Below are 144,179 nucleotides of genomic sequence, written 5' to 3'. Positions count from 1 at the left end.
GTTAGCTTCACATAGGTCCAAACCTCACTCAATTTAGAGCTCTGAATCTTGAGATATCGCAATTTTACTAAACTAGGTCGCTGTTGTCTCGCGAAGTATTCGATTACTGCCTTTTTGCAGGAAATATTCGAATACTGCCCGAAAAGTATTCGAATATTTCTTCGACATAATGCAGAAAACTGAGTTTTAAAGGTAAAATCGACCTCCAATGATCCAAACTCGATCTAGAGTCCAAGAACTCCTTAAACAGATGTTTATTAACATGTTATGAACCCAGAAACACCTTCCTTTTAACAAATGGTTCAAGTTACGATTTTTAATTGCTTAAACAAGCTTAAAACATCAAAATACACAAGGGTGATCATGGTATACCTTCTAATGCTCAAAACTTCGAAAATGGCACTGACTTGGAGCCTCCAACACAGCTCTAAGGTACTGACTTCCCCAAGATACGAATTTAACACATCAAGGTTGGTTCTTTAAGCCAAAAGGTTACAACTTGGCAACACAAAAGTCATGAACAAAGCCTCACCAAGGTGGTTCACAAACTCAGCCCACAAACCACCACTCACAGCCACTAAACTGACTTCCCACAGCCACCACACTCAGAAAAAGTACTCCTTTCACACTCACAAGTCCAAAGCACACTCACACTAATAGATTTAGTGAAGAAACTATGGAGAAAGGTGATCAAAATGGTGATTTCTCAAGCAAGGAAGAGGGTGGCAGCAAGGGAGGCTCAAGGTTGAAGAGAAATCAGAAAACTCACGTAGGCACATCACATATGGCCTAGGATTTGGTGCAAGATGCATATATATAGGCACTTAAGTTTTAAACACACAGTATTAGCAATTATAGTTACGCTTAGTATTTTAATCTCAAACTTTAGATTATGAACCTACTCATTTTTCTAAGATTTGCCATATTTTTATATTATTTTTCGGAGCACCTTTCTGGTACGCGTTTTCCATAGCCAGTATCAGTTATGGCACCAGTTCTCATTATTTTAACTTGAAACTCATTTTACAAGTCCTACATATTATTCTAGTAATATCCATTCACTTGTTATAATTTTCCGGGATACTTCATCGGTACGCATTTATACCGGGTAGCAGAACCGGTATTTGCACTTTTCATCATAAAAGCGACTTTCAGCATTATAACTCACTTACTATAATTATCAGAGCCTCAAATAATTATTAGGGTCAATTAAGGAATTATCTCATTAAAATCATAATTAACTGATTAATTTCCTTAATTAGCGGCGCAGGTTCTCTTACAAAGAGCATCCTCCGTGGCCTTCTGGTTCGCCTCTCGAGCGGCGTCCATCATTGCCACGTTGGCCAATCTAGTGGCCTCCTGCATCTCAGCCAATGCAGTCAGGATCGGGTCGGGTTGACCCTCAGCAGTCTCGCGAGTTCTCCTAGGTATTACCATGACTCTGCACAAGTTATACAAATTATGAGTTGATCAGGCCCACGCAATGTGATCACATATGCATCATCATAATATCACTCAACGGAGCAAACACACAAGACAAGACACCACAAAGCATCCTAAGCTATTGCAATACATACAGGCTTTTCCCTAGAACCTTTGCTCTGATACCATAAAATGTAACATCCCGTGTATACTCGAATTGTTAACATGTCATCGTATTAAGCCACGCTTAATTAAAAATGCAGGAAATCTTTTTCTTTTCAATTATGACGTCATTAAACTTAGCCAAGTTGATTACTTAATCAATTTCATAAAAACATCGCCTGTATGTAAATTGCAAAAGACAGCTAACTGAAATACCTCATAAATAGATAAATGAGTATCTAAGTCACGGATCCACAATACGTAGTCCGGAAAATATCCTGATACATTATTACAACTCATAACTAAAAACATAAGGTCAAGTCAATGTGGCATGGACAAACCCCATGCTCACCAAATAGACGACATAAACAACAGAGTCTCAACAAAACATCAAATGAAGCTATAAGCATGATATCAACAGATATAAACCAGCATCCAAGCATAGTTAGCATAAGCAAATAAACATCAATAAACTAAGCTCTGGCCTCCTGTCGCTAGAGGTCTCAACCCCTGGGTTACCTGAACCTGAAATAAGCGCCCCAAACGTGGGGTGAGATCTCTGAACAGAAATCTCAGTAAGACAAGGGGGTCCTCAAGGATCTTCCACCCCAAGCTCACTTACATGTGCCATATAAGTTCCAAAATAGTTCAACAGTATAAGTTCCAAAATAGTGCAATGCAGCAGATAATCATGTCATTTGTTTTATAACTAATCTACTGGCCAGAGAATGCAGAAATACGTCTATTACCCACACTAATGCAAGACGCCATTTGCACCCACCCACAGTGTCACCGTCTTGTATAACGCCACATACTCAGTCTAGCCGTCTAACTGGAAACAACACATACATATTAAAAGCCCTTGCACATCAAGCTCAACAGCATTTTCAATTATCAAAGCATGTAAGCACAACATGCATATAAACCATTCCCCCTTGGGGTATGGTGGAACCACACAATGGCTAAACTGAGGACACGAAAGCTTACCTTGCAAGCTAACAATCCAAGCCAAGAGTCCAACCAATCTCAAAGCCCAAACACAGCAGAATCACAATCTGTTTTGAACCAACAATCATATCAATAATCATACTCAACAAGTATAAGGCACAAAGACAACGTCTTTCCTTTACATTTCATGTCTTAAGGCTTCTCACAAAGCCACAAGCCCTTAATCACTTGATTCTGACTTAGTTCCATTATTACAGAAGTCCCACTTCATCAAACTAGGGTCCACAAACCCATAACACAGTTCTGTATGAACAGTGCAGCTACTGTTCTTCGGAAACCCAGAATATATGAATATTTGTCAGGAACATATCCAAATATCAATATTCGGATATCATATCCGGATATGCATATCCGGATATGTTCCCGATAAATATCCAGATATTGCATATCCGGATATCATATCCGGATATGCATATCCGAATATTCATATTCGGATATCTCAAAGACCATATCCGGATATCAATATCCGGATATTCATATCCGGATATTTCGCGATAGAATGCAGTTTCTGCATTTCGCGAGATATCACTCTAAAGGTTAGGTTTTTAACCCAATCCAACGTTAAAGCATGCATTTTTACTCTCTTTTGTTCATAAACAGGTTGGTTACTTAAACAACTCATTAAACATGCCAAGACTCCATTTTTAACCATCAAAACTCATGATTAAAGGTTGAGTATGTTTACCAAGCTCTCAAAATAGAAAAGACAGTGATTTGGAGCTCCCAATGCCACTCCACAGAGCAGCAACCAAAGGGCCATGAAAATGCACTTCAAGGTGGGTCCTTTCTTCACAAAGATCACCACTTGAAGATCCCACAACCAAGACAAGGCTCCAACAACACAACCCCAAGAACTCATCCCTACACCCTCACACAAGACAACACCCTCAACTCATAAGATGACACCTTTCACCCTCACCAATGCTCACACCCAAGTGTTTACTTGTTTAGAGGTGAAGAAATCAAAGAAAAGGGGTGGCTTGGAGGTTTTCCATGCAAGGAGACCATTGAAGAGAGGGTGGCAGCAGCTCTTCAGAAAAACTCTACGTAGGAGGCACAAGAATGTGACCTAGAATTGTGTGCCATGCCCTTAAATAGTCCACTTAAGCCTTAAATACATTGTATTAACATTAATAGTTACGTTTAGCATTTTAATCCCAAACTTTGGAATCTGAACCTACTCATTTTTCTAAGATTTATAATATTTTTATTTTATTTTTCGCAACACCTTTCTGGTACGCGCTTTTCCATAGCCAGTATCAGTTCTGGCACCAGTTCTCATTATTTTAACTTGAAACTTGTTTTACAAGTCCTTTATATTATTCTAGTGACATATACACACTTTTCATAATTTTTCAGGATACTTCACCGCACATTTATACCGGGTAGCAGAACCGGTATCTGCACTATTCGTCAGAAAAGTGATTTTCAGCATTATTAAATACTTACCATAATTAATTAAGCCTTTTAATAATTATTAGATCACTTTTGGAATTATATTTTAATTTCACATAATTAATTAATTAACTTCCTTAATTAACAGTGCGAGTTCTTTAAGTATCGATATTGACACGGGACACGCGACACAATACGACATAACACTTCGACATGTTAATTTTAAAAAATGTTAGATTTCGACATGTTAGGACACGTTTTTATATTAAATAATATTTTTGATTTATATAGTGTATATTATATCTAATATTCAATAATTTAACAAAAAAATAAAACTAAACTTATAATATTAATCAATTTTGCAAAGAAACATAAGATATCTCAAATATTTATATTAAACTCAATAAAATGATCCAACGAATCTAATAGTTGAAACCAAAATTTTAACGCAACGCAATCTTTGAATCTTTTTTTGAATTTCTATAACTCGATCTTAGAGTGTCGGAGTGTCGAAGAGTGTTGGACACGATATGTTAAGATTTTTGAAATGTCGGTGCTTCATAGTTTATCAAGACTCTAAATTAGGCAACCATCACTTTATCTTTTTAACAAAAAATTTAAAGCATTACTTTTTTAAGATGGATTAAAGCTAATTTGTATTGAAATGTAATACATGAAAAATACTTTTAAGTAAAACTGTGATTTAGATGTTAAAATTAAAAATCACTTTTTATATGTAAAAAGTGATATCATTTATTCAATTTTAATCCTACATGTTGTATAATTAACGTTACTTCTGTTTGCGTGTGATCAGTAGAACGAGTGAACATGCTCTCTATAGTGTGAATAGAACAAAATTAACTTTAGTGAAAATTGTGTTAAACCAACCAGACAACAATAAAAACAAGTAATTGTTGTCGTTTTATGCCATTATCTTTGGTGTATTACTCTTCAGTCTAACATTAATCTATATCTTTAATGTTTAGGATCATTTTACATCAGTGTAAGTTACACTCTTAATCTTATTCGTTGATTCCACTTATATCTAATGGTTCAAATTTTTTAATAATGTGAGTCATTACATACAAGTGGATCAATCGTCAAGATTAAGTGTAAGACTTCTAACTTTTACACTAATGTAAGAATATCTGCCCCATCCTTAATTATATATAATACATATCGAGGTGACAGTCCAGGATATCAGCCACGTTCCAAATGAGTTGTTCTCATTGTCAACACCCTCTCTCCTTTATGATCTTGGCAATTGTTTCACACGTGTGTGTTTTCACTTTTTCTTTTGTTTACTTTTCATCCCTTTTCCCCCCTCTACGACACGACGTCTACTTTTAAGTTTTTAATATATGTGTGAAAGTGCTTTATTCTAAGGTATCACATGAAGTTTACCTACTTTTTGTCTCCCTGTAATTTAATGACACTTATATAAGGTGTCAAGTTTTACTTAACCCACTTATTAATATTATTAGAAAGTTACGTTGTTACCTCCTTGTTACTCCATCCTATTTTTATTGCTTCTTTATTTATTTATTTTTTATACCTACCCTAATACTGCTTCTTTATTTTAGAGAATGGTTGTTTGAGATTTTATAAATTTATACGCATTCAGATAAGGAATAGTTTATATTTATCATAATTTTTTCTTATTATTTTTTTACCACTAATTTTATTATCTTTGCATCAAAATTAAATCAATGGCTCTTATTTGATATTACTTTGTAACTATTCATTTAATTTTAATCTAACAATAACAATATTAATAATAATATATGAAAAAAGGTGGTAAATTTAACTTCCTCTTCAATTAAAGGACTAATATCTTAATTTTATTTAATTACTAATTTTCTGTTATCTTATGGTTTAAACTTGAGTATTAAATATTTAAGACATTATACTCTTTCTATGAAATTCTTAAAACTTAATTAATTTAATCAGAAGTGTTTTTATTTTTTTGTGATGTTAACAATCACGTATTATTCATGATAATTGTAAGGGGACGGTTATACTTACTACCAAGTAAGTTTATTATCCTTACAATCAATCTCATCACTATTAGATTAGAATTAAATCTAACGGTTCATAATTATCCCTTATAATTCTAATTTTTACTCTCTCATCCCCTCTTCGTCTCTCTATGTTTGCGATCTGCACATCTCTCTCTAGGTTTGAGAATCATCTCTCTCATCCTCTCTTCATCGTTATAGCAATTTGATCTTCAGTTTCAATAAAAATATCTAACCAAGACGAATAATTGGACCACGAATTAATTTTTTTTTCATCTTCTTTTTCCATCTTTGCAGATAGCAACTCTTTTTAAAACTTTCATCCACATGTACATTATTTGATAAACAATTCTTCCATCGTCACTGATTCATAATTCTTCCATTACTTTTTTTTTCTAAACAATTCTTCCGTTACTTTAACAATTCATTCTTTATTAAAAATTCATTACTTTATAGCAAATGGTTAGTTAGGTCCTGGGAGAATAAAAAAGGTTGGGTGTTGTACGTGGGGCATGAGATCGATGAAGAGAGGATGAAGCAATCTCTATAACAATGGTAAAAAGAGACTGGGTGTTGTACGATGGTAAAAAGGATAAAAAAGATTAATTTATCCATGTACAATCTCTGTAATGATGAAAAGAGGATGAGTGAGGTGATTCCCAAATCTAGAGAGAGATGTGCAGATCGCAAATCTAGAGAAAGACGAAGAGTGGATGAGAGAGTAAAAATTGAGATTATAAGAGATAATTATGAACCGTTAGATTTAATTCTAATCTAACAGTGATAAAATTGGTTGTAAGGGTGGTAAACTTACTTGGTGGTAAGTATAATTGTCCCCTAATTGTAATACTATTTGGTATTTACAAGAAACCTTAATCCTAGTTATATTCTGCATGCACCTTCATGCTTTAATATGTGTACAAAAATGATAGACGTGCACAATTTTTTTTTCTTTTTTAAATTTCTCCATTTGTTTATTGATTATTTCAAATTCCATCAAGTTGTTCAGAATCAGTCTAAAGATAGCAAAGTAGGTGACTCGCCATGTCCCATCCCACCCTAACCTGCTTTACCTAATCTAATCCGCCCTGCCTTATTTTTGAAAATAACATGCTTTGAGCCTGCCCCCAACCTATCAACATATTAAAAAAGTAAAAAAAAAAATTCAAAAATTATACTCTTGTAAATGTAAAAGGTGTCAAATGAAGACAAAAGAGATATAAAAGAGGTAATTAATAAATAACTTTTAAAAAAAAACAGAGAAAAAAAACAACATATCAGGTCAACCCACCCCCGATGAGTTGAACATGTTTTGGCTCTCCCACAAACGTGGCAGGTTCAAATGGTTTAGAGGATTGGAAATCCCGATCCAACATGGCAGTTGCGACAGAATCCATTTTGCCATCTCACAAGAGTGACAAAACTCTTTTTACCAACGCACAACTATGTATCCAAGACTTAAATTCAATATCACTCATTAAGTTGGAACAATTTCGTATTTGTTGTTTCTTATGCTTGGTAGTATACCATTTTATATGTATTGTTTATTTTGATACTTAGTATATAAAATTGGTGATCAAATATGTATAATGTCATCATTACTATATCTAATTGGTAATCGAAAAATATCCTGTTTATCACAATACATGTTAAGTATTTGTACCTCAACCACTTATGTAAAGATGATGTGAAAAATTAATGTGTAAAAAGCCCATTTGATTTATTTATTATTCAAAAATTAAAAGGACAGTTATTTCTTATTTCATGTGTAAAAAACTCATACACATATATATTGGAATGAAGACCCTCTGCTGTTTGTTTCTAAACTATAGGGATATCAACTCTTCAAATTGATATTAAGTACGGTAAAATATTGATAAAAAATATAGTTAAGTAATTTTCAGTGGTAAGATGTGATGCTACACTCCTAGCGGTTATTTTCACACGTGTAGGAGATCCACATCCTATAACTCGAGCACTATCAAGAAAATAAACGATCAGAATTAAGTTAATAGCAGAAGAAGACTTCACAACAAAATTATATTAAAGAACTTGTTTGTTTAAGAAATTATTTTTTGTTTTTTATTTTTGAAAAAATTCTTAATTTTCAGTTTTTTTTTAATTTTTTTTTATTCTTGTTTTAAAAATGGTTTTATTAATCTCCTTTTACATAAGATAGGTATCTTATGTTGTAGAGAGAAACTAGATGAGTCCCATCATTACAAGAAAAAAGAAAAAGAAAAAAAAAAGTGAGGTGCGAAAATCGAAGTGAGAGAAAATGAGATAAGCTACCTCATGTAAAAGGAGACTAATATTTCCCTTTTAAAAATATGCTTAATTTGTTAACCTCAAAACCACATGTAGAATATATATATATATATATATATATATATATATAGGGGTAGGGTATTCTTACGCCGGTATAAGAGTTAGAAGTCTTACACTCAATCTTAACTATTGATTCACTTGTATCCAATGGCTCACATCACTAAAAAGTTTGAGCCCTTAGATAAAAATGAAATCAACGGACAAAATTAAAAGTGTAAATTATACTGGTGTAAAATGATCCTCATATATATATATATACAGAGAGAGAGGGGGGTAGGTAGGCAGATAACTATGATTTAGTAGCCATCTTTTTGACGGTGGAATCCAAGAGTCCATCTTTTTTGCCACATTCCATTAGTTCATTGGGGGAGGAGAGGCTTGCAATGAACTCATAGTTGGCATGTTCACATGACATTTATTTTGGGCCAATTGATTGTGGAAATGTGTATTGTGCAAATTAATTGTTTTATATTATACAATTATATAATTCAAGCACATTTTACCGGTGGCTATGAAAAATATATTTAATTATGTAGTAACAGTATGAATCATCAATAATATAAAATTCATGCACATGTTACTGGTGGATGTGAAAAATAAATTAAATTACGCAGTAACTGTAGCAATCATTTCAAGTTCTTCTTCATTCATTATCACCTTTCTATAAATATGGCAAAACTTTGTGGTGTCACTAAGCCATGCATTAGTAGTGGAGTACTAGCATACATTGATCGCATAGCATATCCATTCAGCAAAGCAAAACCCCACATGGCCTCTCACACAATCTTCAGTTCAGAATCTGATGAAGACACTTGGGTCATCCATATCAATGACTTGGTAAGTAAAACCGACCTCAAAAAATTAAACGAAATGCCCGTTTGCATTTACCAAGATCCAAAATCTTTGAGTTGTGCCAAACCAGAAGCCTTTACCCCACAAATTATAGCCATTGGTCCTTATAACCATTTTCGTCCCGAGTTATATCCCATGGAAAGGTTCAAAATTCTTTCAGCCAAAAGGGTCTTAGACTACTTCAACAAACATGACCATGACCTTAAACGGCTAGTTGAGAAACTCAAGAGTACAGGGCCTTTTATTCGTGCTTGTTACCACAAATACTTGGACCTTAAAGAAGAAACCTTGTTATACACCATGGCCATTGACGGTATGTTCTTACTCGATTTCTTTCACAACTATCTCCACGAGAAAGCAGCTGGTCCTTTCTTGAAAGATATAGAACAACAAGAAGTTCAGAGAAGTGGTGAGAAGCTAACCAAGGATGCCATCATAAGAGACGTGATCATGGTCGAGAACCAAATTCCAGCCTTCATATTGGGGAGAATCTTGCTGATTGAAAGCTCCGAAACTGAAGATTCAGTTAAGCAATACTTGGGATCGTTGCTCTTGTCATTCTGTGAGAAACACTCTCCACTCAAGTTAACTCAAACCCCGACATGTTCTGAGGCTGTCACCAAGCACTACCATCTCTTGGATCTCTTCTACCATTCAATTGTCTCTGAGCATGAAAAGTCAGAAATACAAACATTTGAAACAGAAGGTATGTGTAAGCCCCCTAGTAATAATGCCTCTTCCCCTAGTGCTCCTGAATCAAATAGAAGCTCAAATTCTGAAGGCATAGTCACATTGTTAAAGAAAGTTAAAGTTCCATTTAAAGGGATAACAGATGCTCTCAAAAAGCTTAAGGACACGAATATTCCTCTTTTGGAACCAATTAAAAAACCCATAGATGCAATACTCCATTTGTCAAAGTTTGAGTCTTTATCATCAGAAATGTCCAATTCTGAAACAGAAGCTCCTGTGGTTGTCACCATTCCTTCTGTTTGTGAGCTTCATTCTGTTAGGATCCGTTTTGAACCCTCCAAAGGTGGCATCAAGGACATTCATTTCGATGAGAGGAATGGCATATTTTACCTCCCTGTGATCAAATTGGATGTGAACTCAGAAGTGATAATGAGAAACATAGTGGCTTATGAGGCCTTGACTCAACCAGATTCACTCATATTTACAAGGTACACAGAGTTGATGCGTGCAATCATAGACACAGTGGAGGATGTTAAGCTTCTGAAGAATGCACATATCATAGAAAAAACTAGCTCTCTCAGTGTGGAAGAAACTACGGATCTTTTTAATGGGATGAGCAAATCCATCGGACCTACTAAAACTAAAAAGTTGGATGAAACCATTCAGAAAGTTAACAAGTACTTCCATGATAAGAGGAAGGCCAATCTCTATAGGATCTTCACCAATTATGTGTACTCTTCCTGGAAGCTCTTCACACTTCTTGCCACCTTTGTGCTCTTGGCCATGACGGCTCTTGAAGCACTTTGCTCGGTTTATGATTGTCGTAGTCGTTTCAGACTGAAATGATTTTCTCATATCATTTTTCTTTTTGGAGTTATTGATTTTTCTTTTTAGAGGTAGTGTGTGATGATGTCTGTTAGTTGTATGACATGATGTGATGTTATTAGTAGTGTAATTGGTGTTTATGATGTTCATGGGTGTTTATTGATAGTGTAATGGGCTTTTATCTATCTGAAATCAAGTACCATGAAGATGAAAACAGAGAGTGCGGAGAGTTTCATTACGAAATCATAATCCTTCAAATATTCCATGTATCTCCTTTATCTCATATTCCTTCTGATCAAACAAATATTTTAAACTTGTATGATACTGTAGACCACAAAACTTACACCATTTTAAAAATGCCGCCGTATCTTCAAAGCGAACACTATGGCTGCCAATTCCAAATCATACGTAACACCCCCAAATTTCTAACAATTTATAAAACATTCTTATAATAAAGAAAGGGAAATATAAGAATTATGTTGCAGGAATGACACTGTTCATTCCTGCAACAAGGATCCGACAACGTATCTTAAGGATACAGCGCCGTATCCTGATTTTGGTTTGACTTTTTTTTTTAAGCGTGGGACCCACACTTGATTTGTGTGTGTAGAAAAATAGTCTTGTCATATGACATGACAAAAAGCGAACCCATAAAGAAATTGTCAAAATTCACGTTTTATTTATCTATGATCATAGAAATATTGCGGAAGCTAATCTAAAACTAATTTCGAGAAATATTACTTTCGCACCTGTACAGGGAGAAGTGCAAGGCTAATTCTATTACACTCAAATAAAATCAAAGACTATGTTTTTATACAAAATATTTAGGACTAGCTAGAAATTCTAAGTCGTTATCCTCATTGCCCACTGCTAGCGCCATCCTTTGAAACCTATTTCACTGAAAGTCTGCTCTCCCGAAGGATCATTGCAGCCAAACAAACACAAATACAAACAATCAGCAAAGCTGGTATTCCTAATCAAAACACAATTTATATAACTCAAATATAGTAATCAAATTAAATATATAATTACATAATAATTGAATCAAATATCATCTTCGTCATATATAATATATTCCTATCATAATCACATCAAATATCAACTTCAATATTCATAATATATATTTCCATCATAATCACATCAAATTATCAACTTCAATATATATTCACATCGAATCAAATATCTTTCATAATCTTTATTAAGTTCATTTAGTGGGAAGAGAACCATGGTAGACCCGGAGATCCTGTCAGTCTACCCTGTGACCTGGATATCCTGCCAGTCACACATCAACAATTCAGCCATTATCAAAAACATCTCTTACCAAAGTTGCTACTAGTATCCTGGATATCCTGTTAGATACCACTTTGAGAAGAACAGATAATATCTGTTCACTTCGTATAAATATATCGGAGGTATAAAACCCAAAGGTTGTATTCATCACTTTAGGAGGTACCATCCCAAAGCTATTCTCCCACCATTAATTTATTACAATTACACATAATAAGGAAAAATTCAATCTTGTCTCAATTACCATATTTGGAATATTTATTCTTTAAGTATTATCATTGTTGCTCAAGAGCGTCATAATTTTTCAAATATCTATAAAAAATTTCCAACATCTATCAAAATTACAGTCCAAATCATATCAATTATACATCATCATAATTTTCCAACATCTGTTATATTAGTTTTCCTTCATCATAGTTTTTTTCAATTTATTCAAGAATATCATAACTTAAATATCCAACATCTATCACAGAAAGTCCAAATCCACTCATCATATCAATTAGCATAATTTTCCAAGGTATCAAAATCATAATTTCCACAATTATTCAATATGATCCATATCACACATATATGGCACATAATTAATCTTCAAAAGATACCATAATCATAATTTTCAAAAATTTGAATTATTCCCCAAAAATAATTATATAACTAATCCCATTATTTTCTATTGTTTAGAACCCAATAAAGTTCCAAATAATATAATTAACCTAAGAATTAAACCCAATAAAGTTCCCTAATAATACTCGTATAATTAATCCTATTAATTTCAATGGTTAAAACCTAATAAGTTCCCAAATAATATAAATAAATTTATAAATAACCCTATTATTTTCTAGAGGTCAAAATAACATTAAACAAAATATTATATAAAATTAATCTATTAAACCTAAAGGATTATGACACACCCAATAAATTTTATATAAAACAAATCTATGGTGCCCTAATCATGAGGATTACATCAAACAATATTCATATCAATCTACCATATGACTCTCTAGGAATTAGGATTACCTGGTGATTTGAGTAGAGAAGCATTTGATAACCAAAGGAAAATAATGATTTGAGCAGAGAAGCAATTGATAACCAAAGGAGAATAATAAAATAAAAATAAATAAAATAAAATAAAATTTTGAAGAAAGAAGAGAGAGTAGCAGAGGAGAAGAGGAGAAATACTGAGGATTGATTAAGGTTAGGCTAGGCCTCTATTTATAGCTGAAGTTTAGGTCTCAGACATGGGTTGGGCTTCATACAATTATTTTCTTTTTCTTCTTAATATTCTTATTGTAATAACCCAAAAATCATGTAATCAAAATTAGTTTAATGAAATGGAATCAAAGAGGGTCAAACCCATATTCAGTGAACGATTAGCTTTGAAAAGCAAAAATTAGTTCTAAGTTAGAACCCACTCTAATTAAGATAAGTAGTAACTTAACCCAATGTGGTTTAAAGCCCAAACAATGTCATAGCCTGACCCACTTAAGAATATAAATAAGTTAAGATCAAGTGAGAAAGGATATAAGCCCAAAGCAATGCAAACCCATTTTATGAATAAGACATGGCCCAAATAGTATACACATAAAGACCCAAGCCCACATCACTTATACCAAGCCTTGGCCCAATCACTAATGATCCAACATCTACTACCTCAATGGGCCGAAAACAACCACCAAGCCCAACCCAATTCAAAGGAACAATCCTAGATGAGGTGTCATCACATGATTGGAGGAATTTGAATGAGCTCCACCTCCCCTCAAATATCAAACTCGGCCATGATAAGAAGAAAAGGGAGTGGTGTTGCTTTCCACACTCCCTAGGCGCCACTTAAGGAAAGAATGGACAAGTAAGAGATTGTGTAAGATACACTCCAAGCCTTAACCATGCATGTGATCTTCTTTCTCCAAAAAGCAACTCTCATTTCCCATCCTACATTGGACGACGCAAACAAGAAGGAAGAAGGAGGATTGCTTCTTCCACACTCCAAACCTAACCAATGCATGTGACTTACCTTAACCAAACGCAACACTACTTTCCCTTAAGCTACCTTGGAGGACACACACATGACAAGAAAAGGAAGCTTTCTTCTTACACACTCAAGCCATGCATAACACACCACAAGAACCAAGGCTTTCCCTTCTCCCTAAGCACCCTACACGGTCACCAAGAGGATCACATGACCAAAACTCCTTCTCCTCTCAACCTCGGCCAAACCGCCCACAAGGAACCAAGAAACCTTATCACACTCAAACCCTCCTTGAATCAAGCGCCTATGACATGAAAAGAGTTGAATAAAAAATTAAGAAAAGGTTTCCCTTTCCCCCATATGTCACGGCCATGCTCACCAAGACAAGAAAGTGTTCTTCTTTCACTCAAACACTCCACACTCAGCACCATCCTTCCCCAATGCATGTTAGAAGCTTCCTTCACACTCCCAAGTAACACTCAAGTACACCTCACCAAAACCCTAAAGAAAATGATGACAAAGCCTAAATAAAAGAAAGGGCAAAAAGCTTTTCCCCCTCCCCCACAAGGTCGTGCAATACCAAGACATAAGGCAAATGACTTCTCTTCTCCTCACACCTTGGCTTCGGCCATCTCTCCCTCTCAACAAGCCAAGCAAGCAAAAACACTTGAACATATCATCTTCCCTTGCTCCTAAGCCTCGGCCATATCAAGTTAAAGGACCTAAGATCACCTCAATACTCTTCTAAGCTCTCCAAACTCCCTTGTCTTCACCCACAGAGAGAAAGTCCAAGAGGTTGTTGGAAGCAACTCTCAATCCTAGAAGACTACTTGAAGATCAAGTGTGAAACATTGGTTAAGAACTCACGATCATCATTAAGGTAAGATCTTATGAGCCCTTCATCTCTTCAAGCTAGTAGAATGAACCCTAACGAATTTACATGACTAGATCTCGGACTAATAAAGCCATGCATGCATCTATCACCCTTGAAATCACCTCCTAAGTATATCATCTCTAAATGGCCGAACCTAAATGGTATGCATGCACCCTCTAAATCTTCACAATATTTACTAAGCAACCTAACCTTAAATGGCCGAATCTATATGTACCCTACTAGATATTGAATATGTTCTTTAAGGTAACATGAAAAATGTTGAAGTAAATGTTTTAAACAAACATGTAGGAAAGCATTATTGAAGAATCACCACCTAAATGGCATTAACCCTAAATGGCCGAACTTGATGAGTATTAAACCCATGAACATATTATCAAAATTATCCCTAGGTATGCACCCTCTAAATGGCCGAACCCTAATAAGCCTCAAAGGGAAATGTGTGAATGTTTTCTTAGTACCATGATGTATGGCCGAAATGTATGCCATAGAATATGAACTAGGCATGAAAACAACTAGTAAAAATTATCTCCTAGGCATTTTCATCCTTAAAGGGCCGAACCTATGACATGAAGGATATTAAGTTTAGATCTTTTAATTTTAGAACCATGTACTAAGGTTGACTATGTGACTAGGACAAACCAAACTTGAAAAGAGATCCAAGATACTAGGACCTTCATTTGGCTGAATCCATCACCTACGGGAAGAATTTACAAAGCGAAAAAGTTGTAAGTGATTTACGGTTGTTGTAGTGGTTTCCCTATGGTTGCCACCCCTTTATGTTAATGTGTGGTCTGACTGCAATTTGTTGTATGATGTTGTACATGATATGTTTGGTTGTTTGGAACTAATGTTTTGTTCATGCAAGTTGTAATGTGATGGCCTGTTCACTAATACCACAGAGGCAACCTGATGAGGACCCTGGGTATTCGTCCGTAAGACCATGGAGAGTATTTGCCCTGGCAGAATTGGTATGATGAAATGAAAGCATGATTATTTTCCAAACTATGTTTCCAAACTATGTTTCAAATGTTTTCCATTCTATTATTGTATATGTTATTATATGACAGTTGCAGGAGTAAGCATCATGGTTTGGAGGTTGCTCCAATTGTGAGTCCTTACTGAGACCCCCAATCTCACCCCTCTTTGGGGATCCCCCTTTCAGGTAAAAATGACCAAATGGGTAAGGGAAGGCAAGAGGCTGGTACGTCTTGAAGAGGACGAAAGGCAGCAACTTACGAAAAACTTAATGAACTTTATAAGGAAGGAAAGATTTTGCAAGCCATGTATACCGTATGGTTTGAGTTATTTGGACATTATGACTACACTGAATCCTTGTGGATTGAGGATGCACCTTGCTAATGGTGTACTTAACTTATATTTTGGATGATTGTAATATGTTATTCCTATTATCTTAGACATTTAAACTGCGGATAAGGTGCTTTATTTTGGGATATTTATGCTTGAAATTTATGTTTTATGGACTATGAAGTTAAGTAAGTAAATAAGTAACGCGAGTTACCATCCGCATAAGATACTTAAGTAACCATCTACTTGGTAGTAGTCGAAACGAAATTTATTCCGCTGTGATTAAGCTCCCGAAGTAACATGTAAGTACAAGCAATGTAACACAACGTCTATGAAAGTTAGGGTGTTACACTTATGGCTCAGAATATCGCTGACTCATCATATCTAATGAAATAAAGATTGTTAACTCATCTTAATCCAATCACATTACCAATCAAACAGTAACAATTAAATATTAATGCATAAATGATCAATCAATTAATAATTCAATTAATCATAATTTATCATTAGTCCTAATAACACACACACACAGACACACACACATATATACACATTATTATTATTACTACTCATTTATCATTTATTATTATTATCAATTTATTATTATTATAAATTACTATTATTTTCTTGAGATATTACATCATGAGTAGAATAATTTTCTTCATGTGGCTTCAATTGTCTTGAAGTATATGCAACAACTTGCCTATTTTGCATCAGAACACATCCTAGACCCATTTTTGAAGCATCGCAATATATCTCAAATTCACCCTCATGATTAGGTAAAATCAAGATTGGAGCCGTGGTTAGCTTTGTCTTCAAATTCTCAAAACATTGCTCATACTCATGGGTCCAAAAAAATGAAACACCTTTCTGGGTAAGACGTGTTAAAGGTAACACGATGTGTGAGAAATCCTTAATAAATCTTTTGTAATAACCAGCTAATCCGAGAAAATTTCGGATCTCAGTGATATTCTTTGGTCGTTCCCAATCCAAAACAACTTCTATCTTACTGGATCAACTGCCACTCTTTCAGCAGAGATGACATGACCGAGAAATTGAACTTCCAAAAGCCAAAACTCACACTTTGACAGCTTAGCATATAATTGTTTTTCTCTTAAAACCTGCAACACCATTTTCCAATGTTTCGCGTATTCATCTTCACTCTTAGAATATATCAGGATATCGTCAATAAAAACTATAACTAGCTGATCCAGATAAGGTTTGAAAATTCAGTTCATATAATCTATGAAAATGGCCGGAGTATTAGTGAGTCCAAAAGGAATCACCAAGTATTCATAATGACCATAACGAGATCTAAACGCAGTTTTAGGCACATCCTCCAATTTGATTCGGATCTAATGATACCCCGATCAGAGATCGATCTTTGAAAACACTAAAGCACCTCTCAATTGATCAAACAAATCATCAATATGGCCAGAGGGTACCGATTCTTGGCAATCACTTTGTTCAACTGCCTATAATTCGTGCAAAGCCTATGATAAACCCTTAGTTTATAAGGTTTTAAAGCATGAATTAGTTTAATTTATGTGATTAAATGGATAGAAAATGGTTAATGTCCTAGAAAGTCCTAAATACAAGTTCTTGAAGCTTTGTTGAAAATTTGCATTGTTCTTGTAGGGAAATGATTCTCAATGAAGCAAAAGAGAGAAGGAGGAAAATTCTGAAGAATGGGAAAATTCTAAGTGTTGGGCGCTAAAACGTCCAAATCGAGCGTTTTAGCGCCCTGCTGCAAAATGAAGCCAAAAAGATGCTGGTGCTGAGCGCTAAAACGGCCAAATCCAAGAGTTTTAGCGGCGACGAGTGCTAAAACGGTCAAAGTCAAGCGTTTTAGCGCCCAAGACAGTTGAAGGCAGTTGGGCATCCGTCAAGGTTGAGCACTAAAACGTCCAAAAATGAGTGTTTTAGCGCCCAAGTCAGTTTTTGGTTAATTTTCAGTTGTAATTTGAAAACTATAAAAGGCATGAGGCCTTCACATTTGAACATCTCAGATCATATCTCCTATCATTCTATTCTGACTTTTCCCATCACACTAGGAGAAGGGAGATCAGGTCAGATCTTTCATAGATCTGATCTGACTCCTCATTTTCTCTGACTTTCCAAATTCTTTAGGATTAGTTTTTGTAATAGTTAGTATACTTTCATGTAATTGTACTTGAAGATTGAAGACTCAACTATCATGACAATGGAGTTTGATCTTTCTTCTTCCTTTGTTTGTATTTCAATTATGTCTGAATAGAGTCCCTTATAGTCTGATTCAAAGGAACTCAAGTGTGAATTTATGAATGGTTAATTGAATACTTTGTTTATCTTTTATGTGATGATATGGAGTTGTCTTTATTAATGCTTTCCATCAAGGGAGTAGTGTAGAACATGGATGTTTACATTATTCCTATAACTGACAATTTCATCATCAATGTTCTAGTACTCAAGGGATTGATGCTAGGATTCTAATGTAATCTTAAAGATCTTAGTATTTAATGCATATATTAAGAAGGGAATCACCAAGGGATTGGGGTTTCTGATTAATGTATCAATCAGGATAGTAAGGGATTACATCATGATGATAAGAAAAATGTTGATTAACATCATATAGGAGATAATTCATGGTAGAAATTGATTCATACATAAGTTCATGCTTGGGGGATATTGATGTCTAACTACTTGTTTAAATTATAATTTACATTTTATTTGTTTTATCAAATCTTAATTTAATTCAATTCAATTTCTGGTGACAAAATTCAATGCAATCCATAATCTTTTGTTTGATTCAACTCAAGTATATATGGTTAGTTGGTGCTTGAACACAAATCCTCGTGGGAACGATCTTTACTCATCATTTTATTACTTGATCGTTCCCACGAGTTTGGAGTTTATCTTGGGTATGGATTGGCCTTATAAAATTCTTATTCGAAAGATCTTCAATTTGCTTTTTCAATTTCGCTAACTCCAAAGGTGACATTATGTACGGAGTCATAGAGATAGGACCTACACCAGGTAGTAAATCAATAGTAAACTAAATCTCCCTCTCTGGCAAAAATTGAGGAATTTCATCCGGAAATACATCTTCAAATTCACGAACAACAAGAATGTTCGTAATGGATTTCTTACTATCTCCAACCAAACCTCCTAAAAACAAATAACCCAAATCTCCTTGCTTTAAAGCTTTCTTAACTTGAAGTACCGACAGATACGGAGAGTTTTTCACATCCTTCTCTGAAGATACTATAACCTTTTTACTACAACAATCAATCATCACATTATTCTTCATCAACCAATCCATACCCAAGATAAACTCCAAACTCGTATTCTCCAAAATAATTAAATCAACAACATAGGTTTGACCTAGAAACTCTACTTCTTTGCACGTCATCGTGCTATAACACTTCTCACCAATGGCAGTCTTAACCACCATCAGAGGAGACACTTCAAACAAAGGTTAAATGAGTCCAATAATGACAAGACTAGAGATAAATGATTGCATAGCTCCAGAGTCAAACAAAAAATCAACATCATAATTATCAATATAAATTGTACCTTTCACAAGATTAGGAGACGTTCTAGATTGCTGAGGATCAAGGGTAAAAACCCATCCTGTTGTTGGAGTATCCTGCACTAAAGAGGTATTCGAAATTACTTGCAAACGGGCGGCTTGATATAGAATAGCCTGAAGAGGAGCAGACTGCATAAGCGTAACTTGAATAGCTTTCTGAGGACAATCTTTAATAAAATGACCCGACTGGCCACACTTAAAACATAAATTCTGAGCCCTCCAGCAAACACCGAAATGATTCTTACCACATTTGGCACATTTAGGAATAGGTTTAGGATTACCATTCTATGGTTTCCAAGGCCTCTTAAATTTATCACCAGGTGATCTCGCTTTAAAATTCTTGCCTTTATTTCTTTTCCATAAAGGAACTTTGCTCGATCCAGCTTTAGCATTTGCTTCCTTCACCTCAATTGGTTTCTTATATGCACTATAAACTTCTTCCACAACCTTGCATTGCTTAATTAGAGTAGGAAAGTCTCTAGATGCATAACCTGAAATCTTCTTTGCTAGCTTTTCACACAAACCTCATTGAAATCTCACTGCTTGTTCAGTAAGAGTAGGTACAACCTTCCTGTAATGAGCAAACTTTACAAGTTCATTGAATTTAGCCAGATATTGATCAACATTCATTGTTCCCTGCTTCAGCTCTAGATATTCTTTCTCCTTACTTTACCTAGCTTCTCCAGGAAAGTACATGTCCAAGAAAAGATTCTTAAACGAATCCTAAGTAATTTGCTGACCTTGTTGCTTCAAAGGTCGTGAAATATTCGTCCACCAATCATGAGCATCACCCTATAACATGTAAGTAGCAAACACCAGTTTCTCTGGATCTCTGCACCTCATAACTTTAAAAATCTTATCTATGGCTTGCAACCATCTAGCAACTTCTGTCGAATCATATCCACCCTTAAATGGCAGAGGCTGATGTTTCCTAAAAGCATTAAACCTTCTTTCCATAGCTTCATCATCCTCAATCATCTGCTGTTGTCCGGCACCAGTATGTTGTTTAGATTCTTCATGTCTAGTATTTCCTTTATGACTTTCTTCACCATCATCACCTACCACAAGAAAAGTATGATGAGATGGGGGAGGTGGTGGCGGTGGAGACGGTTGAGGTTGTGGTAGTGGTCGTGGTTTAGCATTTCCACCCGTCTTGAACTCTTCCAGAATAGCCGAAACATATTCTGGTTATTCACTCTGTTCTTGTTCAGCATAGCTTGACATACCTGCCTGTTGACTTCAGCTTCAGCCTGCCTATTCGCTTCCATTACTTGTTGAATACCAGCCAAAGCTACAGCTATAGGATCCAGCGATGGATCAGATGTTCCCCGAGTCCTTCGAAGAGGTACCATGATTCTGCACATGTCACACAAATGAATGAGTTAATCAGGTCTACACTTAGTGATCACATATGCATACCCATAGCAACGACTAAAAGTAACTCATAACATCAAATTGGCTATACAAAGGGAATTTCCTAGACCAAATTACTCTGATACCATAAATGTAACACCCCGTCTGCAGCCGGTGAGTTAACCTACATATAGTACACAAGTGCCTTACAATTTATGAATTAAGCGGAAGGCTTAACATGCGTATTTAATTAAGTTATGACAAAATAAAAATAAACTTTTTCCTACAGACTTATCCTATTAATCTTGTGATTTACTTTACATTAATAATTAAAGCATATCCTATTATTCCCCACATTGCCACAGACAAGCTTAAATCCAAATGTTATAATCTGCACAGTCCCATACCTGTACAAATTTCTTGAACGATCTACCTACGTCTATTATACTCATATCTGTACTGAACATATATATTCCATTCAAATATGATCACAGAGACCATTCCGAACAGAAAATCTACGGACAACATAACGACTGTAATTCGGATAAATCCAAATTTCAAATTCCAGTAATACAAAAAGTCTACACAAAATATAAATAAACATTTCCAAACTTAGAATTCATTCATGAATTCACACAGAATCTGACTCAATATCAGTCCTTAACACAATTAAACCTGCAAATCTTAAATTGCAATAGATAGAAAAACATACTGAAATACCTCCTACTGAATTATGGCTTAAAGCCAATACACAACATACATACTGAAATTCATAACTCCATTACAGATAATCAAAGTAAAGACTAGACATGTCTTTCAAAAGATAACAGCTGACAACATGCATGGATACTACACATGCCTGAAAAAGTATATACATATACACACAAATCAAAATACAAAATTCAGCTCCAACACTAGCCATTCTGCATAGGCCTTCTGCCCTGAGATGACTGATCAACAACTACTGGAATACTTGAAATATATCCCCACAACATGGGACGAGAAATAAATCTTGTAAACTCAGGGTTTATGGAGAAGTCTCCACCCATGAGTTCACTTTCCTGCATGAAAGGTCAGATACATAGCATAACATACATCATATAATCACAAAATCATATTTGACCATAGCATAACTACTCGTCTACATAGATAGCTCTAGGAATTAAATCTCAAGAGCAACCAGAGCCAACCAGTCTAGGTGTACTCATGGTCTATTTGAATCTGTTCATTGTACAATAACCCACATACCACATCTCATATCACATCAAATCATGTTATAATCTATATGAATGCAACTACACTATATATCCGACTATCGCAAAACACAAACATACAGATATACCTCCAAGATAATGAAATCCTGGTAGAACAAACAAAGAGAAAGAATCCTCTTAAACCAAGAGCTTACCTTTGTAGCTTCTAGCGACCTTACTTGTATAATAAGTAATCAAGTCAAATCCTCCGAACAGTGATCAAGAATCACTGTATCTCCTGATTCACACCTGTACCCAGATATATATCATATTTGACATACCCACAATCATATACACATTGAATTCATGTTATAAACATCCAATTAATCATTTTGCACATCAATCTTAATTTACCTACACTTGGCCGAATGTATGCATAGGTAAGTACTTAGGATTTTCTTTGTATTTTATCATACAATTTCATTAACAAATCATCACACAACCTTATGTCCATCATCAATCATATATCAACACATCATAATCATACACTTAGTATGCATAGTCAAATTTACAACTTGAACAGCAACACTTTGCATGCATTTTTTTTAACATACAAATCATTAATTAAGCTTTAAATCATCAATTAAACATCACACCATATCAATTAACATACAAGCATCATCAAATCATATCAAACCCTAATTTACTATTCATGACCGAAATTTCAAAGTTAGGGTTAGGATTCATTAATGCATTTTTTCAAGAATTCATGATATAGTCTTTTTTTTTGTTTTGTAAATTCATGATATAGTCTTTGATTTATAAGATTAAACAACCAATTTCCAACACAAAACCATTTCAAAATTCATCATAAACAAACATAGAAATTCATGTTGAACACAAGAACACAAAGGTTCATAAATCATCATTGAATCAACAAAGTTGTTAGCAATTACTTTGAATAGCTTCCTTTAGGTAACCTTAAGCTTTTTCCAACATAAAAACCCAAACAAAACTCATCCAAAACACCAAAGTAAAGATGCCATATTCAACCTTTAAGAGGGATTATATGACTCGATATAAGGGTAGGAAGTGTATGGTTTGAGGGCTTTTGGTCACAAGCTCACAAGGAATTTTTTTCATGTTGAAACTTTCTTGAAATAATGGCTAGAAATCAAAGTTCTCACAAGCTCTCACTCTCAAAGTATGCCACGGTCATGGAGGATAAGAAGATGAAGTATTTTGTGTGTCTTTAAGAAAGAATAAGAAGATGACAAGTGGTTTGAAATTAAAATGATTAAAGATTTACTGTTTATGACTTTTTAAGCTTTTTAACTTAGTTTTTTCTATCAAATTTTAACCAAACTTTCAAGACAAGTCTCCCACCTTAAACATCATATTTTTCATCGTGGGAAACACCAAAGAAAGAGTGAAAACCGACTTGCACAAGTGGAAGGAGAAATAGCACACCATTTTTTTTACCTTTTCAAAGATAAAAAACTTATTTTTCATTGGTTTTCACTTTACACATCATCCACTTGAATTTTTGACCAACCAATCATACAATAATATAATTACACATCACATATAGCATAGAAAGCAAGACAATCATCTTTGACCAAAGATTAAGCCTAGGTGTAAAGTTTAAGCTTACTTTTTCAACTAGTTGACTTTTTAATTAATCAAACTTTGACCTATTTATTTAAATTATTCTACACATCATTTAATTAATTTAAACACATATACAAACCTTAGAATTTATCAGAGAATTTAACTACACTGTCAGAACTCAGTTCAGACCTAGTTTGCAAAATTATCAAAATACCCTCGTTACACAATTTTCTGTATTTTATCTCTAAACACAACTTATGTTCTTTTTAGGTTCTACTTGACTTGTTAGGTATGAATTGTATCATTACATCCCTTATCATGATAGTTTCATGATTCAACTGACAGAATTCCCTTAACAGACACAGAATTTACACATTGTCTCACGTAAATGTCAAATTTTAAATAGTCTGAGAATTAATGTTGTTATAGAGAGAGTACAATAATCAAGCAAGAAGAAACGTGTACAACAGAGATGAAAGAATTCTCATTTGTCTAATAAAAGAAAAAGAATGTGGGTTTCAGAATAAAAAGGCAAAATTCAACCCTAAGTTGTATATTCAAGCAACTTGCTTTATCTGTCAAAGCACCAGTGCACCACCTCTCCATACAACCATGAAACAGCTGAAGAAGAATCACAAGATTTCCATCCTCTTCCTCAGCCTATAAATAGGAGAGTCCTAGACGAAGAAAATGATCAAATTCCTTAGAAGATATCATATAGTTCATAGCTTAAGTTTCTGTCTTATAACTTGTATAGTTTTAACAATAGCTAAGTGACAACAACCCTTTCCCCATTCTCTAGCACCATTTGAGACTCTTCATGAGCAATCTTCATATTTCTCCATTTTATTTCTCAGTATTCTAAAACTTGTTGTTTATTAATATACGTCTGTTATTTCTCTTCTCTTTTACTCGTTATCTTCAACTTAATCTCGGGTCTATGGGATTTCAGACTAGAATAACTATGTTTGAGTTTTCAGCCATGAGCTAAGTTATTTTAGAATGGAAAAACTGTGAAGTTCTCAAAGAACTATGTTCAAAACACTTGTACTGAACCTTTTGTATTTCTATAATTCAAGTAATCTTAACTCTTTGAGTATCAATAGAAATTGAACGTAAACTGAGAGAAGAACTTTCTTAAGGGAGGGATTTCAGATAACTTAATCATATGAGGAAGGTAAGATTGTGGAAACAATCTTACTGGTTGCCTAGGAATAAGGAACCACCTCGTTCCCTGAAGGTTCTGAACGTAGTAACTATTGGAGTCAAGAGAGCTATAGGAATATGAAAACTTGTGAGCCATTTAGTCCATGAGCTGAGGAATCATAGTTGGCAGTGAAAAGACCTGAACAAATTCAGAAAGGTTAAATCTTGAGTTGAGAGCATAGCTATTTAAGAATGAAACACTGGATCCATTCCTCGTGTTAAAAATTGTTTTTGTTAATCATTTCATCTTGTTCTCTCTTAATTATTATTATCTTTAAATTTTGCATTTAATATCCTGTAACCACAAAACCAAAACTCCCATGATTTTGTCATTCATCCTAAAATTAGGAAGGATTTAATATATAATGACGCGAGCAGTTGTTTAGAGTCAAGGGAACGTCCTTAAGATACTACGGAATGAAAGGCCAAACAGTTCAATATTGTTCTTTCATTTATTTCAAATTCTTTTGAGATTAGTTCAAAATATTATTTAGATTTACGATCCTCGTGGGAACGATAATTTGGGCACTAATAATCTCACTTATTACTTAATGCGTGCACTTGCGCAACTGGGTCAATATCTTAAAAACGAATGCATTTTCTCTTCATAGACTAAGTTAGGGAACGTCCTTAAAAGCATCAGCACCCAACAATATACTTGTTGTAATCGCAACAACTGGTCAATAGAGTTTGCAAAAGCAGATGGAATCTCTCACAAAGATAATTGTTAAGAATCAAATCTCTGCCATCAATGCTGAGGAACAGTAGTGTATGTCATATGTGCGGAAAGATATTTGACTGCGAGCTGCTCACTAGCTCAACCTTCAGAAGTCAACTATATGCGGAACTAGCAAAGGAACAACTTCCAAGGTAGCAACAACACGGGTTGGAGGAATAACTCAGTTTTATCCTACAAACCTCAATAGCAACAATAGTCACAGATGACTTACAACCTTATCCATCTTCAGCTTTGGAGAAACTGGTGGAGACCATGGCTTCAACCACCAATGCGTTCATTAAAGAGACAAGATCAAACTTCAAGACTCAAGAAGAATCGATCAAGAATCAGGAGGCTTCAATTCGAAATCTTGAAACTCAGATTAGACAGTTGGCCAAACAATTTAATGAAAGAGCTCCGGGGACTATGCCTAGTGACACTGTGATTAATCCAAGAGAGTACTGCAATGCAATCACCACTGGAGTGGGAAGGTGATTGAACCTCGAGATAAGCCAGCCAAGGTATACAAGGAAGCACCAAAGGAGGAAGAGAGAAGAGAGAAGATTATGAAAAATTAGAAAAATCATAAGATATCATTTTATTAAAAAATAACAAGATATTATTTTATTAAAAAAAATATTATTTATTAAAAAAATACGAACTGGGCCTAGAGACTTAAGGGCCATTCCCGCTAAAATAGACTTGATGTAGGTAATTAAGGGGATATAATTTTCTTTTCGGGGTTTTTTTTTTTAATTTGAAGGGTTTAATTTTCAGGACAAACAATTCATTAATATTACCAAAATGATATTTTATACATATAATATTTAAAAAAAAAAGGGGCGAGGCCAACCCTAGCCCCCCGAAATCTGCCATGTTCCAAATGAGTTGTTCTCATTAGCAACTCAATTTTTTTTTATATCGACCTTAATTATCACTTTTGAGGCAAGTTGGCTTCCCAGGTTTTTTCACAAGCTTCAATTCTTTGAGTCGATTATGAGACTAATCCCGAATCGGAGCAGGCAAAATTAAAACTTTTAGCCTCTCCCTAAAAATATATTTAATAATAATCGAATCTAGATTCTCTCTTTACCTATTCAACCTGGGTAACCTACTGAGGTGGGGCCATTTTTTTCCCTCGATGATCTTGGTTCACACACACACACATACACACACATATTATATATATATATATATATATATATATATATATATATATATATATAGAGAGAGAGAGAGAGAGAGAGACAGGATCCTTTGACACCGGTGTCAAAGAAAAAGTTTGACACCTCATCTGAGAGCCGTTAGATTAAAAAAAATCAACGATTCTGATTTGTAAGCATGTGACACCATTGATTTTTTTTAATCTAACGGCTCTCAGATGAGGTGTCAAACTTTTTCTTTGACACCGGTGTCAAAGGATCCTGCCTGCCTATATATATAATATATATATATATATATATATATATATATATATATATATATATATATATATATATATATATATATATACATACTTGTTGTCACTTCCTCTTTTGTTTTGTTTTAATCCTTTTTCCCTCTACATGACTATATATACGACCCCACGTCTACTTTTAAGTTTATTACTATTGAGTCTAACATTTATCAATAACCTTAATTGTATATAATAGATATCAATATAGGTGAGTGGGGACAATCCAGGAAATCAACTACGTTCCAAATGAGTTGTTCTCAACTTCTAACTGTCAACCCCCTTTTTTCCCACTTGATGATCTTGGTTCACACGTATATGGATGGTTGTCACTTTCTCTTTTGTTTTCTTTACATTCTTTTTCCCTCTGTACGACCCCACATCTACTTTTACGTTTTTAACGTGTGTGAAAGTGCTTTATTTTTAACGTGTCGTGTCGTGTCACGTGTCGTATCGGTGCTACATAAATTTTAAGTATTAAATTCTTATTCTTATCATAAATAATTATTTAAGAGATTTTACTCTTTCTATGAAATTCTTAAAATTTAATTAAGTTAATCTAAAGTGTTTTATTTTTCTGGGATGTTACAAATCCCATACTAACCATAATAATTGCAGTACTATTTACAAGAAAACCTTAATCCCAGTTGTATTCTGCATGCACCTAATTCATGCTTTAATGTGTGTACAGAAATGATAGATGTACACCATTTTTCTTTTCTTTTTTTGAAAATTTCTCCATTTGTTTATTAATTATTCAACTAAATTGGTTGAGTTCCACAGAATTACAAGGACGGCAAAACCCTTGTAATCAAAACATAACTATGTACCCAAAAATTAAATTTGATATTATTGATTAAGTTGAAATAACCCTATACTAATTATCGTTATGCTTGGTGGTATACTATTTTTTATATATTATTTATGCTGATAATTGGTATAGATCAATATGTATCATGTGATGATTACTATATCTAATTGGTAATAGATTAATATCCTGTTCATCATATTACATGTTAATTATTTGTACCTCAACCACTTATGTAAAAATGTTGTGAAAAAATGATCTGTAAAATGCTCAATTGATTTATTTACGGCGATTGTTTTTCTCATTTAACATAAGAGAAAACAATCTCTTACACACACAAATGGAAGAAAGAGGTTCTACCCAAAAAAAAAAAAATGAAAGAGAGAGGAAAGATAATAAGGAAGAGAAAAAAAATTAAAATGAATCCTATTACGATCTAATAGATCGATATGTCCAATCAGGGATTGGTATGTTAATATATGATCTGTTTGTCCTCTCTCAGGGTACCTATAGAGAGTACCTTAGAGATCAGCGGATCATTGTGCACAATATTACAAACGACATAGTTAAGGCGTGAGGTGTGTGCACAGTGACAAGCTAGAAGAGATGGTTTAGAGTGTGTGTACCTCATTGGCTTAACCCCTTATTTATAGATGGATTACCTGGCAAGAGTGTACTTCTGGGCCTCTTAGGAATATTGAGGGACCAAGTCCAACTACTTAACTGTCTGGATAGAATCGCCATTAACAAGAAGATTCCCTTCCTGTTTGTGCTGTCCTTTATTGAACCTTCTAGAAGTCTTTGTCAGGTCCATAACAAATTCTACATTCAATTTGTATCTAGTGCATGAGATAATAATCTCATACAACATGAGATTATTATTTTCCTTTATTTATTATACAAAAATTAAATTGACATTTGTTTCTTGTCTCTCCATTCATGTGAGGAAAATCATACACGTATACATTTGAATTATTCAACTTTTCAAATTCATATTAAGTATGATAAGATATGAAGCTACACTTCTTGCATTTTTTTTAATACCAACCCGAATAGGTTTAGCTTTTTTAGCTGGCTATGAGATTATTTCTGAGTGCGGGACATGTTAAAGATTAAAGTTTTATACCCTTCCTCTGGAGTGGATTAAACCAAGAATTTTTTCCATCCACTCAACTTCCTTATATCAGTTGAGCTGCTATCATTGGCTACACTCCTTATAGTTATTATTATAGGTGTAGGAAATCCAAATCCTATAACTGGAGTAGTGTGAGGAAAAGAACCGTTTAGAAGTTAATAGCCGAAGACTTCTACTCCAAAATTATATTAAAGAACTTGTTTGGTTTCAGAAATTAATTTTTATAATTTTTTTTGTATTTTCCAAAAAAAAAAAAAAAAAATATTTTTTATTTTTGAAAATATTCATAATTTTCAGTTTTTAAAAATATATCTCTCGCTCCCTGCAGCTCCTCTATTTCTCTTATCACATCAAATAAAATTATTTATATACACAGATAACTTTGATTTCATAGTGTTTAATTCTCTTTTTGACTGTGGAATTGAGGAGTCCATAATTTTTGCCACATTCCATTAATTCAATATTGGCGGAGGAGACTGCAATAAACTCATAGTTGACATGATCAGATAGACATTTATTTTGGGTCAATTGATTGGGGTAATGTGTATTTTGTAAATTATGTGTTTTATTTTATACAATTATATAATTGTTTACTGCTATTTTTTTTATGAATAATGTTTTATTTTATTTATAAACTTAAATTTTATTTTTATCTTTTTTTCTTAATTTTTTTGTATTTTTCATTTAGATTTATCTATTATCGATTCCAACTAATTTAGATAAGGGGAATATTAATCTTATGTTACATGAGAGTATTATCTCATGCTATAGAGAGAGTTTAAGTGGGGTCCACCATTAAAAAGTAAAAAAGAAAAAGAAAAAAAGAAGGGGTGTGATTTTTGATGTGAGAGAAAATGAGATAACTACCTCATCTAAAATGAGAGTAGTATTTCCCTTTAGATAAATGTCTTATTGACGTTGATGTTGATATTAATAATATATATTTATATAATTTAAGCACATTTTACGAGTGGCTATGAAAAGTAAACAATTATAAATACTTATTCTTTATTTAGTTGTATTTATCATCAACTCCAATAAATTTGGAATAAAGATATTGTTGAGGTTGACATTGATGTTGACGTTGATATTATATAAATCATGCAAATTTTACTGGTGGATGTGAAAAATAAGTTAAATTACGCAGTAACTGTAGCAATCATTTCAAGTTCTTCATCCATTATCATCTTTCTATAAAAAAGCCAAAGCTTTATGGTGTCACTAAGCCAAGCATTAGTAGTGGAATACTAGCATATATTGATCACATAGCACATCCATTCAGCAAAGCAAAACCCCACATGCCCTCTCACACAATCTTCAGTTCAGAATCTGATGAAGACACTTGGGTTATCCAAATTAATCACTTGGTTAGCGAAACCAACCTCACAATCTTGAGCAAAATGCCCGTTTGCATTTACCAAGTTCCAAAATCTTTGAGTTGTGCCAAACCAGAAGCCTTTACCCCACAAATTAAGAGACGTGATCATGGTTGAGAACCAAATTCCAACCTTCATATTGAAGAGGATCTTGTTGATTGAAAGATCCGAAACTGAAGATTCAGTTGAAGAATACCTGGGTTCAATGCTCTTGTCATTCTGTGAGAAACACTGTTCAGTACTCAAGTTAACTCAAACCCCAAAATGTTCTGAAGCTTTCAAGCATTGCCATCTCTTGGATCTGTTGTACCATTTAATTGTCTCTGAGCATGAAAAGCCAGAAAAACAAACATTTGAATCCGAAGGTATGTAAACCCCCTAGTAATAATGCATGTACCACTAGTTCTCCTAAAGGCATAGTCACATTCTTAAAGAAAGTTAAAGTTCCATTTACATGGATAAAAGATGCTCTCAAAAAGCTTAAGGACACGAATATTCCTCTTTTGGAACCAATTAAAAAACCCATAGATGCAATACTCCATTTGTCAAAGTTTGAGCCTTTATCATCAGATTTGTCCAATTCTGAAACAGAAGCTCCTGTGGTTGTCACCATTCCTTCTCTGTGTGAGCTTTTTTCTGTTGGGATCCGTTTTAAACCCTCTGAAGGTGGCATCAAGGACATTCATTTCGACAAGATGAAGGGCATGTTTTACCTCCATGTGATCAAATTGGATGTGAACTCAGAAGTGATAATGAGAAACATAGTGGCTTATGAGGCCTTGACTCAACCAGATTCACTCGTATTCACAAGGTACACAGAGTTGATGCGTGCAATCATAGACACTGTGGAGGATGTTAAGCTTCTGAAGAAGGCACAAATCATAGAAAAAACTAGTTCTCTCAGTGTGGAAGAAACTACGGATCTTTTTAATGGGATGAGCAAATCCATCGGACCTACTAAGACTAAAAAGTTGGATGAAACCATTCAGAAAGTTAACAAGTACTTCCATGATAAGCGTAAGGGTAACCTCTATTGGATCTTCACCAATTATGTGTACTCTTCCTGGAAGTTCTTCACACTTCTTTCCACCTTTGTGCTCTTGGCCATGACGGCTCTTGAAGCACTTTGCTCGGTTTATGATTGTCGTAGTCATTTCAGGCTGAAATGATTCTCTCATATCATTTTTCTTATTAGAGGTTGTGTGTGGTGATGTTTTTTAGTGGTATAATGATGTAGTGTTATTAGTATGGTAATTAGTGTTTATGGATGTTCACATGTGTTTATTGTTGTAATCAGATATATACGCTTACCATGGTTGCAGGTTTCTATAATTATTCGATCATATATAGGACATATGAGCTTGTATCAATAGCTTTCATAAGTAATGCAAAGCAGCTAACCTGTTTGTGGTACCAGAATTGTTTTTCTTGATTATATATGTGTGGCAGAAATTAAGGCAGAAATCCATTATAGCTTTTCAATTTGTAGATATGTTTCTTTTTATTTTTTTTATACCATCCGTAATTATTTCTTTGAGACAAATAAGCTTTTATATAAGTATCTCCATGAATTTCGAGTCTTTGAATTGGTTATAAAATTAAAATATTGAATACAAGGCGAGTCAAGAATTAAAATTTTATGTCTCTCTTAAGATGATATTAGTGAAAATCAAACCGAAATTCTTCCCTATCCACTCAGCTCGATCCTTTACCCTAACTGAGCTGACATCATTGGTTTGTACACATGTTATATGTCTTCTCTCAACTTTGTCCTACTAAAAGACTTCGTAGCATGGATACTCTAGCAAAATTATTGTTTATTATCAGTATGTTATATTTTATGAAAAAGGGCCCTTCATTTTTTTATTTTTTTATTTTACCATTTTGTACTTTAGAAATTGTAATTTATGAGGAAAATATTTACAGATTTGAGGTTAAATGTGTTGGAGGTTATGAATTTGAGAGAGAAGGGTTTAGAGGTGCTTGAAGTATTACACCAAGAGATATCAAGTTTGAAATGCTCAACAGTGTTACCTCCAGCCTAGGAAACCCTAGACATTATGCAAGCTATTGGGCTCCAGCCCATATGAACCCAAATAACCATGATTTCACCTATTGGGCTTATATGTAAACATATTATTGGATTATATTATTAATATATCCAACAATCTCCTCTTATGTTCACCATATAGCACAATCCAATAGAGTGATCAATATAATGTTCAAACAAATATGAATCATTCATATCCAGTCCAAGACAGTTAACTAGGATCAATCAAAGAGTTTTAAGAGTAAAATATTAAACTCAATCGTCATTTTCAATCTAAATAAATAAATCATCATTATCATGAATCTGTTATGAGACCAACATACTAAAATAAATATTTTGAGTTTTAGATTCAATCTAAACTCATCCAAATCCCAACATCCAAAATAAGTCTCAAAATCAGTTCACAATCAACAATGTTCATAAAATAAAGATAGTAAAATATAAGTCTCAAATAAATGGACTCCATCAAAATGGACAATAACGGGTGAACTGTCAAGTCCCCATTTACATCAAGGAGGTGATCTTAGTCAAGATCCCTCTCATTAAGCTCTCCTCCATCTCTGCCATCCTCTGTAGAATATCAAATATGAATTACATATTATTATGAATTCAATCAGTTGAATAATCTACCAAAGATGTCTAGTTTTACTAAAAGAACTTAGCATCATATCATCAGGCAAAGAAGAACATATATTAATGTCAGAAAGCATTGTAATATTATGTTCATAAGCATCAAGCCAGTTTCATAAATTATGAACAAGGCCTAAACAGATTGTTTTGCAAAGAGCAAATCAATTTATGTTTATTTGTAAGAGAATAACCATTGTCTAGTTTCAATGAACAGGACCAATAGTCAAGTCACTTACAATAACCTGGTCATGTGATGCCAAGTTTCAATTAAGAAAGAGACCCGCAGGCTTCTTATGCAAACTACTATTTCAATAATTCAATTTGGAATGTCACAATTACTGATTCTAGCACGGCCTCGATCTTGTTGGGATCCACTGTAACTCCATCAGCTGAAATCACATGCCCCAGAAACTTGACTGATTTGAGCCAAAACTCACACTTAGAAGGTTTTGCATAAATCTTTTTCTCCTTCAGCACTTGCAGAACTACCCTCAGATGCTCCGCATGCTCCTCCTCAGTCTTGGAGTAGATCAGAATATCATCAATGAAGACAATCACAAACTGATCCAGATACGGATGGAAAATCCTGTTCATGTAATCCATGAACACTGCTGGTGCATTGGTGAGTCCAAACGGGATCACCAAATATTCAAAGTGACCGTATCTCGAACGAAACGCGGTCTTCGGGACATCCTCCGGCTTCACCTGAATCTGATGGTATCCGGACCGGAGATCAATCTTGGAATACACGCAAGCACCCCTGAGCTGATCCAACAGATCATCAATCCGAGGAAGGGGATACTTGTTCTTGATCGTCACCTTGTTCAACTACCGGTAGTCGGTGCACAATCTCATTGTCCCGTCCTTCTTCTTCACAAAGATGACCGGTGCTCCCCAAGGAGACACACTCGGTCGGATGAAATCTTTCGCCGAAAGATCCTCAATATGCTTCTTAAGCTCAGCCAACTCCGGTGGTGACATTCGATATGGAGCTAAAGAAATCGGCCCCACACTAGGCAACAAGTCAATGGAGAACTCTATCTCCCGCTGTGGTGGAAACTCAGGGATCTCCTCAGGAAACACCTCCAGGAACTCCCCCACCACAGGAATGCCAGTGATATCCTCCTGTGTCCCACTCACCAAACCACCCAACAAGACATATCCCAATGCCCCTGCTCGCAAAGCTCTCTTGGCCTGCAGCAATGAAATGTATGGCGAGGAACTAGCTGTGAAATCACACGGAGACATCACCACGCGCTTTGCACGACAATTAATCATTGCACAGTTTCTAGACAACCAATCCATGCCCAGAATAATCTCAAGGTTGGCCATCGGCAATCCTATCAGATCCGTCGAGAACTCACGGCCGTCCCACTGAAACGCTACATCGCGATGTACAGTGGTAGAATCACATATTTCTCTGGTGGCGGTAGTCACCCGCAACGGTGGAGAAAGCACAGACATGGGCAGCTCAAGCCCCAAAGCAATCGGGGTAGCAACAAACGAATACATAGCCCCGGAATCAAACAATGCATCAACATCAATACCACCAATAGACACAGTACCTCTAACAAGGTTCGGAGCGCGGTCCGACTGCTGCCTATCCAAGGTGTATACACGCCCAACAGAAGGTGGCACCGCAGGTGCCGAAGCAGAAGCCATCGGAACCATCTGCAAAGGAACTGCCTGAACAGCTGTAGCTCTCGCCGTCGACGACAGACAGTCTCTAGAGAAGTGGCCCTCCTTGCCACACTGGAAGCAAACCAACTGCCCCGAAGCACAACGTCCCACATGCTCCTTTCCACATCCCAAACATCTCGGAGTGGAAGGAGGCCTAGCAGAACTCCCCTGCTGTGAAGCAGCCCTCTTGAACTGACCAGGCGCCTGTCTAGTAGCCAACTGTTTACCCTTGCCCCTCCCGGCAAACCTCTTGTCCTTCCAGAACGTAGGAACAGGAATGGAACCAACAGTCCCCTTGGTCTCGTCGACCTTGGCCCTCTTGGCCTTGCTCGCTATGCAGACATCTTCAATGTCCTTACACTGCTGAACCAGTGTACCAAAGTCCCTCGAAGCAGCTCCAGCAATATGCTCAGCAATCACCTCACTAAGTCCTCTGCGGAACTTAGCGGCCAGAAACAACGGAGTAGAAGGAACCATCCGGAAGTGCGCAAACTTTACTAGCTCATTAAACTTGGTCAGGTACTCGTCAACAGACATCGAGCCCTGAACCAATCTATCAAACTCCCCCTGCTTCCTCTCCTGCGCATCGTAGGGAAAGTATCTGTCAAAGAAGCATTCCTCAAAGAATGGCCACGTCAAAACACGACCCTGCATCTCATAAGCACGAGAGGTGTTCGTCCACCACTCATGGGCATCGCCCTCCAGCATGTAAGTCGAGAACATCTGCTTCTGTGGGTCTGTACATTGCATGACTCGAAAATATCTTGTCCAGCGACTCCAGCCATCTTGCAGCAGCAATAGGATCCAAAGACCCCTCAAACATAGGTGGCTTATGCTTCCTGAAAGCATTCAGCCGGCGATCTATCACATCACGATCCTCAGCAGGCTCTACAAGAGTCTCCCTCGTCTCAGCGACATGAGCAGCACTGCCAATGTGACTAAGGCTCTTATCCTGAACACTAGGTGGAGGCGGCGGCGGCGGTGGCGTTGGTGCCTGGCCTACAGCAGAACCAGCCCTCATCTCCTCCAACATGATTCTCATCATCGTCATGTTCGCCTCGAGGACATCCTTAGTGGTCCTCCGGTTCGCTTCACGAACCTCTTCTGCGGCTATCCGGTTCGCCTCGCGAACAACATCCATCATTGCCGCGTTGGCCAATCTAGTGACCTCTTGATCGGCTAACCTAGCCGCCTGCATCTCAGCCAATGCAGTCAGGATAGGATCGGGTTGATCTTCAGAAGTCTCTCGTGTTCTCCCGGACCTTACCATGACTCTACACAAGTTACACAAATTATGAGTTGATCAGGCCCACACAATGTGATTACATATGCATTATCATAATAAAATTCGACGGAGTAAACACACCGGACAGACACAACCAAACATCCTAACTATTGCAATACATACAGGATTTTCCCTCGAACTATTGCTCTGATACTATAAATGTAACACCCCGTATATATCCGGTAATGTTATCATACTATCGTATTAAGCAGCGCTTAATTAAAAATGCGGAATATCTTTTTCTCTTCAATTATGATGTCATTATCATTACCAATTTGCTTATTAATCAATTAATAAAACATCGCCTGTATGTAGTTGCAATAAAACCACTAACTGAAATACCTCATAACATAGATAAGAATAGTGTGTCTCTAGAAATCACGGGACTACCACAAGTAGGCCGGACCAACTAGCAGGTTATACAACTCCAATCCAAAAGTACTAACATAAAGTGTCACGGACAATCCCAATGCTCACTCAAATAAGGCAACAAAGCCCAACATCAGTCTCAACATAAACAACATAATCTCAAAGCGGGAAACATAAACAACATCTAATATAGTCATGCTAGCATAAAAGCAGTGACAACATAATCAGCTAAGCTCCGGCCTCCTGCCGCCCGAGGCATCAGCCCCCATACTACCTGATCCTGAAATAAGCATTCCCCAAACGTGGAGTAAGATCTCTAAACTAGAAATCTCAGTAAGACAGTGAGTCCTCAAGGATCTTCCACCCCAAGCTCACTTACATGTCCAATATAAGTTCAAAAGCAGTTTATCATCATCAGTTCTAAAATAGTGCAATGCAGCAGATAATCATGTCATGTGTGTCAATTCTATTCTACTGGCCAGAGAAATGCAGGACTTATATACACCAAATACCCACACTAGTGCAAGACGCCACTTGCATCCACCCCGGATCACCATCTTGTATGACGCCACATACTCAGGCTTACCGTCAAGATGGAACAACACATGCATATTAAAAGCCATTACACATAAAGCTCAACAGCATTTCAAATATCCAAAGCATGTAACACAGCATGCATATAACCATACCCCCATGGGACATGGTGGAACCACAACATGGCTAAATCGAGGACATGAAAGCTTACCTTGTAAGCTACTATCCAATGCCAAGAGTCCACACAAGCTCAAGGCCCACAAACAACACAATCACAATCTGCCCATGCCATAATTAATCATCAATAATCATAGCTCAGATTACACTAAGTGATTAAGTCTTTCTTACTCATTTTAACTCATTACATGCTGTTTCTGCAGGAAGTATTCGAATACTCCACGAGCAGTATTCGAATACTCCAGCTCTCCAGAAAGTATTCGATTACTTTCACTTAAGTATTCGAATACTCACCAGTATCCGAATACTTAACCCCCCCAGTATCCGAATACCTCAGTATCCGAATACTAAACTTTACTGTATTCGAATACTTTCCAGTATTCGAATACTTCTTCAAAGGTAACCGAATACTTTTCTTCCCAGAAAAGTATCCCAATACTCCAGCAAGAGTATTCGACTTCCTGATGAACAAGTATTCGAATACTACACGAAAAGTATTCGAATACTTCTTCAACAGAATGCAGAAATTCGAGCCAACTTCTGCATAATCCCAAATTTAAGGGTCCAAACGTGATTGGGAGTCCAATGACTCCCCAAACAGATATAACCCAACATGTTATGAACCCAGAAACACATTCTTTTACTCAAATGGTTAAAGTTCCTCTTTTTTATAGATTAAACAAGTTTTAGGCCTCAAAATGACACTTAGGTGATCATGGCTTACCTCAAGAGCTCAAAACTTCGAAAATGGAGCAGAAAGAAAGCCTCCAATGCAACTCCAAGGTTCTGACTTCACAAGGCTACGAAAATACACTTCAAGCTAGTCCCTTTGTGCCAAAAGGTGGCTTCTTGAAGCTCAAGAAGCCAAGAGCAAGCCCCACTCACACAAGCTCAGACTGTACATCCCCAACACTCTCAACCAACAGCAAGCATATCCTCAGAAATGCTTCACAACTCACCACCAAGGTTACCCCACACACACCCAAGTGTTTAAGTGGCAAAAACAAGGAGAAATGTGACACCTTTGGCTCACAAGAGGAAGGGAGATAAATTGTGAGCCAAAGGTGGCAATGGGAGGCACAAGGCTGAAGAGAAATCAGAAAACTCACGTAGGCAGCCTCCAATATGGCCTAGGGTTTAGTGCCATTAAGCATATATAAGTGGTTAAGTCACTAACACACAATATTAGCTTTAATTGCTACGCTTAGCATTTTAATCCCAAACTTTGGATTCTTAACCTACTCAATTTTACAAGAATTGTCATATTTTTATTATATTTTTCTGAGCACCTTTTCGATACGCGCTTTTCATAGCCAATACCAGTTTCCGGCACCAGTTCTCATCATTTGGACTCGAAACTCGTTTTACAAGTCCTACATATTATTCTAATAATTATCATGCACTTACTTTAATTTTCCGGGATACTTTTTCGGTACGCATTTATATCGACTAGCGGACCGGTATTTGCACTTTTCTTCCGAAAAGCGACTTTCAGCATTCTTACTCACTAATTATAATTATTAAAGCCTCATAATAATTATTAGGGTCAATTATGGAATCATTTCCTAATTTTTGCATAATTAATTAATTAAATTCCTAAATTAGCGGTGCGGGTTCTTACACCATGATCTTTGATAAACTTATTCTCAAAGAATTATGCATCTCTGGATTCTATCACCAAGTTGTAGATAGATCCAAAAATCTATTTGCAGGACTGTCTTCTGCACTTCCTAGATATACGCAAGTAATGGTTCTATGTCCCACCTTAGGTCTCTTAGGATTTTGTATTCTTACATAAGCAATACATCCCCAAGTCTTTTAAGAGTATCATATCTACAAGAGCTCTTATGTCGTATCTCATAAGGAGTCATAGACAACTTAGAGTGCGACAACCTGTTCAGGATGTGATTGGCAGTTAGAACTGCTCCTCCCTAATAGGAGGAAGGCATGCCAGCTGTAAGTAACAGAATTTAACATTTCAGTTAATGTCATATTCTTGCGCTCAGCAACACCATTTGATTGGGGTGAGTAAGGAGCAGTGGTTTCAAGTATTATGCCCTCCGAAGCATAAAATTCCTTGAACCCTATTATTGTGTACTCTCCTCTTCTATCACTCCTAAACCTCTTAATTTTCAAGTTGAGTTGATTTTCTACTCTTGACTTAAAAATCTAGAACCTTTCAAAAACTTCATCTTTCAATTTCAACAAATAGACATGACAATATCTAGAAAAATCATCTATGAATGTATTAGATCAAGAAGTTGTGTGTTTTAGAAACCGACTTAAAAGGTTTTCTAGTGATCTTATTTGTGCACATACTTCACATTTGTCAAATCGAATAGAAGCATTTAATGGAGTATCAAGATTTTTAGCTAGATGTTGCATTTTCCCGTAGTTCACATGTCCAAGTCCATTATGTAACAACTTTGGATCTATCAAAGTTGAACTCACATGGTTTATGCTCATAGTATCTAAACTCAATCTATACATATCATTAATCATGAATGCACAATCAAAATAACAAGAGTTAACAAATAAAGTTACTTTATCATTCATAGTTGAGAAAGGCATACAAGCTTTATCAAGCAAAGATACCAATTTTCTTTTAAGTAAAAGTGCTACTCTAACTTGTTTTTGAGTTAGTAGTTTACTAGAAGAAAACACCAAGTTTATAGTTGAGAAATACATATCATCTTTATCAAGCAAGGATATCAATTTCTTTTTAAGTAAAGGTATTACTCTAACTTATTTTAGAGTTAGTAATTTACTTGAAGAAAACACCAAATTTGCAGTTCCAACATGAGTCACATCTGTCTCATTACCATTGCAATTTTCCACTGTTTCTTTCACTTCTATGGGCTTAGTGAGTAAATTCCTATCATTTGTAGTATGACAGGTAGCACGGCTCTCCAACCACCACTCAAAAGAGACACTGGCCTTTCCATTCTTCATCATTCCAATGAAAGCTTAAGGCTCAGGTTCAATAGTTAACATATTAGCCTCGTTTTGTGGTGTGTTATTCTTTAACTTATTTGGTAGCTTACACTCTACTGCCTAGTGCTCCCACTTTCCACAGTTATGGCACTTGTATTTCTTCTTTTAAAGATAGTGTTTTTGGCCACTAACTATGAAGAAGATTCACCTTTTGGTGGCTTAGACTTCTTTTGAGGTTTATTGGAATACAAAACTAAGTAGGCAACTAACTTTTGTTGTCCTATTTGTTCCAAACTCTTCTTAGAATAGTTTTGATCCTCGATATAAATAAACCTCTTTAATTTATCCAGTTCATTCTATTCTTTTAGTCTGTGCATTTCAGTCTTAAAAGAACTCTATTTAGCAAGTAGCTTACTCAACACAAGATCGACAAAGAGATTATCAGACATATTAGATTTATCATCTTTAAGCTTGTTCCTCATGTTCACTAATTCAATTAATTAAAAGGTGATTCTTGAATCCATATTAAATTCGAATTCAAAAAAAAAAGAAAAACTTCTATGCTAAGAGAGTTTTGGAGAACCCCTCTAGTTTTTGGAACTAAGCATTCAAATGATCTCATATCTTTTCCGTCGTCTTATACTCACTACAAGTCATAGCTAGACTAAGATTTAGAGAATTTAGCAAGTAATCCATACAAAATCTCCATCTTTGTTCCATTGATATTCATACACATTTTCAATGGTAGATGCAAAATCATTTAATATATTATGAAATATTTCATGTTCTTCCATGCCAAATTGAACATGTAATTTCCAACCATAAAATTTAATAACATCAAATGATTGCATTTTATAATATAAAAGGAACTACATTTAGCCATTTTAATCAGAGCTAAGAGTTAGAAAGAGTGCACTTTGTAGTTCTCAAACTTCACAAATTGAAACAAAGGCTCCAACTTTCATCAAATTGCTCTGTAGACTTGGAATTTGCTAAAACAGACCCCAAAAATAGATTCGGAGCGCCAAAAAACCTTAAGATAGACTACTCCGGTTGCCAGGAACTTACCGAAACATTCCCTTGTTATTGAAATATCCCCTAACAGAATATTTCCCAACTAACAAAATATTCCCTCAGAATATTCTTTTTCGTAGGAATATTCTTTTTGCATAAAAGTGTACTTAAGACTTCAAACGGCCATATCTCCTTCGTCCGATCTCCCTTTAAGGCAAGTGACCACTCAAAACGATCGTCTCAACGAGTAGAACAAAGCCCATTAGGTTTCACTTTCTGAAAATGGCCGAAATTTTCAGGATCTGAACCAAAAAGTTGCAGCTCCGGTTTCTTCAAACTCAGATCCTGGTAAATCCTTCTGTCGAATCGCAAAAGTGATTTAAAATATGAGTTCCACTCGATGTGATCTTCGAATAGACACCTTACTCGCTCAAATCCGACACACAAAGCTAATACTTCAAGATTGTTAGAGATTATAAGTTTGAGAGAGAAAGGTTTAGAGGTGCTTGAAGTATTACACCAAGAGACATCAAGTTTGGAATGCTCAACAGTGTTACCTCAAGTTTAGGAAACCCTAGATATAGTGGGCTCCAGTCCATATGAACCCAAATAACCATGCTTTCAACTATTGAACTTATATGCGAATATATTATTGGATTATATTATTAATATATCCAACAAAATGTTTTAGATTTTCTCATCTACATATGATCAAAGTAACAATGCTGACTCTACTAAAAAAAAAAGTAACAATGCTAAGTTGAAAAGGAGAAAAAAAAGTATAAGTCGGTCTCAAAAATTAAAATTAGTGAGACTCGATGGTTATTTTGTTTCTTTCTCTGTCATTGGATCAATTCCCTTTACGTTGGAATCAAAGATTAAACGATTCATTTAACGTGTCCAAATATCGGCGTAGCCCTTATTTAGTAATTAATTGCCAAATTTCTCTTGATTAGAAACTATTTCGAAAAATTAACCTTTCTAAAAAATATAACACCAATCTGCCTTTGTTTGATCGTTGACCATGAAGTCTACCCGGATATTTTTTTAAAATTTTACCCTACCCGGGTAGGGAGGGGAATACTCGGATATATTTCATAAATCTGAAAAAATGCTTGAATTATTTACCCAAGGAGGGGGTACCCGGGTAAATGTCGGCCAGAAACCCCAATATCAATGGGTTTCGGCCATTGTTGTGAGTCAAAGTTTTTTTTCCCCAAAATCTCTCTCCCTTGATATCTCTATTCCGAATCATGACACATATTTCATCTCATCATCTCAAAAAGCTTAAATTACGACACTGGGCTTTAGCATTGTGGTATCAACTTGCTCTTCTTTTTACAATTCAAAGTTGTCAAAATGCTAGTTGCCAGTATTTACCGGGTCCCTTTTGGCTGGTCCTCCTATATGGTGTTGATTTCCTTGAACTTTGGTAGTAATCCAATTCCTTGGAACACGTTTTCATTTAGAGTTTTGACTAATTGAAACCCATATCATAAAATGCTTTTGTAAAGAGAAACGAAATAGTAATCACATACTAATCGTGATAATTTTAGTTATATTTACAAGAAAACCTTGATCCCAGTTGTTTTCTGCATGCACCGTCATCCTTCTATAACAAAAGATTATATTAAAATTAGTTCAAAAAAATGATTCTATACCCAGAATACTATCTAAAAAAAAAATGATTTCAGTTTTTTTAAATATTTTTTTAAAAAAAATTTGTACTAAAAAAATGTTTAGTTTGTTAACCTCAAATCCATTTGCAGAAAACAAAAAAAAATGAAACCAAGTAGGAGCTTAAAAGATATAGCAGCCCACCTTGACAAATTAATCAATGAAGGGTGGAGTTGAAGAGTCCATAGTTTTTGCCACCTTTCATTGGTTCAAATGTTCCAGGATGGCCGCAATGAACATATAGTTGACGCATTCCTCAGTATTGAATGAGTGGCAAATCCATTTCATTATATGCCATTATGTTTTATATATTATACAATAATGTAAATTCTTGCACATTCTACAGGTGGCTGTGAAAAATATATTAAATTAAACTGTAACTGTAGCAATCATTTCATTTTCTTCATCTATTATCACCTTTCTATAAATAAACCAAAGCTTTGTGGTATCAATCAATAAGCCGAGCATCAGTTTTGTTATACCTGCATATATTCCATAGCATATCCATTAGGCAAAAGATGGCCTCTAACACAATCTTCAGTTCAGAATCAGATGAAGACACTTGGGTTATCCAAATCAATCAGTTGGTAAGTGAAACAAACCTAAAAATCCTGAACAAAATGCCCGTTTGCATTTACCAAGTTCCAAAATCTTTGAGTTGTGCCAAGCCAGAAGCTTTTACCCCACAAATTATAGCCATTGGTCCATATAACCATTTTCTTCCAGAGCTCTATCCCATGGAAAGGTTCAAAATTCTTGCAGCCAAAAGGGTCTTAGACCACTTCAACAAGCATGACCTCAAACAACTAGTTCAGCAACTCTACAACACAGGACCTTTTATCCGTGCTTGTTATCACAAATACTTGGACCTTAAAGACAATACCTTGTTATACACCATGGCCATTGACGTTTTGTTCTTACTCGATTTCTTTCAAAACTATCTCGACGAAAAAGTGTCTGGTTCTATCTTCACAGGAATAGAACAACAAGAAGTTCAGAGAAGTGGTGTGAAGCTTACCAAAGATGCCATCATAAGAGACCTTATCATGGTTGAGAACCAAATTCCAACCTACATGTTGATGAGGATTTTGTTGATTGAAAGCTCCAAACCTATTGATTCAGTTGAAGAACACTTGGGTTCAATGCTCTTGTCATTCTGTGAGAAACACTCTCCACTCAAGTTAACTCAAACCCCAACATGTTCTGAAGTTGTCACCAAGCATTACCATCTCTTGGATCTCATGTACCATTTGATGGTCTCTAAGGATGAAAAGTCAATAACACCACCAACATCTGAAAGCCAAGGTATGTGTATGCCCCATGGTAATGACTCTACCACTGGTGATCCTATATCAATGGGAAGTACAGAATCTGAAGGCATAGTCACATTCAAAAAGAAAGTTGATGTCCAACTAACATGGACACAAGGGGCTCTCAAAAGGCTTAAGGACATGAATCTTCCTTCCTTGCGCCCCATTAAAAAATACCTTGATGAAATACTCCGTATGTTAAACCTGCTTCAAAGTTATTCATCAGAAATTTCCCCTTCTGAAACAGAAGCTCCTGTGGTTGTCACCATTCCTTCTGTGTGTGAGCTTCATTCTGTTGGTATCATTTGTCAACCCTCCAAAGGTGGCATCATGGCAATTGAATTCGACGAGTTGAAGGGCATATTTTACCTCCCTTTGATCAAATTGGATGTAAACTCTGAAGTAATAATGAGAAATATAGTGGCTCATGAAGCCTTGACTGAACCAGATTTCCTCATATTCACAAGGTACACAGAGTTGATGCGTGCAATGATAGACACTGTGGAGGATGTTAAGCTGCTGAAGGATGCAGCCATCATAGAGTCAACAAGTTCCCTCAGTGTGGAAGAAACTCAGGAGCTTTTCAATGGGATGAGCAAATCCATTGGGCCTACTAGGACAGAGAAGTTGGATAACACCATTAAGAAGGTTAACAAGTACTTCTATGATAAAAGGAAGGGCAACCTTTATGGGGTCTTCACCAATTATGTGTACTCTTCCTGGAAGCCCTTCACATTTCTCGCCACCTTTGTGCTCTTGGCTATGACGGCTCTTCAATCATTTTGCTCGGTTTATGATTGTACCAGCCATTATAGACATAAATGATTTTTTTTTTTTTTTTTCATATCATCTTTCTTTTTACAGGTTGAGGTAAAAAAAGTTACAGAAAGTATACTTGAGAAAAAGCAAGTATACAGACCTCAGAGACAAATTTTGAATCATTGATTTGTTAAAAAAAAATTGGGAGGAAGAATGAAAATTTACAATTGATGGCAATGATATTGAGTCAATAAGGTGTCTGTAATTTATTTTATTTTTTTCATATATCAGCACTGAAAAAATTGTGTTATATGAAGCACCGACACTTCAAAAATCCTAACGTATCATGTCCGACACTTCCAGACACTTATCGACACTCCGACACTTCCCGACATTTCAATACTCGTTGTAAAGACTCAAAAAAAGTTCAAAGGTTACGTTGCATTGCATTTTGAGTTTCAACTATTAGATTCGTTAGATTACAATTACGATTTTATTGAGTTTAATATAAACATTTGAGATATATTATGTTTCTTTACAAAATTGATGGGTATTATAAGTTTAGCTTTATTTTTTTGTTAAATTATTGAATATTAAATATAATATACACTATATAAATTAAAAATATTATATAATATCAAAACATGTCCTAACGTGTCGAATATAAGAAGTTGGAATGGATTCTCTTATGTGACATGAACTCTTTGAAAACATCTCAGCATACAAATAAAGGATGAGTAGAGAATGCTTCAAGATAATAATAATAATAATAATAATAATAATAATAACAGTTCTTTTTTAATTAGCGGCTTAGATTTTTTATGTTACGGTTCTGGTTGTTTAGAGATAGGAATTGATATTGCAGAAATGAAGAATGAAATAAAAGAATGGAAATGGAAGGAAAAATCTGTTTATTGACAAGAAAATGTGTTCCCTTGTATTTATGTTTGTAACATTTTGCGAGACCTAATGTCACATGAGAGGATACATTTGCCATAGAAGTAGAGAAATTGAGAGCTACCCACGTAACCACTTTCCATACTATAACTATGAATTTGTATAGCACGTTCCTTCCTATAGTGTAGATTGAGTTTAAATACCAGTTAGTATTATTGGGTGGGGAATTAGTTCAGAAAAAACAGAGTGCGTTGAGTTGGTGAATTGGAGAGAAGGATGAATGTGGAGAGTAACAAAGAAGATGGAAGAACAACGGTTACTAAAATAAGTGATGAAAGGTTACTAAAGGATTGAGAGAGATGAGTAAGCAACCTGGTGGGCAACATGAATGAGAAGCGAGAATCATGCAAATTTGGTAAGGTGGCTGAAGGAAAGAGGTAGAACAAGGTTAAACCAGTCCAAAACTAATATTTATTAGAAAGGAAAAATGAGATCCTGTAACATAAAACCGAGTCTCTAAATTCTTAGTTAGAATAGAATGCATTTTCGCATATAATATGGTGTACTTTAGTATCTACATCTTTACATGTACATTTTGGTTTGCGGTTTTCTGCAGAATTTTCTTTGTAATAACACAATATATATAGAAAATGTAACCTAATGCAACATCAATTTCAAATGGAAATAATTCTACATTCATACATAATAGATTAGGTGCTATAGTCTATTGTCAATTCTACTTGAATTACTATACATCTCACTCTTCAGCAATCTTCTTAAATTTTTCTCTTAGTTCTGACCATTCAGAATTTATTCTTGTTTGTGTTTCCTTGGCCAAACCATGCTCGTGTTTCAAATGACGTTCTTTTTCCCTCAACTCATCTCGTTGAGTTTTAAATGTCTTTCCCTCCTCAAAAATCTCTCTCTTTTTCATAAGGGTCACATTTTTTCCTGATTGAAAGGCAGAAATGTTAGCTTTCATGACATTGATTTGCTCTTCTAGCCCCCTTTTGCTTTTCTCCATACAGGCTAACTTGTCAAGCAGCTCTTTTTCTAAGGCCACAACTTCTCTGAACTTTTTCTTATTACCTTCCAGACTTGTTTCTAATTCATCAGCTCTCTGCAACTCGGATGTTGTGAACTCAATTTTCATACTTGCTTCAGTGTAGTCCCTATACCAATGAGTTAAATCTCTTGAGGCTTCTGATATCAGTATTCTCATTTCTCTTGAAATACCATCCTCTGCACACAAATTGGAGAGGTAATCTAGCCTAGTTTTCATGACACTCCGGTGTTCAGGATGCAACAAAACTGAAGCATCCTTGGAGATAAAGTCTTGTACTATTTTCAAAGCTTCCCTTGCCTCTTCACTCAAAACAACAGGGGTTTTAGAATCAAGAGAAGCATAAAATGCTTCCATTTCTAAATCATCATCTTGAGTTAGTTCAGTTTGATTTATCAGAGATGCGTCAATTGTTGTTGGCAACATAGTGGAACTGGTTCCTAGGTGCAGTTCTGGTCTGAATTGGCCACTTGATGAAATCGGACTTTGGACCTGAATATTTTGTTGTGTATCAGGTGCCTCATACAGCAACATAAGCTGATTTCCCGTATCACTATTGCTGTAGCAGGAGTCATCCCATGTATTTGTGGGAGGATAAGGATTTGTGAATCGAACATCCTCCATCCCAGTCATTTCCCGGTCCACATAAACTCCTGTCATTTGATTGATCCTAAACAATCTGGATGGGGTCGTATCACAAATAAAAGCTCCACATGATTCCATTCATTATCTGAGAATACTTCTACTCCACCCCAATGTGGTTGATTGCTAAAGTTCTTGGCAGTAAATATGTGATCAGTCTCCAACCAGTCGTAAAAATACATACTATATGTTACAATATTATTGACTATAATAAGGAAATCAAAGAACAGAAAGAAAGGACGCTCAGTATCATCCCAAACTCCTAAAACAGCAGACACAATGATAGAGGGAAATTCCCTACGAAACCAGAAACGTAGAGAGTTTCCCTTGCTACTGTGGTCAAACCATTCTGGGATCCTTTGTCCTGGCAGAGCAGTCGAGACTTTTGACATAAAAGAATCAATTTCCTGTCAAACATGTCATTAAAAGCATGGTAAGTTTGGAAAACAACTTACTAATAACTCTTACAATCACAAAAAAGAGACCAACCTGGTTTAAAGTTAAACAATCAGCTTCCAATGACGTGCAGTTATCTGTCCATAAAAAACGTGTACTTGGTGGAAGCCCTATAATTTTTCGAAGCTCTTGGAATGAGACAAGTCTATGTTTTCCAAGAAGCGACATTCTTTAATGCATGCAGGAAGGGTTGCCAAATTTGAGTGTAGTAATTCCAACTTTTTCAAAAAGGGAAAGAAATTTGGCAACATTTGAAGGATATTTTAACTCATTAGTTTCAAGCATTTTGCATCTGCTCATGTTTAACCATTCAAGGCCTTTAATATTTTGCATTGAAAGTGGCAGATTTTTCAAGTCAGTTCCTTCCAAGTCAACAACTTTTAGTTTCTCCATTGGTCCTAATATTTCTGGAAAAACAACACCACTGCTGCAGTCCCGAAGACAAAGGTACTCTAGAGATGTCAACTTTATGCCACGTGGAATAATCCTCAGCTTGGTACACCCTTTAGCACTGAACCTTTGGAGACTATCAAGAAATCCAACAGAATCATGAATCTCAACCAAATTTGTGCAATCATCAACACACAACTCTGTCAAATTTGGGAAACCACACACATCTGGTACTTGTCTTATGTACTCACAACATGTGAAAATCAACTGTTGCAAAACCTTTGACTTCTGCAAAATAAAATCTAATTTAATAGTTTCAAGAGTTAAGAGTACTATGTTTATCCAGGAAAAAAGAATGTTACAACACTAATACATGCCTCTAGTGGTTTGTCCCATCGAAAGCAACTGTGTGACAAGTTGAGTATGACAAGGTTTTTTGAATGAAAATTAGATGGTAAAGAAGCTGCAGGAAATCCCCACCATTCCAGCACTCTCAAACTGTTTGGGAGATGTTTGGGGCTTATTAAACAAGTATTCCTTTTTATAAGCATCCTGAGGTTTTTCATCTTTCCAAACAATTCATCGTTCCATTGAACTTCTTTATCTTCCAGCATATCCAACATCATGGCTTCAATTTCATCCCTTTCCTTTTAAGCCAAAAGCAACCAGAAACCATAATTTATAACAACTACATCAGGAACTTCTTATAAGAATTTAGGGAAATTTACAAAATTTAAATGGTTGTATTGTTTCTTATTAATAAAGGCAAAGAATCATGAAATATAATACAGACTCAACTAATGATATAAAGAAAGAAAATGAATAACACAAGGTAGAGGACTGCTACATACCTTATTTTTCTCCAAAACGAAAATTATGTCTTCATAAAACCACAACCTTCTGCGCTTTTCAGGCCAAATTGATTGCTGTCTAACTATTTCTCTTCCCATATGTTGAATCAAGTCATGCACTGTCACGATGATGTCATATTCTACATATCCCCAATTATCAATAATGTTAATGAGAGATTTTTTTCCAGCACTCCAATACCATATTTTGGGTGAAAACCACGGGCTTGTAGCATATTTGTAACATATCTCACAGTGCAACCTTTGAAGAAGCAAGCTATGTCAAGAAAATTTCCTTCTCATTTTCCTCCAAGCCATCATAACTCACTTTAAGAATTTGCTGAACATCTCTATTTGGAATTCTTTCACACGCTTCTAATGCAGATTCCCATTCATCTAATGTTTTACCAAACAAGTTTGAGCCTATTGCTTCCAAAGCCAATGGAAGGCCACGGGCAAAATGTATTGCACGTTTCATCATTTCCATATAACTTGGATCAACTTCATTATTTTTTAAAGCATTCCACCTAAACAATTCAAAAGCTTCGTTATCACTAAAATTATTAACCTCATATATTTTTTTAACACCATGGAAATCTAACAAATGTTTATCCCTTGTTGTTATAATGATGATGCTACCAAATAGATTTTTCCAATACCAGCAGTTGCTTGTAATTGTTCTTCCTTTTTGTCTGTAAAGAACCTTGGGATACACCACCTCAAAAGATAGCTCAAGGGGTGGGAGTGCCCAAGGCCTTATAAACTCCACATTAGTTGTGCACATACAACCAATGTGGGACTATATATCTCAACACGCCCCCTCACACGAGAGCCCATCGGGCTTGAAGAGTGGACAATGCAACAGGCCCAGCCTACCTGTGCTAAGAAACGCCACAAGAGAAAGTGGGGGGCGGTGAGGCTCTGATACCATGTAAAGAACCTTGGGATACACCACCCCAAAAGCTAGCTCAAGGGGTGGGAGTGTCCAAAGCCTTATAAACTCCACATTAGTTGCACATACAACCAATGTGGGACTATATATCTCAACATTGTCAATATCATCAAGAATAAGAAGGACTTTCTTTAGTTTGAGTCTTTCTTTTAATATTGGAATTCCTTGATTTATATCTCCCAACCTGAGATTTCTCTCCCCAACTAGTTCAGAAAGTATTTTCTCTTGGATTTGTTCTAGGCCATGCCTAGTTGACTGTTCTCTAACATTAGCAAGAAAGCACGAGCCTTCAAATTGATATGCTAACAAATTATATACAGCACGTGCAATGGTTGATTTACCAATTCCGCCAATCCCATGAATCCCAAGCATGTTGACTTTGTCATTAAACTTAGAACCTATAAGCGAGTGCACATCTTCCACCCGAGCTTCCAATCCAACAGGGTAATTAGCAATATACAAGAGAGGTCGATTAAGCTTACGAGATATCACTTCTATAATCTTTCTAATGAACTCGTGCTCATATTCTCCCCTGCTGTTAGTTAAAGTGAAATTAAATTCATGTTAAATTTAATCCTCACAAGTAAGAACTTATTTAGTGTTTGTATACCTTTTAGCACATCAAAGTAATTAGTGTGGCATATAAAAAATTACTTTGGTAAACGGATTGTGTAGTATACTAAATTGATACATAATAACAAAAGGAAATGAAACATGAAACAATAAACTGAATTAGAAGCAACATGGAGAGGTGTGTTACCCATGTTTGAAGTGCGAACCAAACAAAACAGCTGCTTGATTCAAAGCCAACCTCCATTTTTGCAACTTCACTTTGTCATCCTTGAATCTTCCCCGTTCGTGCTTTGCGAATGCTTCTCCATAACTCCCTGTTTGATGTCGCACTTCTGATGGATCTACGTCATAGAAAACTGGCCAAATCCACATCTTTTGCTTTGTATAACACTCAAGGATCTGGACAAGCTCGTTCAAACAAAATGATGAGGATGCATAATTTTTAGAGAAAACAATGATGGCCATCCTGGACTTTTGTATTGCATGGAATAGAGAAGGTGTAATCTCTTCCCCCTTTTGAAGACCATCATCATCTATGAAGGTCAAGACTCCCCTTTGACTCAAAGCACTATAAAGATTGCCAGTAAAATCAGTGCGAGTATCTTCACCACGGAAACTAAGAAAGACATCATATTCATAGGTGTATGTGTAGGCAAAAGGAGAAGATGGTGCGGGTTGCGCCATCATAATCAAATCAACCTTGCTAGACACTATGGATACAGAAGCCAGAAGGATATTCTATTTAGAGTGATATAAAGGGAAGGGTGCACACCTTAAGATTGACCAATTCATGACATTCACACCATCTGTTTACTTTGTAGCCGCCAGAAACAACATGGAAGCTACCAAGTTCATTATTCTAATATAATAGGGCAAATTACATTGAACCACCATTTACTTAGGGTCATTTTCAATAAAAAAAACAACCGTACACTTTCAATTCAAACAATTAACCCCCTTTCACTTATCAAATTATTACATCTCCAAACAGTATACAGCATATGATATTAATTAAATTAATAAACTAGATATTTAATTAACAGGTTGTGAGTTTGCAATTGTTTAAGAACTTGTGGATTTTGCAGATAACTCTTTATTGAAACGCGAAAGGTATGCGGATGGGATTAATAATTCAATCAAAAAAAAGTCTCATACAATATATAATGATCTGGACCTAGAATTTGAATGAGATCCAGTAACTAGCAATGGAGTTTCTAAATTAATAATTAATTTATAACTAATTTTTTATCTCATATAATAGCCATTAACATAAACTAACGAAGCCATCCAAATCCAGAAAGTCAAAGACATCCAAATCCATGTTGTGTAGCTTACATTATACCTAAAATACCGAAACTAAAAAAGTTCAAATCCAAGATCTGTAGCTCAAGTTATAGGCTACAAAGCAAACTATGCTCTAGCTTTGACAGAATTAACAAGTGTGAGATGGAGGAACTTGGTGTTACAAATGAGAAAAAGAAAAAGAAAAAGAAGAACCAAATTATGATAACTCAGTTGGTGTAAGGTGTTAAATCCTCTCCAGTATTATTTATGGAGGAGTTTAAAATTTTAATCCTTAGATCTGTCCTGAATCAGACTAGTGGCGAAATAATAACCGATTGGAATATCTTGAAAAAAAGAAAAAGAAGAAGAACAGATTCGCAAGTGCTATTCTAAAATATTTCAATTTTTACAACACCTGATTCTCATCTTCTTTTTGTCGAATGGACATAGATAGGGTAATAAGGTAGCATCTCTTAAATCAATGGAGATCTTGAGATGCATACCATGCACAATACTTCTAGGCGAGAGAAAAAAATAATAATGCGCCTCACAATTATGAGAAAGCTACACAAATTTTAGTTTTATGGTCCCACAAGAAAGATATGTAGATATTAGGATAAAGGTGGATTTGTCATCAGCCCATACATACATTCTCGAGAGGGGTTTTCACCCAAATTTGGGTCGTGACAGGCAGTGTCTCTTCTTCAATTCATCTTCTCATTTGTTTTACTTCCCCTTTTTCTATCAATGTACTGCAGTTTCTATGTAAATAAACGGTCGCAAGTCCATTTATCACCAAGTTTTAGATAACAATTATATGTTTTCATTACAAGATCTGGCTCCAGCCATTTTAAGGAGGGTAAGAGAATCTAAGTCCTCATTGGGCTGCAAAAGTAGCAGCACACTGATTTTATTCTGCCTAGAACTAAAATTAACATTCCACTTTATTCTTAAATTGCTAAGGTTGTGCTTAACATTGACCTATACTTTACGGCTTCAATCTACAACCTGCTTACAATCTGGGAATGTGATCTATCAGGAAATTGCAGACTCTCCCATTCCTCGTCGTTGACATTTCTGAAGTATTGATCCACCATTTCTTCATTAACGAGCTCTAGCTTTGAAGGCTCCCACTAGTTATCAGAAATAAGAAAAGCAAAATCATAGGTTGAAAAGAAATGTTAACGCAGTTATCAATATGCATATTAGAGGTATTATCGTTTACCTTGGGTTTGTTGTCTTTGTCGAACAACTTTGCTCTTGAACCCTGTGCACACGCGTAGTAAGTTTAAATAAAGGCATTTATATTTTTTTGTACATAATAAAGTAAATTATAAGTCGCAAAACTAATAAATAATCTCATTTCCAAGAAATTAGAAGTTCATGACAATTTTGATTTGAATTTTTTTTCATATTCACTATTTTTTTATTTTTTTGGTTGGGGGTGTGGTGGTTTAATTATCTTTCTTAAATAGAGTTGGAGGAATATATTTCACATATTCCATCAGACAAAATTATCTGATTCATACATAAAAAAGTGAGCAAGATCTACAAATTAAAGAGAAAAGAGGGCAAGAAAAAAGTAAATCTCATCCATTTTTTTATGTATATATTTAACAAAATAAAAATGTATTGTTCAGATTTATCCAAAAATTTACCTCATAGAAATCGTTGGTAATAGTCCTTCTAAAGAAGTGGCAAGCAATGTTGTAATCCCGGTAAAGACATTGTTCAATGTTTTGTGCCCTGCCTTTTCTGATCTAATAGGTATCAAATTCATAAATTTCAGTTATTTAATAGCAATGCGAGTTAGTAATTTGCAGAATGATATATTTAATTTTATTTCTTTTCGCTTTATATATACTTACTGATTTAAGAAAAATCTTGAGGCTCGTTGGACAAGATGAACGCAAGTAGCTTAATGCATCTGTGATCCACAATTCTGCTCCAATTTCTAATTCATTTTCCTATAAATTATAACCGTTAATCAATATTCGATCCAAAGTATTCAGCATATATAATTGTAGGAAGATACATACTGCTTATACATTTTCTTACCAAGGATTGAATTATTTCCTCCACCGTCCCTTTTGAGAAACATTTGTTTATTGTCTCCAATCTTTTGTTTTTTTGTGTAAAATGTTAGTCGTCTGTCTCAATACTAGAGATTTGAAAGAATGATCATAGTTTCTCATAAAAGTTACCTTCTAAAGGAGCTTTCTTCCTTTGCATTAGCTTTCTCTGTGAAAGTTTCTATCATTGTGGCAATTGTTGACACATTTGAAGAAGTAACAGCTTCTAGGGCATTTTCCAGTGAATTTAGCTTCTTTTACACAGATAAAAACTAATGTAACTGAGTACTATAATATTTCAAAATTTTATAACTAAATATATTATGGCAGGTGCCATCTCATTTTGGAAATCTTTCAAATAAGAATTTATTATGGAAGAATATCAATTAAGAGAGAAGTGCTGAGTATAGTTTCACCGTGGATGTGACAAAGTGAGTGGCTAAACCACATTCTGCAATTTCTGCTCCCTTCAGACGAGCTCCAGTCAGCCCCAAGTATTCCCCTGCATATAATTACACAAAGGAGACAGAGTTTTAAATTACTCAATCGACGATAGTTATAGTTATAAAATCTAAAAAGAGGATAAATGTGTACTCTTCGTAACAGAAATTCTTTTGTTGGTATATTAAATAAGAGAAAAGGTTATACTTACAACTTATTTTTATTTACAACCTCTTACAATCATATCTTAATCGTTGGTTTTCGTCAATCAACGGTTATTATTTATTGTGAATTAATAATTAATTAATGAATTTCATTTGCGAAAATAATAACCATTGATTAACGAAAATCAACGGTTAAGATATGGTTGTAAGATGTTGTAAATGAAAATAGGTTGTAAGTATAATCTTCCTTATTAAATAAACTTAAGAACCTTTTAGTAAAAAAAGTAATTTTCAAATATCAGTTTCATCACGTGTGACAAATATATTTTAAGGGAAAAGTATTTCTCTTGTAACATGAGATAAAATTATTTCTTTCAATCCAAAAAATGACGTCATTTTGGATTTAGAAAAAAAATGTAGAGTATTTTTTGATTTTTTATTTTTCTTATGTATTATTAATTTTATTAAAATATCCTATATTTTTGGGGGGGAAAGTATCTAATTTTATTTTAGACAATTTTGTTCAATATTCACCGAAACGACATCGTTTTGAATTGAAAAACTAAAAAATTAGAATGATAAAGACTATAAGCCTGAAATAAATTAAAATTACAAATACACCGTGATTTCTGCCCCAACATTAGACAAAGTTATTTAAAGTAACTTTAGAAAAAATGAACTCATATTTTTTATCCTAAATCCTAAAATGACATACTTTGGCTAAGGGTTTGGTCCATACCCCTCAAGGGCGTGGGTTCAAACCCCGCTGGCCGATGTGAAGACCTTGTTGGTGGGTGATATATAATCCTTCCCAGAAATTCTCAAAGGGGTTGAGGGGTCTTCCCTGACCCTAGGGGATACTGGTGTCTAACCCCACTTAAACTTTTCTTGTATTAAAAAAATGACATACTTTTGGGGCTGCAATAGATAACTTTATCTCCTGTTGCACGAAAAACGTTAATCGCTCAAGAAAATCTTCTTTCAACTTAATTCCTTACTAAATTTTTTTCATAAGGAATTTTCTTTAAAATTCAAAGGAAAAAATGACATATATACTTTTAGATTGCTTAATTAAGAGCCTGTTTGGTACTCTCTCTTTTTAAGTTTAAGTTAAAGTCAATAAAAAATAGCTTAAAAAATAAAGTTAAAAGTTGTTAGATAATTGTATAAAGTTGTTTTTAGGGTTTTGAAACAAGAGAAATGAAATGATTTGTAAATTATAACTGTAAATGATGAATTCATAAATAAAAGTTTAGAATTAAGGTATAATTGAAAAATAAATATGAAAATTCCAAAATGCTGACATACATCTTAAAAAAAAACTCCTCTGTAGAGCTTTTAGCTTTTAGTTTTTTTCTTCGTTATGAAAAAAACTCTTTTTAAAATAAAAACTTTTGTAAATTATATTTGACTTAACTTCTACTTATAAAGAGAAGATAAACTAAAAAAAATAATTCTCAGCAATATTAGTGTAGGTGGTGAAATACTTTTGTGATACTGACTTCTTGTCATGTATTGGGAGTGAACTATGTACTGCACTAGGAGCCCAATAGTGCAGTCCACTACAAAACTGTTTTGCAATTAGTTACAGTTATTTCTAGATTTATGAAATGAAAAATAGGTCTGCACTAGATAATACTTTTAAAGTACATAAATATCTAAATTAAACTTATTAATCTTTACTCTGTTTTGTATTTTTCGTGAGAAACTTCAAATAACTACCTTAAAGCATAGCTATTTATTTAGAGCTGTAATTCTATGAATTTTATTTCAGACTTATGTAAATTACAACAAAACACATATAATGGTATAAACAAGAAAAACATGTAATCTAATTACCAAAATAGCCAGGAAGCCTAGAAAGAAAGTAGCTTGCACCCACATCTGAAAAAAGTCCTATAGATGCCTCTGGCATTGCAAATACCTACAAATAATCCATAACATTAAACAAATTAATATCGATTAATTGTTTCAGACAGTCAATAAATTTTGGGAACAATTGTAGAGTCCATTAAACATTCATTTATTTTCAAGATATAGGAGACATTCACAACTCCTCATCAAGGATATATCCTAAAGATAATACAGTGTAGACAATATTTGTCATTTAAAATTTTAAATACATAGTAAGTGTTTAGTGATTTAGAGTTTGATTGTTATTACCCTTATTCTTCAAAATGAAATAAAAAAATAATTTCAACACAAGATAGATTTTCGGCCATGAAACTTTCACCATGGGTCCATCCATTGTAAAGGCAAATCCAAATTAAAAGCCTCTTGCATGAGGTGATGTATTAGATATGGTATAAAATATGTAAGTAATATAATAAAATCATAGCTTTCTAACTAATTTAATACTAAAAGGGAAACATTTTCCCTCATTGATTCAAAAGCCAAACAATTTGTCAAAATAATGTGGTGAGACCCCGCATTAGATGTGTGCATGTTTAAGTCGTGTAACACCCTCATGCGCAATTTGTGCAAACGATAATCTGTGCCCGCTAGGGGTGTGCATGGGTTAGGTCGGGTCAGATTTTTGTCCCGACTCGACTCAACTTAGTTTTTATAGGTCAGGTATTTTGACCCGACCCACTTTAATTTGATCCAAGTCAGGTTTGACTTGGTTTGAATTTTTTTGAACTAGTTCCGAACCGGATCGGATCTGACCTGACTTGGTTTCTGAAGTGAGTCTGACTTGGTTTCTGAAGTGGGTCAAATTCAACCTGACCCGTTTTTTGACTTGGTTTCAAAACATGTTTTTAATTTGATTTTTTTTATAGTTATTGATTTATTATTTAAACTCATGAAATTTTCTACGTTGCAAACGACGAAAATTTCGTTACAAAATTATTTTTTCGTCGAAATACTTTTTTGTCGAAAAGCGACGGAATTTTTTCTCTAATGAAAATTTTTACAAAAATAAATTTTCTATCGAAATTTAGTTTCCGTCAAAAGTTGTGATGAAAATGATTTACTCCATCAAATGTTTTAAACGAAAAAAGAATTCCGTCAAAAATTTTGACAGAATGTTTTTCGTTCAAAATTTCGATGAGAATGTGTTATGACGAAAATTTCGACGGAAATTGTTTTGAGAGAAATATTTCACATGAAACTTTCGACGAAATTTGGATTCTTTAAAAAAATTTGACAGAATATTTTTTCCGTCAAAATTTTTTATCGAAATATTTTTTGTCAATAGAAATGTGCTCCGTTGAAAATTTTGATGAAAATGTTTTTATCAAAAAACTTGACGAAAATATTTAGTCGAAAATTTTCGATGAAAATGTGTTTTGCTAAAAATTTCGACGAAATTTTCTTTTTGTCAAAAAGTTTAACGAAAATGTTTCCGTCGAAAACTTTCGCTGAAATTTGAATTCTATAAAGAATTTTGATGAACATTTTTTCCGTCAAAAAATTTCGATGAAAATATGTTTCGTTGAAATTTTTGATGAATATGTTTTTTTGTGAAATATTTTGACGAAATTTAGATTCTGTAAAAAAGTTTGACAAAAATTTTTTTCCGTCAACTTTTTTTACAGAAATGTTTTTAGTCACAAATTTTGATTAAAATATTTTTCGTAAAAAATTTTGACGTATTTTTTTTACGTTAAAACTTTTCTTTTAATGTAATTGTGATTATTTTTCTTTCTTTTTTTACATAATGGGTATGGGTCAAGTTTTGGGTCAATGAGTCATTATTAAAACAAGTCAGGTCTAAAACTGACCCAAATAAAATTGGGTCAGTATTCAAACCCAGTTAAAAAAAAATAGGTATTTATAGGTCAAGTCAAGGTCAGATCAAGGGCAGGGCGAGTGAACCAATTTTTTTGCACACCCCTAGTGCCCGCCATGTGTCACATTTTGCAAGATGTGATGTGATAATATGCACCCTCACCCTCACCCTCATGCGTATCATGCTTGTGCCCATTCAAGTCGCATACACTATCTATGTGCATCTTGCAAGACGCGATGTGACAAGCGCCCTACTTTCTGCACAAATTATGCATGTGTGATGCACAACTTGAACGTACACACTTCTTATATATGTCTCATCGCATTATTTTGACAAATTATTTGACTTTTGAATCAACTAGAGAAAATGTTTCCCTTTTAGCATCATTATTATTCAAAAGCCATTTGTAAATTTTTGAAATAATTGATTTTTTTATACAGTGAACTGAAATACTTCGAAATACACTCTTCGACTAATGTAAGTAATCACCCGGAGTTCTAATTCTAATTTCAAAGGGAAAATTAGAGAAGCATACAGCTTTTTCAGTCACAATCCTGAATCTCGTATTCATGGACAGACCTGCTCCTCCTCCCATGACTACTCCATTGATGAGAGAGACCTGATTCCACAACCGTTGAAACAAAGTAACTCAAATGTATTGTAATATGAATCAAAATAAAATTGAAACTTAAACCAACTTACCGTAGGCTTTTTGTAGGACGCAATCAAATGGTCCAAAATAAGTTGTTTCTTGTAAAAGCTTGCAGGATAGGTCCAGTGTCCTGGTTTCATTCAGGAGAGCCACATATGTAGTTAAATCAGAGGGATTTCGTTTCTTTATATAACAACATAATCTCAAAATCACTTGTAACACAACAACAAAACCATTTATCTAATTTGAGAGTCCTCTTGCTTTTTTGGATAATGTACCTGCAAGTCCAGACGTAATTACTGATACAACATCACCGCCAGCACAAAAAGCTTTTCCGTTACCCTAGTTAGCATCGAAAAAAAAGAAAGTATAATTACTATTTTGATGAGATAAAAACTAATCATTCATTAATTCATATGATGTTAAATAATAAATATCTAACTAAATAAGCAGCCAAATTCAGCCAAAAAATCCTAAATAAGCAGCTCAAAATTTTTTTTAACAAAATAAGAAACAACAAATTTAGTTTGATATGACCCAATGATCAACCCAATAAGATTATTAAAAATCTTCCATTGGTGCTTTACCTTCAATATCACAAGTTTGACCGAAGAGTCATTCTCACACAACTCTAAATTCTTTTTGAGCTGACAAATCTGCAAAGTAGTAAAAGAAGCCATTACCATTCCGTTATTGTTACAATGTGATGCACATTTTTAGATTTATCTAGAATTAAATAATACAAGAATTTTATAGACTAATCTAGGATGACTTAGCCACTTAAGTGTTAAGGAAGCATGTGTGTGTGGGGGGTGGGGGGGAATGAGGGCGTTTGGTAGAGGAGAAAAATTTTTTTGCCCGAAAATCTTGATTTTCAAAAATATAATTTTTACATTCAGTTTACGATAATATTCAAAAATTTAAAATTTAAAAAAAATCAATTTCCCGGAAATCTTAACAAAAGCCATGTACCAAACGGCTTAGAGTAAAAACTCTTGACCACATTGGGGTAGAGAGTCCAATAAATACACTCAAAACCATGTATTGGAACCAGTGTTTAAAAACCCGGCCCGGCCATCGACCCGGCCGAGATCAGGGGTCACGGGGTCACAGGTTCAACCGGGGGGTCACGGGGTCACTATGCTGACCCGGTTTTATATATTAAAAAAATATAAATATATATATCTTATATGAAAATATTAAAAAACAAACCATCAATCCCAAAGATTTAAAATATACTTAACATAATTCACCAATTACAACCACAAGTCAATATTACACAATCTAATTAAAGTATCAAAATACCAAAGTACAAAATTCATATTCTAATGGGGTCACTACACTGACCTGGTTCTGCCTCTTTTGAGAAGATCTCTGACAAAAGAAAATTTAAAGGAAGTAAGAATGAGTTTTGTTTTCCATCGACGATCGTAAGGATTTCATTTGAATGAGTAAAATTCTTATCTTTTCTAGAAGATTCACGGCAGCGAGATGAAGATTGAAAACGTCTAGGTCACTAGGAGAGAAGAGAACGATTAGATTTAGGTTTGCAAGCATTTTTATTTTATTTTTTTAATAAAACAATGTTCTTTCATGGAATACTTTAAAAAAAAAAACATGCAATGACCCCCTTTGACCCCTATGACCCGGGAGTCACTGAAATCCGGCCGAATTTTGGAGGTCAGAGGGGTCGATATGCATATAGGGTCCAACTTGTGACCCCAACCCTCAGAAAAGAGGGGTCAGGGTTTACCCGGGTCAACCCGGGGGTGGGGCGGAGTTTTAAAACACTGATTGGAATTACTTCACTACTTATCTAAGAGCCCGTTTGGATGAGCTTTTTTTTCTTCAAAAGCTGCTTTTTTTAAGAAAAAAAAGCACTTCTCGAAAAAAGTCTGTTTGGATGCTTGCTTTTAAAAAAAGCAGAAGTCATAAAAAAAGCCAAAAAATTACTTTTTTCGGAAGCTAAAAATTTTAGCTTCTCAAAAAAGCAGAAGTCAAAAGTCAAATATTTTTTTCAAAAATCAAATATTTTTTTAAAAATCTAAATAGCTGTAACTTTTATAAAAAGTACTTTTAAAATAAGGAAGTGATAAAAAGAACTTTTAAAAAAAGTGATTACAAACGGGCCTTAAGTCTCCACCTTTTGCATATTATATATCCCGTTAATTTCATTCTTAGTCAAACTATTACTTTTCTTATCCTTCGAAACAAAACACACTTTCAACCAATATTCACACAACTACCATTATTGCCTTAGAGAGTACTGTTCGACCAACACTAGCGTCTGCCATAGCTGACTCCTTCCACTCATCCATTTGGGTTATCAAAATAAGCATCTATTTCCGTGCTCAAGATTTGTGGGATATAATCACAGAGAGATATATAGTTCCCCAAAGATATATCCACTTTATATGCAACACAAAGAAAGGAATTTTACGTAGGAATTGTATTGGAAATTTTATTGGGTGTAATCTTAACCTCTAGAAAATCCTAGGTTAATTATATATGAATATTGTTGGGAATTTTGTTGGGTTTACTCTTAATCTCTAGAAACTCATAGGATAATTATATATGAATTTTCTTGGATATAATTCTAATTCCTTAATGATAGTAGGTTGAGGTGTTAGTTGATTATGTGTGCAATGAATCTTACCTTTGATACATGCAGAATAATTGATTATGTGTGGTATGAATTTTACCTCTGATGTGATGTTGGATAATTGATTATGTGTGATATGAATATTACATTTGATAAATGTTGGATAATTAATGTGAAAATTATGATACTTTTTGAGGAAATTTTTCAAGTAATAGGTTTGTGACAATTGGATTTCCCTAATTGTATGGAATAAGATAATAGTGAGAAGATAGCTTTTAGGATGATACCTCCTGAAAGTGATGAACACAAACTTTTAGTTTTTATGCCTATGATATTATATGATGTGAAAATGATGTTTATCTGTTCTTCCCAAAGTGGTACCCAGCAATAGGGTTTCCCGAGGTACTAGTAGCAATTTTTGAGGAGAGGTGTACACACTAGGATTTGATGTTTTGATAATGGCCAAATTTGATTATAGGGTCACATTGGTTGGCTGGCAACAGAGTTTTCTAGGTCTAAATGGTTCTCTTCCTACTAAATGAACTAAATGAAACAAAATAAAATTAATAACGAAAATGAAATATCTTGATTGATGCCTGAGTTGATTATGATGATTGATTGAGTTATGATTATCCTTAATGAAATATCTTGATTGATGCTTGAGTTGATTATGATGATTGAGTTATGATTATCGTAATTGTGTTTTGGATTGGGATTACAAGCTTTTTATTGACATTCTGTGTTTGTGTTTGTATATTGCAATGATCATTCAGGGGAGAAGATACGCTTAGTGAAGCAAGTTTTGAAGGTTGGGGCTAGCAGTAGGCAGTGAGGAATGTCTCGTACATCTCAAGCTAGGCTTAAAAGAATTAATAATTGCATAAGAAATATTTTAAGTTAAACCTTAGACTGTGGTTTTATATTTTGAAGTTTTAAATATTTACATTGAATAAAATATTGGTATAAGAGTATGATAAAGTTTGCTTGCACGTGTCCCTGTTATAGGTGCAACGGTAACATTCTCCCAAATTGGCTTTAGTTTAGTTTTCACAATATTAATGAGTTCTTGACAAATAATTAAATGTGAATTTTTGTCAATTTCTCTATTACTGGAATATTTTTTTAAAAATTGTTAGAGATTTGGAGGTGTTACATAACTCAACAATTGGCAGCCTTCACCAAACAACTCACAACGTCCTAGATAGTTACAGTTAATATCCTCCAGTCTGTGATATGTGTGGGGGTAATATCATGCCAATGGTGATTGTGTTGAATATCATAGATACAAGAGGAAATGATAGTAATCATTGTTGTATTAAACTACACAACATTGGTGCTATTATATAGCAAACCAATTGAAGAATACAAAGAGACACACTCAATGTGGGACTTCTACACTATTAACACTAACATTCTTAACACTCCCCTTCAAGCTGTAGCATATAGATCATATGCTACAAGCTTGATACATAAATAATACTCCCATTAGGAACCAAAAACAACAATGCTACATCAACAAAATGAAATGACTAAGTACAACAAATCAACTGGAATGACCATCAGTCTGAAGAGCTGATAAAGAGACAGTGCTGGAATGGACATCAGAGCCTGGATGGTGCCGGAATTATCATCGACAAAGACAACTGAGCTGACCAGGACATCAGCATCAAGATCCCTCTCAGACATTTCATTTAACAGTTGGTGAGCAGCAGTGGTTTCCCCTTGACTATGCTACAAGCTTATTACAAGAAAGACCAAGTAACATAACATCAAAATAAATCTCCTAAATGAAAAACCAAAAATCAACAATGTGCTAAAAATGGCGTCGAAATGAACATCAACATGGAAGATGCCGAAATGATCGTCGACAAAGACAATTGTGCTGGAATGACCATCAGCAACATGGACGGTGCTCCCCCTCAAGATGGATGATGAATAGTACAAATACTCCATCTTGGGAAGAAAGAAGATTAAAGAAAAACAAAGCTTCGCGGAATCGAAAAAGTCGCCGGAGATGGTGGTGGATCGCCGAAAAAGTCACCGAAAAGTCATCGGAAAAGTCACCGGAAAAGTCGCCAGAGACGGCTGTAAACGGTGGACGACGCGGTCAACGGTGGTCGGTCAACGACAACGGTGGTCAACCCAACAACTTCCCAAGGATCATTCTTTTCTGATGTGACAGATCAGTCTAAGCTGCAGTCACAGAGCATACTAAGAAAAACCCGAAAAAGAAATAGCAACGGGAATCTCTCAAGGAGGGTGATATCTCTCTATAACCATATTGAAATTATGGAAAATAGAACTAAGTTAAACGGATTAAGATTCCTCTTGTTAGGCTCTGATACCATGTTGAATATCATAGATACAAGAGGAAATGATAATAATCCTTCTTGTATTAAACTACACAACATTGGTGCTATTATATAGCAAACCAATTGAAGAATACAAAGAGACACACTCAATGTGGGACTTCTACACTATTAACACTAACACTCTTAACAGATTGTGACATTTTCAGAGCATCAGAGCAAGGTCAAGTCAATTATATGGGGAATGCTCCAAGAAATCAAAACAACCCTTATAGTAACACGTACATACAATCTCAGGTGGAAGAATCAGCCAAATTTTTCTTACAAGCCACAGGCCCAACAAATACAACAAGGATCTTCCTACTCTATCTTAGAAAATGCACTCTTGCAACTGACCCAAGAAAGACAAAGAACTTTATGCAAGAGACTCAATCCTTATTCCTAAACCAAATAGCATCTTTGAGAAATATTAAGAACTAGATTGGGAAACTGGCTAAGTAGATGACTGAGCATACTTAGGGGATATTCCCAGGTGACACTGTGGTCAACCCAGATGAGCATTGCCATGTTATCACTACCATAAATGGCAAGGTAATAACTCCTCAACCTAGCCATAATGTGAAAAAAATTCAAGTGTCTGCAAAGAGAAAGTCTAAGGGGATGAACAAGTAGAAAATAAGGCTAAGGATGCCAAAAGAATAGGAGATTTTGAGAAGTAAAGTAAAAAGGATAAAAGTGTTACTGAGCAAAAATCTGAAGAGATCAATCCATTTTTTCGAGCACAATATCTGCAAAGGATCAAACAACAACAGTAAAGGAGGCAGTTTTCCAAATTTCCAGATATCATTAAGAAATTTCACTTTAACATTCCTTTTGTAGAAGCTTTGGAGCAAATGGCTTCATATGCTAAGTTTCTGAAGGAGATCCTATCATGTAAGCAAAATCTCATGAAAGATGAAGCATGGCGCTAACAAGGAGTGTAGTGCAATTATACAAAGGAAGTTTTCTCCAAAATTAAAAGATCTTGGTAGTTTTAGTATTCCCTGCATAATTAGCAAGACAATCATTGACAAAAGTCTTATGTGATCTTGGTGCCAACATCAATGTAATTCCATAAGATGAAGAAGCTAGGAATTAAGGAGGTAAAACCAACTAGGTTGATACTACAACTGGAGGACCGCTCCACAAAGCAAGTTCATGACATTGTACAGGATACACTCATCAAGTTATATAAGTTCATTATTCATGCTGAATTTGTTATCCTTGATATAGATGAAGATGTCATTGTTCCTATAATCTTTAGAAGGCCCTTCTTAACAACCACTGGAGAGCTAATTGATGTACCTAAAGGTGAGTTAATATAATTAATCATATGGAGGTGGGGAGTCCTATTAATACCCCTACAACGCGTATTAGAAGTCAAGTAAGAAAATAAGTTCATTACTTCACTGAGTTTCCACCTGTTGCGCACTATCTATCTCATTATTATTTGATTCTTATGCAAACTACTATCTTTCTTATCCTTCAAAACAAAGGGTATGTTTGAATGTTTTTTTTTTTTTAAAAAAAAAACTGTTTTGAATATAAATTTTGAAAACTTATTTTGAGAGTAAGAGAATAATAAAATTTGTTTGAGTATAGTTAAATTTAAAGTTATAAAGAAGTTATAATTACTTACAAAAATATCATTAGTGAAGTTTCATAATTACAAGAATGTTACCGTAAAGTGATTTAAAATTAAAAATAAATTTATTTATTTACAAAATGTCATTAATGAATCTTCATATTTACAAAATTTCCACTGCAAAACCAAAAAACAATTTTTAAGAACATCTCTAAGTTATTCTACTTTTTTAGTTTTAAAACTATAAAAAAAAAAAAACAATCATTATTTTAGGAATTATTTTTCAAAACAACCATTTTCAAATAGGCTTTTTTTGCTTTTTTGTTATAAAAACTCAGAATAGAAATCAAATAGGCCCAAAAACACCTTCAACCAATATTCACCCAACTACCATCACAGCATCACTTATAACTAAATAATTGTGTTTTTCATTTAATTTTCTTAAAATGAAATCAATGTTAACTTCGATAGATCCTTGATCGCTCATCCCTTCAGCTAGCATATATGGAAAGGGATATCCTTTAATAATTACACTACTTGAGTCATCAACAGTGAGCCATTAATCTTACTACGACCTTGTAAATATAAACAGAAGACTCTAATATAGTAAATTACTTAAAGATATAAGAGTTGATTTTTGAACTTACCATTTCATGGTTAAGGCTATTTAGCTTTTGAGGTCTGTTTAGTGTGACTACCTTCACACAAGAGTTTCCTGTGACAAGTACCTGTAAGTAGGCATCGTCATGCAATCATGGAAGAGGCGAAAAGCTTGATGTAATTAATTTGATAAATAGTGATAAGATTTAGGGTCCGTTTGAATGGACTTTTTTTTTTCTAAAACTATTTTTTTGCAGAAAAAAAAGCACTTCTCACTTTAAATTCATTTGAATGTCTGCTTTGAAAAAAATAGAAGTCATAAAAAAGTTAAAAATCTACTTTTTTATGAAAAAAAATTTAGCTTCTAAAAAAAGCAGAAGTCAAAAGTCAAATATTTTTTTTGAAAATTAAGTATTTTTATAAAAATATAAATAACTTTAACTTTTATAAAAATATTTCTAAAATAAAAAAGAGATAGAAATTATCTTTTTTATAAGTGGAAACAAACGAGCTCTTAATTCTTTTAACCAGATTGACTGTGGAGTTCTGTTCTCTTTAATGTACGTTAGAGCTAAATGCTAAAATTTTAAGTTGGCAGTCTTTGCTTGAGAATCTTGTCTGAGATTGGTTTCTCATCATAGAATAAATTATTTAATCAAAAAATGACTGAATTGACTGTATAGTAGATGTTAGTTTAAGCAAGAAAATTGTAACTTTTTTTTTTTGGAAAAAACTTAGAGAAAATTTATTAGTTGTTTGTGGTATTTTTCTAAGAGGTAAATTATACTTACAATCTTTTTTTTTACAACCTCTTACAATTATATCTTAACACCGTTGATTTTCGCCAATCAGCGGTTATTATTTATTGTGAATTAATAATTAATTAATGAGTTTAATTTGCAAAAATCATAACCGTTGATTGACATAAATCAATGGTGTTAAGATAGGATTGTAAGAGGTTGTAAAAAAAAAGTTGTAACTATAACCTTATTCTTTTTCTTCTTTTTCTAAAATTAAGTTATAACATGTATCTGTTTACCAAAAAAAAAAAACATTATAACATGTATATATTATTTTTTTAGTCATCTCATCCGATCCCTTTAATTTATTTATTTATTTATTTTTTTGTAAAAAATAATATGCATGCTTTATTTTTAATAGAAAAAACATCATATGCTTTGTCCTTTCACTTATTATTATATTCTACTAACCTCTTTTTTTAATACAATGATGGCAGTGACATCCAAAGCTATAATTTCATGCAAACTATACGAAACCCTTATCATTTATAAAATTTTAATTGTTTCCTCTTTTTTTTGAGATATATTCTAATCAGTTCATCACTTTGTAACTAGTCCAATTCGAAACGAGAATCAGAATTAAGGCTTTAAACTCGTTAAAACGGTACTTTAATTTGTTTCTACTAAGCTAATTCTAGTTTTAGAGATTCTTTTATTCTCTTCTTATATTTACGTTTCATCTTCTAATATAAAGGCTTTTAAGATTGTTTTTAAATTTTTAATTTTTTTTAATTTTTTGATTTGGATTAATATTGTTTTTAAAATTTTCATTTTTTATTTTTTAAAAATTATCAGTTTATTCATATTTCAAAATTTTTAGCTCGATTTTTTCTGTCTGATTAGATTGGTTCTATTTTAAAAGCTTTTATTTAACAATAGGGATGTGCACGGTTATGTCCAGTTCAATTTTATTTGTCATTATAAAAATAATTCAGTTCGAAGAACTAGATTGATTTGTTTTTTCAAACCAGTTCAGAACCGGCTCACTAATTTCGAATCAACTTAGAATTGTGTTTTAAAATTAATTTTAAACCCATATGAAAAGTATGAAAAGATTAAAGGAAAATAACATAAAAAAACTGTAAATGATGCTAGAAATTTAAAAAGCAATAAATAATTGAAAAAAAGAAGTAAAAATGAAGATAAATAAGAGAAAAATATACATAAGATAAAAAAATAAAAATAAAAATAAAAAAGAAAACAAAGAAATAAAATAAAGCAAAAAACAGTAAATAAAAAAGAGAAGAGAAATATAGAGGAAAAAAGGAAAAAATAAATGAAAGAAAGAGAAGGAAAATAAACTAATTCAATTTATGAATTATTTTTTTAATCTAGTTCGCTTCGTGAACTGATTTTTAAAAAAAGTAGTTCTTTTAAGTGCAGTTCAATTCATAATACACTTTGGATAGTTTGGTTCTTTTACATACCCCTGTTTAGCAGTATCAATACACAAAATTGAACAATCCAAAGTTTATAAAACAATAAATGTTTCCATCTGTCATGAGAAATAATTGATTATGAATTATCTAAATTATCGTCATGTTTATTTATAAAAAGAATTAAAAAATAAAAATATTTTCATGCATATTTAGTACAAATTGCAAAGGGAAAAAATATATCTAATGTTATTTTAGATAATTTTGTCTAATGTTCACTGAAATAATATTTTTTGAGTTTAAAAAATTAAAAAATTAGAATGATAAAGATTATTATAACCCTGAAATAAATTAAAATTACAAATACATCATGATTTCTTCTTAAAACAATATTATTTTAGTGAATTAAACAAAATTATCTAAAATAACTTTTTTTGAAGTCATTGCAAAGTTATAGAAAGCAAGCTATGGTTTATATATTGTTGAGATGAGGCAGAATATTATATCCTATCTTCATGTCTTCTTATCATTTCAAGAAATAAGTGTAAATGTCTTCTTATCATTTCAAGAAATAAGTGTACTTTATGCAAAATAAAAAGATCTTGAGGATACAAAAAAAAAAAAAAAAAAAATCTTCAATGGATGGGAAGAAGAGAAAAACCTGGTTTTGTTCTCTGACAAAGTTGAGACTCGGAGCCATCGTTGTGCAACGTAATTCGATAGTGAGACAGTTTTCAGTGAGAGAGATGCATATTTGATTCAATAAAACGCTCTATTTATAATCAAACGAATACCAAATTAAAGATCTGCGGAGAGTTCTATGATATTTTTAACAAGGGAAAAGTATTTGTGATAAAATATTGTATTATTTTAAGTGAAATGATAGTGTTTCACTTAATATTTAAATTAAAAACATTTCCATCAATAACTTTTAACTTGATCTATCACTGTGTAACAAGTCTTTAGCATAAAACACAGTTATTTTATTTAAAATGACATATTATTTTGTCATTTAAAGAAGGGAAAAAATATCTAATGTTATTTTAGATAATTTTATCTAATTTTTCCCGAAACGGCATTGTTTTCAGGTTGAAAAATTAAAAAATTAGAATGATAAAGACTATTATAATCCCGAAATAAATTAAAATTACAAATACAACATAAATTTTGCTCCAAAACGACGTCGTTCAGACGAACATTAAATAAAATTATTTAAAGTAACTTTAAAAAAAATAAACCTTTTAAAGAAATAAATACTTCTTTCTTTAAGTAAAACAACGTATGTTTATAGTCAGAGGAAGAATAAGAGATTTTTTATAAAATAAATTATTTTAAATATTAAGTGAAATATTATCATTTCATTTAAAATAACATAATATTATCAACCAAAAAAAAACAATATTCTATATTTTATTTTATTTTTTAAATGAGGTGATGATTTGTCCTGTGAAAGGACAAATGCTTTTTTTTTCTTTTAAAGAATTGTTACGTGTGTTAATGACAAAATAAACTCTTTGATTATAGATCTAAGATGAATAAATAATATTCATTTCACATGCGGGACATGGGGACCGCCGGATTTTGTGCTGACAATAGTGCAATAGATTTGACAGGAAAATATAGGAAAAGACTTCATATAGCGTAGTCAATGCCTTACTGAGCTATTACGTAATTCAGATGACGTAGATGGTAGTTACAGGAAATAAAATATACGATCGAAAAGACTTCATATAATGAAGTCGATGCCATATATAATAAAGTGTGGACGTTACAAAATGTTATCTGTGTAAGAAAATTTATTGTGTCATGTTAAATGATAAATACAAAATCCATAAAAGATAAATGGCAAAGGAGTTTGGCATTGTCGTTTTATTTTGGTTAGCAAGACCCTTGTGTAAATAAAAGAGTAAAGCTATTTTCATGTGCCTGAAAAAAATAACACGATTCTTCTTTTTATTTCTTAAAAAAAAAATTAATTTTTGATCCTTTTATAATTTTAGTTCTTTGAAAATATAATTTTTCAAAAATTCAATAATGACTCAATTTAATCCCTAAAAAAATATTAATATGAGTATTTTTTTTTGTAAAGAATGAAGGCGAAGACCGTATTTTTTGTTAGGAACGTAAAATGAATTTTATCTAAATAAAATGTTTCCAATGATATAATATACTTATGCTGGTTGAATGGCAAAATATAAGATGGCAATGTTTTTCTGGAGGAGTTTAAAATTTTAATCTTGAACTTGCACTGAACTTTGAATTAGTCTATGGAAAAGTTATGAAATTATAAGAAATAATCTAAAGAAAATAGAAAAAAGATGGCAATGTCTTCATCGGAGTTCCGATTTATACTAACATCGCATAGTAGTTAATGAACATGCAATGCAAGTGTCATTAAATAATTTAATTACTCCTTAATATATATATATATATATATATATATATATATATATGGATAAGATCTTTTGACACCAGTGTTAAATTTAAAGTTTGACACCACATCTAAGAGCCGTTAGATCAAAAAAATATCAACGACTCTGATTTGTAAGCCTATGACATCATTGATCTTTTTCGATCTAATGACTCTCATATGAGATGTCAAATTTGGCATTGAGAGCCATTAAATAAAAAAGAGTAAATACCCTTTTTGGTCCTCAGCAAATTTCACGATGCCTGTTTTAGTCCCCAGCAAATAAAAAGGCCCATCGTGGTCCCTAAGAAATTCAAAATGGACTCATTTAGTTGAAATCATGGTCTCTCACAAATTCAAAAAAGATCCAAATTAGTCCCTAAAAGGACTAAAATGGGTCCATTTTGAATTTCTTAAGGACCACGATGAGCCTTTTTATTTGCTAGGGACTAAAGCGGGCATCGTGAAATTTGCTGAGGACCAAAAATGGTATTTACTTAATAAAAAAAGATAACAACTCTGATTTGTAAGCATATGACATTATTAATTTTTTTATCTAACAGCTCTCAAAATGAGATATAAAATTTCAAATTTGATATATATATATATATATATATATATATATATATATATATATATGGGAAAAGTGTCTATCATTTAAAATTATACAACTTACATCCTTTCACTCTCACAAAGAGGTGGGACCCACACTTTTATTTTTTTTTGTCAACTCTCTCTCCTCCTTAATCTATCTCTTTCTCTCTCTTAAAATGACACAACTTTACATCCTTTAAAATTATACACATTTTTCCCTATATATATATATATATATATATATATATATGGCATCGACTTCGTTGTATGAAGTCTTTTCGATCGTATATTTTACTTCCTTTTCTGTGACTACCATCTACGTCATCTGAATTACGTAATAGCTTAGTAAGGCATTGAGTACGCTATATGAAGTCTTTTCCTATATGGCAATGTCTTCATCGGAGTTCGATTTATACAAAGATCGCATAGTAGTTAATGAACATGCAATGCAAGTGTCATTAAATAATTTATGGCATCGACTTCATTATATGAAGTCTTTTCGATCGTATATTTTATTTCCTTTCCTGTGACTACCATCTACGTCATTTGAATTACGTAATAGCTCAGTAAGGCATTGAGCACGCTATATGAAGTCTTTTCCTATATGGAAATGTCTTCATCGGAGTTCGATTTATACTAAGATCGCATAGTAGTTAATGAACATGCAATGCAAGTGTCATTAAAGAATTTAATTAAGGGAAATAATACTCTCATGCCACATGAGATACTCCCATTTTCCTACACAAATTCGTTTTCCGTGCCAATTAATTTTTCTTTTCTTTTTTAATATAAAATATGAGACCCACATTTAACTTTTCTCTACTTTTTTTATCTCCTACAATCCTACAACATAAGAAAAGTTAAACCCTTTAATTAATCCTTAATAAATATATATATATATATATATATATATATATATATATATATATATGTGGAATTTATATTTTTGCAACTGCTGTATGTGCAGCAATCAAATACTTATCATATATATACTTGAAAGCATTAAATTCGAAGAATCATAATCATACAAATGATGAAATCATTAAATGTGGGGAATCATAGCCGTACATATATCGTACGTAAAGCGGCTACAGAAATGATTTTACACACTCATGTATATATATATATATATATATATATATATATATATATATATGTGTGTGTATATATATATATATATATATATATATATATATATATATAGAGGTAGGATCCTTTGACAACTCATCTAAGAGCCGTTAGATCAAAAAAGATCAATAACTCTGATTTGTAAGCATATGACATCATTGATCTTTTTTGATCTAATGGCTATCATGTGAGGTGTCAAATTTAAAATCCAATGTCAAATTTCAAATTTGACACCTTATCTGAGAGTCGTTAGATCAAAAAAGATCAACGACTCTGATTTACAAGCATGTGACACCATTGATCTTTTTTGATCTAACAGCTCTTTGACACCAGTGTCAAATTTGAAATTTGACATTGGTGTCAAAGGATTCTACCTCATATATATATATATATATATATATATATATATATATATATATATATATATATATATATATATATATATATATATATATATATATATATATAGAGGGAAAATATTGTAACAACCAAGTTGTGTTACTATCATGTTACTACCAATCAATCTCACCGTTAGATCGCTTATGTTGATCCAATGGTTATATTTACTTCCATCTTTATATGGTTATAATTCCCCATATTTAAAGTAAAAGCATTAAATATGAGAAATCATAACCATACAAAGGTGGAAATAAATATAAAGTATTAAATTTGAAAAATCATGACCATACAAAGATGAAAATAAATATAACCGTTGGATCAACATAAGCGATCTAACGGTGAAATTGATTGGTAGTAACATGGTAGTAACACAACTTGGTTGTTACAATATCCTACCACACACACACACACACACACACACACACACACACACACATATATATATATACATATGGGTCATGATCATTTTACATCAATGTAAGTTACACTCTCAATCTTTACCATTGATCTCACTTATATTCAAGAACTTTGATTTTTTAGTAATGTGAGCCATTGGATATAAGTGGATCAATAATCAAGATTGAGAGTAAGACTTCTAATTCTTACACTGGTGTAAGAATATCTTGTCTCTCTCTCTCTCTCTCTCTCTCTCTCTCTCTCTCTCTATATATATATATATATATATATATATATATATATATATATATATACGGAATATGACCTTTTGACACCGGTGTTAAATTTTAAAATTTGACACCAAATGCTAACCGTTAATTTTTGTAAATCAACGATTATCATTTATTGAGAATCAAATTTATTAATTAACCATTAATTTACAATAAATGATTATCGTAGATTGGCGAAAATCAGTTAAGATTTGGTGTCAAATTCTAAAATTTGACACCGGTCTCAAATGATCTCTCTCCATATATAAGTCTTACTCTTGAGTCAAGTGATCTCTCTCCATATATATATATGGGTCAGGATCATTTTACATCAGTGTATTCTCAAACTTGTCCATTGATCCCACTTATATCTAAGTACTCTAATTTTTTATTAATGTAAACCATTGGATACAAGTGGATCAATGATCAAGATTGAGTGTAAGACTTCTAACTCTTACGTCGGTGTAAGAATATCCTACCTATATATATATATATATGGAAAAAATGTGTATCATTTTGAAAGACACAAAGTTGTATCATTTTAAGTGAGAGAATGAGATAAATCATGGAAGAGAGAATGAGTGAGAAATTTTTTAAATGTGAGTCCTATCTCTTTAGAGAGAAATGACACATTTTTCATATATATATATATATATATATATATATATATATATATGGGTTTTGCATTTGTCATTTAACATGACACAACAAATTTTTTTACACACACAACATTTTGTAGGGCTCACATTTTTTGAAAAAAAATAAAAATAAAAATTATGACACGCAAAACGAATCTCTATAACAGTACACAATCAATTTTCCTACAACATAACTATTGTAAAACCCATCTTTTCTACCTATTCCTGCAAGCATATTATTAGGGAGCAGTCCTCGGGAATCACTCACCCCCATATTTCGTTTATTGATACGAGACAAAATAGTAACTCAAGTTTTACTCAAACATTAAATATATAGCATCCTATTTCCTAAAATGATAGTTTTAACACTAAGACACGACACCCTAGTCTCGCTATGTCCCTTGTTACCAGAATTCATCATGGTTTTCTTCATCAACAACAACTATATAAGATCCCTCATATCCACAAAGAAAGGGTTGAACGTTATATACAGTGATGGAGCTAAGAAATTTTATTTATATATACATATTTAATATCAGGGTTTAGGGGCAACGTCACCAAAAAAAAAATTTAAATAAAATTTTAAATGTATTAAAAATAAAAGAATATAAACAAAAAAGAAAAAAAATTCAACTTAATATAAAAAAATAGTAATCAAGAGTTATATAAAGATGATTATTCTTTTGTTATTTTTTCCATTATCAATAATCAAAATTTTGAAACCTATAGTTAAGAATAATTATTATTTCACAATTTCAGGCCTATCACTATCTTATTAATTGTTTTAATTTTTTATTTTCCAAGGCCCATCTTTATGCATTGTAATCGACAAGTTACAATTGTGCCAAATAATTAAATTCAACGGTTCACATCACTTCACTGGGTCAGACAATCTTTTATTGTACCAAAAGTATCAAAGAAATTAAATCCTACTTTAAATTCCACAAATTATCAAAGTAATTAAGCCCTACGGTAGGCGATGTAGTTAAAAAAATATTCCTAAAAATTTGTGTCTGCAATAATAAAATTGCTCTTTTAATTTTTAAACAAAATAATAAAATATATTGCTCTTTTAATTGAATTTGAAGATGTATTTGCTACTTCAAGAGTAAGAACCAAAAAAGATATTATTGCCCTCACTCGTATAAATTGACAAAAAACTTTGACGCACAACAAAGGTGCAACCTGTGTCCAGTCATGCCACTACAATGACATAATTTTTATTAGCTCATTCTTTTGCTTTGTTCTCTTGCCATAGTTTAGGCCAAGGTTAGATTTTCTGCCATCTCTTCAAGGGTATATCCTTGTGTGTGCTTATAGCCCTCAAAATGCAAAATGCATAGAGTCATTCATAGATTTGACATTTGCTTCAGAAAATGCTTTAAACCAGCATGTCTAAAATTATAACTATTTTCATCCATTTCGAGGATGTGAAATTTTGGCTTTGCAATATTTGCCATAATAATATACTGAAAAATTCTTAAATAATAATAAGGATTACCAAAAGGGATAGGATATTTTACCTACCTTTTTTTGTGCCAACCTTACCTATTCATCTTCAACACCGTTAGATCGAAATATTAACTAACATTCACTTTTTCTCTCTCCTATTGAGATTTTGATCCAATAGGTAGAGTAAGCATGAAAAAAGATAGGTAAAATATCATATCCCTAACCAAAAACTCACTGCTACTTCAAAAGTAGGAGGATATAGGTTGTCAAATATCCAATAAGGATTTTCAAAACATCTATTGATATTTCAGGAGCATGAGGATATAGGTTGTCAAATACCTACTACAACTTTAGGAGCATAAGGATATTTTAAACATAAATAAAGGAATAAATACACTTTAATACACCATTAGTATGATGATCATATTGTATGTAACATCCCGTGTGCACCCGAGTATTAAACATATAAATGGTAATAGCGCAGCTCAATTAATGTGGAAGCTAACATTTTCCAAATATGAAACTTATCATATTTACCAAGTGGATTTACTTATTCTTTTTCTTTTTAAATATCGCCTGTATGTAAATTGCAATAATAACTCCACTGAATAACCTCATAGTATAAACAAGTATCAAGTCACGAAACTACAACACGTAGACCGGACAATATCCTGATACAGTATTACAACTAGAGTCTGAAATAAACATAGATTATACCCATGTGGCATGGACAACCTTCATGCTTACCAAATAGAACAACATAATAAGATCATGTCTCAAGTACAATAGCCATATAGAAGTAACATGGCAAATATAAATCCAAATGCGATAACATATAGGCATGCATACATCAGCTCAACTCCGGTTTCCTGCCACCAGAGGTCTCAACCTCAGAGGTACCTATACCTGAAAATGTGCCCCACACGGGGTGAGATCTCTAAAAAAAAATCTCAGTAAAACAAGGGATCCTCAAGGACTCTTCCGCCCCAAGCTCACTTACAAGTATATAATAAGTTCAAAACACTAAATATGATGCATGTTCATGTTCAGGCAATATAATCGGACAATATACACCAGGGTCACAGCCTGATCGTGTAAGTAATCAACATCACATCCATACATTACATCAACATGCATAACCACATATCTCAGGCATATATCATTTTAATAAAGGCATACCATGCACATAAACCACCCTCCCATGGAGGTCGGTGGAACAAGCAACAGATCAATCCGAGGACCAGAAGCTTACATGTCAAGCTAAATCCTCCCTCACAACTCGGTGTCCAAGGGGTCACATGTATTAACAATGTCCAGCAAAGTCACGGATCTGTTCTCATAGCATTCACATCATCAATATTCATAGTCTAGAATTTCATTAAGGTTCTATGTTGTACTTAAGGCTTCCTGTTGCGACTCGGCAAGTGCACCGGTCGTAAAGTAATAAAGTGTACCGGAGTACGAGATCGTTCCCACGAGGATCGGAATTTCAAGCACTAGTTCACTAATCGCGTTTTAGTTGGACAATCAAGAATTTAGATGAAGAGAATTATATTTGAAGAACTTAAAAATTAAAAACTAGTAATAACCTTCAATTAATGAAAATTCAGAATTAAAAAGACAATTGAAAAAGATGATGATTGATTACGAATTAAAACAAGCGTAGTTAGGGTTTCGACTTCCCCCAATATCCTCGTTATGTTATGAATTAAAGAGTCAAGAACCTTTTCTTAATATATTGCCAATCAATTCTATTTAAGTTAATTAGGGCTCAATTCCTCGTTACCCTGAATCTATGTGATCTTGAAAGAATTCTAGTTCCCCGATTATTCCTCAAGAAAACATGCATGAAGGTCAAGAATTCCAAGATTGCACAATTACCCTATGTCTATCCCTAGATCACAAGGATTATGATAAATTTATCCAATCAGGGTTCATGCACCAACATCCCTATTGCCATACAATTCTCCAAAATCATTCTATAAGGAGCAAACTCATAGAAAGCATTAAAAACAGATAAATTTATTCAATTATAAAAAGAAAAGAATTCAGAGAAAATTTAATTCATAAACATAAACGATTCAATTGGGTTCCATCTACCCCTAACTACATAAAAGTTTAGCCTAGCATACTGAATTGAAAAACAATAATAAAAAAAAGAGAACCCCAAGCCTCCATTGGTGTGATGTTGACTTGGTTCCTTAGTGTTCCAGCGCTCCACAACAGGATTCCTCCTTCAGGTCTCTATGTAGTTCTCTGGTTTGTGAATTGGTGTTTTGGTCTTGACCCTCAGCTTCTTATTTATAATCATTGGAGTTGTATCCTTCATTCAATCTCCCAACGAATCTATATCAGATTTATAATTAATTCTACAATTGTTTCCTCTTTACATTTAAGATCTTGAAGATTGGTTGACAGATTTGAGCCTTGAATCTTTGTTGTGATCTTCCATCATATCTTCCCATGGATTTATATCTATTCTCAACCAAGATTGATTTGTTTCCACTTTGTATTTTTTGTAAAATCTGACGCATATCTTGATAAAGATATAAGATCTCTTTTGAATTTAGATTTCGCCGTGCATAGACGTTTTAGCGTGCTTTTTGTGCGCTAAAACGTTCTCACAATGTGTTGTTGTCTGCCTATGGGCGTTTTGGCGTGCTGTTGGGCGCCAAAACATCCTTTTCGAAGGGTTTCTGGTTGCTTCTGGAGCATTTTGGCGCTCTGTTTGGCCGCCAAAACGCTCTGGTCCAGGGAGTTATTGTGGTTTTCTTCATTTAGAGCGTTTAAATGTTCTTCTTGGACGCCAAAACATCCTCTTCCAGCTTGCAGATGCTTGGAATCTTGCTTCCTTGAGGCTTCAACTCCTCTTGTTGCTTTCTTTTGGTTCCAAAGGGCCATAATAGATGTCAAAAATCCTTTGAAATAAGAAATATGACAACATGTTAGCAAGATATTCAATTATTGTGACTTCACGGTATAAAACCCTAATTTCCATGCAATTCATGATATATTTTAAGTATGGTTAACCCTAAAACCATGGTAAACCAAGGGTTTATCACTTCCTAACTTGTTAAAGTTGATTTAGGATCAATCTGCCAAAAGTATTCTGTCGCAACCGTATCGCGACGTGACGACGAGAGAATATTGCATGGTTAAAACAATGGAGTCGCCACCAAGGTTTATTTAGGAAAACATTGGAAAAACCTTTTTTAAAGACAAATGGTCTTTGAAAACAAAAGAAATGGATTCGGGAGTCGATTGGGAGTAGGGAAGGTATTAGCACCCTACATCGTCCGTTAAAAACGGTTACCTTATATTAATTGTGCAAATTATTGATAATATTTTAAATATTTATTTCACCCTAAATAAATAAAATATATCGTTGGAAAAGAAAACTAATTTTGAAATTTTATTTTTGTGCTTGACGGGATGGTTCCGCTCCGACGTATCCCTCGGTACAATAGGGAACTCAAAGCTACGTCGTTCTGTAGAAAATATTTGTGTGTTGATTGATTTTATTTTATTTTGAAAGTAGTTTTAATTTGAAAGTTTTGGACTTGATGGTTTCAGACTATCACACTGTCACAGCTAAAATAATCTGAAACGATAATTGTAGGATTAACAAGCTGTCTCAACTCATCTAATCCTTTTATTTAAAAGAATAATAATATTCATATTATTATTTTTCTTATCGTAAATTTTGGGATAAATTTGATTTAATTTTGAATCACCAAACCGTCACGGTCAAAATGAGTCAAAATAAATATGTGGAGTTAACGAGCCGTCACGGCTCAGCTGACTCCCATGTCAATTGACTATCAAACTAATTTTTATATTCTTTATTGTCTAAACTAACCCGAACTCAGTAATAAAAATATTACGATTATTCGTTTGTTTGTTTATTATTTCCAAAATTGTTTAAAATCATCGGACCATCACAGTCGAAATGATTTAAAAATAATGGGATTAACAAACTGTCACAACTCAGCTAATCCTTTTAACATATATTTCATGTTATTTTATGATAAACTTAAATGACTTTTGAATCTCCAAGCCGTCTCGGCCAAAATGATCGAAAACAAAATCCATGGGATTAACAAACCGTCACGGTTAAATTACCCATGTATGATAATTTTTATTTAGAAATATTAATAAAATCTAACTGGATTTTACGTCATTATTAGTGTAATGTAAAGAAATATTACTTGAGAAATTGCAACATCATTTCCTAAAAGTGCAAACCATAAAAAAACTAACGTTTACTAAACTATAATATTAGAATATTTCCTTTTCTTTTATAATAAAATAAACGAAAAAAAAGTATTATGTTACCTTCATTATTATAATGAGAAGAAGTAGAAGTTAATTAAAAGAAAAGGGAACACTGAATCGTGAATGTGCAGGGACATGGAGCTTATGTTTAATGACCCATTAAAATAATCTATTTAACATGAATTAGAAGATACAAAGAAACAATGCAATATTAAAATATTAAAACATGCAACATGGCAACATTGCATCGTGATAGTGTACCTGCCTAGATCAACAAAGCTGAAGTTTGCTAATTTTATATTGAACCACCTTTTCCTTGTTCTCCACATTTGTTTCTGAAGAACTTAGAATCCAACGACGGAGAGAAACTGAACAGGTACTCCTTGTAAACTATTAACCACAACTATTATCTTTGAGATTTTAACAACAGAGTCATTAAAAAGAAGATTTCATCAACAACATAAATGGATGATAGGCACAAGACATCTGGATCGAAATATGTGACTCTTGGAGGTTGCCTCAGTCAACAGTGGTTGGCAAATGGTGGGTAGATACAAGTGATAAGAAAATGACAAATGATGGAAAAGGTTCAGCAGAATCTCATGGATTTGATCGACATGGTTAAGGATATTAGCTTAGTCCTGGATCTTTTTGTGATGAAGATGAAAATAGGATTGGTATATTCTCTTGATCTTTTTTCACCTCCCTATTCCGATAAAAAAAAAGAGTCTTCCCTCTCTTTTTTATATATGGACGAAGGCGGTGGAACTTCAACTGAATAATATTTTTTTTTTGTTTTAAACCGCCCTTTCAACCCTTCTGTTGTCACTCTTACATGTTACATGGCCCTATCTCTGCTCTGTAGCGCCTTCTGCTTTGTTTTCTCCAAGGTAACGCAGCTTGACAAATGGGATCAATTGTTATCATGAATGATGATGGGTGTATGGGGTTTGAGAACAGCCCAACAACGTTTCCTTTCCATTAAGAAAGGTATCATTATTATTATTAAATGATAAAATCTGAACTCCTTTTTTTGTATCAATATCTCTCTATTTTTACTTAATTTCTTTTTACTCTTTTTTAATCTCTATTTTCCTTCATTTCTTTTTCCCATTTTTTCTTTTTTTCTTATAAAAAATAAATAATAATGATAATAATATACTCCAAAATAAAAGGTTCACATTTTTTTTTTACGTGTGAGGACAAAATTGAGTGGTTACAGCTGCCCCTCTTTACTTATCTTTAGTAGAAAATATGAAGAACTGTAATTTTCATATTATCAGTATAAAGTATAAGTAAAGACGTGAACTCTCATTTTTTGTCCGGGAAACATATGAAGTGTGGATATTAAGGTATAAATATATGCAATGACGAGCGTAGGAGCTCAAAAGGTAAACAATGATGGCATGGGGGCCTAAAAGGTATATATATGCGGAATTGAGATCCCGGCTTAAATAGGAAAAAATAAGTATGTGCGGGATAAGCTGCCAATTTCAAGTTATCAAACTGTCACAGTTAAAATAACCCAAAATTATATTATAAGATTAACAAGCCGTCACGGCTAAATTAATCTCAGTTATGGGACATGGGACCCAGCTTTAATGAGTGAAGGACAGAAATGACGAGCGTAGGAGCTCAATAGGTAAACGGTGATGGCGCGGGGGCCTAAAAGGTAAAATATATGCGGAATTGAGATCCCAGCTTAAATAGGAAAAAATAAGTATGCTCTAGATAAGCTATCAATTTCGAGTTATCAAACTGTCACAGTTAAAATAACCCAAAATTATAAGATTAACAAGCCGTCCCGGCTAAATTAATCTCAATAATCAGTTGTGGGACAAGGGACCCAAATTTAGCTTAAAAATAAATGGTTCAGGAAAATGGACCTGAATTGAGCTAAAAATAAGTGGTGCGGGAGAATGGACCGTCTTAACAGAAATTTAAAGGCGCGGGAGAGTGGACCCGTCTTGAGAGAAAATTTAAAGGCGCGGGAGAGTGGACCCGCCTTGATAGAAAAATTAAAGGCGCTGGAGAGTAGACCCGCCTTGGCATAAAATTAAAGGTGCGGGAGAGTAGACCCGCCTTGGCATAAAATTAAAGGTGCAGAAGAGTAGACCCGGCTTGGACAGAAATTTAAAGGTGCAGAAGAGTAGACCCGGCTTAGACAGAAATTTAAAGGTGCGGACTTGAACCCGGCTTGACAGAAATTTAAAGGTACGGACTTGAACCCGACTTGACAGAAATTTAAAGGTGCGGACTTGAACCCGGATTGACAGAAATTTAAAGGTGCGAACTTGACCCAGCTTTGACAGAAATTTAAATGTTCGGACTTAGCACTAGTTCGCTAACAACGATTTAGTTGGACAACAAAGATTGAGATGAAGAGAAGTGAAATTAAAAATAATTAATAACATGCAAATTAAAATTCAAAATAAGAAAGCAATTGAAAAGATGATTGATTAAAGATTTAAAACAACCGTAGTTAAGATTTTGACTTCCCCCAAACTCCTCTATATGCAATGAATTAAATTGTTAAGAATCCGTTCTTAATATAATGCCAATCAATTATTTCTAAGTTAATTAGGGCTCAATTCCTTGTTACCCTAAATCTATGTGATCTTGAAAGAACTCTAGTTCCCCGATTTTTCCCCAAGAAAACATGCATTAAGATCAAGAATTTAAAGATTGCACAATTGCCTTATGTCTATCCCTACATCACAAGGATTATGATAAATTTACTAAGTAAGGGTTCATGCACCAACATCCCTATTGTCATACAATTCTCCTAAATCATTCTATAAGGAGAAAACTCATAGAAAGCATTAAAGACAAATAAATTTATTCAATTATAAAAAGAAAAGAATTCGGAGACAATTTAATTCAAAGCATATGATTCAATTGGGTTCCATCTACCCCTAACTACATAAAAGTCTAGCCTAGCATACTGAATTGAAAAGAAATAATAAAGAAAAGAGAACCCCAAGCCTTCATTGGTGTGATGTTAACTTGGTTCCTCAGTGCTCCAATGCTCTGCAACAGGATTTCTCCCTCAAATCTTTGTGTAATTCTCTGGATTGGTGAATTAGTCCATTCCATTGACCCCAAGCTCCCTATTTATAACCTTTGAAGACATATCTTTTAATTATTCATCAAATCTCCCCATGAATCTCTATCAATTCCCAATCAAATCTTGATTTGTTTCTGTTTTTGTTTAAGATCCTGCATATTGGGCTTCAAATATTTGTTATGATTCCTTTATCACTTTTTAGCACCAAATCTTGTGGATTTACCTTCAAAATTAGCAAGATATCAAAAAATTAGCTCAATTTTCAAATCTTTATGATTTTATCATATTACACCTTGATTCCATGCAATCTACCATATAATTCTTGTAGAATTTAGCATAAAAACATGGTAAACTAAGGGTTTATCAAACATTCACAAATTTGAATATTGTTGTCCTCAACAATCAATCAGAATAAAACTAAGGGAATATGGAGTGGGAAATTTCAATTGCATGGAATTTTGACAGGAATGACTCAATCAGAGACATGATTACAGAGCATTCGGATTCTAAGGAATGATACATCAATCAACAAGATTCAAAATTCATCAGTTAAAAGCTGCAACAAAATTTCTTAAGGTCAAGAATAAGGAAAATTTCCTGAAACACTCCCTCACTAGGAATTCGATTCACTTACACTCAACTGTTTAGAGGGTTGGTGTTTCACTCGTATCCCACTGAATCAACACTACCATAGGCTTGATTATATTCTCGCTATCCATAGTTATTGTGACATATCTCACAGATCAAGAGGTCTTGTTTAGGGTTATAACTTGGCCTGGTTGAAGGAAGGGAAAATTAGAGAATGAGCTCCAAGATTAAAATCGAGATTCAAAGAGGAATAAATTTAATCGTTTAACAATTTGTAAACAACTTTCTCCTTCTTTTTGGTCCATTCTTCTTCTTTTTCTTTTGAACTTTTCTCTTGTTTGTCGTTCTCTTTTCTCAGAACAAGTTTTCTTCTTTCTTTTCACTTCTTTTCTTTTTCCTCTTTCTGAGTAATTTTCCTTTTCTGTGTTTGTTTCTTTTTCATTCTAACCAACCTTACTTCCTTAGCTTTTCCCTTTTACCCTGTACTCCCATACATCATAATTTATGTAATCAATTAATTATCATCTGTTCGTCAATTCAAATCTGAAAGTTAATCTCTAATAAGGTGAGGATTTACACGGAAAGTGGCTTATTCATCTTCATAGGTTTTCAAAGAATAATCTGGCCTAGACTCAAAAGGGTTTAACTAAGGAATGTCAGCAATAGTTGGCTATTTGGCCATCTAGTTTAAAGAAAAAATATGCCTTAATCATATCCATAGAATATATCACATACCAATTCAAGCAAGAAACAAAGCAAGTTCTAGAGTCTTTCATACAGTGGGATGCACACTCAATAAAAAATTTCTGTATAGGCTCAAAATCTCACGGCTATGAATGTATAGTAATTCCCCTATTCTTTCTCTTAAAAAATTTTCATCACTACAGAGAATATTCAATGAATTATGAAAACCATTACATTTATGCTCATTATGAAAATTTATGTGAGTGCATCATCATGCTCTGAATCAATCACTGATTAAAATTCCTGCAATTTTTCCATTTAAAAGCACTGAGTAAAATTTTCTTAATTTTCACAAAATAGTGGCTTGGGGTTTTTATTATTTTAAAACTCTAAAAAAATAATCAAATTCAAATTGCATTAAAGAAAAAGAAAAAGGTTGAGATAGTTCCCTGTACTAGCCGAATGTTCCGTGTATACTCATGCAGTTTCCCCGATTCATTTAGCAATACCCACTAATGGACTACGCGCTTCCCATTCCCAGATTTAAATGTTGTTGTCCCCAGCAACTAATTTAAATCTAAAAAAAATAATCGCGTTGAGAGTTAGGAACTAGTGGATTCCTCTTTGAAAAGTTGTTGGAGCGTTGCATAGACCGAAGGGCATCCTCTAGTAAGCGAAGACTCTGTTGGGGCATGTGAATGATGTCTTCTCTTGATCTTCTGGAGCTACTGCTATTTGATTGTAGCCCGAGTACCTATCTAAGAAGCAGTAGTATACATGGCTAGCTAGTCTTTCCAACATCTAGTCCAAGAAGGGAATGAGGAAGTGGTCCTTGCGAGTGGCTGCATTTAGTCTTCTATAATCAACACACATCCTCCACCTGGTGACTGTCCTTGTTGGAATCAGCTCATTGTTCTCGTTTCTTACCACAGTGACTCCACCTTTCTTGGGTACAGTTTGTACTAGTCTTACCCATGCACTGTCGGATATAGGTTAGATCATTCCTGCATCTAACAGTTTAACTACCTCTTTCCTCACAACCTTTTTCATGGTTTGATTGAGTCTCCTTTGTGGCTGCCTAACAGGTTTAACATTATTTTCAATTAGAATTTTATGAGTACAAAAGGAAGGATTTATACCTTTGAAATAAGAGAAAGACCATCCTATGGCCGCTTTGTATTTCTTCAACACCATGAGAAGCTTGTCTTCTTCCATGGTTGTTAATTCAACGTTGATGATGACCGGATAAGTGTTTTTGTCACCAAAGGAAGCATATTTCAAATTTGTAGGCGGCTCCTTAAGCTCCACCTTTAGTGTTCCAAGAGGGAGGTCATCTTTCTTTTTCTCAAGCTCTTCCACCACTGGTTCTTGTTCTTTATCAACAAGTTCAGTTTCTTCGTTGATTTTCTCTAACTCAAGCGGGGAACTCTCCTATTTCATCGTGTCATCAACTGCTTCTTGAATTATGTCAACCATGAAACAGTCTCCTCCATCAGACGGATGCTTCATTGACTCGAAGACATCAATGGTGAATGTCTCTTCATTCATCCTCAACATCAGCTTCCCTTGCTCCACATCGATCATTGCTCTTGCAGTAGCTAGGAAGGGCCTTCCGAGTAGTATAGGAATCTCTGCATCTTCCTCCATATTCAGGATTAAAAAAACTGCAGGAAAAATAAATTTGACAATTTTTACTAAAACATCCTCTATAACCCCATCAGGTCGTCTGATCAATCTGTCAGCTAATTGGAGAGAAACTGTAGTTGGTTTTAGCTCTCTGATTTCGAGAGACTTGCATATGGAAAATGGCATCAAATTTATTCTTGCTCCCAAATCACATAATGCTTTTCCTACTTCGATATTTCTTATGGCTATAGGAATGCTGAAGCTACCCGGATCTTTTAGCTTGGGAGGAAGTTTCTTCTGGATGATTGCACTGCATTCTTCAGTTAAGGCCATTGTTTCGCACTCCTTCAACTTGCGCTTCTTTGACAGAAGATCTTTCATGAATTTTGCATCGTTCGACATCCTTCCCAGGGCTTCTGCGAAAGGAATGTTTACTTGCAACTTCTTGAAGATATCCAGAAATTTTGTGTATTGTTGTTTCTGGATTTCTTGTTTCAACCTCTGAGGGTATGGAACTCGTGCATAAGGAGACGGATCCACCAGCTTTGGTTGCCTGTCCAGAGCTTTCTTTTTCTCTCATTTGAACAGCTTCTTTTTTGGACTGCTCTTTTCATCTTCTCCCACATCTTCCTCCTTCTCCTCTTCAACTGCAGGTTCAACTTCTTTCTTCTTCTCCACTGGAGAGTTTTCCATAGGTTGGATCACGATTCCACTTCTGGTAACAATGGACTTACATTGTTCGTTTTGGTTAGTGTCTGTGTTACTCGAAAAGGTGCCCTGAGTTCTTTTAGTGAATTGTCTTGACAGATGACTAACTTGCGTTTCCAGGTTCCGAAGAGAAGCTCTTGTTTCATCTCTTAAGGCATTTGCATTTTGAATATAGTCTGAGGTAGTTTTGGACAGCTGTGCAAAGGATTTCTTCCACTCTAAAATGTAACCTTGTGGTGGGGGCTGTTGTTGCATTGGTAAAGGAGGATTCAGCAGATGATTTGATTTGTAACTTAATCTTGGGTGTTGATTTTGATTTTTCCACCCTTGATTTTAGTTGTTTCTATATTGGTTCCTCCCCGGATTATTCTGGTTCTTTTGATCGTATCAAATTCCGTTGACTTCAGCATTCTCAGGTGTCCTCATGTAATCGCAATCTTCAGTCGCGTGAGTTTCTGCACAAATACCACAAGTAATTTGAGAATTATTAATAGAAGAAACTTGAGAATTAGAAAATTACTTTGTAAGAGCATCTAATTGTGCTTGTTGTTTCTTACTAATTTGTAGTATTTGTTCATTTTGGGCCAATATTGCATTATAGCCGTCAAACTTCATGATCCCTGCTCTTTTGCGTGAGATTGGGGTATTGTCAAACTCTTAAGAAGCTAAAGATTCCAACAATTCTAGCACTTCCTCTGGAGTTTTTGTTTTCAATGATCCCTCTGCTGCAGCATTCACCAATGTTCTTGTGCTTGACGTCATTCCTTGGAAGAAGATTCTCCCTTTCTCTTAAGCTTCAATGCCTTGTTGGGGACACTTCCGGAATAGTCCTTTAAATCTTTCACATGCCTCGTACAAGGTTTCACTTTCTTTTTGTTCAAAAGCAGTGATCTCAGCTTTGAGTCTTGCCATCTTTGAAGTCGAGAAAAATCTGGCCAAGAACTTCCTTGCTAGGTCGTCCCAACTGGTGATGCTTCCTTCAGGTAGTGACTGCAGCCAAGCTATTGCGTCTTCTTTAAGCGAACATGGGAAGAGTCTGAGCAGGATGGCATCACGAGAAACTCCATTCATCTTTAATGTATCACAGTAAAGGAGGAAATCATCAAGATGATTGTAGGGATCTTCTGTGCTTCCTCCAGCAAACTGCTCTTTTTGAATGAATTGTAACAGTGCTAGCTTAAGCTTGAAGTTGTTAGCATTCACTATTGGTCTAACAATACTCGCCGTATGCGGAACTCGGGCTGGAGTCATGTAATCTCCCAAAGTTCTGGGAGGATTCTGAAACGCGTTGTTGTCAGCCATAGTTTCTTCCTTTGGTTCCGTCGAGCTTGATGCTTTTCCTTCTTTTGCTTTTCTTTCTTTTGCGCTTTTTCTTAGTTTTCTTGCTGTCTTTTCTATCTCACGATCAAATTGCAAGGATCGTGGGTTAACAGTACCTCGTATAAATTAAGAGTAAAAGATTATGCAGAAAATGCAGAAAACAAAAAACAAAAAATTTAAACAAAAAAATATAATGCAGAAAAAAATAAAAAATAAAAAATAAAAAATAAAAAATAAAATAAATAAATAAATAAATTAACAAATTATAAAAAAAAAATTAATGCATAATTTAATTGATGCAGAATTTAAATTGCAGAAATTTAAAATGTCCAATCTAAACAGTTTTTAGTTACTTCTAATGTTGAAGGATCAAATTCCCGGCAACGGCGCCAAAAACTTGTTGCGACTTCGGCAAGTGCACCGGTCGTAAAAGTAATAAAAGTGTACTGAGTACGAGATCGTTCCCACGAGGATTGGTTTTCAAGCACTAGTTCGCTAACAATGATTTAGTTGGACAACAAAGATTGAGATGAAGAGAAGCGAAATTAAAAACAATGAATAACATGCAAATTAAAATTCAAAATTAGAAAACAATTGAAAAGATGATTGATTAGTTAAGGTTTTGACTTCCTCTAATCTCCTCTATATGCAATGAATTAAATTGTTCAGAATCCGTTCTTAATATAATGTCAATCAATTCTTTTTAAGTTAATTAGGGCTCAATTCCTTGTTACCTTAAATCTATGTGATCTTGAAAGAACTCTAGTTCCCCGATTTCCCCCCAAGAAAACTTGCATTAAGATCAAGAATTTAAAGATTGCACAATTACCTTATGTCTATCCCTAGATCACAAGGATTATGATAAATTTACCAAGTCAGGGTTCATGCACCAACATCCCTATTATCATATAATTCCCCTAAATCATTCTATAAGGAGCAAACTCATAGAAAGCATTAAAGACAGATAAGTGTATTCAATTATAAAAAGAAAAGAATTTAGAGACAATTTAATTCAAATCATATGATTCAATTGGGTTCCATCTACCCCTAACTACATAAAAGTCTAGCCTAGCATACTGAATTGAAAAGCAATAATAAAGAAAAGAGAACATCAAGCCTCTATTAGTATGATGTTGACTTGGTTCCTCAGTGCTCCAACGCTCACTAACAGGATTTCTCCCTCAAGTCTTTATGTAATTCTCTGGATTGGTGAATTAGTTCATTCCATTGACCCCAAGCTCCCTATTTATAACCTTTGGAGCCATATCTTTTAATTCTTCATCAAATCTCCCCATGAATCTCTATCAATTCCCGATCAAATCTTGATTTGTTTCTGTTTTTATTTAAGATCCTGCAGATTGGGCTTCAAATATTTGTTATAATTCCTTTATCACTTCTTAGCACTAAATCTTGTGGATTTACCTTCAAAATGAGCAAGATATCAAAACATTAGCTCAATTTTCAAATCTTTATGATTTTGTCATATAACACCTTGATTCCATGCAATCTACCATATAATTCTTGTAGAATTTAGCATAAAAACATGGTAAATCAAGGGTTTATCACTCTTCTATCACTGGTAAAGGATCTCTTATTCTGTCTGAACATCTTCATTTGACTTCTGCTTTGGTGTTCCTTTCCCTTGAATATAACTTACTTTCTGTAGCACAACTTACTAGTACCTTGAACTGTACTGTCACCTTTTGGCCATCGTTTTGTGTGTTTCAAGACATTTTCACCCAAAAGACACTTGGCTATGGTGTTAAGCGAGACAAACTTTATTATCTGGATGTTACCGAAAAGAGAAAGAATAAATTGGGAGAGGTCAATCATACCAGTAATGAAGATAAGGCTCGGGAAACAATTTGGCTTTGGCATAAAAGACTAGGACATCTCTCTATTGGCTATTTGAAAAAATTACATCCAAGATTGTTTTCTAGTTTGAATATTCATGATTTCCATTGTAACACATGTGAACTAGCAAAAAACCATCGTATTTCATATTCTCCTAGTAGTAATAAAAGTTCAATTCTTTTTGAAGTTGTTCACTCGGATGTTCGGGGACCGACTAGTGTCCCTTCCCTATCTAAGGCTCGATACTTTGTGACATTTATAGATGAATGTACTTGAATGACATGGGTCATGTTGTTACAGAAGAAAAGTGAAGTATTTACAACCTTCCAAACTTTTCACCGAATGGTAGCCACTCAATTTCAATGCCAGATCTGAATTTTACAGTCTACTAATAGGACCAAATATATAGATAAATCTTTTGCGCAGTTCTTGAATCACTAAGGGATTAGACATCAGACCTCTTAAATTTATACACCACAGCAAAATAGTTTGGCTGAAAGGAAGAATAGACAACTTATGGAGGTTGTTCGTGCCTCTCTCTTTGGCATGAATATGCCCCATTTTTACTGGGGTAAAGCTATTCGTTCAGCTGCTTATCTTATCAATCGTACCCCTTCTAGTGTCATCAACTTTGTGACTCCGCAACAGAAGATTGAATAACTACTTTTAGTTCCCCACATTCCCAATCTTGAGCCTCTTGTGTTTGGCTGCACTGTTTATGTCCATATTCTCAAAGTACCGTGTAACAAACTAGATACATGTGCTAAAATGTGTGGGTTTGTTGGTTACTCTGATGTTCAGAAAGGATACCGGTGTTTTGATCCCCAACAACAAAAAGTACATATCACTCTAGATGTCTCTTTTCGGGAATTTGAACCTTATTATTCAGGGAGAGTTTTTGGGTCTCCTTTTCAGGGGTAAAGTTACCATGAAGAGCAAGACCAATTAGCCACCTCGAATGGAGGAGGAACTGAAGTAACACATACATGTGTGGAGAATGATGAAGTCTTACACTTTGACTTTCCGGTAACAGCAGAAATACCTTGCTTAACACCAGAAACTGAGGGATCTCTCCGTGATCACCATAACCCAACAGAGGTAATTTCTAACCTACTCCTATTGAACAAAATATCTTTCAGAATGATAATCTACCCACTGAAAGTGTCATTGTGTTTCCTGATATTCCTACTAAAACCATTATTGATTCTGGTGACATAACTCGCAGAAGATCACATACGATCAATAAGGGTGTGCCAAAGGAACTGTATCAACCTGAGCCCAATGCTAAAGCTAAATATCCTATCACAGGTTGTCTGAGTCATATGCTTTTGTTGTTGATCAATTGTCTAGTATATCTATCCCTAGTAATGTGCAGGATGCATTGGAGGATCCGAATTGGAAGAAGGCAATGAATGATGAAATGGAGGCCTTGCAAAAGAACTCTACTTGGGAGCTTGTGCCCTTACCAGATGGCAAAAGAATTATTGGATATAGGTGTGTGTTTACTATAAAGCTAAAGGCAGATGGAAGCATGACAGGTACAAAGCTAGATTGGTGTTAAAAGGATACTCGCAAAAGTATGGAGTAGATTACCAAGAAACCTTTGCACCAGTACCTAAACTCAATATAATCCGGAAAATTATGTCCATAGCTGCAAATAGAGATTGGTCACTACGATAATTTGATGTAAAAAATGCATTCTTAAATGGAGACTCGTACATAGAGATACCAGCAGGTGTCAAACAAAGTTGTTTAGTGTGAATAAAGTTTGTAAACTGAAAAAAACCTTATATGGAATTAAACAATCCCCTAGAGCATGGTTTGGGAGATTTTCTTCTACAATGAGGAGATTCAGATATAAAGAAAGCAATGCTGACCACACCTTGTTCGTTAAACACAAGGAAGGAAAAGTGACTGTATTGATTGTCTATGTAGATGACATGGTCCTGACAGGAGATGGCATAGATGAGATGAAACTTTTGCAAAAGCAACTAGAAAGTGAATTCGAAATGAAAGACCAAGGAGAATTGAAATACTTCTTGGGAATTGAGATAGCAAGATTAAAACAAGGTATTTATCTTTCACAAAAGGAAATATGTATTAGATCTCCTCACTGAGACTGGAATGCTCGTGTGTAAGCCCACAAAAACACCGATTCAGATGAATCATGTTCTTGGAATATTTTCGGATCAAAAGCCAGCAAATATTAGTCAGTACCAAAGGTTGGTTGGAAGACTGATATACTTGTCTCATACGAGGCCAGAGATTGCATATGCCGTAAGTGTTGTAAGTCGCTTTATGCATAAACCAAGCGTAGATCACATGAATGCAGTGTTCCGAATTCTGAGGTACTTAAAGGGTGCCCTTGGCCGAGGATTATTGTTCTCAAAAAATAATGTCACAGGTGTTGAATGTTACACTGATTCTGATTGGGCTGGAGATAAAATAACAAGGCATTCCACATCAGGCCATTTCACCTTCGTGGAAGGTAATTTAGTTACTTGGAAAAGCAAGAAGCAGAAAGTAGTAGCAAGATCAAGTGTGTAAGAACCCACACCGCTAAATAATTAATTAAATAAGATTATCTATGCAGTAGCATGGATTTGATAAAGAGTTTGCATAATTATGGTAAGATAAATATTTAGAAAGAGGAATAATTCTTAAAGTCTCTTTTCTAACGAAAAGTGCAGATACCGGTTCTGTTTCACGGTATAAATGCGTAAGAACCCACACCGCTAAATATGAATATTCCTAAAATAATATCTAGGTTTGAGATATCAAGTTTGGATTCATAATAATGAGTGTTGATGTCAGAACTGATACCGGCTACGTGTAAAACGTGTACCGACAAAGTACTCGAAAATTATAATAAAAATATGATAAATCTTAGAAAAATGGCTACGTTAAGAATATGAAGTTTGAGATTAAAATGGTTAGCGGAGTTATTAGTGCTAACACCGACGGTTAAAACTTAATGCGCCTATAAATGCTTAGTGGCACCAAACCCTAGGCCATATTACACATCCTACGCGACCCTTGTGCTTCAGCTAAGTGTCTTCACCTTGCCACCACCCTTCTTCACCAAGAAAACCTTCTAGAGGCCACCTTTTCTCTTGATTTCTTCACCAAAACACCGTAGCTTGGTGTGAGCAAGCTTTGTGAGGGAGAAAGACATTCCATTTTTGGGTTTGCAGCCTCTGAGTAGAGTGTGTGAGGGCTGACTTCTGGGTTGTTGAGTTGGGGAGTGTAACACCCCGTGTATACTCGGTTTGTTAACATGTCATCGTATTAAGCCACGCTTAATTAAAAATGCGGAATATCTTTTTCTTTTCAATTATGACGTCATGACCATTAACCAAGTTGATTATTAAATTCTATTTCAAAAGAATCGCCTGTATGTAATTGCAAAAGACAACTAACTGAAATACCTCAATAGATAAATAAGTGAGTATCTAAGTCACGAATCTACAACACGTAGTCGGGACATAATACTGATACAATTATACAACTCGAATAAACTTAACATCGTCAAATCAATGTGGCATGGACAATCCACATGCTCACCAAATAAACAACATACTCATCAAGTCTCAATACCAACAGCATGATAAGGGATAAAGCATAAACATTAAGTAGGTGCATTAGTATAATCATCAAACATGTCAATCAACTAAGCTCTGGCCTTTTGCCGCTGGAGGTCTCAACCCCTGGATTATCTGAACATGAAATAAGCGCCCCAAACTGAAAGTTGGAACTGGCCTTGAAGGCCGATGCATGCTGGAGGGAAAAACACAACTTTTTCATTGCGGAACACACATGCATTCAAGATCATGCTTTAGGAAAGCATGATGTTACCTTGTTCGTGAAAACTCGTGATGATCAAAGTAGGTCTGAAGGGTTCAGACCCTCTAACGTTGATCCACACCACCCACTGCGTCTAGGTGCAAGAACTCCTTCTTGTGAAACCGCCAAGTGATCACTACAATGAGGCTTGCTAAGCGCACACTGTGTGAAGAGAAAGGCTAGGTAAAAGTGTTTGAAAGAGTGAAGCTTTCAATGTGAAATCTTCACAAAAGTGGCGCAGGAGAGGGGAAGAGAATGGCTTGGTTGGTTTTCTAAAAACCCTAGAAGGAACATATATGAAGAGGCGCACAAGAGGAGCCTATTTGTTAAAAACAAATCAGATTTTTAATCAATAAAAATCCCTTCCAAAAGGGCGCTCCATCAAAGAGAGAGAGAATAGGATTTGTTGCAAATCAAATCTCATCAAATCTTGCCAACAACATCCTATCATATCTTTATGATATATTAGGTTCAAAACCTAATCAAATATCTGATCATAAATCATCATATAATCAGTTATATGGTGCGCCCCATATAGCCTAAATAATGACCAGATACATTTGAGTAGTTGCATTCAAACTTGAATCAAATCACTCAAATATTCTCTCAACAGATCGTATCTTCTGGAGCTGATTCTGATGACTAACCAACAGCTAAATCAGCACCCCAAATCTTCTTAGATTATGTCCAAAAGATTTCCTCTTGATATGTTTCAACAAGATCTCAACTTATCCTTTTGTTATGAAACAATTTTTCATAGCCAATTCAAATTCGAATTTCAAACATTTGAATTCAAACTTTCAAACACTTAAATTTTAAATTCAAATTCAAATTCTAAATTCAAATTCAAAATTAAAAATTCAAATTTCAAATTTCAAATTTCAAATTTCAAATTTCAAATTCCAAAATTCAAAATTCGAATTCAAAATTCAAATTTCAAAATTCAAAATTCAAATTTCAAATTTCAAATTCAAAATTCGAATTTCAAAATTCAAATTCAAAATTCAAAATTCAAAATTCAAATTTTCAATTCCAAAATTCAAAATTCAAATGTTTGATAATTAATTTAACTAATTAAATTAATTAGTAATGACTTGGACTATCCAAGCCCATTACAATGATCCATGCGCCCTCCAACCCTTTTAGGTGGAGTTCCAAACAACTTCTCGGGCTAATAACTATTATTAGGCCCAATACCTTTAATGCTAGAGCATCTAGACAATTAGGTGTTTGCGTGTGACCCATTAGGTCGAACATAGCCACTGACATAAATGAGCCTGGGCCCAATAAGCCCACAACCCATCTAATGACAACACAGAGCACTAGCAATGCTTTGTTGCCCCAGAACTAGTTAGATTAATAATTTGATCATCCTATTAAACATATTTGGTTGCCGTATGTTTGTCCCTTCGTCTCGGTTACCTTCCCATAAAACCTAGGGTAAAGAAACGTATCATCCCTTGCGGTTTAGGGTTAGCTTTTTATGAAATAGGGAGTCTTCAATTTACTGACTCTAAAGGAAGATCATCTTATGATCTCTTTTACTATGCATAGATTCCCGAGTCACTGTAAATGTCATCCCGATTTCTCCGGTTTAAAGATAACCTAATCTCTCATAGAGATTTGACGAATTCCTTCAGCTTATTATCCTAGCCCTGTGCCCTATGAGGACAAGCCCAAGAGCATACCTATGAGTCTCCATGTTTCAGGCAGACGAGGTATACAATCAAGGCATGCCTTCTAGAACACAGTCTAAGTGATAACTTCTGGTCTAAGAAAAGACATACCCAAATATATAGAAACTACTCTAATGATACTATCTGTGAGATTTCCTCATAGAGTCTCTTTGAGGGTCCGTTCAGTGCGAGCTATACCCTTATAGGTCCACCCACGACTTTAGCTAAGACATCTCCATATCTGTAGCACATGAGGTCTATACCTTGTATCCATATACAAGTAGATAAGTCGTGCTAGTCTTACCCGAGATTACTGACCCCATTCTCAGTATCTCTAGACTAGGAACATAAAATTAGGAATAAATATCCGGTATTCTTGAATCTTCATGATTGTGATCTCATCACAGATACTCAAGAGATACCTATTTTATTCCACGGGGTTTATCAAGTTATTCATAATATATTAACATTAATATCGAGATATAATTATGAAACAAGATAAAGAGTGCTTTTATTTATGTGCGACAATATTAAAAAGGTCTACATCTATGTCCTTATTTAATCATAAGATTGTCTCTAGGACACCCAAATACTAACACAAACGTGGGGTGAGATCTCTAAACAGAAATCTTAGTAACACAAGGGGTCCTCAAGGATCTTCCACCCCAAGCTCACTTACATGTGCAATATAAGTTCCAAAAACAGTTAAACAGTATAAGTTCCAAAACAGTGCAATGCATCAGATAATCAAGTCATGTGTGTCATAACTAATCTACTAGCCAGAGAAATACAGGAATACGTCTATTACCCACACTAGTGCAAGACGCCACTTGCACCCACCCACGGTGTCACCGTCTTGTATGACGCCACATACTCAGGCTTACCGTCTAAGTGGAACAACACATACATATTAAAAGCAATTGCACATAAAGTTCAACAACATTTTCAATTATCAAAGCATGTAAACACATCATGCATATAAACCATTCCCCCACGGGGTATGGTGGAACCACACAATGGCTAAACCGAGGACACGAAAGCTTACCTTGCAAGCTAACAATCCAAGTCAAGAGTCTAACCAAGCTCAAAGTCCAAACACAGCAGAATCACAATCTGTTTTGGACCAATAATCATATCAATATTCAAACATACAAGCGTATGACATAAAGACAATGCCTTTCCTTTACGTTTCATGTATGAACACTTAGATTCTGACTTAGATTAATCATTACAGAAGTCCCACTTCATCAATCTAGGGTCCGCAAACCCATAACAGCCTTCTGTATGAACAGTATAGCTACTGTTCTTCGAAAACCCTGAATATCCGGATATATGTCAGGGGTATATCCGGATATCCCTATCCGGATATTCATATCCGGATATCAAATATCTGGATATGCATATCCGGATATCACAGAGCCCATATCCGGTTATCAATATCCGGATATTTCGCGACATAATGCAATTGCTGCATTTCGCGAGATATCACTTCCAAGGTTCCATTTTTAACACTTCTAAACATTAAAGCATGCATTTTTACTTTCTTTTAAGTTCATATACTGATTGGTTACTTGTTTAACCCTTTAAACATGGAAAGACTCCACTTTTACCCATTAAAACTCAAGATCAAAGGTTGGTAACACTTACCCAAGGTTCAAACAGAGCAACAATGGCTCTTGGAGCTCACCACACTGCCTCTACAGTTCTGACTTGAAGGAAAATGAAAATGGCACACCAAAGGTTGGTTCTTTCTCTTTAAAGATCACACCTTGAAGCTCAAAATGCTACCTCAAAGGCTCTCACAACTCCAATCACCTAGTCAGAAACTTTCTCACTCACTACACCATCACAACTCAGAAATGGCTGGACTTTTACTCACCCATGGCTAGAACACACTCTTATAAGCAACTTTGGTGAAGGAACTAAGTGGAAAGGTGCTCTCTTGGATCTACAATGGAGGAGAGAAGATAGGAGAAGGTGGCTGGTCACAAAACTCAGAAAACTCACGTAGAAGAGAGGGAAGCTAACCTAGGATCATGTGCCAAGGCTATTTATAGGCCAATTAAGTCTTAATCGCACTGTATTAGCGCTAATTGCTACGCTTAGCAATTTAATCCCAAACTATAGATTCTGAACCTACTCATTTTTCTAAGATTTTTCATATTTTCATATTATTTTCACAGCACCTTTCCGGTACACGCTTTTCCATAGCCATTATCAGTTTTGGCACCAATTCTTATTATTTTGACTTGAAACTTGTTTTACAAGTCTTACATATTATTCTAGGATTATTCTCACACCTAATATAATTTTCTGGGTTACTTCATCAGTATGCATTTATACTGAGTAGCCGAACCGGTATCTGCACTTTTCATCAGAAAAGAGACTTTCAGCATTATTAATTTCTTACCATAATTATTTAAGCCTTATCATAATTATTAGGGTCAATTATGGAATTATTTTCTAATTTCTCATAATTAATTAATTAACTTCCTTAATTAACGGTGCAGGTTCTTACATTCACCCCACCTTTTTAGGAAATTGTCCTCAAAATCAATAACATACTTGTCTCGGAAGTCGGGATACTGCCGGAGAATTTCGTTCTCTCGCTCCCAAGTACACTCCTCAAGAGTTCTTCATGTCCACTGAACTTTGACCATCGGAAAGATCTTGCTCCTCAATTTTTTCTCGTCACGATCGAGAATCTTGAGTGGTCCGACGGGAGTTTTCAAGTTCTCCCGAACTTCCACATCATCCGGTTGCACTACATGCGAAAGATCTACTATGTACTTCCGAAGCTAAGACACGTGAAACACGTCGTGGATGTTGGCCAAGTTCGGAGGTAAGGCAAACCGGTAGGCAACAGGTCCTACTTTACCAAGGATCTGGTATGGCCCAATGAATCGTTGACTCAGCTTCCTCACTCCGAGGGCCTGACCAACACCGGTGACAGGTGAAAGTTTCACAAACATGTGCTCACCCTCACTGAACTCCAGTGGACGATGCTTGACATCGTAGTAGCTCTTCTGGCGATTCTACGCCTGCTTTAGTTTCTCTCGGATCATCTGGATCTGCTGGGTAGTATCTTGGACAAAGTCCAAGCCAAACAACTCCTTGTCTCCAACCTCAGACCAGCAGGTAGGAGTCCGACACCTCCTACCATACAACGCCTCATAGGGTGCCATGCCCAGGCTAGCATGGAAATTGTTGTTATACGCAAATTCCACCAATGGCAGGTACCTATCTCATGTTGAACCCTGCTCCAAAGTGCAAGCCCTCAACATGTCCTCCAAGGTCTGGATGGTCCGCTCAGTTTGTCCGTCAATCTGAGGGTGATAGGCGGTACTCAATCTCAACTGTGTACCGAAAGCTTCCTACAGCGCCTCTCAGAATCGAGATGTGAACTTCGGGTCCCTATCACTGATGATACTCTCGGGCACCCCGTGAAGCCTCACAATCTCGCGAACATACAGTTTGGCCAACTACTCAGTAGTGAAGCTCACCTTCACTGGAATAAAATGGGCAGACTTCGTCAGTCTGTCCATAATGACCCAGATAGAGTCACAGCCAACCTGAGTCTTCGGCAAACCCACCACGAAGTCCATGGAAATGCTCTCCCATTTCCATTCTGGAATCTCAAGAGGTTGAAGTTTACCAGACGGCTTCTGGTGTTCTATCTTCACCTTCTGGCAAATCAAACACTTGGACACATACACAACTATGTTCTTCTTCATACCCGGCCACCAGAAATTTCTCTTCAAGTCCTGATACATCTTCATAGCACCAAGGTGTACCGTGAACTGGCCCTTATGGGCCTCTGCCATAACCTCTTCGATCAAAGGACCTCGAGAAACCACAATCCTCTTCTAGAATAGTAAAAGTCCATCCTCATTCCAAGACACACCGTCTTGGTTCTTCACGTAGTCCAGGCACTCTCTCTGCACTTGCGCATCTTGGATCTTCTCCATCTCGAGAAGTTCACCTCCAAACAAGGATGTCACTGTCAGATCTCGAAACTTCTCAATAACATCAAAGTCGCCTATCGACAAACTGGATAGACTCATGAATTTCCGACTCAGAGCATCAGCTACCACATTGGCCTTTCCAGGATGATACTTCAACTCAAAGTCGTAGTCCTTCAGAAACTCCTTCCATCTTCTTTGCCTCATGTTCAGCTTCTTATGATCAAACAAGTACTTCAAGCTCTTGTGGTCACTGAACACAGTAAACTGCATACCAAACAGATAATGCCTCCAAATTTTGAAAGCAAAAACAATAGCAGCTAACTCTAAATCATGAGTCAGGTAGTTCTCCTCATGAGGCTTCAACTGCCTCGAAGCATAAGCAACAACTCTACCGGTTTGCATCAAAACACCGCCCAGCCCCTTTCTAGAAGCATCACAGTAAAGCTCAAACTATTCATCAAGATCAGGAAGGATCAACACAAGTGCGGTTGTCAATCTCTCCTTCAACTCCTGAAAGCATTCCTAACACTCGTGAGTCCACACAAATGGAGTCTCCTTCCGGGTAAGGCGAGTCAATGGTAGAACCATCATGGAGAATCCTTTAATGAACCTCCTGTAGTAACCTGCCAAACCCAAGAAACTCCTCACTTTGGTAACCTTTCTTGGGCCTCTCCCAATCCAACACAACTTCAATCTTGTTGGGATCCACTGCAACTCCCTCAGCAAAAATCACATGCCCAAGAAACTTCACAGACTTGAGCCAGAACTCACACTTTGAAAGCTTAGCGTACAAATTTTTCTCCTTCAGCACTTGCAACACGATCATCAAGTGCTCAGCATGCTCCTCCTTCATCTTGGAGTAAATCAAGATATTGTCAATGAAGACGATCACAAACTTATCCAAACACGGCTGGAAAATTCGGTTCATATAATCCATGAACATTGCGGGTGCATTTGTGAGTCCAAATGGAATCACCAAATACTCAAAGTGACCGTATCTCGAACGAAACGCGATCTTTGGGATATCCTCTGGCTTCACCCGAATCTGATGGTATCCAGACCGGATATCAATCTTCGAGTATACACAAGCACCCGTGAGCTAATACAATAAATCATCAATACGCGGGAGGGGATACTTGTTCTTGATTGTCACCTTGTTCAGCTGCTTGTAATCGGTGCACAATCGCATCGACCCATCTTTCTTCTTCACAAAGATGACTGGTGCTCCCCAAGGAGACATACTCGGTCGAATGAAATCTTTCGCCGAAAGATCCTCAATGTGCTTCTTCAGCTCAGCAAACTCTGGTGGCGACATCCGATATGGAGCTAATGAAATAGGCCCCACACCAGGCAACAAATCTATAGAGAACTCTATCTTCCTCTGTGGCAGAAAGTCAAGAATCTACTCCGGAAACACTTCGAGGAATTCCCTCACCACAGGAATGCCAGTGATATCCTTTTGTGTCCCACTCACCAAACCTCCCAACATGACATAGCCAAATGCCCCTGCTCTCAAGGCTCTCCTAGCCTGCAACAATGAAATATAGGGCGAGGAACTGGCTGTGGAGTCACACAGAGACATCACTACTCGCTTGGCACAACAGTCAATCATCACGCAATTTTTGGACAACCAATCCATGCCTAGAATGATTTTCAAATTAGCCATCGGCGACCCAATTAGATCTACCGAGTAGTCACGGCCATCCCACTGAAACACGACATCTCGATGTACAGTGGTAGAATCACACTTTTCTCCCGTGGCGGTGGTCACCCGCAACGGTGGAGAAAGCACAGACATAGACAACTCAAGCCCCACAACAATCGGGGTTGCAACAAAGGAATGCGTAGCCCCGGAGTCAAACAAAACATCAACAAAAGATCCACCAATGGAAACAGTACCTCAGACAAGGTTCGTAGCTCGGTCCGACTGCTGACGGTCCAAGGTATACACACGTCTTGTAGCAAGTGGCACTGCAGGTGTCGAAGTAGGTGGAAGGGGAACCATATGAAGTGGAACTGCCTGAACTGCTGCAGCCCTCGCCGTCGACGACGGACAATCTCTAGAGTAGTGGCCCTCCTTGCCACACCGAAAACATACTAGCTGCCCTGTAGCACAACGTCCTGCATGCTCCTTTCCCCACCCCGAACACCTAGGAGTGGAATGAAGCCTAGCGAAACCTCCCTGCTGCGAATAAGTCCTCTTGAACAGGCCAGGCGCCTGCCTAGCCGCAAACTGCTTTCCCTTGCCTTTTCCAGCAAACTTCCTGTCTTTCGAAGAAGTGGAACTACTCGTTCCCTTCGCCTCTGCAATCTTGGCCCTCTTGGCCTTACTCGTAATACAGACATCCTCGATGTCCCGACACTGTTGCACCAGTGTCCCAAAATCTCTCGAAGCCGCTCCAGCAAGGCGATCAGCTTTCTCCTCGCTAAGTCCCCTACGGAACTTCGCAACCAAAAAGGTCGGAGTAGGCATAGCCATCCGAAAGTGTACAAACTTCACCAACTCATTAAACTTTTCCAGGTACTCGTCAACAGACAACGAGCTCTGCACCAACCTGTCAACTCCCCTTGCTTCCTCTCCTGCGCATCATAAGTGAAGTACCGACCCAGAAAGCAATCCTCGAAGAATGGCCATGTCATAACATGACCCTGCATCTCAAAAGCAGGAGAGGTGTTCATCCACCACTCGTGGGCATCGCCCTCCAGCATATACGTGGTGAACATCAGCTTCTGCGGATCAGTACACTGCATGACCCGGAAGATCTTGTCCAGCGCCTGAAGCCATCTCGCCTCAGCAATAGGATCATACGACCCATCAAATGAAGGTGGCTTATGCTTGTGAAAAGCATTAAGCCGGCGGTCTAACACATCACGGTCTTCAGCAGGCTCCACATAGGGTTCCATCACCCCAGAAAGGTGACCAGTGCCCTCAACATGGCTCTGGCTCTCATCCTGCAGACTAGGTGGAGGCGGTGGTGGTGGCGGTGGAGGTGGTTACGGTGGAGGTGGGAACTGACCCTCATTGCGGCCAGCCTGCATCTCCTCCAACATGACCCTCATCATGGTCATGTTCGCCAATCTGTTTGCCTTAAAGACATCCTTCGTGGCCTTCCGGTTCGCCTCTCGTACGGCATTCATCATTGCCAAGTTGGCCAATCTAGCGGCCTCCTGGTTGGCTTGTCTAGCCACCTGCATCTCAGCTAATCCAGTCAGGACAGGATCCGGCTGATCCTCGTTCGTCTCGCGGTGTCTCCTAGGAATTACCGTGACTCTGCACAAGTTACACAAAGAATGAGTTGATCAGACCCACACAATGTGGTCACACATGCATCATCATAGTAAAACCCTATCAAAGGAAACACATAAGACAGACTCACAACAAAACATCCTAAGTTATTGCAACACATACAGGCTTTTTCCTAGAAAGTGCTCTGATACCATAAAATGTAACACCCCGTGTATACTCAGTTTGTTAACATGTCATCATATTAAGCCACACTTAATTAAAAATGCGGAATATCTTTTTCTTTTCAATTATGACGTCATGATCATTAACCAAGTTAATTATTAAATTCTATTTCAAAAGCATCGCCTGTATGTAATTGCAAAACACAACTAACTGAAATACCTCAATAAATAAATAAGTTAGTATCTAAGTCACGGATCTACAACACGTAGTCCGAACATAATCCTGATACAATTATACAACTCGAATAAACTTAACATCGTCAAATCAATGTGGCATGGACAATCCCCATGCTCACCAAATAAGCAGCACACTCATCAAGTCTTAATACAAATAGCATGATAAAGGATAAAGCATAAAAACTAAGCAGGTGCATCAGCATAATCATCAAACATGTCAATCAACTAAGTTCTGGCCTCCTGCCGCTAGAGGTCTCAACCCCTGGATTACCTGAACCTGAAATAAGCGCCCCAAACGTGGGGTGATATCTCTAAACAGAAATCTCAGTAAGAAAAGGGGTCCTCAAGGATCTTCCACCCCAAGCTCACTTACATGTGCAATATAAGTTTCAAAAACAGTTAAACAATATAAGTTCCAAAATAGTGCAATGCAGCAGATAATCATGTCATGTGTGTTATAACTAATCTACTGGCCAGAGAAATGCAGGAATACGTCTATTACCCACACTAGTGCAAGACGCCACTTGCACCCACCCACGGTGTCACCATCTTGTATGACGCCACATACTCAGACTTACCGTCTAAGTGGAACAATACATACATATTAAAAAAAAATTGCACATAAAGCTAACAACATTGTCAATTGTCAAAGCATGTAAACACATCAAGCATATAAACCATTCCCCCATGGGGTATGGTGGAACCACACAATGGCTAAACCGAGGACACGAAAGCTTACCTTGCAAGCTAACAATCCAAGCTAAGAGTCCAACCAAGCTCAAAGCCCAAACACAGCAGAATCACAATCTGTTTTGGACCAGTAATCATATCAATATTCAAACATACAAGCGTATGACATAAAGACAACGTTTTTCCTTTACGTTTCATTTCTTTAGGCTTCTCACAAAGCCACAAGCCCTTAATCACTTAGATTCTGACTTAGATTAATCATTACAGAAGTCCCACTTCATCAACCTAGGGTCCACAAACCCATAACAGCCTTCTGTATGAACAGTACATCTATTGTTCTTCGAAAACCCAGAATATCTGGATATATGTCGGGGGCATATCCGGATATCTATATCTGGATATCACAGAGCCCATATGTGGATATCAATATCCAGATATCAATATCTGGATATTTCGCGATAGAATGCAGTTTCTGCATTTCGCGAGATATCACTTCCAAGGTTCCATTTTTAACACTTCTAAACGTTAAATCATTCATTTTTACTCTCTTTTAAGTTCATATACTGATTGGTTACTTGTTTAACCCTTTAAACATGGCAAGACTCCACTTTTACCCATTAAAACTCAAGATCAAAGGTTGGTAACACTTACCCAAGGTTCAAACAGAGTAACAATGGCTCTTGGAGCTCACCACACTGCCTCTGCAGTTCTGACTTGAAGGAAAACAAAAATGGCACACCAAAGGTTGGTTCTTTCTCTTTAAAGATCACACCTTGAAGCTCAAAATGCTACCTCAAAGGCTCTCACAACTCCAATCACGAAGTCAGAAACTTTCTCACTCACTACACCCTCACAACTCAGAAATGGCTGGACTTTTACCCACCCATGGCTAGAGCACACTCTTATAAGCAACTTTGGTGAAGGAACTAAGTGGAAAGGTGCTCTCTTGGAGCTACAATGGAGGGGAGAAGATGGGAGAGGGTGGCTGGTCACAAAACTCAGGAAACTCACGTAGAAGAGAGGTAGGCTGACCTAGGATCATGTGCCAAGGCTATTTATAGGCCAATTAAGTCTTAATCGCACTGTATTAGCGCTAATTGCTACGCTTAGCAATTTGATCCCAAACTATGGATTCTGAACCTACTCATATTTCTAAGATTTTTCATATTTTTATATTATTTTTCGCAGCACCTTTCCGATACGCGCTTTCCATAGCCAGTATTAGTTATGGCACCAGTTCTTATTATTTTGACTTGAAACTTTTTTTACAAGTCCTACATATTATTCTAGGAATATTCCCACACTTATTATAATTTTCTGGGTTACTTCATCGGTACGCATTTATACCGAGTAGCCGAACCGGTATCTGCACTTTTCGTCAGAAAAGAGACTTTCAGCATTATTAATTACTTACCATAATTATTTAAGCCTTATCATAATTATTAGGGTCAATTATGGAATTATTTTCTAATTTCTCATAATTAATTAATTAACTTCCTTAATTAACGGTGCAGGTTCTTATAGGGAGCCATTTTGTTGACACTTGTGGCTTCAAGAAGCCACCTTATGGGTAAAGGACCAAGTTTGAGAATTCATTTTCGTGGTCTTGTGAAGTCAGAATCATAAAGCTGTGTAGGAAGCTCCAAGATCACTCTTTTACTCTGTTTTGAGTCTTTGGGTAAGCACCTCTACCTTTGCTCTTGATTTTCTGTAGAAAGAATGAACCTTGATGCATGTAATAAGTGGAAGTTGATAACTTAAGGGTTGATAAGGTATAACACACCTAAAAACATATGCTTGAATGTCTAGAATCATTAAAAATGATGTCTTGGAGGGATATCTTCGCGAAATACAAAATTTGCATTCTGTCGCGAAATATCCGGATATGATATCCGGATATTGATATCCAGTTATGATATCCGGATATGGGGTTTGTGATATCCGGATATTCCCTCGAGGAATATCCGGATATTCTGAGAAATTTCGTGTATTGAGTTGTTCTGTTCAAACAGAAGCGTGGGTTTGGTTTATGGACCCTATATTGGTTAAAAGAAACCTCTGTAATAAGTTAACTAAGTCAGAAATACTTAGGTTGAAGGCTTATGGCTTTGAGAGAAGCCTAGGGGCATTAAACGAAAAAGGAAACGTTATCGTAATGTTATGAACTTCTAGATGATGTATATTGATAATATTTCTGGTCTAAACAGACTGTGATTGTGTTGTTTGGTGACCGTGGACTGGTGCGAACTCCTTGTTGGATTGTTAGCTTGCGAGGTAAGCTTTTTTGTCTTCGGTTTTGCTCATTGTTGGTTCCACTATACCTCATGGAGGGATGGTTATATGCATAATGTGTTTTCTGAAAATATGTGATGATTATTGATATGCTATTGAGCTGATTCTGAATGCAATTGCCATATGATATGTATGTGGTGTTCTACCTAGACGGTAATCCCTGAGTATGTGGAGACATACAAGATGGTAACTCCGTGGGTGAGGTACAAGCGAGGAGCCTTGTACTGTAGGTTGTAGACGTATGTAATCCCTACTTTTATTCAATGGCTAGTAGGATGCACATACACACATGACATAGACATATGTTGCATTGCATGGATATTTGATGTTAAACCATTACTATGCTTTTGAACTTATATTGCACATGTAAGTGAGCTTGGGGTGGAGAGATCCTCGAGGACCCCTCGTCTTACTGAGATTTCTTTTTAGAGATCTTACCCCGTGTGGGGCACATTTTCAGGTACAGTTACCTCTGAGGTTAGGACCTCTGGTGGCAGGAGGCTGGAGTTGAGCTGATATATGCATGTCTACCTGTTATCGCATTTGGATTTATGTTGCCTTGTTATCTCTTATATGGCTATTGTATCTGAGACTTCCTGTGATGTTCTATTTGGTGAGCATGTGGGTTGTCCATGCCATATTGGTATTAGTTATGCTATTTCAGACTTTAGTTGTACTTATGTATCAGGATATGGTTCGGTCTACGTGTTGTAGTTCGGTGACTCGATACTATTTATGATATGAGGATATTCAATATAGTTATTATTGCAATTTACATAAAGGCTATATTTTGAAAAGAAATAAGTAAATCCACTTGGTTAATAATGAATGATTCATAATTGGAAAGAAAAGTTAGCTTCTGCATTTATTTAGCTGCACTATTTCCATATGTATATTAAATACACTGGATGCACACGAGGTGTTACAAAGTGCAGAAGCTGAATTTTGAGGCATGACTTAAGGAGTATGTGAGCTATTGTGAGTCAACAGCGTATTAAAAGACTTGGGAATTTGTTATGACAAACTAATGAATCTCCACTGTGATAACAAGGCTGTCATTGAAATAGAAAATAATCCTGTGCAATATGACCGAACCAAACATGTGGAGATTGACTGACATTTTATCATGGAGAAGCTAGATCAAAAAATTATACAGTTCCCATTTGTTAAGTCTGAAGATCAATTAGCTGATATACTTACTAAAGCTGTTTCTAGAAGAGTTTTCCAAGGTGCAATTGACAAGTTGAACATGATTGACATCTATACTCCAACTTGAGGGGAAATGTCGACTTGTATATTTTTTTATAATTGGAAAGATTTAATTTCTGATTTGATTGACCAATTTATGTAGCAATTAAAGAGAATCCGTTACATGGAGAGATTATAGGAATTATGTGAAGAGATTTTATGAGTTTTTAATTTCTTAATTATTTATAATTTTCTTCCTTGATTTATGGCTAATTTGTAACTTAACTTATGACTGATTTGCAACTCTAATATTTTGTATATAATAACCTCTACTGAGGTAGAAGAAATACAAATGAATTGCTATTCTATAGAGTTCCTTGATTTGTAACAAAAATCATGCACAATATTTCGGTGACCCTACCATTGTCTTATACCATGCTGAACGGGTAAAATTATAATGGGTTATATTTATCTACTTTTACATAAGATAACTACATTTCCTACACACACAAAAGCTAGGTGGGTCCCATTTCTTTTTTTCTCTCTCTCCTCTTACCTATGGGTCCCACTTGTAATCTTGTTTCTACAACATAAGATAAGCATTTTCCTACAACATAAGAAAATTATTTCCCAATTATAATATTAGTTGTTAAAATCTACCGTCGGACCAATTATAGTTATGCAAGTGTTGAGTGATGTATGGACAAGTTATATGCGTAAAACATAATTCATAGACTAGAAATATAATAAATTTATCACAGATGGTAGTTAGGCTTCACTCTAGCATACAACATTAGGACGGACCTCTTAGGTCTTTGAAGTCTTCTTAATTAATAAGACTAGAATATACGTAAAATAAAAGAAACCATGATTTTTATTTTATTTTCGCATGTAGCTGTCTGATAATGATCGTATATAGTATACGAATTCAAGGGACTATGTTCACACGCAATAGCGTACTTAGAATTTTTTTTTAATGTCTGCACACTTAGAATAAAAGAATAAAAGAAAAAAAATTTAAAGAAAATTTTAAATATATTAAAATACAAAAGAATATAAACAAAAAAAGAAAAAAAAAGAAAAGAAAAAACCTTTTACTTAATATAAAAAAAGTAATCAAGAATCTACTAAATTGTTATAATAAAATATTTTGGATTCTCAACAAAAATTAGGGCCTCAATTTAATCTCTTAGAAAAAAAAGTCTACTTGTAATCTCTCAGAATTTAAAAATAGACCCAGATAATCAAAATCATGATCCTCTGAAATTCAAAAAGATCCACATTAATCCCTTAAAAGGACTAACATGGGTCTATTTTGGAATTTAAAGGGATCACAGAGTCAACTTTTTAAAGAGATTAAATTGGGTATTGTAACCTTTGTTGATGACCCAAAATATATTTTATTCTTTTTTCCCACAAATTTTGTGTGTGCACTTACACACATGTTCGCCACTGTTCACACGTAATGCCACAAGAATCATGCCAACTGGCCAATTCTTTAAATACAATTTGAAACTGATCTGATTTAATTTATAACAGCAATTTGAAACGATAATCTCGCTAATTAACTATGTGGACAATATTGTAATATATAAAAGTTGACAAAATGAACTCTATCCCTTCGCCATTGTTTGTCTATATAAATTTGAGAGGTTTCGCTTATGATTTCAACTCTCAAACATTCTATTTTAGAAAGCATTCGTGTATTTCTGCTTCTTAATTCTTAGAGCTATTATGGCATGCATTTCACAGCTGCCGGATGCTGCTAAAAGGTATGAACTAGGAACCAATATGCAGCTCTAGCTTCTGCAGTATGTTTCGGGTCATATCCATAACTCCGCCTCTTTCTGTTTGTTTTAAGATCTACATTTTAATTAGAAATAAATTTCTGCTTGATTTTGTTTATAATCCTACTAATAATGAGAACAAAAATTATGTGGGCTCACTTTAGATTCTGAATAAACAAACTCTGGAATCACAATTAATTTAATTTTTTTAAGTGTATATTATGTCTAATTTAATTGGTTCTCCAAAAACATGTCACATTTAATTTTGTGACATCACTTTCGTCCTTTTAATGATCAATTTCTATAGGATAATTATGAGACGGGGCAGGATCAGTAGTTCAATACTGACAAACGGACAAAAATAATGTCAAATATCATTAATGATATATATAAATGTACATTTATTTATTTTTATTTAAAAAAATTCAACACAAGGCAAAATCATCCTATGCATATAAAATTCTCAAATCAATTTTCATAAAGTTAAATTTTCAAAGTATTTTCATAAATAAAATTATCCAACACTCACATGTTTTCTTAAGAACGATGTAACATTGCATCAGGAGATACGTCAAAGTGAGATATTTTTCAAAATTAAATTTTTCTTGTAAATAATTCATATGTTTGAGGTGTAAAGGAGATATTTAAAAAAATATGCATAGTTTGCACAATTAACTTAATATAATCATTTTTAAATGGATGAATGAGGGGAGGAGTGAGATTAAGTTTTCACCTAGAACTAAACTCATGTTGATATATAATTTCAAAGACCAACTTTCAAAATAAAAAGGTTTTTCTAATTTTGCCAATTTTAATGAAATTGGTGGAGACTCCAGATTTTGATTTTTGAAAAATTTTTAGGGTCGTTACAAGTAGTCTAGAGTTAGATTCGTATTGTTCCTATGTGTATTCGCCTGTTAACTTTAAGCTTACGGGAGAGTTGGATCATGACATAGACTCGAAGCCTTTATGAGCAAGTGAGCTAGAGTTCAATTATGCCGCTCTCATTCTTCTAATTAAAAAAATGGGAAATATGTTTCTTGTGCACGTACAAAAAATGCAGGGAATTCATTTTTTTCTTTTTCTCTTCTTCTTAGTGGGTCTCATCCACTTTTTTGTCCATTGCATGAGACAAATTATCTCATTCAACATGAGAAACATATTTTTCTAAAAAGAATTTGTATTTTAGTACAAGTTAGGTAAGTCTGTGTATTGTTCATATTTTATGCAAAAATTACTTTTGCTTGAAGGACATATTAAAGATTTGAGATAGGTTATATTTATAAAATTTTTGTTTACGAACTACACTATATAGTATATATTATGGGTAGTACATACTCAAGTAATATGTACTACCCGTAGTACATATATAGTGTGTATTACTCGTAGTACATATATTGTGTAGTTTGAAAAAAAATATTTGTAAATGTAACCCTGCTATAAAGATATAATGTAAAATAAATATATTTCATAGCACCAAAATCGATAATCCAAGAAGATAAGAAGAGAAGTATATACCTGTTTAGCAAGGAGTGATTACGAGGAGGATTAAAACACAAAACACTACTTACAAAACAATTGATTTGATAATTATTGTTGCAATTAATTTTGGCGCACCCAAAACTATTTTTGAAGGGAAAAGATTGAAATTTTCTAATGACTTTCAATCAAGAGACATGCAATTGCAGGTAATTTTGTTTTTGAATTGTTTTGCACAATTTTATGCAGGCTACAAGGAAAGGTGGCTATGATCACCGGTGGGGCTAGGGGCCTTGGTGAGTGCATGGCAAGGCTTTTCTGCCAACATGGGGCAAAGGTGGTGATTGCAGATATTCGAGATCAATTAGGTCAAGCAGTACAAGATTCAATTGGAACTGAATTAGCAACCTATGTTCATTGTGATGTAACAAAAGAAACTGATGTTGAAAATGCAGTTAACATAGCTATATACAAGTATGGAAAGCTAGACATAATGGTGAACAATGCTGTATTAATAGATGAAGCCAAACCCAGCATTCTTGACAATGATGTGACTGAATTTGAACGTGTTGTTAGTGTCAACCTTACAGGCCCCTTCTTGGGAACTAAGCATGCAGCTAAAGTGATGATCCCTGCCAAAAAGGGAAGCATAATAATGGTAGGAAGTGTTTGCTCAAGCATTGGAGGGGTTGCAACACATGCATACACAAGCTCTAAACATGCTGTGGTTGGACTCACAAAGAACACAGCTGCTGAACTTGGAAAATTTGGCATAAGAGTCAATGGTTTGTCTCCATACTTCATTTCTAATGCATTAGCAAGAGAATTCTTCAAACTAGATGATGATGGGTGCTCAAGTGTTTATTCCAATCTTAAAGGTGTTGCCTTGCAAGAAGAGGATGTAGCACAAGCTGCACTCTATTTGGCTAGTGATGAGTCCAAGTACGTAAGTGGCCATAATCTAGCTGTGGATGGTGGCTTTACTACTATCAATCCAATTTTCGGTTTGTTTTCAAAATCTTAAGTTTAAACTTTCAATTACATCTTTTACCTCCTTTTCCTATCAGTGTGCAATTGCTGTTTCTATGTAATAACCAGTTGGAGTTGCTGTGAGAAATTTTAAGACGAGATTATATGAAATTAGAACACCAACAGATTTAGACTTACTTGTTGAAAATATGATTCTTGATTTCTTGAAGGCTTCTTGTTTAAATGCTCCTGCAATGGAAAGAACATGATCATTCACACCACTCCCTGCTCACAACCATCAACGGGGCAAGTTGTGAAGTAACGATTTTCTAACACGTTGTAAATGTAGAGGGGATTTAGCCAAATTTATTAACCCTAGTCCCCTTTCTATCATGAGCCTATGGTTAGGCCTACACTGTTACGCACACTAATTAGTTTGCAAATATTCAAACCCAAATAAAAAGAATCACTAATTAACTGAACTTTATACTGCATTCCCATGACTTAGCCGATTTTTATTAAAACAAGAAAAATTACAATTGATTGAAGCCCACGATTATTATAAAAATTTGTTACAGTTCGATCTTTGTATCATCCGATTAATCGAAGTATGGAAATTATTTATTTGCTGATAGCAGTTTAATCATATCATCAAGAATAAATAATTTTTTTTAGATGCCAACCGATGTCAAAAGTCCTAAGGGACCAATTAATACGACTCAAATCCTTTGGGCGGAAAAAACAATTCTTTGCACGTGCTTGACTGGTTAAAACCCAAAACTGCGTGCTGACATTTATATATTGGAGTTTGTATCTATTATGCCACATGATATAAAATTTTTTTACATACACAATATTTTGTGGGACCCGTAATTTTTTAAGCAAAAAAAAAACAAAAAAACTAAGGCACCAAAAATGAATCTCTATAACATTACACAATCATTTTTCCTACGACATAACTCTTATAAAACCCTTATATATTAGCAGAATAGAAGTTTCAGGAAAAGACTTCATAAAACGAGGTCAACATTAATTATAAAATCTGCACATTATTTGAGTAAAAGTCAAGGTCAATAACTCATTCAATAATCAGAATTTAGGTTGCTTTTTTTTTTTCTTCTTCTTTTTGGTTAAAGAATTTTGTTTCTCTTAGTTTTGCCAATTAATCTAGAACAAATGAGATCTAGTCATAAGTGTGACAATATATATGTAGCGATTCCAGCCACTTTTTATGGAAAAATTATATATATATATATATATATATATATATATATATATATATATATATATATATATATATGGAAATGATTCGTTTACAAATTTTTTTTTATAGAAATTACACTAAGTATGACTGGTCATACACTCTTGATTGAAGTAAGTATGACCGGTCAGACGTAGTGCAGTTTGTAAACAAAATTTTTGTAAATATAACATTCTCCAGATATATATATATATATATATATTAATTATAAAATTGTTTTGAGAAATTATTAATAATATCAATATGTTATCTTTGTACCCAAAAAATGAGAAGAGAGTTATATTTACAACCTCTAACAACCAAAAATTAATCGTTGATTTTCGTCAATCTGACGGTTATAATTTATTGGTCACATTTATTAATTAATTATTAATTTTTAATAAATTATAACTGTTAGATTGACAGAAATCAACGGTTAAGATTTAATTGTTAGAGATTGTAAGCGAAAAAAGATTACAAATATAATCTCTCTCAAAAAACCAGTATATGTTAACTTAAAATATAAAGTAAAAAAAAAATTAAGAAAAATGTTAAATTGAATTTATAATATCATTGAATGATAAAAAAAAAAAATACCATCAAATATGTTGGGAAGTATCAACTTAAACACCAATTCGAGTCTAAAAGCTCTTAAACTCCTTGCTGACTCTAGGGTCTACTTGCATTTTACTGATTCTCATCTCTAATAAATTAGAATGTTTATATGTAAGAAAAATAAATAATTAATAAAAAGGATAAAAGCTTTTAAATTGATGTATCTGTCACGACCAAAAATCATATATTTTATATTAAATAAATGATAACCACATATTTTTAACTCATAAATTTAATAAATACATTAATTATTTTATTATTATTTTTATTATCTGTAGTATTACTTCTGAATAATTTGAGAGAGTTATACGAGTAACATTGTATTGTGATTTTCCTCTATTTTCAGGCTGGGAGCCTAAGCATGCGGGGAGTCTGAGATTGATACATTGTACTTCTGCCTGAGTATGACCCCATTTGAATACATATATTATTTTAGTGAAATGTGAATTTTTGAGTTATATAAATTGATTTGGATTCAAATTTTATTTCTCATTGTTACCAAATTTTTTTTTTTTTTTTTGGAAGTTCTCATTGTTACCATTTAATTTCATTAGCACACTATTTGGTAAAGTGTTATATTCGAAAATATTTCATTAGCACACTAATTGGAGTTAAGTTTAAACTCCCGTCATAAACCCGGAATTGGATCGTAACAGCGAGAGCAACACTTTAATTGGCTAATGATTAGTAAAAGGATATTAGTTGGCAAAATTTAACCATGGATAGCGTCTTGTCTGCTAAGTTTTGGTTTTATTGAACAATCTTATGCTTCAACTCATCTTCTCATTTGTATAATGTTTTAGATTTAACAAGTATGTGTTTTCATTACATCGAAAACAAAGTTCATATCAATCTGGCTCCAGCCATTTGAAGGAGGGTAAGAGAAAGCTACGGCCGATCAATGGGCTGCCAGAATAGTAGCACACTAATTTATTTTGCCAAGAACTAACATTACATTCCACTTTATTCTTAAATTGGTCACGTAGTTCTTAAAATTAAACTCCTAGAAGGAGCTACTTTACAGCTTCAATCTACAACCTGCTTACTTTTTGGGAATGGGATCTATCAGGAAATTGTAGACTCTCCCATTCCTCGTCATTGACATTCCTGAAGTATTGATCCACCATTTCTTCATTAACCAGTTCCAGCTGTGAAGGCTCCCACTAGTTAACAAAAATAAGAAATGCAAAATCATAAGTTCAAATTAAATGTTAATGCAGTTATATATATCTATATAGTGGATATATTATGGTTTACCTTTGGTTTATTATCTTTATCAAACAGCTTTGCTCTTGAACCCTATGCACCGTAGTAAGTTTGAATAAATGGTTAAATAAAGGGAATTATTAGTCACAAAACTAATCTCAATAAACTAATTCCATTGCTATATATCACCCTATAAATACAAACATTTCCAAGAAATAAAAATTCATGACAAATTTGATTAGAAAAAAATTTCATATTACCTGTTTTGTTTTCGTGACGTAATTATTATTATTGGTTTAGATTTCTCCTCCCGGTTCGGACATCATTCGCATTTTTAAATAGAGTTACCCAAAAATTTACCTCATAGAGATCGTTGCTATTAGTCCTTCTGAGGAGGTGGGAAGCAATTTTATAATCCCGATGAAGACATTGTTCAATATTTTGTACCCGGCCTTTTCTGATCTAATATAGGCACAAAAAATGATATAATTGGTAACCTTAGTTAGTAACTTGCAGAATGATATAATTAGAATTTTTTTTTCCCGCTTTATACGTACTGATTTAAGAAAAATCTTGAGGCTCGTGGGGCAAGATGAACGCAAGGAGCTTAATGCATTCGTGATCCACTTTTCTGCTCCAATTTCTAATTCATTCTCCTATAAATTATAACTGTATGGATCAATACTTTTTTGCCAAGTATTCAGCTGAATAGTAGGAGTAAATGAATAAGATAAGCAGATCTTACTTGTTATATATATATATATATATATATATATATATATATATATATATATATATATATATATATATATATATGAGGTAGTCTTTTGACACCGGTGTCAAATTTTAAATTTGACACCTCATCTGAAAGCCGTTAGATAAAAAAAGATCAACGACTTTGATTTGGTGTCACATGCTTACTTCAGATTAGGTGTTAAATTTCAAATTTGACACTAGTGTCAAAAGATCCTACCTTATATATATATATATATATATATATATATGTATGTATGTATGTATGTATGTATGTATGTATGTATTAAGTTATTTATTTATTTGCTTACCAAGGATTGAATAATTTCCTCCACCGTCCCTTTTGAGAAACATTTGTTTATTGTCTTCAATCTTTTGTGTTTGGTGAAGAGTGTTAGTCATCACACCGTATGTGTCAATTCTCTAAGTGCATAAAGTCTGGAGAGAATGATAAATAGTTTTTCAAAATTTACCTTCTAAAAGAGCTATTTTCCTTCACATTTGCTTTAACTGTGAAAGTTTCTGTAATTGTGGCAATTGTTGATACATTTGAAGAAGTAACAGCTTCTAGGGCTTTTTGCAGAGAACATAGCTTCTTTTACACAGAAAAACTAACTTAATTGAGTACTAATATTTCAAAATTAAACTACAACTAAGTTTATAACTTTATATAAAAGGTATGTTCTTTTAGACTTTGTTTTGGGAGTTGATTTTAGAAGGGGAAGGAAAGAAAAAAGGAAGGTTTTAGTAAGTCTTTCCCTTGTTTGTGAGTTTAAAAAAAGGAGGGGAAGAATTTGGGGATTTTTACTAAATCCTCCAAAACCCTCTTTCCTCATAAAATTAAAGTTCCCCCAATTTGGAGGGTTTGAGTGGAAAAATATTAAAAATTACATATCTACCCTTAGCATTAAAATGTTAAAACTACATAATTGTGAATCATTTTTAAATGCGATATTATGAGAAAAGTTTCAAATGCCGACAGAATTTATTGACGAAAAATATTTCGTCAAAAATAGTGATGACATTTTTTATGAAAATCATATCCGGCAAAAAATTTCTGTCAAAACTAAAGACAAAATTAGAGACGGAACCAGATTTTGCCATAATCACTAGCATAAATTTTGTACGAAAAAAACATCCAGTCAAAATTATTGATAGAATCTAAATTCCGTCGAAACTTTTAACAAAAATAATTCCGTCCAAAATTTTGACGAAACACATTTCCATCGAAAAGTTTCGACATAAAACAATAACGTCAAATTTTTTTACGGAAAATATTTCCTTCAAAATTTTGACGAAAAATATTCCCATCAAAATTTGTGACTAAAAATATTTTTGTAAAAAATTTTGATGGAAATTTTTTTTTTGTCAAAATTTTTTACAGAATCTAAATTTTGCCAAAATATTTCACAAAAAACATATTCATCGAAATTTTTGACGAAAAATATTTCCATCAAAATTTTAAACGAAATACATTTCTATCGAGAATTGTTGTCGAAAAATTTTTTCACCAAAATTCTTAATAGAATTTAAATTTCGCCAAAAGTTTTCGACGAAAATATTTTCGCTAAACTTTTTGGCAAAAAAAATTTCTGTCAAATTTTTTTACGAAACACATTTCCATCAAAAAATTTCGACGAAAAATATTTTCGTCAAGTTTTTTGATAAAAAACATTTCCATCAAAATTTTCAACGGAACGCATTTCTGTCCAAAAATTTCGATAGGAAATATTTCTGTAAAAAATTTTAACGAAAAATATTTCGACAAAAAATTTTGACGGAAAAAATATTCTATCAAAATTCTTTACGGAATCTAAATTTCGTTGAAAGTTTCGAATGAAACATTTCCCTCAAAATTTCTAACAAAACCATTTCTGTCGAAATTTTCGTCAGAACACATTTCCATCAAAATTTTGTACAGAAAACGTTCCGTCAAAATTTTTGACTGAATTCTTTTTTTGTTTCAAACATTTGATGGAAACTAAATTTCGTCGAAAATTTTGATAGAAAATTTATTTTTGTAAAAATTTTTATGGGTTGAAAAATTCCGTCGCTTTTCGACAAAAAGTATTCCGACGAAAAAAATAATTTTGTGATGAAATTTTCATCGTTTGCAATGTAGAAATTTCATCGAAAATATGATCTTTTTGGTGTTGTGAAAAGTACATACATAGTTTTGTTAGAAATTTTAAATTTAATTTAATTTGTAAAATATAATAATTATATTAATTTTAAAAAAGGGTAAAATGGTAAAAATATCTCATTAACCCTCAATTTTCCTCATTTACCATTTTTTTAACTCCCAAACAAGGGAAGAGAATACCCTTCAATTTTCTTACTTTCCTTCCCTCCCCCTTGGATCCCCTTCCTTCCCCTCCCCTCCAAACTCCCAAACAAATCCTTAAATGATGTAAATTGTGTACTTTTAGTTTTTTATTCTATGTACTCTCGGTAGTACATAGTTATAATATGAAAAATTGCTTATTTTTTTTCACTTTTCACGTCAGATGATGTGACTGAGGAGAGAGAAAAAAAGTAACTTTTCATATTATAATTATGTACTACCGGGAGTACATAGAGTAAAAAAACTACATTCTTTTAAAGCACAAATAGTTTTCCCTTATATAAATTTGTGGATGAGATATTTGAATATGGAAGGTGTCATACTTTTCATTTTTTAGAAGCTTTCAATTTTTTTTTTTGAAAGTTACAAGGAAAATCAGAAAAACAACAGTAGAAAAGTAAACTAATAATTAGTCAAACTGGGAGTAGAGACTCCCATCAAATCCCCATTCACCAAGGAAGCACACTCCGTTGGGGGATTGTAAAAAAGAGAGTATCCCATGCATGGATATCATAATGGGAAGCCAACCAATTAGATACCCCATTCCCTTCCTTGTGAATGTGGGAAACTTTGACATACTAATCCCTCTTGATCATATTAAGAATTCTATTCACCATGGGAAACATAGGGTGGTTTGAGCCACACTCTGAAGAGATTAGATTGACAGCAACCAGGGAATCAACTTCCAACCAAAGCTTCCGAAAGTTCCTATCCCAGGCCCGCTCCAGACCCACCAAAATACCCCAAAGCTTGGCCAACAGAGGAGTACTTGTGCCCAAAAACTTGTTGAAGCCTAAAATCCACCTCCCATCTGCACCTCTGAAGACACCATTACAGCTAATTTTGCCATCCGTTAAAGCACAAGCCCCATCAGTATTCAGTTTAATCCAACAACCATCAGGAAATTTCCCTATTATAGAAATTTCCTTCTTAGGTCTGGGAATCAGCCCAACAGTTTGAAGGAGATGATCAATGTTAGAACCTGCACCGCTAAATAATTAAGTAAATAACATTACTGATGCTAGAGCATGGATTTAATATAGATTATGCATAATTATAGAAATATAAGTATCTGGGAGGTTGAATAATGCTTAAATCATTTTTCTGATGAAAAGCGAAGATACAGGTTCTGCTTCACGGTATAAATGTGTAAGGGTAAAGTATTCTAAAAAATTATAATAAAAATATTAATATTCCTAGAAAAATATCTAGGTCAAGGATATCAAGTTTGGGGTAAAAATAATGAGTAGTGGTGTCAGAACTGATATCGACTATATATAAAATGTGTATCGATGAAGTGTCTCGAAAAATTAATGTAAAAATATTATAATTCCTAGAAAAAGATCTAGGTTAAAAATATAAAGTTTGGAAGAAAAATAATTAGTAGAACTATTAGAACTAATATTGTTAGTTTAAGCGGGTGCACTTACAAATAGGAAAGAGGGCAAAAAACCCTAGACTTTCTAATACCCAGATTTCCACTCTTCCAAAACTCTTCATCGCTGCCCACTCAAGAACTCCATGGAAGTCCATCCCTTTTTCATGAAACTTGACCAAGAAACATGCTTTCTTCATCCATCTTCCATGGTACAACATTGAATCATTGAAAGCTTGTGTTTTGTAAGAGAAAGATGCATTCTTTGAGCCTTGAGACTGCTATTTTTTGAGAGTGAGGGACTGCCATAGTTGTGAGTTTGTGTTTGAGTCATTTAGACACACAATGGTGTACCAAGGTGTCATCTTTATGGAGAAAGAACCTAGCTTTGGGAGTTGAATTTCGTGCACATTCTTTTATGTAGTTGGTGTGGTCAAAAGTCATCCAAGCATACCTCTTTCTCTGATTTTAGAAGCCCTAAGGTAAACTCATACCATTTCCTTTGTAAATTAATGAAAATACCTTGTTTTGAGTAATGAAAAAGAGAAACTTTAATGATTTGTGTTAGGGGTTGTTAATCTAAGTGTAATAAAGTTAATTGAACTTCTGTAAATGGGTATATCAAAGTTAGAACATTTGGCATGCGATTGAAGCACCTCCAAAATAGAAAAAATGCAGTTTTTCTGCATTCTATCGCTGATGAATTGATTTCCCGAAACTGGGAATCGATTCCCGCTTGGAAAAAAAGACAGCAATACACTAGTTTAGTAAAATCGCGATATCTCGAGTTGCAGAGCTCCAAATTGAGTGAGATTTGGACCTATGTGAAGCTAACACATAGGGATACAATTCTACAAAATTTCAGATCCGTTAGACAAGTGATTGATTGCGGCTTGAGTTTTAAGTTGCTGCCTTGCTGTAGGAAATTATGTTACCTTACGAAACACTTAACCGGAGTTATACAACTCTGATTGAGACATAAAATATGTCGTTGAAAATGTTGTTATCTCTAGTTTAACATAGTAAAAGTTTAGAAGTTTTGGGAAAGAGTTGTAATTCTTGTTTTAAAAATAGTAAAGACGATTTATGCTTGGGGGCTTTGGAAGAAGCTTGCAGTCACCAAACTGTCCAATTGCTATAAAATACGAGATTCTAATTGTTAATAATATTCTTGGTATAAAATAGATTGTAATTGTCGGATTGTGTGACTATTGGTGTATCGGTGTACATCGAGCCTTTGGATAAGGATTTTGGCATTTCAGGTAAGCTTTCGTGTCGTCGGTTTAACCCATTGATGGTTCCACCATACCTCATGGGGGGATGGTTTATATGCATAATGTTTTGTCTGGAAAATATCTGGACATGTCTAGTCTACTTGTTGTAGTTTCATGACTTGATATATTATTTATATTATGAGATTATTCAGTTTAGTTATTTATTACAATTTATATACAGACAATTTTTTAAAAAGATTCACTGAGTTAATATGATAAGTTTCATAATTGAAAATTTGTAGCTTTCGTATTTGTTAAGCTGCACTTATTACCATTTATATGTTTAATACACCGGGTGCACACGGGGTGTTACATTTTATGGTATCAAAGCACTTTATATGGGAAAAAGCTTGTATGTACTGCAATAACCTAAGATGCCTTGTTAGTCTAGGTTGTCTTGTGTGTTTTAGGATGTGTTGTGAGTTACTCTTAGAACTTACCATGATGATACATGTGTGACCACTTGGTTTGGGTTTGATCAACTCATGTCTTTGTGTAACATATGAGAGTTATGGTTAACCGTAAGAGTGCTCGAGAGACATCCAATGGGCATTCATATCCCAATGTAGCTGCATTGGCTGAGACGCAGGTTGCTATGCAAGCTGAGTTAGATGCGATTAGAGAGGCTAATCAGGTTATGATGGACACCATGTAACAGACAAACCAGAAAACCACTGAGGATGTACTTGAGGCGAACCGATTGGCAAACATGACTGTGATGAGGGTAATCTTGGAGAAGATGAGGATTGGTTGCAATGATAGCCAACATCCTCCACTACCGCCACAACCACCACCTCCACCTCACCGTCAAGATGGGAATAGGAGTTGAGGAAATCATTTTCAAGAAGACATGAGTCAGAGTAACTTGGAAGGTGTTAGTCATCTTACTAGCATGATGCAGCCATACTACGAGCCTATTGAAGACTAGGAGATGAGAGACCGTCGTCTGAATGCTTTACGCAAGCATAAGCTACAATCCTTTGATGGATCGTATGACCCGATTATCGAAGCCAAGTGATTGCAAGCCCTGGATAAGATTTTCAGGGTGATGCGATGCTGATCCACATAAGTTATTTTTCGTTATCTACATGCTTGAGGGAGATGTACATGAGTGGTGGATGAATACCTCTCAGGCATACGAGATGCAAGGCCAGATCATGACACGACCATTCTTCGAGGAGCTATTTTTGGGGAAGTACCATATGATGCGATGGAGCACAAGCAGGGAGAGTTCGAGCGTCTTGTACAGGGCTCGATGACCGTGGATGAGTATTTGGCTAAATTCAATGAATTAGCCAAGTTTTCTCATTTTCATATGGCGATGCCGACACCGGTGTTTCTAGCTTCTAAATTCTGTAGAGGTCTCAGTGAGGAGATAATAGATAGGATTGCTGGAGCAACATCTAGAGACTTCGGCACCTTGATTCAGCAATATCGAGACATTGAGGATGTTTGTGTGGTTAGCAAGGCTAAAGAGGCCAAGGTGTCTAAGGAGAAAGGAGCAGACACTTCTACTCATGATAGAGAAAAGAGATTTGATAGCAAGAGCAGAGGCAAGAGTCTTCACGTGAAGAAATCATATCAGCAGTTTAAGAGGACTACTACTCAGGAAGATAACTTTGCTAGACCTTCGACTATTTTGAAGTGTGCTGGTTGTGGGAAGACGCATATGGGACCCTGTGTTACAGGGAAAATTGTTTGTTTGAAGTGTGGTAAGGAGAGTCATTATGCCAGAGACTGCTTTACACCTGTTGCTAGTGCTACAGTTACTCATATGGCACAATTCCAGATGATTCATGTACCACCACCTTCAGCACCACCAGCCATTGGCAAAGTTTATATCCCTGACCGTCAGTAGTTGGACCGAGCTCCGAACCTTATGAGAGGTATAATTCACGTTGGGGATACTTCAATGATGTATTGTTTGACTTAGGGACTGCACATTCATGTATTGCGAGTCCGATTGTTGTGGGGCTAAACTTGCCCATATTTGAGCTTTCTCTATCTCTAAGGGTTACTACTACTACGAGGGAGAAATGCGATGCTTTATCTATTTATCGAGATATGGTATTTCAGTTGGATGGCCGAGATTGCGTAGCAGATCTTATTTGTCTACCCATGATCAATCTTGAGATGCCCGGATTAGCTGTTGAAAAATTATGAGTGTTGTATTGTTGTGATTACATAATATGATGTTTGAATTATGTTGTATTAATTGAATGTGATAATGAAAAATTTGATATTATAACCTGGTGAACTAGGTTGATGGAGTGGGTTATTAGCCATCAGTGTATTATGGACTATCCCTGGAGGGGATGTATCCGCCGAGGTTGCCTCTGAGGAGTTTCATTAGACGCTCAGTTGATGTGTGATTCATTGAGTGGTCCTTGTGTATGAGTTGAACAGGAGGCTTGTACGCCTAATTGTTCATTGACAAATAATTTATATCAGGGGCTATCCTTTGGAGATTAGATCCTAAGAGTGTTGACTCTTGGAAGTCCCATGAGGGCACCGATATGAATGTGACTCATCGGGGGTCTTGGTGCACGAGGTGCACAGATCAATCAATTTTAGTTTGTCTCATGGTATAATAATTCAATAAGAGACTTGAAATATGAGTTTATACTCTACAACCACCAAGTGGAATGAGTAAAATATACGAAGAGTGATATGTCAAAGTTTGGCATGAAAGGTAAAATGCCTTACGCCATTACATAATTTATGATGGTGGTTTATTTTAAAAACGTTAGAGATGATATCTTATTGCGTGTGAGTAAAAAACACTCTCTAGTCAGGTTTGTTTGAGAATGTGAAATTATCTTTAAGGAATTAAATGTGTAACACTTGGACTTTGTGGCAAGGCCACGCATGATCTGGTATATGTAAGACAGGTCCATGTACAGTTAGTAATGTGGGTTGAGTGGTCTCCATGACTCTAGGTTAATATGTAAATTATTGATTTGTTACATATGTAGATCACATGTGAACACCATGGGTAGTACTAAGCATGAAGTAATTACTATGATCTATGTTAATATATCAATGTGTACCATCCTTTATTGACTTTTGATTTTGCAGATGCCATGGAGATTGAGGTATGCTATTATGTAGAATTATTTCACCTTTCTATTTAAATTGTAAATTTTGCAGGTGTATATGAACTAAGATACACTACTATGCGAATTGATATATTAACTAACATGTATTGACTGAAATGAACATGAATATGATTTTGTATTATGAAAGAAATTATGGCTTTATTCTAAAGAGTAATGACTTATGGAAATATTAAGTCGTGACGCGACTAGAGTCATGGAATAGGACCTTAACTCACTTAAGCATTGTGTAGAATAGAGTATGTGGTTCAGATCATCTCTATTGATAGAGTGATTGTTGATCCTAGTAAAATTGAGGTAATTGTGATTTAGAAACACTTCGAGAATATCTCCAAAGATCAGGAATATCCGAGGATAATAGATTACGACTCGTTTGAGGGTTTTCCAAGATGATGTTACCCTTGACGTGGTACTTAGAAGGGTACTGTCTTTGTGTGAGTTCGTGAACGTGAATTATGTTTATAGAATTTGTCAGAGAAATGAATAACGATTTCGATGTTAATCACTTCAGATTCGGAAGGCGAGTTGGGAAATGTTGCAATGTTCCGTGTGGGGATGTTGGATCGGTATGGACACAAGATCATGAAAAGTTGAGTTGAGGAACTGTTCATCGATGTTGCTATGACTTAAATATACTAGTTTTGAAACGTGTGTAAGCGAGTAATTGAACTTGCATGATTTAAGGAGCGTATTGTTTCGAAAATTATGAGGAATATACCTCAAGGAGGTAATCTTTACATGTGTGTTGACTTGAGATTTCATTCTCAGATTGTCGAAGGTTTAGATCTGCTTCGACAATACGCTAAATTAGTGTGGTAGTAAGAAATTCTTAGGGTACATGAGAGCATTGTCAGTGATCGGTACTCTTGTGTTAGAGTGGTATTGCAAAGAGCTTTTATCACTCAATTAAAAATAAATACTGCATATCATCCTCTGATAGATGGTCAAACTGTGTGGATTCTTCCAATAATGGAGGAAATGTTGAGAGCATGTTCTCTGTGGCAGAGCACATCCTGAAAGATACTTTTCACGGTGTGAGTGAATTCAAAACACTATTGAACATAATTGATTAGAGATAACTTAAGGTAGAACTCCAGAGGAGTGTACTTGCGAGCGGGAGAACGAGCTTCTTCGACAATAACCCGAGTTTAAGGACAGGAACGTCTCTAATTTTGCGGAAAAAATTCTTAAAAGGTGAGGTGACTGTAAGAACCTGCATCACTAAATAATTAATTAAATTACATTATCGATGTCGAAGCATAGATTTAATAAAGATTATGCATAATTATAGAAAAATAAGTATCTAGGAGATCAAATAATGCTTAAGTCGCTTTTCTGATGAAAATTGAAGATATTGATTCTGCTTCACGGTATAAATGCGTACCGGTGAAGTATTCCAAAAAATTATAATAAAATATAAATATTCCTATTAAAATATATAGGTCAAGCATATCAAGTTTGGGGTAAAAATAATGAGCAGTGGTGTCAGAACTAATACCGGCTATGTATAAAACGCGTACCGGTGAAGTATCTCGAAAAAATTAATCTAAAACTATGATAATTCCTAGAAAAATATCTAGGTTAAGAATATAAAGTTTGGAAGAAAAATAATTAGTAGAACTATTAGAACTAGTAATATTAGTTTAAGTAGGCACACATATAAATAGGGAAAAAGAAACAAAACCCTAGACTTCCTAATACTCAGATTGCCACTCTTCCAAAACTCTTCATGGATGCCCACTCAAGAACTCCGTGGAAATCCATCCCTTTTTTATGAAACTTAACCAAGAACCTTGCTTTCTTCATCCATCTTCCATGGTACAACCTTGAATCATTGAAAGCTTATATTTTATGAGAGAAAGATACACTCTTTGAGCCTTGAGGTTGTTATTATAGTTGTGAGTTTGTGTTTGAGCCATTTACACACACAATGGTGTACCAATGTGTCATCTTTATGGAGAAAGAATCTAGCTTTGTGAGTTGATTTTCGTGCACCTTCTTTTGTGTAGTTTGGGTGTGGTCAAAAGTCATCCAAGGATTCCTCTTTCTCTGATTTTAGAAGCCCTAAAGTAAACTCATACCATTTACTTTGTAAATTAATGAAAATGACTTGTTTTGAGTAATGAATGACCATAACGAACTAGTTTAGTTAAATCGCGATATATTGAGCTACGGAGCTCCAAATAGAGTGAGGTTTGGACCTATTTGAAGCTAACACATAGGGCTACAATCCTACAAAATTTAAGATTCATTGGACAAGTGTATTGATTTCGTCTTGAGTTTTAATTTTCTGCAGGAGATTTCGTTACCTTGCGAGAAACATAACTAGAGTTATACAACTCCGATTGAGAAATACAATATGTCGTTGGAAAGATTTTGATGTCTAGTTTAACATAGTAAAATTTTAGAAATTTTGGTTAAGAGTTGCAATTTCAATTTTAAAAATAGTAAAGATGGTTTGTGCTTGGGGGCTTTGGAAGAAGCCTGCAATCACCAAATGAAAAATGAAAACAATGTTCAATTGCTATGAAATACGGGATTCTGATTGTTAATAATATTCTTGATATAAAATAAATTGCAATTGTTGGATTGTGTGAGTATGGGTGTATCGGTGTACACCGAGCCTTTAGATAAGAATTTTGGCATTTCATGTAAGCTTTTCTTTCATCGGTTTTACCCATTGATGGTTCCACCATACCTCATGGAGGGATAGTTTATATGCATGATGTGTTTTCTAGAAAATGTCTATTTATGTTATAAGTATTGGATATGTTGTTGTGCTGGATTATTATTATAGTGCATTGCCATATGTATATGTATATGGGGTATTCCACACAAGACAGTAATCCCTTAGCATGTCGGGCCACATGCAAGAAGGTAACTCCGTGTGTTAGGTACATGGTGGACTCCTTGTACTGTGAGTTGTAGACATATATAATCCCTACCTTTTATTTTCTGGCCAGTAGGATGCATACACACATGACATGGACATATGCTGCATTGCACAAATTCTTCCATTATAATATTGTTATCATTTTAGAACTTATATTGCACATGTAAGTTAGAGATCCTTCAAGACCCCTCGTCTTACTGAGATTTCTTGTTAGAGATCTCACCCCGTGTGGGGCACATTTTCAGGTACAAGTATTTTTGAGGTTGAGACTCTAGTGACAAGAAGCCAGAGTTGAGTTGAAATAATGCATGCACCTTGCCATTTTATTACGATTTCTGCCTTGCTGTTATATCTTTATGGCTATTGTACTTCAGACATGATTTGACTATGTTGCTTTATTTGGTGAGCATGAGGGTTGTCCATGCCACATCTGAATAAGTTGTGTTTATTTTAGACTGAAGTTGTATTATTGTATCAGGACATGTCTTCTGGTCTACGTGTTGTAGTTCCATGACTTGATACACTATTTATATTATGAAGTTATTCAGTTTAGTTATTTATTACAATTTACATACAGGCGGTTTTTGAAAAAGATTCACCGAGTTAATATGATAAGGTTCATAATTGGAAATTTTTGGCTTTCGTATTTATTAAGTTGCGCTTATTACCATTTATATGTTTAATACACTGGGTGCACACAGGGTGTCACAATCAGGATACTCAAACCCGCTAGAGACCACAAAAGCTCTTCGTACCAGGGCAAACGAGGAGTTGCTTTTGCCATTAAAAACCCAGTTGTTCCTTTTTTGCCATAAGGACCAGCAGAGAATGCCAAAGAGGGAGCTCCAATCGGTCTGATCACCAAGATTGGAGTGGTTCGTCAAGTTGGAAAAGAGCCAGGCATTAAAATTACCGGAGAAGAAATCATCCTTATTAAGTTGAGCAAGCAAGGTAGGCCACACTTGTTTGGTAAAAAGACAGTTCCTAAAAATATGGAGACAATCCTCCACAGGAAAATGGCATCTCGGGCAGTGGGCTTCATAGGACATGTGCTTTCTGACTCTTTGATAATTTGAGAGAAGTTTATCATCCAAAAGAAGCCAGAGGAAGGTAGCAACTCTATGAGGGCCTTTCCACATTTGTAGAATGCCAGCCGAAGGGGAATCTTGTCGAGATCCAAAGTTACACAGAAAGTTATAGGCTGATTTAACTGAGAATAAGCCATCCATAGAGGGCTCCCAGATAACACGATCAACACCATCTAGGGAAAGAGGGGGAATTAAAGTAACAATGCGATCGCAAGTAACTCTCGGTAGAAGACTTGACAGGATCCTCCACATCCACTACCCTTCAGGGATAACAAAGTGAGACACGATGGAGTTGAGGAGCTCCTCGAAAATCTCCATGGTAGCTAAAGACTTCAGTGGCCTAACATTCTTAAGCCAGTTATCAGTCCAGAACTTGGCTGTGGCACCATTGCCAACTAAGATCCTCGAGCCATCAGCAATATGATTCCACGAATGTTGGACACCCTTCCAAAGATTGGACCGAACTGTAGAACTGCTAACCAAGGGGATTAGGTCAGTACCCACTCTGTATTTCCCTATAAGAACTTGGACCCAAAGAGAATCCTTCTTTGTCAAGATGTCGTGTCCGATCTTCGTATGCATGGCATTATTAAAAGCACGAAGCTTCTTAAAGCCAAGACCACCTTTTTCAATGGGGGAACAGACTACATCCCAGTTGACAAGATGAACCTTGCACCTCGAGGGAGTCGAGCCCCAAACAAACTGACACATTGCCTTTTCAATATCATCACAAACAGAAAGAGGGAGCAGGGCAGATTGCATCGAGTAAGACGAGAGGGCAGCAAGAACTGAGTTAGTGAGTGATAAAGGATAAGCTATATTAAGTTAGTTATGACAGTTATTTGTTAGTTAGCTTCTTCTTTTATCCTTTCCAGTCTTTCTCATCTGCTATATATAGCAGCTTGTAATCCTCTTCTTCAGGATTCAATACATTCAGAATTATTCAGTTTACCTTTCTTTTCATTTCTTGTTTTCACTCCAAGAGTGAGATTTCGTTTATGTCATTAAGGTCTGATACCTTACATGGTATCAGAGCTTCACCGTCCCCCGCTTTAAAAAGTGGAATTAAAATAAAAAAAAAAGCACAAAAAGGTAAACCAAAAATGGGCCTGTGCAATTCCATGCTTTTAGCCTAAAGGGCTCTTGCGTGAGGGGGCGTGTTGAGATATATAGTCCCACATTGATTGGATGGGCAACTAATATGGCCTTTATAAGGCCTTGGGCACTCCCACCCCTTGAGCTAGCTTTTGGGGTGGTGACCTCAAGGTTCTTTACATGAGATAGGGAGGATTGATTCCAAGCACTCAGTCTTATGTTGACCCTATCAAGGACATGAGAAAAGGAATCTCTGTTGACCCTTTTATGGTTAAGGGGAACTCCAAGATACTTTCCAAGGTCACCTGTTAGCTTGAAGCCGAAGCAATCACTAATTTGCTGAGCTCTAGGACCATACACAATTTTAGAGAAACAGACTTTAGTGAGAAGTTTTCAAATAAACTTCTTATGAAAGCATATTAATCAAGAGAAAAGTGGTGGGTAAAGTTTCACCATGGATGGGACAAAATGAGTTGCTAAACCAGATGCTGCAATTTCTGCTCCTTCCAAACGTGCTCCGGTAAGCCCCAAGTATTCCCCTACATATGATTATATACAAAAGAGACAAAATTGTAAATTAATCAATGGACGATATTTATAATTAAAAAAATAACTTAAAGAGAGCTTAAACGTACACTCTGCATAACCAAACATAATGTTATTTCTATCTCAAATATACTTAAAACACCTTTAGTTAAAACAACTGTTTTCAAAAACCAGTTTAAGCATGTATGGCGAATACATTTCAAATTAGAAAACCTTCTTTCAAATTAATTCCTCAAATATAATACATGTAATCATTATATGAGTGACACATATCATATTTGTGGGAACCATAAGATAAAAATGGTTAAAATAGTATAAATTGCTAAATGATTTTAAAAGTAAAATAAATAAATAAATAACTTTTAAATAAAGGTACAAATCAGCTGAAAAACTTCAAATAGATATAATACCTTTAAGCATAGCGATTTATTTAGAGCTATACTTTTACCTTCTAAGGATTATATTGAAGACATCTTCATAAAAACTACAAAACACACGCATATGTATATGTGTGTGCATTTTTTCTACAGTCATTACAGATGGATTTCTTTCAGCAGAAAAATAAATAGTGGGACCCACTTATTAAAAAAAATCAAGATTCATCATCATTTTCTGACTTTTTTATATGTTGCTGTAGATTTTTTTTTTTTGCAGCAACAACATAACTATATTTCCCTGTATATATTGGGACAAACAAAAAAAGCATATAATCTAAGGGTAATTGTAGTCTTATGTCACATAAAAATTTTGTTATCTCCTACACACTCAAATTAAAGTGGGACCCAATAGAAAAAAAATAAAAAATAAATGGCACAAGTATCGATGTATGGACATAAGATAAAAATTTTTTCCTATTGCATAAGAGTAATATTGCCCATAATCTAATTACCAAAATAGCCAGGAAGCCTAGAAAGAAAGTAACTTGCCCCCACATCCGGAAAAAGTCCTATAGATGCCTCTGGCATAGCAAATACCTACAAATAACCGATAACATACAACAAAACCCACATAATGTTCCTCACTATCAGTAAAATTTTGGTAAGAATTATATAGTCAAATAAACTTTGGTTTATTTTTATGATATAAGTGACATATATTCCCAAGGCCTTATGAAGGATTTGTATATTAGAGTGGTTATATTGTAGGCAATATTTTGTCATTTAAAATTTTAAATACAGTAGTCATTCTTGGAATAATGTAAACTTTCATTCTGAGTTCTGATTCTGATTCCCGGAAAATAAGAGAAACATACAGCTTTTTCAGTCACAATCCTAAATGTTGTGTTCATGGAAAGTCCTGCTCCTCCTCCCATGACTACTCCATTGATGAGAGAGACCTGATTCCACAACCGTTGAAACAAAACTCCTCAAATGTGTTATAAAGATTTAGAATAAAATTTGAGACTTAAAAAACTCACTATAGGCTTTTTGTAGGTTGCTATCAAATAGTCCAAAGTAAGATGTTTCTTGTAATAGCTAACAGGATAGGTCCAGTGTCCTGTTTTCATTCGGGACATGTAGTTAAAGATTGTGAAGGGATTTAGTTTCTTTATGTAATAATGTAGTCTCAAAACCACTTGTAACAACCCAATAACATAACCATTTATCTTTTATTTGATAATCCTGTTGCAAGTTTTGGATAATTTACCTACAAGTGCAGAGGTAATTACTGATACTATATCACCACCAGCACAGAAAGCTTTTCCATTACCCTAAATAGCATAGGAAAAGAAAGTACAATTATCACTATTCAATATTATTCAATGAGATGAAAATTAATCATACATTCATACAATATTGAATAATTTTAACATTTACTTAAATAAGAAGCTCAAAAATAAATAAAAATATTTAGCTTTAGATTTAATTTGATATGGCCCATTACCCTGATCAATACAACAAGATTATTAGAAATCTTCAATTTGTGATTTACCTTCAATATCACAAGTTTGACTGATGAGTCATTCTCATATAACTCTAAATTCTTTTTGATTTGACAAATCTGCAAAGCAGTAAAAGAAGCAATTATCATTCTCAACAGTGAGAGCTCCATTAATCTTCCTACGACCTTGTAAATATAAAAAATAACAAAAGACTCTAAATAGAGTAAATTGTTTAAGATATTTGAGAATTGGTTTTTGAACTTACCATTTCATGGGAAAGGCTATTTAGCTTCCGAGGTCTGTTTAGTATCACTACCTTCACACTTGTATTTCCTGTGATAAGTACCTGTAAGGAGGCAGAGTCATGCAATCAAAGAAGATTTGAAACGAATGATGTAATTAATTTGATAAATAGTGATAAGATTTCATTCTTTTAACACGTTAGATTGTGGAGTTATGTTCTCTTTGTAACATAGGTTAGAGCTAAAAGCTAAAGTTTTAAGTCACTTGTCTTCTATGCTTGTTTGTGTAACATAAGAAGAGTCTGCTCACCCTATATTCACTCTGTTTTATGTGCCAATATTTTTAATTTTTTTATTTACTTTTTCTAATGGAGCCCACCTAAGTATGTGTGTGCTGCAAAAAATCTCTTCTTATGCAAGATTGAATGCAATGCTTTTTTTTTTTTTTTGAATTACTGAATGCAATGCTTCTTGGACAACATCAATGCATCTAGGACACTTAGCTAGCAAGCACTAACTAGGCAAGTCATACTGGGAATTGTAAGGACCCGCACCGCTAAATTAGGAATTTAATTAATTAATTATGAGATTTATGAGATAATTTCATAATTGACCCTAATAATTATAAGAAGGCTTAAATAATTATGGTAAGTAATTAATAATGCTCAAAGTCGCTTTTCTGACGAAAAGTGCAGATACCGGTTCTGCTCCACGGTATAAATGCGTACCGGTTAAGTATCACAGAAAATTATAATAAGTGTGGGAATATTCTTAGAATAATATATAGGACTAGCATAACAAGTTTCAGGTCAAAATAATGAGAGCTGGTGTCAGAACTGATACCGGCTTCTTAAAAGCGCGTACCAAAAAGTACTGCGAAAAATAAAATAAAAATATGACAAATCCTAGAAAAATGGCTAGGTTCAGAATCTCAAGTTTGGGATTAAAATGCTAAGCGTGGCTATTAGCGCTAATACAGTGCGATTAATACTTAAGTGGGCTATATAAGGCTTGGAACTAAATCCTAGGATGATTTTGTGCCATTTGCTACATGAGTTTTCTGAGTCTTCTCCATCAGCCTTAAGCCTCCATTGTTCCATTGCTCCCTCTCTTGAAAAACTCACCAAAGAAACCATTTTTCTTCCTCTTCTGTTCACCAAAACACTATAGCTTGTGGGAGTTGGTCTTGTGAGGGTGTGGAGTGTCTCATTTCTGAGATTATAGCCTCTGTGGTGAGGTGGAGTTGCTGACTTTGGGGTTTCACACTTGAGTTTGGTTGGGTGAAGCCATTGTCATGGCATATAAGGCTTCAAGAAGCCACCTTTTAGCATAAATGGCCAAGCTTGGTGGTCAAATTCGCATCTTTGCAAAGTCAGTGTTGTGGTGCTGTGTAGAGGACCCCTAGTGTGTCTCATTTTCGGAGTTTTGACTCGCCTTACTCGGAAGGAGACTCCATTGGTGTGGACTTACGAGTGTGAGCAGTGTTTCCAGGAGTTGAAGGAGAGACTGGCGACTGCTCCTGCGTTGGTCCTTCCTGATCCTGCGGAGGAAGTTGAGGTTTACACTGACGCCTCCGAAAAGGGGCTGGGTTGTGTGTTGATGCAGTTGGCCAAAGTGATTGCCTATGCTTCGAGGCAGTTGAAGCATTATGAGGAGAACTACCCGACTCATGATTTGGAGTTTGCTTCTATTGTGTTTGCTTTCAAGATTTGGAGGCATCATCTCTTTGGTATGAAGTTTGCAGTGTTCAGTGATCACAAGAGCCTGATGTATCTGTTTGATAAGAAGGAGCTGAACATGAGAAGAGGAGATGGATGGAGTATATGAAGGACTACGAGTTTGAGTTGAAGTACCATCCTGGCAAGGCCAATGTGGTAGTTGATGCTTTGAGTTGGAAATCCGTGAGTCTATCCAATTTGACTATGGGTGACTATTATATTATTGAGCAGTTTCGAGATCTAATGGTGACCTCTTTGTTTGGGGGTGCACTTTTCGAAATGGAAACCGTGCAAGTTGAAAATGAGCTCATGGAAAAGATTAAAGAGGCGCAGGTGCAAAGAGAGTGCCTTGACTATGTGAAGAACCAGGACGGTGTGTCTTGGAATGAGGACAGATTGTTGACCTTCCAAAAGAGGTTTGTGGTTCCTCGAGGTCCTTTGACTGAGGTGGTGATGACAGAGGCTCATAAGGGCCAGTTTACTGTCCACCCTGGTGCTACAAAGATGTATCAGGACTTGAAGAGAAATTACTGGTGGCCGCGCATGAAGAAAGACATAGCGGTCTATGTGTCCAAATGTTTGATTTGCCAGAAGGTGAAGATAGAACACCAAAAGCCGTCTGGTAAACTTCAACTTCTTGAAATTCCGGAATGGAAATGGGAGAGTAGTGGGATTGCCAAAGACTCAGGCTGGTTGTGACTCTATCTGGGTCATTGTGGACAGATGGACGAAGTATGCCCACTTTCTTCTGGTGAAGGTGAGCTTCACTACTGAGCAGTTGGCCACACTGTATGTTCACGAGATCGTGAGGCTTCACGGGGTGCCCGAGAGTATTATCAGTGATAGGGACCCGAAGTTCACATCTCGGTTCAGGGAGGCGCTGCAGGGAGCTTTTGGTACTCAGTTGAGATTGAGTACAACCTATCACCCTCAGACTGAGCGGACCATCCAAACATCGGAGGACATGTTGAGGGCTTGCACTTTGGAGCAGGGTTCAGCATGGGATAGTTACCTGCCATTGGTTGAGTTTTCGTACAACAATAGTTTCCATGCTAGCCTGGGCATAGCATCCTACGAGGCGTTGTATGGTAGGAGGTGTCGGACTCATACTTGTTGGTTTGAGGTTGGAGATAAAGAGTTATTTGGCTTGGACTTTGTCCAAGATACTACCCAGCAGATCCAGTTGATCAGAGAGAAGCTGAAGCAGGCGCAGAATCGCCAGAAGAGCTACTATGATGTTAAGCATCGTCCACTAGAGTTCAGTGAAGGTGAGCACGTGTTTGTGAGACTATCACCTGTCACTGATGTTGGTCGGGCCCTCGGATTAAGGAAGCTTAGCCTGTGATTCATTGGGCCATACCAGATACTTAGTAGAGTAGGACCTGTTGCCTTACCGGCTCGCCTTGCCTCCGAACTTGGCCAACATCCACGATGTGTTTCACGTGTCTCAGCTTCGGAGATATATAGCAGATCCTTCGCACGTGGTACAACCAGATGATGTGGAAGTTCGGGAGAACTTGAAAACTCCCGTTGGACCACTCAAGATTCTCGATCGTGGCGAGAAGAAGCTGAGGAGCAAGATCATTTCGGTGGTCAAAGTGCAGTGGATAGGAAGAACTCCTGAGGAGTGTACCTGGGAGCGAGAGGATGAGCTTCTCCGGCACTACCCTGACTTTCGAGACATGTATGTTTCTGATTTTGAGGACAAAATTCTTTAAAAGGTGGGGTGAATGTAAGGACCCGCACTGCTAAATTAGGAATTTAATTAATTAATTATGAGATTTATGAGATCATTCCATAATTGACCCTAATAATTATGAGAAGGCTTAAATAATTATGGAAAGTGATTAATAATGCTGAAAGTCATTTTTCTGACGAAAAATGCATATATCGGTTCTGCTCCTCGGTATAAATGTGTACCGGTGAAGTATCCCGAAAAATTATAATAAGTGTGGGAATATTCGTAGAATAATATATAGGCCTAGCATAACAAGTTTCAGGTCAAAATAATGAGAACTGGTGTCAGAACTGATACCGGCTTCTTAAAAGCGCGTACCAAAAAAGTACTGCGAAAAATAAAATAAAAATATGACAAATCCTAGAAAATGGCTAGGTTCAGAATCTCAAGTTTGGGATTAAAATGCTAAGCGTAGATATTAGCGCTAATACAATACGATTAATACTTAAGTAGGCTATATAAGGGTTGGCACTAAACCCTAGGATGATTTTGTGCCATTTGCTATGTGAGTTTTCTGAGTCTTCTCCATCAGCCTTGAGCCTCCACTGTTCCATTGCTCCCTCTTTTGAAAAACTCACCAAAGAAACCATTTTTCTTCCTCTTCTCTTCACCAAAACACTATATAGCTTGTGAGAATTAGTCTTGTGAGGGTGTGGAGTGTCTCATCTCTGAGATTGTAGCCTCCGTGGTGAGGTGAAGTTGCTGACTTTGGGGCTGTACACTTGAGTTTTGTTGGGTGAAGCCATTGTCATGGCATATAAGGCTTAAAGAAGCCACCTTATAGCATAAAGGGCCAAGCTTGGTGGTCAAATTCGCATCTTTGCAAAGTCAGTGTTGTGGTGCTGTGTAGAGGACCCCTAGTGTGTCTTATTTTCGGAGTTTTGAGCACCTGAGGTATACAATGACCACCTCGTTGTTATTTTCATGATTTAAGCTTGTTTAATCCATTAAAAAGTAAAACTTGGATCATTTGAGTTAAGGACTGAGTTTCTGAGTCTATAATATGTTAATGAATATCTGTTTAGGATGTTATTGGACTCTCAATCGCATTTGATCACTTAAAAATGGAATTATGCACTGAACAACTCGAGTTTCTGCATTCTGTCTGATAGGTATTCGAATACTTTTCGTGTAGTATTCAAATACTTATCCCTTGGTAGTCGAATACTCCTTGAAGGAGTATTGGGATACTTTTCTGGGAAGAAAAGTATTCGAATACCATAGTGTAGTATTCGAATACTGAGTAGTATTCGAATACTGTTGGGAAAGTATTTGGATACCTTGTGGTATTCGAATACTTAAGTGAAAGTAGTTGAATACTTTATGGAGACTTGAAGTATTCGAATACTCATCGAGGAGTATTCGAATACCTCCTGCAGATTTTGCATAAAATGACTTAAAATGAGTTGGAAAGTCTTAATCACTTAATGGAACCTTGGGCAATGATTATTGATGATTAATTATTGTATGAACAGATTGTGATTGTGCTGTTTGTGGGCATTGAGTTACTGCGGGCTTGGCTTGGATAGTTAGCTTGCGAGGTAAGCTTTCGTGTCCTCGGTTTAGCCATTGTTGGTTCTACCATACCCCAGGGAGGAATGGTTTTATGCATGATGCGTTTTCATATTTTGATGATTGAAATGCTTTTGAGCTATTAAGTGCAAGGGCCTTATAATATGCATGTGTTGTTCCATTTAGACGGTAAGCCTAAGTGTGTGGCGTCATTCAATACGGTGATTCTTTGGGTGGGTGCAAGTGGCGTCTTGCACTGATGTAGGTAATAGACGTATGTAAATCTTGCATTTCTCCGGCCAATAGAATAGTTGACACACATGACAAGATTATCTGTTGCATTGCACTGATTTTGGAACTGATATTGTATATTGCTTTTAGAACTTATATTTCACATGTAAGTAAGCTTGGGCTGGAGAGATCCTTGAGGACCCCTTGCCTTACTGAGATTTCTGTTTAGAGATCTCACCCCACGTTTGGGGCACATATATCAGGTTCAGGTAACTCAGGGGTTGAGACCTCAGGCGGCAGGAGGCCGTAGCTGAGTTAGATATCTGTTGTTATGGTGATATGTTGGATGCTGACATGTTATTTATATGTTATTATGTTATTTAATTTGAGATTCTGTTAGGCTTGTTGCCTTATTTGGTGAGCATGGGGGTTGTCCATGCCACATTGATTGACTATGTCTTATATTAGATTCGAGTTGTATTAATGTATCAGGATTATGGTCCGGACTACGTGTTGTAGTTCCGTGTCTTAGATACTCACATATTTATATTATGAGGTTATTCAATGTAGATAGTTGTTCATTTGCAATTACATACAGGCAATGTTTTATGAAAAGGATTAAGTAATCAACTTGGTGATATTAATGACATCATAATTGAAAAGAAAAAGTTTATTCCGCATTTTTTTATTAAGCGCAGCTTAATATGATGATATGATAACAAACCGGGTATACACAGGGTGTTACAGGAATGTTGCTCGACACATTGGCTCAATCCTACCTTCCACATCCACAATTCTTCCTTCATTACAAGGCACAATTTTTTTTCCCGAAGTAGGTCATTAATTTCTCAAATTATATATCAATCTCTGCCTCTTCTCAAATTATATATTTATTTACCTTTGTTTAATCAAAGTTTGACCAAACTCTAGTCTTGCATAAGTTATTTATTCGAGATAGTGTCAGTCAAACTCTGATCAAACAAGAACTAATTAATATATAATTTGAGCAAATGGATATATATATATATATATATATATATATATATATATATATATATGTTAGTATATAATTTTGAAAGTGTTTGAAACTCGGTTATCAACTTGGCACAGAAGCGTGTCACAAGTCAAACGTTGAGCTCGGAGCTCGGCAATCACAATCTGAGGTCGGTCTGTGTGACTAGGTCAGCCAGCATAGCTGAAACAATAAAAATGCAAAAGGAGAGAAATAGAGAAAAACACAATAATCTTTTAATGTGGGAAAACCTTCCTCAATGTGAAGAAGTAAAAAATCATAGGACACTAGTCCAGAATCAAACTTCACTAATAATGGTGATATACTTAAACCTCACTATAATGGTGGTATTCAAATTTTCCTAGAGGTGCTCTAAAATACAAAGCTATAAGCTTTTTGTTTCAAGGTGTCTCTCAAATTTTGTCTAACCCTAAACTCTCACATACCTCAAGCTTATATATAAGAGGAGGGAAAATTCTAGAATATCCTAAGTGGGAACTATGATTTCTTGCGCCCCAAGTCTCTTGATCCCCACAAAAGTAACATTGGGCCTTGTTCAACATTGAAGGAGGAAAAGCCCAACAAATCTCCCTCTTCCGACTTCAATGTGTTGGCTTCAACAGTAGTCCAACACTTTCACAGCAGTCTTCAAATTTCCTTACTTGTACCAGCTTAGTCATCATGTCGGACCAATTCAGATCGGTGTGCACTTTGACGAGTTTGAGTTGTCCATCTTCCACCACATCCCCGATCCAGTTATACCTCACATCAATATATTTTAAGCAAAAGTGATAGGTCGAGTTCTTAGCTAGATGAATAACACTTTGGTTGTCACACTTCAGCTCATACTTGTCTTGTTCATGGTCGAGTTTAGAGAGAAACTTCTTCATCCACATCATTTCTTTGCAAGCCTCAGTCGCGGCTATATACTCGGCCTTGGTTGTCGAAAGTGCCACACATTTTTGCAATTTAGATGCCAGTAGATAACTTCTCCTGCAAAAGTCATTAGATATCCTGTCATCGACTTTCTCGAGTCAGCATCGCCCCCTAAATCAGCATCCGTAAAGCCTTGTAACTCGGCCTTACCTTCTCCAAAGCGATGGCATAAATTTGTTGTTGTTTTGATATACTTGAAAATCCATTTGACAGCTTCCCAGTGCTCTTTGTCGGGGTTTGACAGATACTGACTTACCATTCCAATAGCATACACCAGGTCGGGTCTCGTATATACCATTACATACATCAAGCTTCCGACGGTGGATTGGTATGGGATCTTCAGCATCTCGTCTTTCTCTTCATCAGATCTGGGGCACTACTTTTGATTTAGCTTAATGTGTCCATCTAAGGGGGTGCTCACTGTTTTAGCTTTGTCTATGCTAAATCTCTTCAAAATCTTCTATATGTATTTTTCTTGACTCAGTCACAGTAGCCTTTTAAGTTGATCTCGGATGATCTTGATTCTGAAAATCTGCTTTGCAGGGCTGAGGTCTTTCATTGCAAAGGACGAGCTTAACGCCTTCTTCACGGCTGCTATCTTCATATTGTCTTGCCCTAAAATCAGCATGTCATCAACATATAAGAGTAAAATCAAGAAGTCTCCAACTTCATATCTCTTCACAAATACGCAGTGGTCATCTTTAGTCTTCAAAAACTTGTGCTCAGTCATAAACGATTCAAATTTCTTGTACCCTTACTGAGGTGCTTGCTTCAAGCTATATATGTTATTCCTTAAATGGCAGACTAAGTCTTTGCATCCTGGAGCTCGGAACCCTTCTGGTTGCTTTATATAAATCTCTTCATCAAGGTTGCTATGAAGGAATGTCGTCTTCACATTCATTTGCTCCACTTTGAGGTCCAGTGAAGCCGTCATGGCTAACGCGGTTCGGACCGCAGTCATCTTTACAACAGGATAGAAGATTTCTTCAAAATCAACTACTTTCTTCTTATTGCAGCCTTTCACCATAATCCGGACTTTGTATCTTTGCTTCTGGCCATAATCCTTATGCTTAATTTTGTAAACCCACTTGTTCTTTAGAGCTCGTTTTCCTTGGGGCAACTCAGTCAGTTCATACGTTTGATTTTCATGCAAGGATTTCATCTCGTCCTGCATTGCCTTCTCCCATTTTTCTTTGTCTGAGCTCGTCATGGCCTAATTATAACTTTGAGGTTCCCCCTCTTCATCAACAACAATATACTCTTCAGGTAGGTATCTTGTCGAAGGTTGTTTCTCTCTAGTAGAGTGTCTGTTATGAACTTTATTTTGAGATTTTGGCTCATCATCTCAGATATCATTATCTCGGACCTCATCAAATCGGTCCTCAGCATCTTGGTCTTGTTGGTCATTCACATCATTTTCATCATTTGTTTCTCCCATTGCATCAGCTCAAATAAGAGGGACGACTTCTTCACGTCGGACAACAACCCGGACTTTGGACTTCGAGATGTCTTGAATGGTTTCATTCTCATTAAAGATCATATCTCAGCTTCTCACTATCTTCTTGATGATTGGATCCCAAAGTCAGAATTCGAACTCACATCTCGACAGACCGCGGTAAATTCATTCTTTAGTCTTCACATCAAGGTTCGCTTTTTCATCTATAGGAATATGCACGAAAGCTCGGCATCCGAACAATCTTAAGTGATCATAGGCCGCTTTCTGACCTGTCCAGACTTCTTTAAGACTTTCTCCTTCAAGATGTCGTGATGGTGAGAGGTTTGTCAAGTCAACAGCAGTTCTGATTGCTTCACCCCATAATGATTTCGGCAACTCAGCCTGGGATAACATACTTCGAACCTTTATTCAATAGTCTTATTCATCCTTTCAGTAAATCCATTCAGTTGAGGAGTCTTGGGGGCGTCTTCTCAAGTTGGATCTCGACCACTCTACAGTATACATCAAGGGACGCAATACTCACCATCATTGTCAGATCGGACCACTTTTAGCTTCTTGTCAATCTCTCTTCCGCTATAGCATGAAATTCTTTGAAGGCTTGGAGTACCTAGTCTTTAGATTTCAACAAATACACCCATATTTTGCTGGAATAGTCATCAAAAAAGAAATAAAATACTGAGTTCCACCAAGGGATCTCTCCGACATGGAGTATACATCGGTATGGACGAGGTCAAGAACATACTTGCATCGTCTGGGTTGATCCGGTCTCACGAAAGAAATCCAATGCTGCTTACCAGCTAGGCAGTGCGTGCAAATTTTTAGCAGCTGGCCTTTCAACCCGATTAGAAGTCCTTTCTTATTCAGAGCCCTTTCTCGCTCATGTGGCCGAGATGTTTGTGCCACAACTCCATGCTAGGTCCATCTCGGGAAAAGTTGCTTCTCCACCATTTATCTTTCCTTGAATCACGTACAAGGAACCTTCTTTATTATCTCAGGCAACCACCAAATTTCCCTTGGCTAATTTTCATCTACCACTTCTGAAGTAGTTCACCAACCCGACATCATCAAGCTTGCCAACTGAGGTTAGGTTTAATCGCATGTTAGGCATATGCCGTACATCCTTCAGTACAAGTTGGCACCCAACATCTGTGGTCAGTGTTACATCACCGTAACCACTAATTTTACTCATCACCTGATTTTCCATCTTCACGACTCCAAAATCACTACCTCTGTAAGAGGAGAAAAAACCTTTGTATGGAGTGAAGTGAAAGGACGCACCAGAGTCAACAATCCAAGTGCAGTCATCATATGCAACATTCAAAAAATTGTCTTCACCAAGTAGAAATATTCTTGACATTAGCATTAGCAACCACTGCAGTGCTGCTCTTGTCTTCTTTCTTCTTTGGAATGATTTGATCCGGCTTCACCGAGCCGTTCTTTTCATCTTTCTGCAGAATGTTGTAGTCTGGCTTCTTGTGGCCAGGCTTCCCACAGTAGAAGAACTTTAACTCGTATCTCGGTCTTGATCGGCTTCTAGACTTGTCTCGATCGTCATGACCCCGGCTCTTACTATGACCTCGGGAGTCGGACTTACCTCGATTCTCAGCCATGTTTGCTTCGGATGTGCTAGATATATCTTGTTCTCTTCTCTTGGCTTCTTCATTCAGGAGACTGTCAGTTATGACATCCATTGTCAATTTTACATCTGGAGCCAAGTTACTCAATGTAACTACAAGAGTATCATAATTTTATGGTAGCTAGCTCAGTAGTAGCAATGCTTGCATCTCATTATCTATCATCATCTCGATTTTAGACATCTGATTCACAATACTTTTGTAGGTGTTGAGGTGATTTAATCATGCTCATATCGTCCTTGTACTCTAGTTTCACAAGTCGGTGAACCAGATGTGCTTTGTTCCTAGGAGTCTTCTTCTGAATCATGGTCTCCAACTTCGTCCATAACTCGTACGCATTTGAGAACTCTGATAGATGTTCAAAGAGGCTTTTGTCGATGTATTTCCTGATCATGGCAACCACCTTTCAATTCAGGATTTCCCACTCCTTCTCGGTTTTGTCTTCAGGAATCTCTTAATGAATTATGGGCTCATTCTTGTCCTTGCTGTACAGATGGTCTTCCATCATCGATCTCCAGTAAGTAAAGTTGTCCACGGTCAGCTTGAACATGTCGCCATCATGGGCTACGCCACTAGTCTCCATCTCATCTCCTCAAAACCCATGAACTCGAGTCCTGATGCCACTGTTGGGAACTCGGTTCCGTCATCTCGGCACAGAAGCGTGTCACAAGTCAAAAGTTGATTTCGGAGCTCGACAATCACAGTCTGAGGTCGGCCTATGTCACTAGTTCGACCAGCGTAGAGGAAACAATAAAATGAAGAGGAGAGAGACAGAAAAGAACACAATAATCTTTTAACGTGGGAAAATCTTCCTCAATGTGAAAAAGAAAAAACTCACAAAATATTAGTCCAGAATCAAACTTTTACTATGAAAATAATGGGTACAAAATATCAAACTTCACTAATAATGGTGATACACTCAAACCTCACCTACAATGATGATATTAAAACTTCCCTAGAGATTCCTCGCTCAAACTTGTCTCTAGAAGTGCTCTCAAATACATAGCTATAAGCTTTTTCTCTCAAGGTGTCTCTCAAATTTTGTCTAACCCTAAATTCTCACATACCTTAAACTTATATATAAGAGGAGGAAAAATTCTAGAATATCAAAAGTTGGAACTATAGTTTCTTGGGCCCCAAGATTCTTGAGCCCCGTCAAAAGTGGGAACTATGTTCTCTTGAGCCCCACAAAAATAACATTGGACCTTGTCTAGCATTGAAGAAGGAAAAGCACAATAGAAAGCAGGATAAAACAATAAAAAAAATTTAAAAAATAGGGATAAAATTATCCCTCAACTATCGATAGGCATTCAACAATTCAGAGTGCATAAAACAATAATGGTTGGCATCTATTTTGAGCAATGATTGATTATGAATTATCTAAATTATCGTCTTGTTTAGTAAAACTTACGAGGTCATAAAAAGCAAGCTAAGGTTTATGGGAAGAAAAGAAAAACCTGGTTTGGTTCTCTGTCAAAGTTGAGACTCGGAGCCATCGGCGTACAACGTAGTTCTATAATGAGACACTTTTCAAAGAGAGAGGTGCTTATTTGAGATTAAAAAAGGGCTCTATTTATAATCATACGAATAGCAAAGATGAGCTTCTCCACTTGGGCGTGCCAAAGGACAGATTAATGTTTTATTAAGACAGATCATTCATGTTAAAAAAATCACATCATAGGAAAGATTTTTAAAAAGAAAAAAAAATAAATGACCAACAAACATTAGTTTGGTTGGTAACTACAGCGACGTCGTACAATTTTGTAAAAGTTGCAAACATCAATTTGATCAGAACTGCTAAAAGGTCACACCTGCAATCAAAGTCAAAATTTTCAATAATATTCCTATGAAATAATGATGGAAAAAGTTATTCTCATATTAGATTAAATAAATTTTTTTTTTTTACATTTTTTGATAATTGTGCTTTTATTTTATTTTTTCAAACCATGCCCTCAGGGTAACAGTGGGTGCACTAAACTTCGCAACCGGAGAAAGGACGAGACTAATCCCCCAACCGAAGATTTTTGGCTTATCCTCTACAAACATTAATTTGGTTGGTAACTACAACGACGTCGTACAATTTTGTAAAAGTTGCAAACATCAATTTGATCAGAACTGCTAAAAGGTCACACCTGCAATCAAAGTCAAAATTTTCAATAATATTCCTATGAAATAATGATGGAAAAAGTTATTCTCATATTAGATTAAATAATTTTTTTTTTTACATTTTTTTGATAATTGTGCTTTTATTTTATTTTTTCAAACCATGCCCTCAGGGTAACAGTGGGTGCACTAAACTTCGCAACCAGAGAAAGGACGAGACTAATCCCCCAACCGAAGATTTTTGGCTTATCCTCTACAAACATTAATTTGGTTGGTAACTACAACGACGTCGTACAATTTTGTAAAAGTTGCAAACATCAATTTGATCAGAACTGCTAAAAGGTCACACCTGCAATCAAAGTCAAAATTTTCAATAATATTCCTATGAAATAATGATGGAAAAAGTTATTCTCATATTAGATTAAATAATTTTTTTTTTTTACATTTTTTGATAATTGTGCTTTTATTTTATTTTTTCAAACCATGCCCTCAGGGTAACAGTGGGTGCACTAAACTTCGCAACCAGAGAAAGGACGAGACTAATCCCCCAACCGAAGATTTTTGGCTTATCCTCTGACCCCCAAAGATTTTTCAAGAAACTGCTTGAGGCAGGGTTTGATCCCTGCACCAAGCAATCCCTTGGGAGCTCAGCTGCCAACTGAGCTACCCTTGAGGGTTTAGTTTATCTGTTTTAACATGTGATTAATAAAACTCAATAACGATACAAGACAAAAACTAATTAATAATATTTACAAAA

General features: G+C 35.2%; 8 protein-coding genes, 1 non-coding gene and 1 pseudogene across 9 annotated transcripts; 5 read left to right on the top strand and 5 right to left on the bottom strand.

Moving 5' to 3' along the window:
- Positions 1 to 9,090: 9,090 nt before the first annotated feature.
- LOC133289127 (putative UPF0481 protein At3g02645) lies at positions 9,091 to 10,721 on the top strand. The gene has a single exon (XM_061486998.1). The coding sequence runs from the start codon at positions 9,102 to 9,104 to the stop codon at positions 10,719 to 10,721; it is 1,620 nt and encodes a 539-aa protein (XP_061342982.1). The 5' UTR covers positions 9,091 to 9,101.
- An 8,463-nt stretch (positions 10,722 to 19,184) lies between these two features.
- Positions 19,185 to 19,856, bottom strand: LOC133289118 (uncharacterized). Its single transcript, XM_061486990.1, has 2 exons — positions 19,706 to 19,856; positions 19,185 to 19,594 (listed from the first exon to the last, which is right to left on the bottom strand). Exons 1-2 carry the CDS (start codon positions 19,854 to 19,856, stop codon positions 19,185 to 19,187), a joined length of 561 nt encoding a protein of 186 aa, XP_061342974.1.
- Positions 19,857 to 30,423: 10,567 nt separating this feature from the next.
- Positions 30,424 to 32,024, top strand: LOC133289102 (putative UPF0481 protein At3g02645). The gene is made up of 2 exons (XM_061486976.1): positions 30,424 to 30,939; positions 31,166 to 32,024. The coding sequence occupies exons 1-2, from the start codon at positions 30,684 to 30,686 to the stop codon at positions 31,741 to 31,743; spliced, it is 834 nt and encodes a 277-aa protein (XP_061342960.1). The 5' UTR covers positions 30,424 to 30,683; the 3' UTR covers positions 31,744 to 32,024.
- An 11,418-nt stretch (positions 32,025 to 43,442) lies between these two features.
- On the top strand, positions 43,443 to 45,059 carry LOC133289128 (putative UPF0481 protein At3g02645). Its single transcript, XM_061486999.1, has one exon. It carries the CDS (start codon positions 43,443 to 43,445, stop codon positions 45,057 to 45,059), a length of 1,617 nt encoding a protein of 538 aa, XP_061342983.1.
- A 1,588-nt stretch (positions 45,060 to 46,647) lies between these two features.
- Positions 46,648 to 49,333, bottom strand: LOC133289117 (uncharacterized; annotated as a pseudogene).
- A 233-nt stretch (positions 49,334 to 49,566) lies between these two features.
- Positions 49,567 to 51,498, bottom strand: LOC133289116 (TMV resistance protein N-like). Its single transcript, XM_061486989.1, has 3 exons — positions 51,002 to 51,498; positions 50,426 to 50,773; positions 49,567 to 49,924 (listed from the first exon to the last, which is right to left on the bottom strand). Exons 1-3 carry the CDS (start codon positions 51,496 to 51,498, stop codon positions 49,567 to 49,569), a joined length of 1,203 nt encoding a protein of 400 aa, XP_061342973.1.
- Positions 51,499 to 53,099: 1,601 nt separating this feature from the next.
- On the bottom strand, positions 53,100 to 86,399 carry LOC133289115 (probable 3-hydroxyisobutyryl-CoA hydrolase 3). The gene is made up of 15 exons (XM_061486988.1): positions 85,845 to 86,399; positions 85,398 to 85,802; positions 66,343 to 66,423; positions 59,748 to 59,816; positions 59,439 to 59,502; positions 59,211 to 59,290; positions 59,044 to 59,127; positions 56,615 to 56,699; positions 54,587 to 54,672; positions 54,303 to 54,424; positions 54,157 to 54,217; positions 53,967 to 54,065; positions 53,757 to 53,858; positions 53,324 to 53,365; positions 53,100 to 53,231 (listed from the first exon to the last, which is right to left on the bottom strand). Exons 1-15 carry the CDS (start codon positions 86,397 to 86,399, stop codon positions 53,100 to 53,102), a joined length of 2,067 nt encoding a protein of 688 aa, XP_061342972.1.
- A 1,105-nt stretch (positions 86,400 to 87,504) lies between these two features.
- Positions 87,505 to 87,611, top strand: LOC133289129 (small nucleolar RNA R71). Its single transcript, XR_009748450.1, has one exon. It is a non-coding gene; the product is annotated as a small nucleolar RNA R71 (small nucleolar RNA).
- A 21,301-nt stretch (positions 87,612 to 108,912) lies between these two features.
- Positions 108,913 to 111,468, top strand: LOC133289125 (secoisolariciresinol dehydrogenase-like). The gene is made up of 2 exons (XM_061486996.1): positions 108,913 to 108,950; positions 110,694 to 111,468. The coding sequence occupies exons 1-2, from the start codon at positions 108,913 to 108,915 to the stop codon at positions 111,466 to 111,468; spliced, it is 813 nt and encodes a 270-aa protein (XP_061342980.1).
- A 2,831-nt stretch (positions 111,469 to 114,299) lies between these two features.
- Positions 114,300 to 139,439, bottom strand: LOC133289114 (probable 3-hydroxyisobutyryl-CoA hydrolase 2). The gene is made up of 14 exons (XM_061486987.1): positions 139,035 to 139,439; positions 131,106 to 131,186; positions 130,891 to 130,959; positions 130,606 to 130,669; positions 130,376 to 130,455; positions 130,211 to 130,294; positions 129,848 to 129,932; positions 128,866 to 128,951; positions 115,701 to 115,822; positions 115,539 to 115,599; positions 115,032 to 115,130; positions 114,835 to 114,936; positions 114,526 to 114,567; positions 114,300 to 114,431 (listed from the first exon to the last, which is right to left on the bottom strand). The coding sequence occupies exons 1-14, from the start codon at positions 139,437 to 139,439 to the stop codon at positions 114,300 to 114,302; spliced, it is 1,512 nt and encodes a 503-aa protein (XP_061342971.1).
- Positions 139,440 to 144,179: the final 4,740 nt, after the last annotated feature.

Source organism: Gastrolobium bilobum, unplaced genomic scaffold (assembly GCF_033153095.1).
Source record: "Gastrolobium bilobum isolate Gb01-03AN ecotype WA unplaced genomic scaffold, APGP_CSIRO_Gbil_v1 utg4504, whole genome shotgun sequence".
In the NCBI taxonomy this organism is placed as follows: Eukaryota; Viridiplantae; Streptophyta; class Magnoliopsida; order Fabales; family Fabaceae; genus Gastrolobium; species Gastrolobium bilobum.
Note: the sequence above shows the minus strand (reverse complement) of the source record. Positions and strands in the feature narration are given on the sequence as shown.

Bases quoted from the DNA above. Each gene is read 5' to 3' on its own strand.
- LOC133289127 (XM_061486998.1), top strand. From the start codon at position 9,102: ATGGCCTCTCACACAATCTTCAGTTCAGAATCTGATGAAGACACTTGG.
- LOC133289118 (XM_061486990.1), bottom strand. From the start codon at position 19,856: ATGCAGTCTGCTCCTCTTCAGGCTATTCTATATCAAGCCGCCCGTTTG. The intron at 19,595-19,705 runs GTACAATTTATA...CTTTGTTTGAAG, and splicing joins GTCTCCTAATCTTGTGAAAG to TGTCTCCTCTGATGGTGGTT.
- LOC133289102 (XM_061486976.1), top strand. From the start codon at position 30,684: ATGGTTGAGAACCAAATTCCAACCTTCATATTGAAGAGGATCTTGTTG. The intron at 30,940-31,165 runs GTATGTAAACCC...ATTCTGAAACAG, and splicing joins ACAAACATTTGAATCCGAAG to AAGCTCCTGTGGTTGTCACC.
- LOC133289128 (XM_061486999.1), top strand. From the start codon at position 43,443: ATGGCCTCTAACACAATCTTCAGTTCAGAATCAGATGAAGACACTTGG.
- LOC133289116 (XM_061486989.1), bottom strand. From the start codon at position 51,498: ATGGCGCAACCCGCACCATCTTCTCCTTTTGCCTACACATACACCTAT. The intron at 50,774-51,001 runs GTAACACACCTC...AACTAACAGCAG, and splicing joins GGTTCGCACTTCAAACATGG to GGGAGAATATGAGCACGAGT. The intron at 49,925-50,425 runs GTTGGGAGATAT...TCTATTTGGTAG, and splicing joins GTTGGGGAGAGAAATCTCAG to CATCATCATTATAACAACAA.
- LOC133289115 (XM_061486988.1), bottom strand. From the start codon at position 86,399: ATGTCGAACGATGCAAAATTCATGAAAGATCTTCTGTCAAAGAAGCGC. The intron at 59,817-66,342 runs GTAAGTTCAAAA...ACTACTTTGCAG, and splicing joins ATAGCCTTAACCATGAAATG to ATTTGTCAGCTCAAAAAGAA. The intron at 54,425-54,586 runs GTGAAACTATAC...TCTGTGTAAAAG, and splicing joins CTCACTTTGTCACATCCACG to AAGCTAAATTCACTGGAAAA.
- LOC133289125 (XM_061486996.1), top strand. From the start codon at position 108,913: ATGGCATGCATTTCACAGCTGCCGGATGCTGCTAAAAG. The intron at 108,951-110,693 runs GTATGAACTAGG...AATTTTATGCAG, and splicing joins CTGCCGGATGCTGCTAAAAG to GCTACAAGGAAAGGTGGCTA.
- LOC133289114 (XM_061486987.1), bottom strand. From the start codon at position 139,439: ATGACGAGCTCAGACAAAGAAAAATGGGAGAAGGCAATGCAGGACGAG. The intron at 129,933-130,210 runs GTATGTTTCTCT...GGTTATTTGTAG, and splicing joins GGATTGTGACTGAAAAAGCT to GTATTTGCTATGCCAGAGGC. The intron at 114,568-114,834 runs GTAAATTTTTGG...TACGGTGCATAG, and splicing joins ATAGCAACGATCTCTATGAG to GGTTCAAGAGCAAAGCTGTT.